Genomic DNA, 111,715 nt, shown 5'->3' with positions numbered 1-111,715 from the left:
GATCAGAATTGATTGTGATTTTTTATTTTATTTTATTTTATATTTATTTCACCAGGACAATTCCATCAAGATTAAGAATCTCCTTTGCAAGAGAATCCTGGCTAACATTGCCAATCAATCAATCAATCAATCAATCAATCAATCAATCAATCAATCAATCAATCAATCAATCAATCAATCAATCAATCAATCAATCAATCAATCATGTTTATTTGCATAGCACATTTCAGCATCAAAGCAGCTCATTATTCACATGATAAAAACAAACAAAAAGTCATGAAAACCTCAAACCTTCACCACTTGACAAACATCAGAACTGGCAGCATCTATATGGAAAATTATCAAGTCCTGCAGCCACAAAGCAACCCAAGACCATGACGCTGCCACCACCATGTTTGACTGTTAGTATGATGTTCTTTTTTTAATGTTGTGTCAGTTTGTGTTGGTTTGCTATTTTCTCTTCACTCTACATCCCAAAACTCTTAACAATCAACAAGATGGTCTGTTTTACCAACGTCAGATGAACCTTGTGTTCCTCAGCAGGTTTGAGCCGTTTGAGCAGTGATGCCATTTTGGTCCAGTGTCTTTCTTACTGTTGAATAACTCGAACACTGAGCTTTGGTTCTCATGATGTGTCGCCTTTGGCCATCTTTTAGCCAACTTTACTTTATCAAACAAATTATACTTAGGTGATTAAAATAACTTTTTTATTGGACCTAGACTTCTCGGTTTTTGCAGTCAGGCTGCGCCATATTTGAGGCATTTCATAAATTTACCAAAAGGAATCAGAACAAATGGTGTCTTTGTGACAAGCTACTGGTAGCAACATGCCTAGAGACCTTGTTGTAAAGTTGTCTGTAATGTGCAATACTGGTTCATTTAATGATAGTTAACTAGCATAGCAAAAAAATAAAAAATAGAAATTATTTATAATTAATTTATTATTATACATTAAAATGTACTGAGTAAGAAGGTTTAGTGGAAAAGCGTTGAGAGTATCATATTCCAAAGTTATTCCTTTGTGATTTTAATTGTTTGTTATTTAATGGAAACACCGCAATTGCAAAATTGTGTTTCTTTGAGGTTAGTGCTTTACAAACAAAGTTTTGCTCACATTTGTGAGAAAAATGCAACTTATGAGACATCTTCTGTATTTCATGGACTCACTCTATGAACTGAACCACTATCTGCACCATCAGCCCGATCAAAACTCCTTCCCAGACGTGTAAACTCTATTAAATTGAACTTTAAATGTATTTTGCCTCCAGATCATAACATGTAGAATAATTTATCATACTGGGGACATGAAATCAGGCAATAAATGAACCCGCAGACGGCGGCTGAAGGCTGCGCTCATGTGACTCTCTGGGCTCCAGCAGCAGAACATTGATGACTCTACACTGCAGGGGTTGGGTCAAAAGATAACCTTGTTTTCCATAATGTCTTCCTGACTGCTGCGCAGGATTCTGAGTGTGTGCCTGACTAAAAGCAAAGAAAGGCTGAAAAGTGTCCCGTCTGGAGAGAGAAGCCCTGACATGATGACGGTTCCGCAGCTCAGCGCGGAGCCGTGAATGTGTCACATCTCATTCGGTGGACAATTGTGATGTTGAGGTCTAGGAATGAACCTTTTTTATCATTTATTGTGATAAATGTTCTTATCATAATAACATTGTCACGATAAATTCAAATTATTGTCTGGATTGTTACAATTATCTCCACTGTTTGTTCAGTAAAAATCAATGCATTTGGAAATATGATTGAATACAGTTACTGTCGGCAGTTTAATAAAGAAGTGTATTACAAGTTTTTCAAGAGCATTATTTGTTTTTGTGTGGTTATGATTGCTGTCATGCAGTGACATAAAAAAAATCATCATTACTTTTATCATTATCATAATACTTAAAAGTATCGTGGTAAAACTTTAAGTTCACAGTTTCAGTTTAATCACATTTTCTGTTATCTCCTCCCAAAATTGCACTCCACTAAACATTAAAAGATAAAACTCCATCATAATTAACAATGTCACGCTCTTTCAGTCATAAAATGCATTTTAAAGTAAAAGGGAAACTTCTCTTCTCCTCTATTGAAGTGTGATAATCACTGGAGCTTGAGAATTTTGAGGATTTTAGAAAAATTCTGTTCACAGAAAGTCAGAGGATGAAACTTTTTCCTGCTGGTTCTATTTTCGGACACTGAATCCCTGTTGACTTAATCAGAGGCTCAACTAGAGTTCGGAGCCTGAACTCGGAGCGGTTGTAACCCCGGATTGGATCAGCCCTAATCTTCCAGAATTACGTTTCTTTGAAGGAATTTCCACAGGCTTTCCATCCTATGATAATTACATGGCCCAAGAGATCATCAGTACCATGAACGAGCAGTGAGGATGCTCTTTAAGCTAATGAGGATCATTGTTGTGTTAACTGTCACTCAAACGCTGTTACTATTATTTTTTTATTTCATAAAATTAGGGAAGGAGATGGGAACATGTTGTATCTGTGCTACAGTATTGGGAACAAAGTGTCACAAGATCAAATTTAAAATGAGTTCTTTGGACAGAGACAACAATGACTCACCATTAGTGTTTTTATGCCTAGGTCAGCTTAACATTTAAAGAGAAAAAATGCTCAGGTACTGGACCAAAACCAAAAGGCGTCCAAACTCTGAAGGAACACGTTGGTAGAGGTCCAGAAAGCCAGAACTATTGATGAGTACCACTTTAATATGAGGTAAGTGTTACTGCGGTCAGTAAGAAAAATACTCCAAGTCCAAAGTAAAACACAGGACCTGACCTTTTCTGCTCCCTTAAACAGGTTAGGATAAGTTTATGTGCTAGATAAAATCTGAAATCTAATTTTAAGGAAATGAGATTTCACTCTGGTCAGTTCTGATTAGTTTTAGTTTAAGGAGTCTTGTCACTTTAAATCCAAGTAAGCTGCAGCTGACCATGACCCCATAACTCATTTACACACCTCCATGAAAATGGCTGCAAACAGATGCGCAATTATACAACCGTACATCTTTGAAAAGCAGAAGTGGAACCTCCTGCACAACCATTAGGAGTGCAACAAGTGGTTTGTGCGCATACAACCGTAAAACCAGCTGACCAAACGTGCTGGACATCAGCTTTGGTTGCTAGGTAACAGAAAATGCCTGTTGATTTGTGATGTTACATTGAATAGCATTTTGAAACAGCTTATTAAAACATTAACTTATTGTCAAAAAAAGTGTTTTTATTAAGCACATGAGATTTTTTAGAAGAAGCAGAAACCAAAATGGAAGAACAAAAGGTGCAAAATGTGAATGTAAATTATTGCATTAAAGGTAACATGTAAACAATCAAAGGGATGAATCCAGACTGTAGTTCTTAAAATACTCCATTAGAGCAGCCGAAACTTGAATCGTAACTTCGCTCCATTTCTTCGTTCTGAATGTTAAATGTCTGCAGGGATGGAAAAGAGGCTAAATTCCCCTCCCTGTAGTTAAAATCTCAGACGGTGGTCTTTAATGCATTCTCCCACTGCAGCTCCCTCCCTCCTGGACTGCCAATAAAAACCTCTGACCAGCAGTTGACCTCTTTTTGCCGTTCCTCACTATCCGTGCCTTCTTCCTGCAGCACATGGCAGACCAATGGGAATCAGCAGCTGCAAGGAGGGACGGCTCTGGTTTGGGGTGTCAGGGTCAAGGGGGTCACCGTACTGGTAAAGTCATCGCTGGGCATCGCTGATGTCCTACACCCCTTGCACCCGTTCTCCTCCATACCCCTTCCTGCGTCACACTCCCTTGAGGTGCCCTTTGGCCCCGCTGTTTCTTGGCTCTTAGGGGTCAAGACAGTCGAGGGTTAATAAAGTGATACCAGGTGTTGACCAGAGAGGAACATCACACAGCCCTTCACCTTTTTCTCTGAGATTTCACACCACTGGATCCTGCAGGGACATCAAGCCTCATGGAAAAGTGACTGAGCATAAAAAAGTGAAAAGCTGCAGGTAGGAGGAACGCTGTGAGAACATGAACGTGTTGCACAAAGCTGCCATCCAAGCAAGCTGAGGGGCCGGTGGAACAATGCGGGGTTAACCGACCCAACAAAGTGGCCGATTATGTCTCAGTTCAGGAACCTCAGGAGCCAAAAAGATCCCAAATCCTTCTACTGTTGTTTCCCTGGATCAGTGGACAGACCAGCAAACACATGTCAGTGGGGGGAAGGAGCTCTAAAGCTGCGCAAAGAGTTTTTTCTCCTTCTTTTTTTGATCACTGGAGAAGAGGAGGATTGATCGCTGCGGAGATCAAACCCAGTGAAAAGGAGTCATTGTGGCGAGAGCAAATGGCCTCCGACAACGAGCGAAGAACAAACAGAGGAAAGCCGTCAGGGTATGAGAGCCACACTGTTGAGAGGCTGAAAGTAATGAGAAAGAATTCTGGCTTGTGTTTGGAAGTGTAAAAAAATGTGCATGAGAATCTGACCATGAGGCCGGAAAATGCCCACAACTTTTTGGTCCAATCTGAAAAATGAAGGCGGTCCTAATTAACGCTAATTAACATCAACGACAAGTTGGGGCCATTAGTCCAGCTAATCCCCCCGTTTACATTTTCCCTCCTTGCTGGAACCCTGCTGGCCAATTCTTACGCAGCCGCAGAATGAACACATTGTTAGCGGGTCCGCCGTCAAAGATACGCGACCCCTTGAAAGTTAGTCACCTCCATTAGAGGCCGAACAGCGGTTCTGATCCGAACGCTCTGCTCAAGCAGCCTGGGGAGCCGAGAAAGGGAGGGGCAGGGAGGTCAACCCTCACGTTTAGTGTGCTCCATCCGATCCATCAATGACTTGTTTGCACTCTTTCATGATCCCTTGGCATGTGAAAGCGAATGAAGCTGCAGCAGAGCATGAAAAGGACGATAGCATGCGATTCTGCACAACCAGTTAGAGATGGGGTCTTTAAACGTGACCGAAGACAACTGGGAAGCAAAAATCTCCCTGTTAGAACTAGCTGAAAGCTAAATGTCATGCTTGTATTCACACAGTGCTTTGAATTTCTGTTATTTGCTTTAGTTTATCTGTTTGTGTGTGGATGCATGGAGTCCTGCAAGTACTAACAGAAAAAATAACCACAAGAGAACTAAGAGCAAATCTGGTTCAGATCTCAGTGATTTACTAGATGCTTTGTAACTTTGAGTTTTAATATGAATCTATAAATGTAATCTGGCTCTAACTACAAGTAGATCAGGCGTTGGAATGGTCTAGTCAAAGGCCAAACATTAACCTGACTGAGAAGTTGTGGTAGGACCTTAAAACCATAAAGACAAATAGAAAACAGCTACTGAGGGTTATGTCTATCAAAGGTAGTTCTGATGTGACCATCCTCACCTGTCCGCCGTTCAGTATTTACAGATTTTTGAATGTAACTCGAAATTATTCCAAGAAAATGTTCTTTGTTTCTTAGAACATATGTAATATAATCTGTAGAAAATGTAACTTGGAAGTTGAAGTGCTGCTTGGCATTCTGTTCTCTGTTGGCAGCCCGTCCATGAGCGATGGGGTTTCTTGCTGCTGGTTGTTTGAACCAGCTGCACTTTTCTGTGATGTTGTTGTTGTTATATATGCATATGTTGTTTGTCGCTGTGGTTTCTCAATACTTTGGTTTTTCTCTCTATTTCTGCAGGTGCAGAAGCAGACGACTTGTGTCTTTGTATTCCTTTTATCTTTCTTTCTCTCCTCCACTCTGGTCTCCTTCTTTCCCTTTAACTTTTTGCCCTTTTCTTTTTTGTTTTACTTTTTCCCTTTCTTTTCCATCTCTGCACTCATTATATTTCAAATAAACCCAAATCAATTTCTAGTAAAATGTTTTATTTTTATATATTAAGTGGAGTGTTACAGCGAAGCCGTAATTCTCTGTGCCTGAACGTAAATCTGTTGATCTTCTCCAAGAGTGAAGATGACAAAGACCATTAGCTTCTGGGCTAATGCCAAGACTGTTTATAGTGTAATGAATTAATGTATATTAAGGTATCATTAGTCAGTGAACTATTAAAACAGATGGTTATTTTAGTGGGGTGGTTTTTTTTTAACTTTATATAAAACAGAAACTTTATATACCAATTTCATCTTTGATTAGTAAACCATCTGTGGAGTCTGATGTGTGTTTTGTAAATTTAGGGTTAGACTTCAATCATTTTAGGACCTGATAAAGACAACATATTCTCTCTGAACTGATTCATTTTTCATGCCTCAGTTTAAAAAAATGTTTAAAGAATCAACAACCTGTTTTTCAGATTTAAAAAGTCTCTCTCATCGCGCCTCCTTCTGCCTCCTCACCCTGCTGTTCAGTTCAACCTTTGCATGTTTACGCCCCGGAAAATAAATACAATAAATTCCAGCACATAGCCAGGTCCTGTGTTATTTTTTGTCTCTGCGGGCGAGCACAATGGATACACAGCTGTGGTGATCAGTCTGGGCTCCCCGGGAGCCACCGGAGGCCCCGGAGCACATGTTCGTTAATGATCACTTACAAAAGGCTACAATGGGAGCTGCGGCTTGCTGAGGTCTGCACTAGAACCACTTCACCTTCTGCTAAATGTTTAAGCTGGAGCTTTGGATTGATTGCAGCAGAGTTGACAGTTAAACCTTTACAGAGTGAAGCTATAAAGGTCCCAGTTAGTTATAAAGAGACTTCTGCAGCCAGGGATTCCTCTGGAGGCTCTTTGTTGCTTTCTATTGACAGGAAAGCTTTGGAGGTTTTTTTCTATCAACTTTGATGTAAAAAAGAATCTTTGTGCAAATTTAGACAGGAGGTTTAATCTGCATTTAGTATCATTCTGTTTAGTCACAAACAATACAGGATTGTCTATCCAATCTATTTGCTATTGTAAAAAAGTAAAAAGCAACTTTTATTTTCAACCCTGGTGAAAAGATTTAAATCCTCTTAAAGACAATCAACCAAAATTTGAGCTAAAACTTTCCAGCTAGACGTGTTACAGCTGCGGCCGCTGGGACCTTTGGGTTCCAAATGTCTCCAAGTGTTAAACCTGCAATGAGATGTTAAAAACAAAGGTTGCCCAAACAAGCTTTGCACATAAACACGCTTAAATGCGCATGCAGGCCAAGCATGTACAAATGCATTCGTGTACAAGCACCTAACCCTCCAGGGTGTTCTGCGACCCTCCCCCCGCTCTGAAACCCGATCTGTCGGCATGCAGCACGGAATTCTCCAATCGCCCTGACTTTTGACCTATGGCCTTTTTGGCAGTGCACAGAAGAGAAGATGAAGTGCCCAAGCCTCTCTCTTCCCCAACACAAAAAATCCCCTGTTCCAGCAGCCCTCCCACACACGGATGGGCACACACACACACACACACGCACACACACACACACACACACACACACACACACACACCCCAGCACGCGCACACACACCGCTTCGCATTTAGGACGCCTTGAGGCCAAACACTCTCTCCGGTTCTCGTGGGGCGCATGATCAAACTGATCCTTGATACGTAGGTACCAGATACGTGTGTGTGTTTCTGTGTTACAGGGAGACCCACACTGAGAGACGGTGAGTCCTGCAGAGGAACTCTGACTTTTAAAAGCCCTTCGCCGGACGCTTGCACAGAGCCGTCCCAGCTGGCGAAGCTTTCACAGCCTCTGTTCGGCCTCGGAAAGCAACAAGCTGCTTTTGTCAGCGTTGTCGTCATCATCATCATCATCGTCATCGTCAGCGGCAGAAAAGAAGAGACGGAAGAGTGTGACAGTGACAGATTGTCAGTGCCATGTGTTTTTGTCGTTTGCCCCTTGACTCTGTTTAATGTGGTGTCAGCGTGTGTTTGGCATCTCTGTAAATAACACTTGCTTTAAATCTGCACCATTGAAAGGAGACTTACATGTTTCAGTGACTATCTGATGTCTGGTCCTCATTACCGACCATTAAGGATGTTTTGTCCTCCTTTTTGTAACTTTTCTCATGGCTGTGCACATTTTATCACTCCCTGAAGTTTTGCTTTTGCTTTTGTTGCTGGAGCATTTTAACCAAAATTTTACTGGATTAAAAAACTGTTTCATGGAAAACAGATCTTCTTTTTGGTGCAGACAATCAAACCAACTCAGAGTGTGTAACACTTATTTGATCAAAGTTTGAGTTTATCTTGAGTAACATGTAGGAACATCTCATTAGAAAAGCACAGCGGCAGATTTAGCCACTGGCTAATTTCCTCAATGCCGATAAATCACAACACAGCACAACACGCTGCTGGTCTCTCATCAGAACCTCGTGAATTATGCTTATTTATGCAACTTTTGTTTTTATTTCACCTCATTGAGACAACAGGTATAATTTTCAAGAGCAACCTGCTGAAATATGCAAAACAATCATATGCTAAAAGGGACTATAGTCATTTTATACAAGTGTAAAATAGTTTATTTGTAAAGCACATTGTAGAAGTTCAAAGTGCTTTAAACAATAAAATCATAATATAATAATCAATTATGAAACAAGGAATAAACATTACATTTAGTCAAAAACTATTATTAAAGGCTTCAACAATAATCATCATCAAATATAGATCAGAATATTGATCAATATTCTGATTAATATTAGTCAAAGGGAACTCTACACAGGTGGGTTTTAACCTTCCAGCAGTTTTGCAGTTTTCTGGAAGTTTGTTCCAGATTAAAACACAAAAACTGGATGCTGCTTCTCCATGTTTGCTGCTGGTTCACTAACATATAAACTGAAAATTGCAACTGAAAAATACAATAGCAGTAAACCATGAAGAACAGACATCCAGTGATGCTTTCTCCAATTTTCTTAAAATATTTTCAGAACTCTTCAGTTCAGTTTCACTACTCAGCTTTAGTTTGTTCCAAGTAGAGAAAGAAATGTCAGAAATTAACAAAAAGAAATAAAAAATGTAAATCTGTAAACATCAGGCAATAACTAATAGTCTACTAATTAAGGTCGACGACTCTGCAATGAGTCACTTCCAAACTGCGACAGTAAGTATGTTATATTCCTTAAAAAATAAACAGAAAGTTTAAGGACTTTAGAATGATGTTGATCTGCTGATAGATATCATCTCATTTAAGTATTAATCAAAAAATACATGAAGTCTTTGGGCATACAGAGGTTTATGCATGTATATTTAAATATAAATGACTTTGTCATCTGCATACAATGTAATCTCAAAATCATAAAATACCAACGTAAAGTGGTTTTATCTCTGATTCTTGTGGAGCTCCGTTAGTACAAGCCGCTAGAGAAGGAAGGGACTGAGACTCATTTAATTTTCTTTTTATTTATCTGTCCTTTGTTTTAGGTATCAAAGCTATTACTTTGGTTTGGATAACTACTAAATACAGATTCACCTAACATTATTCTTTGTATTTACGTCGATTACTTTTCCTGTTTTCTGTTCCGCATGATCCCTGCTGCTACTTAACTGATTCAACCTGATGCTGATCTGAGTGCTGAAGGAACAAACCGGCTCCAGACCGCTGCACCGTTATCACCATGTTTGACTGCTGGTATGATGCTCTTTGTCTGAAATGCTCCACTAGTTTCACGCCAGATGTTACAGCTTCCAAAAGGTTCCACCTTTACCAAATGTCGTGAAGAATTATCAAGATGTTATTTGATGGGTGTGAGATGTCCCATTGAGTTCTCTCTCTTTCTGTTAAAGCATGAACTTTGACCCTAACCGAGGCACCTGAGACCTGTCGTCCCTTAGATAATACTATCAGGGCTCCTGTGACCTCCAACATGAGGCACTGATGCCCTCTTGGAGTAATTTTAGTTGGTCAGTCACTCCAAGAAAGGTTCTCCACTGTTTTATGTTTTACACATGTAAATAACGGTTCTCACTTATTCTGGCGCCTTCTTTTAAATGATAATTTCCATACAAATCAAGATTTTGTCTTTCTTTTGTAGTACAGCAGACTGATGATAAAAAACCATTAAATATAATGACAAGCGAACATGAGAATTGTTTTTATTAAGCAATAGGGAATATTTTTGCTGATAAAAAGGAACTAAAAGTCACAATTAGGAATGTCACAATAACAAATTTTTCTGGATGATAAATTGTGCAGAAGTTACTGCAATAAGTAATATTATTGTTGTTTTGAGCTACCCTAACCCTAACCCTAATGCAAGAACATTCTCAAAGATCAATAAACTTTAAATTCAAATCAACATTTAACACTGGATATTTCAAATATCCAAAATAAATAAACAAAACAACCGAAGCAACAAATAAGATTAATGATAAAGTTTCTGTAAAAAGATTGTTTTTGGTAGAAATTGGGAGATAAAAAGAGAAAAATGACAAGTCATGCAATGGAAATTATTGAGTTTAATTTATTATGTAATTGATTGATTTATTGCTTTTTGTGACAGCAAGAGGTTGTTATTTGTCACCTTTTTCATGAAACATGTTGATTTCAACTTTACAAAGCTGCTAACGCTTCCTGAGAGTTTCCCATGTGTGAGACTCTGCATCCCAAAATGTTCCTCTCCCTGCCACCATTTGTGCATTGTGTGTGTCCGGCATGGCTGCTCTCGTCATTTTCCCCTTTTGATTGGCCTTCACACAATGTAATCAGTGTTGCAGCTGTCTGAAAAGGCCCCTTGTGCTCTATCTGAGCAATGCCGATCACCCCGATGCGTCCACAACTTTGCTTTTAGTTCCATTCAGCCTCTGTGACAAACGGCAAACTGTCTGGTGAGCATGTGTCAAGGCACTTGATTTACTGCTTTGTTTGACTGCGCGGGCCCTTTCTGAATGTCGCCTACGTCTTCTATGGCCTTACTGTATTGGTAAGAATTGCCATGGCCGTAAGCTTGAAATTTTAATGTACAGACAGCCTGAAAGAATTGACCCTCTGTATACGTGAGTCACTTGATGTACTTCCTAAACACAAAAGCAGACTTATTCTTTAATTTTCTATTTTTTTGGAGCGCGGATGAAGTGGTTGCCTTGACAGTCAATCGAAATCACTGTTGCACAAATTTAGCCCTCAAATGTCAAAAAGAACCACAAAAACATATCAAAATCAATTTCTTCCTTTATCCAGAGAGAAAGAGGGAGCGCTTAAAGGCAACACCATGTGTTTTGAGTTATACTGTCGCAGTGATGTGCCTTTAACAAGGTATAACTTGGTGTGCTGGACCCCCAAACTGTAGCCAATCCATTAGGACAAAGCTCTCTTGATCCTTTTCTTTAAATTCTCCACCATGGCTGATTAAATGTAGCCGATTTTCACGCCTGTGCTATGGAAGCCAAAAGGTCTGAAAGGCCTCTGTGAGCGCGACCACAGAGAGCTGCCACTCCAGCCGGCTGACGAGGGAAAGAGCTAATGACCAGCAGGTTTCTCTGAGTTTAGCAGCTGGGAGGTAAATGTTTTAAACTCCTTATGAAGACCAGGAAACTTCTGTCCAGAACAAAAGAAAAGCTGACTGGAAGTGGGTGCAGGAAAAATAAAAAGTGATCAACTGGGGAATCTGTCATCAATTTGCAGCAGATAAACATTCATTGTGACATTTTGTTGCAGCAACATAAGCTTGTAATTTTTATCACTACAAGTCTAACCAGTATCTCTGAATTTGAAATTATATCTGGAAAGTTTTCTCCAAAAAAAAAAGTGCACCAGACTTATTTCTTTCACCAGGTTTTGACTAAAGAATCGAAGCTCAAGCGACATTTTCCATCATGGAAAAATTGCAATAGATTGTTTGCACTTAAAACAAACAAATGTAATAAAATATAATATAAATACGCTTTGTTGTCCCACAAAGTGGGAGGGAAATTCAGGTGTAGCAGCAGCAAAATGACGGGAATCAAGACATGTAGGTTCACACAAAGATAAAACTATTAAAATATATGAAAAACAAACCCAGTAAAGAATGACGGACTGTACAGTAAAGGCAAAATTACATTGTGATGCTATGAGCAATTAACAAAAAGGAATGTGCAAATGAGTAGGATATATATTTCTTAAATTTACTAAATATGCATGTGTATTTATGCATTATAAAACCCATTATAATATTTGAACAGTCAAGAAATGTCCAAAATAGGACCTGATTCTAATATCAGTGAGTGCCAGTGAGGGTCACTGTAAGTAAGCTGGCAGTCCAGAAAAGGCCAAGGTCTAGAGTTTACCTGTTACCATGACAACACTGTGTTGAAAGTAGCAACAAAAATGAAAATCAGGGCAATAAATCTACTACAGTGGACAAACCGTGTAAAAGTCTTACAAAGAGCAAAGAAATGAAACAAAGAGCTGGGAGGACCTGAGAGATGCTGAACATTTTTCTTTAGGAATCATTTTGTATTTTACAAACAGCAAATAGTTAAACCATAAAAATAGAATCAGTTTGTTTCTCTGAGTGATTCAGAGTAAAAGGCTTCAAATAGTTGAAAATATTTGGGTAATGAACTTTCAGAGAGCTAGACAAAAAAAAAACTAAGTATATTTTAGGTACTGTATGTTCAGCTGATTTCAACTTAAGAATAAAAATAATATTTTTTATTTCTACAATAAATAAAAATGTTGTGAATTTATTTAGATGGACTTTTTCACTTAACTTCTAGTAAAAATGTGTTATTTTCTGAGGAATATTGAATAAAGCACCTGAGCAGAAAGTAAACCTTTAGAAATCTGCATAACTAACATAAATATGGACAACAATGTGTCCAAAAATCAGGTTTGAAGTTTGACCTCATGTCTGATTTTTCTGTCTGACCCGGTTTCTCCAGCCTCCCGAAGATGTTCTCACTCCCTCAGTTTCTGTCATTAAAACAATGTTCTACATTAATCTGCTGATTATTTCACTTCCATCTGGAGATTTTTTGTCTTTATGACTCTCAGCTCGTTTCCCATGAACCCTCAGCCTTTTCTGCCTTTAATCTTTATCTAAAAATTCAGTTTCAAAGGAAAAAAAATAACTTCATTACACACAAATGAAGTAAATTTCCTTCCCTCAGATCAGTCCAAACAAAGCATTACTTATGCATCACTTAACTCCTAATACTTGACCCTTCGGACAGCGAGCCGCCCGTCCCTCTGCCTCCTCCCTTCTGCTGCAGGGTGTAAAACCTGTCCACGCCCTCCCTGGGGGATCCTGGGAAAGGAAGGCCTCCACATCTGTGCCCTGATGGACACAGAAACAGAAAAAATCATAACCAAAAAATCAAATTAGCATTCTTATTTTAAAGAGATACTGGCATATAAAGTAAACTCCTTCTAGAAATGAGAAGTGGAGTGAATGAAGGATGGATTTGGTTTTATTAAGCCATCCATCAGTGCCTTTAACAGCCAGAGGGCTACAGGAGGGAACCAGGCACCCCAGGTCCTCTTTCAAAAGGCCGGGAGGAGAGGCGGATGGCTGTTGGAGCTGTGATCTTTACCTCCTCCCTCCTGAGAAGTCAGCAGGGAAAGTGATTTGCCCTCCCTGTCTCCTCCTTCTCCTCCTCCTCCTCTTCGTATTTCCCTCCATTTTCCCCCAGAAGCAGCTTGTAACAGTTTTTTGCCGTCACGCTGAGACCTGGGGCTAATTTGCTCACCTCTGTAATGCCCTTTTACACTTAAAAACCGTGTATATGTCCAGTTTTCTTTTTACAGCTCCATGCAAACCTGCTAAAAAAGCTAATTGATGTTTCCCACCAGGAGCTGCTAATTATGGCTTTGCCAAGGTGAAAACATCAAGAGCACAACTTCAGAGAAACATCAGGCACAGAAGTTAATAAAAATACGCATTTGTAACTTTTATCCAGCTTTATGTTTTAATTAGAAACTGATTTCTAGAAGTGTATGGACACACTTATTCATTCTGATCAGTAGGATGTCACTTAATGTCTGGTTTTATTCAGACTAGGCTCCTAAAGGTTAGTTTGAACTCAGAGTTGTTCTGGCATCAACAAAATCAGAACATTGTATTTCAATATTCCAACTGTGAAAGTGTAACTTCAGACTGTAATCTGAATTTTTATCACTAGTTTCATTTAAAAAAAAAAAAAGCTACTTTCTAAAGAACTTCACACCAAACCAATACAAAGTAACTGGCTGATAATGAGCTCCAGACTCACTTGCTGGTTTTTAACCAGGATTTTAGTGGAAGATTTAGTGTTTGTACCAACTAATAACTGCAGGAGGAGACGGGCGTCACCGTTTCTGTTTGTCTGAACACAGATTCTGCTTCGGAGCACAACTTTCTGTTTATCTGTATCTAAAACACTCCAATATTCACACATAAACAAAAAAAACCCAAAACGATTAGACCTAGTAATGTTCCAAACGGGTAATTTTACTGTTTTACAACATTTAAATTTTAAGATTTAGATGTTGGACTCCATTTTAGATGAGATGAATATTATTTTTGTTTCCTAAAAATTCATTGAACACCATTTTAACAGCATTGTGACACATATGGGTAAAAAAAACAACAAACCTCCTTCTGCTTCAAATCTCTGCAAACTTTCTGTATAAATAAAAATTCTGAAAATATGATGCAAAAAAATATTAAAACTCCACTCACTGTAAATTTGCCACAGCTTGCTAATGACTAAATTAAAGATGGAAGCAAAAAATATGAATTTTTTCCATATGACTGAGTAAAAATGAGTTTCAGTGAGGTAAGTAACAGTTTTCTGTGTGTAATAATCCTGCTGGGATTCAAACCCAGGAACCCCTTGTTGCATAGCAACAGAGCTAACAACTTTGCTAGCCAGCAGCCCAACATGTACTACATTGAATAAAATAAAATGAATATAAAATTACAAGGTCATAGCATATCTTGATTCCCTATCTTTAAGGATGTGTGTGGCATAATTTTTTCACTAATCAGATGTTAATAGTCAGACTTTGTTGCTCAGGTAATTTGTTTTTGTCTCATGCAGGATCATTTTAATTACTCTAAATGAAGTAAACTTTTTCTATGGTCTGATTGTCAGCTTTCATTTTGTTTTCATCCAGCAAATCAAAAGACCCAAACTGGTCTAATTTGACTTGGGATTCTCACAGATTGGTTTCTGTCTGTTATCATGACGCAGAGTGATGTAAACACACTTTGACACCAGGGTGTGACAAGTGTGAGATGTTGTTGACCCTCGTCTGTCCCCTCTCGTTCTGCAGAGGTCCCTTAACATTAAGGTCACAACCTGGCGGTTTTATTGGCACTCTAAAGTCATCAGCGCTTTGGGATCGGATGAAAGGCCGCTAATGAAGTCAGTAATTGCTCCCGTTGATCAGTTTATTAGCTGCTCTGGCTGTGAGAACAGCTTTGACATATTAAGTCGAACATGCACCGTTAGCAAAGAAGTGGCTGAATGATGCTTGGGGTGGAGAGAAAGTCATCCGTAGCAACACCTGCAGGAATTACGGTGATATGTTTACTTATTTTCTGGCAGCTGTTTCTTTGATTTGGTTCTGGAGCCAAAAGTGAAATTGGTGGCCAGTGAGCTGTCATCCAGATATACTGTGGCGGATTCGTCATCCAGTCGCCATGCATGACCTCCAGCAAAGAGGAAAGCTTTGGGTCCTTTTTGTCCGTTTCCCATTATGTATGTGACCTGTCCCCTTAAAATGCCCTGAATGAGTGAAAGGTCCTGACTCAGCTTCAGTATACATGTTAACTTTTTCTTTTCACCCCACTGCAGCAGGAAGAACAACTGCAATCTACAAAGACATAAAAATGAAATGCTGGTGCATGTTTGAAACAAATTAAACACGTTGATGTTTGGTGGTTTGGGACGAGAGTTTCAGAACACAAACAAGCTTTTTCTGCATGACCTGTCGACAAAGAAGAGGAAAACAACTGTATAAAAGCCCTCCACCCCCGTTCTCTCCCCATCCTTCTCCCCTCCTCACCCACAGAGTCCTTTCTCCCACTGACCAATGTTCAGGATTGCCCCCTCACCCCAGTGACCCCCACCACTGGACGCTTTCACTCTGCAACAAAGGCTGCCAGGGGCTGTGTTATTTGATGCACTAAAGAGCCATCCCACCCTCCCGCCCCAGGACAATGCCCCCCCCCACCGAGAGCTTTCTTCCTCTCACCTCCCTAATGACAGGTTTCATCCTCTTTGCTGGATCCCCCGGGAGGGGCAGCGGCTCCCGGCTCGGCCCGCTCTGCCAACAGACCTTCCTCCTACCCGCTAATAAACACTTTCACTCCCCTCCAGTGACTGCATGGATGTAGGAAGCTGTGATGGGTCCCACTCCTCTCTATATGCACTGTAAAACATTTGAGCTCCATTCAGTTCTGTTTGCTATCTTCTACTCTTCAAGTCAAATAAATGTATCAGGTTTTAGATTTTGAAGCTAAATGGTGAGTTTGTGAAAGATAAACTTTCAGTAGTAAGTTTTGTCCACTTTTTATGCCTTTTATCAAAAATTTTATAAACTAGAGTTTTTAGGTTAGCACTTAAAAAAACTGAAAGAAGGAAAAGACAGGAGTGGGAACTATTTCCCAGAATGCTTAGCGGCATGCTTTTGTATCCTGAGATGGAAGTGTGTTACATTAATCTGACTCTTGCGTTTTATTAAGGAAAATGTTCATTTTAATGTTTGTAAATGTTGAGGATAAAGCCCTACTAAACTAAATGTTTTTAATTCAATTCATTATAAAATCAGAAATTTTGTTCATGCAAGAATTTAAATTATTCTAAAGTAAAATAAGTAGCTAACAGTAGCTTTATAATGTGAGTGAAAGTAATGGAGAAATATGCACTCTAACTGGGTGAGGACAATTGTTTTGCACATTGTGAAATAATTATTTGGTTTAAATTTCAGCATTAAGTAAATATTAATGCTTTCATTAATCTTGAAACTCACAATTCAAGATTAATGAAATTCATAACAGTTTGGACAAATTGCCTCTTGTTGTTAAATCAACTCCATAAACTTTCATTTCTGAGAATTTTCTTGTTGATTTAAAAAGCTTTTTCAAGGCAGCAGGTGGATTTTCCTTTTCAAAGTTAAACCACCTTCAAATGTTCAAATGTGTGCCATTCGTCTAAATAAGAAAAAGTCTAAAAAAGAAAAAGTGACAGTCAGTATACTGACTAGTGACAGTTTAGTTATCTTTTATCTCTGTGGATCAGTTAAAATCAACACCCTGCATTCACTAAGTGACTTCAACACAGACTCTAAACGTTTCACCTCATTCAAACTCAAACCTAAAAGTTCATCTCTGTCGGTATGACAGATAAAACGCAGCCCTTGATCTTGACTTGATTTCAGGTTGGTTCGTTGACCTTCCTGTATCTGAGAGGTCATGAAATACCTTCAAAACACAACCAGTCCTGCAAAGTCAAACTTCAGGCAAGGAAATGTCAAAACTCTGCTGGACATTCGTCAGTGACAGCTACCTCTCTGTCATCACACACAAGTGGTCACTGACAGGTTCAAAGAAGTTCCTGGTCCCTCATTACTCAGGCCTGCAGCCCAACCTCAGCGTGAATCACTGTCTCTGAGGTTTTTTGTCTTTCTCAGTCATAAAACTACATCATCAGCAAAGTAGTACATAATACTCAGTTTTTCAATGATTTCCAGTGTGACTAATCAGTAGCAAAGAAAGTTGGTCATTCTCACTGCAGATCTATAAAAGACAGAAGAAACTTCCTTCCCTCTATTCACAGCTCCAGCGTTCGCTTCCTAATTCATCCTGGTCCCATGACTGGAAGTCATGATCCCGTTCTAATCCTGAGTGATTATTTCCTTTGTTGAGTGTTGCACAGATCTTATCCTGTGAACTTAGGAGGGTCTCAATTTACAGCACAGGGTGAGATCATGCTGACGCCAGTTTAAAATCAGTGTCGAGAAATGAAACTAAGTCAGTCACACATCTGACTTTAAAAGTCAAATTCAGGCAAAACTTTGATGCTACTGCAATTATTTTTAAAGCTCAGAACTGCTAAATCAGATTTTAGTAAGTTCTGATCAATCAATGAATATTGAATATAAGAGTGATTTCTGAACCGATGGGCTTTTTAGCACCTAAACAGGCTAAATGGGTTTCCTGATTGGAAACCAAAACGAGGACGGAAACTCTGCAGGTACCTGCAACAAAGCCACATTTCACCAATACCCACAGAACTAGTGAATAATGTGGAAACAGACGTATTGTTTGAAAAAAATGACTGTCTTCTAAGGAAATGCTAATCAAATTATTCATTTATTTAAGTGGACAAAACTAAAGAACTTTTCCCTGATATATTCCAGTCAATAAACTCTGGTCAGATACAAACTTTCCTCTTCAGAATCCAAACTTTTGGTTCAAAATACCTAAAATTATTGATTATCTAAGCAAAACATAACATCCAATTTCCAAATTGCAAAAGAAATCACCTGCACTTTTATCAAATTTTCCAGCTTTTCCTGATTTAATGTTGTTATATTTCAGTGATTAATGTCTGGTGAACAGGTGAAACACCCTAAAACCAATAACAATTAACATGACGTGCACCAGAGCTTGTATTAGTGATTCCATTTGAGCCTTCGGTGGGGCCGGGGTTAGTGTTTACCAGAGGTGGGTGGGTGTGGGAGGATCGCTGAGGGGAGGATCGCTGAGGGGCGCTGAGGTGGAGAGAGGGCGAGAAAGGAGAGAGAGGGCGTCACTGTGCAGCAGTGATGTGGAGGCGACAGGGTGTGACAGGAATGTGCACAAAGAACACAATTAAAGAAGTTTGGTGAGATTTGTCTCATTTATCAGTCAGATTCTCACCAAAGATCCAAATAATTTACATAATTGGTTGATTTTCATTTTATGTCATTTAAAATTGTGAAATACTTGAAAGTTGTCAATTCCTTAAACGTTGACTAATCAAATCTTTTTTTCATAAAGATGACTGATCTTTGTGCAGTTTCTGTCTAGATTCACTAAACCAAAACCTTTGAGGTTTTACAGAAGAGAATTAGGGCCACCGAGAAAAAAATTTAAAAAAGAATTCTGACTTTAATCTCAGAATTATTTTTAAAAATTTTTCGGTGGCCCTAATCCTCTTCCGTAGGGTTTGGTCTACTCTACTCGCAAATATTTGAGTTTTTAAGAAACATTTTGGAAAATTTTGAAACATTTCAGTATTCATCTTTGTCAGGATGTTTTTACTTTAGCCAACATGAAATATATGCTGACACAGGAAGAAATCAAGTTCATAAACAGTGAATATTAAATCAGGCTGCTGGTAACGTTACCAACTACAACCGAACAATAAACGCAACATCCAAACCGATTCCTGAAACTTCACATTAATTTTCTTCCTATAATACGCAGGATGTTTAGCCTTATACAGTTAGACTCCACAAAGAGTCTCTTCAGCTTGACTTCAATCACTTATGAGTGTAAATGCATCATACTGGAAACTGAATTATTATATTACTGCTTCCCCATGTGGGACCTTTAGCATCATGGGTCATATGTGCATCAGTTGTGGCATCAACTGCAGTAAAACAGCATCCAGAATGTTTTCTGGAGGCAATTAGCACATTGTTGTGCTAATTATCCATGTCATCAAATATATATATATAGATATTTTTTACATTTTTATATTAAAATATGCATGCAAGTTTATCCATATTTCATTTTGGATCTTCCATTGATGGTGTTGGGGCAGTCTCATTGTTCTGGCCTTTTCTGGACTGTCTTGGTTGCAGTGAAGTCATGGAGATCCAGATTCTTAGCTGCAGTTTTCTGCATGCGGAGCAGTTTTGATGCAAAGCGATGATGACTTTTCTTTGGCAGTTATCACAACACAAGAAAACAATAATTTCCATCAGAAACGTTTCGTTTGCAGCAATCAGCCATAAAGACATTGAGTGATTTCAGCTGGATGCTCTCACAGCTTCACATGTGCTGATTGTAAAACTGCCCTGAAGTGAAGCTAGCTGAGCGGTTTGGGATATAAGCTAATAAATCTTTATTTGCATCTGATCACTCTGTAAGACTGGATGCATTATTTAATTCATTATAACAATATTTCTTTTTATATCTATTTGAGAAGGGTTTTCATAGACTAAATAATATGTTTCAGTCATGCAGATTAAGATGTGATTAGCAGATATTGTTGTGTTTTGTATTTAAAAGTTGGAGCTTTTCAAACCCAAAATTTGCATTTCAGATGCTTTTACATCTTAATCATGAATTTTCCAGCACCACACATGGCCGCCATGCAGCAGTGCATCAAACATTGACAACCACAACGCCTGTCTGCAGATCCTCCCTGGGGGGTCAGAGCAGCGGGAGGGGGGCAGGGATTTCACGCTTGACCTTCCCCTCACAGCTTTGTGAGCCCCTTCACTCCCGCCTTGATTCTCTTGACCTACTTGGTCATCCCGGAGCAAGCCACTTATAATACCTACATCTCAGCCAGCAGCACGCCCATCACCACATCTGCACCGCTCCTCGCCGCTGCCCTTTGACTGTGACTGCTGCAAAAGTTTACAGATAAAGAGTTAATCCCTTTGTGTCAAAAATTCGTATTGACCCCTCGTAGAAACCGACAGAAATACATCTGCCCGGCTTGTAAATCCTTTTTACATGATTTTTAATCCAAATCTCTTTGAGTCGGTCGTATGATTTTACGAGGCAGGAGGGCTGCAAAGCTCAAACCGGCTCATAAAGATGCCCGCCTCTGTAGGAACAGTGAAATAAAGTTGGGTGACTGAGGAGTTTGTTGTCTTCAGTGTTATGGAAGTTCAACATTTAGTGGCATAAGTGAATTACCAGCTGGGTGTAGCAGAGCAGATTTAATTGGAAGGGATGGTTCAGCTGTTGCCATCTTTTAGCTTAGAGACAGGATGCATCTCAAATATTCATTTTAAAGTTTTACTACCTCTAAAGGTGGCCTATTATGTTTCCTAGTACAGGTTAGGATAGCACTATGAGCTATACAAAATATATTCATTACATTTTTTGCACAAAATCATCCTTAGATAATAACATTTTAGTCTGGTCAGTTCTGCCTGTTTTGAGCTCCTTTCAGAATGAGCTGTTTTAAGGCCTCCTGTCACTTTAAATCCATATAAGCTCCTGCTGGCCACCTCTCCTGCCCTCAACTCAACGTTTACAGTCACACATGAAAATGGCTGACAACATCTTTGAAAAGCATTAGTAGAGCCTCCTGCGAAAACCAACAAGAATGCAGCAAGTGGTTTCTGGATGGAAAGTCAGCAATAAAACACTTGTCTTTTCCAGCAGCCATTGTACAACACAAACAGCGGGAAATCCAGCTGATCAAGAATGCTGGAGCTTCGCTTGGGTTGCTAGGTAACAAGGCTGGGCTTGGCTGGGGTTGCTAGGTAACGGTGTAGAGTACACTGAATGTGACTTAATAGCTGGGAGAAATTTGAAATGGCTAATTTTCCAGACAACATAAAACAATGACTTATTGCCAAAATAGCTAGGTGTTTTTTTCGAAGCAGTGCAGACCCTTAGTAAGTTCTTACTACTGTCAATAATGCTCAAGTACATGCTGCTCACACCCTCCCCATACAGCATATTCAAACTCACTATTGCTGTTTTGCTGCAGTTGTGAAAAACATGAGAGAAACAAGCTAACGCTACAGGAAAACTGTACTCCCCTGTTTTACTCTTTCTGCCCCTCCAGAGGCTCCTGCTGGAGTCCTGGGTCCATCCAGCAACCAGGACTCATTTTCTCCCCCCAGCAAGCAACACTTAAGGCCTCCTGTCTCACACTGCAGTGCTGGCGATAGCTGGGAACCCTTTTGTACTCTGATGAGAGCAAACAAAGACATGCATGTGCAGAAGCAGAAATAAAAGGAGGGAGGAGGGAGGAGAAAGGGCGACGGCATGTTTGGTAAACAGTGTGAAAGCCGAAGGGAGCGGCCGTCGCCAGATGAGAGGAAGAGGGGAAGTGAAGGAGAGGGAAATTGCATGTCACAATCCGAAGACGGGCTGATCATAGAGGAAGAGGGGGGGCACACCTGGCACTGAACAAACAGGTGTGTGTGTGCATAGACACACAGCTGGAGCTGGAGCTCAGAGCTGATCTCACTCATCCATGTGATTATTGATAAAAGCATCTCTCATTCCTCAGCAGCACTCTGAGCTCTTCATCATCTATTATATGGATATGAGGGTCAAACCCAAAGATGACAAAGTCCTCATATCAAAGACCAAACTCTCCCAGTTGACCCAGAGCTCCCAGTTGACCCTGTTGCTTTATTTGAGTCCAAATAACTCCCCTAATTAAAGCTCCTTCCTATTATTTTTCCCTCCTCTCATCTGTAAAGAGTCGGGTCTTCAAACTGCTAATAAAATAAACTGAAAGGGGCCCCAGTTCTTTATTTGTATGAGTGTGAAAAGCGTGTGGGAGAAGAAGGGTAGGCATAGAGAGAGGGAGGAGAGGGGAGGATGGAGGTTTAAGGTTCAGAGGGGGGGTAAAAGAAACAGAGGTCAGCAGAAAACAAAGAAGCGCGAGACCTGGAGGTCAAGCTGGCTGGTGTCAGAGTCAGCGGCCCGGCGATGCTGCGGGGTCCGTTTTGTCCACCAGGGTAGGATAGAATATATCACGGCGCTGCTGACAGATGAACAATAGATCACGCTCTGTGGAAGTCCGAGCGGAGCCTTCGGACGTCCTTTGACTGGGCCAGTACATCTGGAAGAGACCAGATTAACCCCGCGTTTACTGGCCTCGCTCATGGCTGACCTCTGTGGCCTGAACAGAAGCCCCAACAATATCATTTATGGGTTTCATAAAGGATACTGAGAGATGGAGCGAGTCTGAGTGAATCATCCTCTTAGGAGGAAGTGGGAGGAAATCAGCTAAATAAAATAAAGGTGCTGCATGTTTAAGAATTACCAAAAAGGGAGAGCTTAGCATGAAAAAACAAAAACATCCTGAAGTCTTGTATTTCACACTTTGTTTGCACTCAAGGACAGTATAAAAACATGCATGATGTTTTTATCTTCTATATCAGATTCTTGAAAGTGAATAAGTCGCCATATTTTTATGCTTTGATACATTAGTTATGCTAATTATCTGGTTCTCTAAGGCAACTGTGACACCAAAGCGAAGCATTCAGGACTCCTAATCTCTAACATTTGGGGAACATTAAGGTTTCTCACGCAGCTACAATGAGGAAAGAAAGGTGGAAAAAAACAAAACTTTATGTCAACATATGCATCTTTCAACATCAGTAAGGCACAGAGTTCATTGTGCGTCCAGCTGAAAAATTCACCTGTAACAACATCAAGCTGAATGTAAACATCACTGGTAGCTGGACTTCTGGAAAACCAGAAGTCCAAATTCAGCTGCCTGCAGCATTCAGCTGGTCCAAAACGCTGCACAGCATGTGGGAAATAAAACACAGCTATGGTGCTTTCCCTGTGACCCAAACAGACACACAGGTCAGCTTACGGTTCTGTGCCTTGCCCAGAGGAACATCAGCATAAAGAAGCTGGACTCAAACCTAAAACCTTCTGATTGCAAGGTGATTGCTCTACCCACCGTGGCTTCAGTACCTCAGGCTCACTGGATCCTCTAAACATCAACAACTCCAAAGTGATTTCAAGCTTTTTTATTTCTAAATGTCTGAACCTAAACAACATGAAACTTTTCAGTCGTTTGGTTTTATTATGTGTCCATCGACTCTTCATTAAACCACAAAACAAACTGTGAAGAGGGTATTTAGAAAAATTGTTTTTATCATCTTTGAATCATGTTATAATGTTATTCCCTCATCAAAAATATGCTGGAAAGGACTGGAGGTTTTTAAAGAGACAGAGGCCAATTTCAAGGCGTCAGATAGTTTTTATATATATATTTTTATATATTTATATTATATAGTGTGCAACTTCCAAGAAAATACACAAAGCCACCCCTTTTAAAATCGAAGTACAAACAGAGCCGTGACATTTTACCCCTAGTCAGACGTCTGAGACTTTACAAAATAAAAGCATAGCTGCAGACATGAATTTTCCATAGCATCTAAAAATAATCTTTTTTTTTTGTTGTTAAAATATGAATTTGATTAATCTACAGCCCTGCTTCTTCTTTACTCTAACTGAATCCTGTCAAACACAGCAGACCACAACAGGAAACTGTCCATGAAATGAAAATAATGAAAACAGATGAAACCACTAAGTCATGGAAATGTCTGGGACAGACTAAATTCAAAATTTTGGGAATTTTTAAAATATTCCAATTAAACCGAAGAATCCTTCTGTCCAATAAAGCTGCTGATTTTAAAGCAAACTAGTAGAAAAGTTAGTAAAGGTCAGGATGTGCTGTTAGCTATAAAGAGATTTCTGTTCATCTCTTCAAACTTTCCCATATTTGTGTTAATCCATTTGAAGCAACACAGTAAGTTACAAACTTCCTAAGTTTTGTATTTCTAGATTTCCTCTGAGCTCATCTTGGCCAGGAAACGCTCATAAATTAGATCTTACATTTTAAGAGTCTTTTAGAGAATAAAGTTTAAGTAAAACTGGGACACAACAGGTGCAAAAGGACACCAGTGACAGACATTAAAACCAGATGGTATCAGTTGTTTTACGTTACTCAAGGCTCAGCCAGTAAATTTGACCCATAACAATCCTGCGTTTGCATTAATAAACATTTTGTGGACGTTTATGAGTGTTGCTTTGTCTCTATGGATATCATGAGATTTTCAGGGTTCTCAAATCCTCAGAAATATTCTAAATACCCGGTGTTTAAATAACTTACAACCTCTGGACTCAAAACATCAGGGCTGAGCAACGCTCAGGAGGAAAAGTGATAATGTGAAATGGTGATATGATAATAGCTTCAGGCTGTGCTGGAGATATAAACATGATCTGAAGGGCGTTTGAGCTCATCGGGGGGGTTAAGTGGATCTAATCCTCCTGAAGAGCGAGGGCTATTGAATGAAATGTAGGCAGAGAAAACTATCTGTTAAGGTTCAGTCATGAGTAACGCTGAGAAGATTTGAAAGAATTACACAGAGCAATGCCACATGGAACAGCTTGGCTAAACTTAGATGTTACTTGAGTAGAAAAGAAGTTACCAGAAAGCTCCGAGTTCAGGAGAGCTGGCCAAGGTGTGCAAACGGAGCCCAGAGTAGCAGAGAAGCTGCTGTGACTGACAGCGAGGGAGGACGAAGGACACCCTGCAGGAATGAGGCACAGGTTCAAAGCTCGTAATCACAACGCTGCGGAGCAAAGAGGTTGAAAGAAGAAGCCTTGAAAGAGACTTATCTGTGACCTATTTGTCCTGACATGCACACTCCAAGCCCTGGAGGGGAGCGAACAAGAGCTGCATGACGAGCGCAGGGCTCAGGGCTCAGGGTTGGGGCCTTGGCCTGTGCTGCTCTCTGGCCCAGAAACCAGTCCATCCAGACTCCCTCACACCCTGAGGAAAAACTCCCAGGACTTCCAGCTGTGATCAACTGATTGGGGGGGAAATCACAGTAACAAGAAAGGCAGTTGCAGCAATACAGATGTCACTTTCTCAATTCATTTATCATCTCGTGTGTCAGCAGATTTGTCAGCGATGTCTCATTAGTTCAATCACACCATCCACAACACATCAAGCTATTTTTTAGTGATTTGATTCATTTATTTCATACATTTCACCAAGAGAGAAAACAAAAGACATGCAAATACATCCCTTATTTGGTGACTATGTGCCCCAAAAGCAGAATAAAGAAGTTTTGATTCCCAAAATAAACACAGTGAGTTGGAGATGACTGTGTAAAGCAGCAGCAGTAATTCAAAATACGATGACGTCACTGTGCACATGGAGATTTGCCCAAACTGGATGTGCAGTTGGGTTTAAAAGGTGAGCATAACTTTAAATTATTATAGTAGCATGAATTTTCAAACATGCCAACACATTCTTAACACTAAGTACTCTGCTACATGAAGAAAAATGAATCTAATTTGTTATTAAGTTAAGTATTTGCAGGTCAGTATTTACATGGTTTTTTTTGTGGAATGTAATTATCCATGGGAAATTTGTCCATTTCAGGATTTTTTTTGCAGATATCTAAAATATTCTGGAAAAAAATGAAATCCGGGAAGCTGAATGCTACCTGACACACTGATCAAAGATCATCGTTAATTTATTGATTGGCTATACCCAAGAATGGAGATAAGAAGACAGTAGATGTTAGCATGTGCGCCAATGCTAAGCCAGTTTCCACAGTGCGTATTAATGCATATCAAGGTGTATTTAACATTGGAACACAGTTATAAGAGTCATTCATTTGGTTTTAGCCATTAGCCAGTTTGCTCCCAAGGCCCTGCGAATACAGAGATCTGCTGTACTTAGCACCTGGCTAGTAGCTACTAGCAGTGCATGCTAATAATTTTGAGCCAGCAAGATTTTGTTTTACCAAGATAGCTTTGAGAAATGCAGATAAAATAATGTTCACTTTCATTAATGTGAAGTTTCAAAGGCAGGGCGGCCATATTGGATTTACGATCAGATACTTTCCAGATTAAAATTCTAACTTTACTGTTTATTTTTAAAAATGTAAACTTTCAAATGACCACCTCCGGTTTAGTTATGAGTATTTTTAGAGAGGGTTTCAAGTATTCAGGATTTTAGCTATTTGCGGTGCTTTATTAAGCTTAACTCTTGTATAATTTTAGCTTAATAACTTTGATTCTCTACATTTTAATCCACTGACGTTGGTTTGGATGTATGAAAGAGGATTTCCTTTTTTAATTCTTTATGCTTCTTTTCAGATCCAGAAAGTTCTGGACTTCAGATTAATTGTTTCAGAACCAGAACATTATCCTCTGTAACTGCGGCTCTGATCTTGCCGTTTCCAGCTGAGATGTGATCCTTCCAGTGAGTAACAATTAAAATCACCTCACTGCCCCGCGCCTTGCTGCCATGTCGCCGTCGTGCATCAGAGCCGTGTGGCTGCTTTTCTCACACGTACAGCACACCTGGGAGATTTACCCTAATGAATACCTGATGTGCTGAAGCAGTTAATTCCGCCTATAAAATTCCTCCCTTCCTCCTTCCTGTGAGCCACGGCTGCTGTTTATCAAACGAGGTAACGTCCTGTCATGTGACCCCCCCCCCATCTAACTCCCACCTGTGTGGACTTCTCCTTTAATCCCCTCTTCTACCCCCAACCTCATTTTTTTTATTTTTCTCCATGCTTTGAACACTTAGACTACTGAGTGTAACTAATTCTCCCACACAAGGATATTGTCTTTTCTCTATCTCTGCTTTTGTCCCGCTCTTTCAAGGCTGCTATTCACTGATTTCATTAGTCAGCTGTGTGGTGGGCTGGGGGGCTGGGGGGCGGGGGGTGGAGGCGGAGGGGCTTTCCAATTAAAGGGCTTTAATAGCCTATTACCATCACCTCAGGTTTAACTCAACTGTTTCTAAAACATGAAACCAGCTGAAGATTAATCGTCAGAGCTGCGTGGGAGCCGCTCACAGAGTCTCTGATGATAAATATACATTTTAGAATAGTTTTAGCAATTTTCTGAATTGCAAATTGCTTCTTTTTTCAATTAATAAGCTGAAGGTGGGTTTAATTTAGGGGTGCCAAACTTCTTTTCAAGTTAGCTCAAAAGTGGGCCAAGAAAATATAAGTTTCAGAAACTAAATACACCCAATATGTTGTGTTTTTAGTTTTTTAGCTGCTCAACAATAAATTGCAAGGACTATTTTTCTGAAAAAATAAAAATAGAGTAATGAGATTAGATTTTTTAAAATGGGAAACTACAAATGGTTTTTGCACATTTTTCTTGTTAACTAAAAGGTGTCCGGTTTGCTTTTTAAAGAAAACTGAAGGAAAATATGGACAGGATCCAGCTGAGTCTTCATTTGAAAACACCAGCTGCGTTTCCATTAAGAATTTGAGCAGAAAAAATTCGATATTCTGCTAATATAAAAAATAACATAGTTCCATAATTTCTGTTTCCATTAAATAAGAAACACAATTAAAATCACATGGGAATAAGTTTGTTCATGTGAGGTCATTAAAAGCTGCCGTGCTGTGATCCTCCAACCACTTCCTGTCGTCTTCTTCTTCATTTTGCTAAATAAACCAATTTTGATACAGCCAGAAAACCACCTCATCAAACAAGTTTTTATCAGAAAATAAGAGTTTTTTGAAAATTGACATGTTTCAATTAAACAAATTTATTTTCAAAATGTCAAATTCTGCAATTATATGGTCAATAGAAACTAAGTTAATAGTTGTATTTTGCAAAGTTTTAATACACTAATTAAAAGAAGAATATTAAATATTATTTAACTTTAAAAGGTAAATGTCAAATGCAAAGATGGTTAATAATTAATATTTTAATAGATTTTTTAATGGGTTTTACCAATAAATTACATTACAACTAGCAGAATTATGCAAGTATAAGTTACCATGACAACAGAAAGAAACCAGAAAGTTTGGGAAATATGGTTTCTCTGTGTTGCATCTAACATTTTGCAAGTACAGTTTAATTTAAAAGCTGTGTCTTTGTCCCAATTTGTCCTCAGAACACAGGGCCCAGGGGCCACAAATGGCCCCTGGGCCCCGCTTTGAACACCGTTGGTTTAAATGAAATGCGTTGTTTTTTGTACACACATGCTGCACAGATCCTGCAGCTGCTCTGAGGGCCCACAAGACGACGCCAGTCCCCTGGGACAGCACAGCCACCCTTTCTCAGGCACCCATTTGTTGCGTCCAGAACCCCACCCGACCTCCCAGAACCCCACCTGACCTCCCTTCAGCCATCCCCACCGGTGGATGACCCCTCAACCAGCAGAGGTCAACTGTGCAGAAGGAGCCGCGGCATAAATCAGCGGCCGCTCTGGTACGCGGGAACCCTGGCCCGTTCAGGGTCCCAGCACCAACCTGGCACCATCTGTCTCGGACCGGTGACGCAGAACCAGAACCGCCAAGGTGGGTTCCCACTAACCTACACTGGCCCACACAGACCTGACGGGCCAGAGCCGGGACCAGACACAGATCCATCACTGCTGGAGCCGGACTCTGGAGGAAAACACTGCAAAAACACAAAATAATACCAAGTACTTTAAGTCTAGTTACTAGTGCAAATAACTAAATACACCTGGAACAAGAAAACTAACTTACAAGAAACTCTTCGGCAAAGTAAAAGAGCTGGTTTTACATAAATAATTGCTTAATATTAATGAAAAGTACTAGTTCCACTGGCAGATTTTTTCACTAATAAAAATAAATTTTTCCCATAAGTGAAATAATCTGCCAGTGGAACTAGTTCTTTTTATTAATATTAAGGAATTATTGCCTTAAAGCCAGCAGCTACATACTTACTGAAAAGTTACTTTAAGTTAGTTTTGTCTTATTTGAAGTACACTGAGATATTTGCACTAGAAACTAGATGAAAAATAAGATTTTGTGTTTTTGCAGTGGACTGAGGTTCAGCTCCGAATGTTTGTAAGAATGATCTGAAATAAAAGATTTTGTAATTCAAAATATTAAAATGACTACAAATCTCTGGAGTCCAATTTAGTTAAGAATTAAAAAATTAAAAGCTAAAAACATTTATAATTTATATATAAAAACATAAGTAGATTAAACTGCTTTTTTAATCAGTAGGTGATATCAATGCTATTATTTGTCTTCTGTTTAAAAATTTATATGTAGAAACAATAAAATTTCCTCTAAAAAAAGTAATTCACTTTCATTTATAAACTATTAATTTTCACCTTTTGGCATAAAGTTTAACTTGGAAAAGTTTAATTTATTTTGATACAAGTAATTTATCTAATGAATGGCCTCTGTTCTTATTTTTTGTGTGCTACTTTTGGTAATTATTTCTTTTACCAAGGAACCAAAACTCAATTTTGAAACAAACTCTTTATGGAGAACAACACAGAAAGAAAGTATGAAATTTTTAATCTGTTGATTTAAAAACTGTTGATGACAAAAAAAGAAGAGCCTGAATATTTCTCTCTCAGACAGTTTTCTGAGTGCAAAATGTGAATTATTTACCTTCTTGGGAGATATAAATATGAGTTTTCTGGACAGTTTGTCTCCAAAGTGAAAGGTATTTTCAAGCGGAGCCCCTCTGGGTCACCATTTACTGCTCTGACCCAACAGAACCTGTCATTTCGCTGCAGAACCGCCTCTAATGAACGGGTGATGTACTGCTCACAGGGAAAACAAGCAAACCTGTTAAGTGCAGAGACAAGTCCCAGCAGTCCAGCTCATCGTCCCCTCTGTTGGATCTTAACGCCACCTGGAATCGTAACGCATAAATCTCCCCAGCAGCAGCAGAGTGCAGGTCTGCAGGCGCTCCGGGCCCCGGGTCGATCCGCAGGCCCCTCCTGGCTCTAATGAGTGCCAGGGGTCATAAACTGGTTGTGTTCCTGTTTGCCTTTTTCTAGACCAGTGACACCAGTTGTTCTCCCTCCTCACCAGAACCTTTTGCTCGGCCTGACAGGCCGTCGGGTCCAGGCCCAGGATGGTGGTCCCTCTAGAAGCCGGTCGTCATCAGCTAACAATAACTCTGTTGGAGGGAAACATACAAATTCTGCTTTATTGACACAAAGTTGTGTTGATTTAAACCTCTGAGGTCCGTTTTCCTCACACCAGACTCCAGCTGACACTTTAGCTGTTGTCTCATCTTCCTCGCCTGGCTGAGGCGGTGATTTTTACCCGTCATATAAAGTTAACACAGGAACAACTTCATAGTGAGAGGACAGGAATAAATGCCCACACACACAGGACAACTGGGTCCAACTGGAAACCAGAACAAACTCATGGACCTTCTGCTTCTTTAAATCTGATTTTTACTTAATTACATGGAAACTCACATAAAAAACATTCAAATATTGTTTAGACTTTATAGTATCAAAACATTTCCTTCTAAATGTTTAAATTATCTTTGTGTGACCTTAGTTTGACCCGTTTTAACATCTAGTTTCTGATTTGATTTTATCTCACATTTGTAAATATCTAATAAAAAGTGAGTTTAGATTGTTATTGTTTGTCTTTAATGGAGATTATTAAAATATTTTAAAACATTTTTAATATTTTAAACATGTTGTTTAAAATATTTTAAAACATTCAAATATTTTAAATTGCTTTTAAACAACAATTTTAATATTCGTAAACATTTTTAAGCAATATTTAAGCAGTTGGTCGTTTTGTGTGCATATACTGCCCCCTTGTGTCGAGCCAGCAGGACTGACAAAACCAAAGAACGATCAATAAGCCAGATCGATTGTCTATAAAGTATACTGAAACCCAGTGGTGTCTGAACTCTAACTGAATTCTCTTTTACCTGAACAACAATAAATCTAACATTTTATATTTCCCTTAATTTCTACAGTTATTTCACTTTTTGAGCCAGTTATTTTCCATTTTGTGAGTCTATAAAACATTTGCTGTTTTGAGCAAAAGTATAATAAATGAGTAAGACCGTTTCTGATTTTGAGTAAAAAGTCACTGGATGTTTGTGGCACAGCTTACTGTGATAAAGAAATAAAAAATTAAAGAAAAAAAGTGATTTTGAGAAGATCCTTTGGACTTTACTCATATTTTGTCATTTCAAAAACTTAATATATTTGCATATTTTACTTGGATTTATATAACAAACCAACACAAAGCGGTGAAAAATAATGAAGTGGAAGGAAATAAAAATCTAAAAAGTGAAACAGATATTTATAGTCACCCTTTACACTGACATTTAACTTCCAAACAAGAATCAACAGTAAGCCAGATTAACTTTATCCTCAGTTTGACCTAAAAAATATATATACTAGCTGACTTAAAGGTTTCATTTAACAAAATGCGAAAAACATAAAACATTGAGAAAAAAGTTAAAGGGATTATTTAATTGATATAAAAGTTTTGGGTTTTAAATCAGCATCACTGCAAACAGAATTATGTCTGAACTGAAACATTGTTTTGACTTCAACTAGAAATAAATCCAATAGCTAATAATTTCCCTCCTAATATAATAAGCAGGCATTTATGCAAATAAATCTCTTTCAAAGTGGAAGTGAATCTCAGAAATCAGTTTTATTTACATTCAGCAGCAGAAAAGCACAGAAGACCAACCTGATTATTCTCATCTGTACTCAGTTTTACACCAACATCAGGGAAATCATGGCAGATGAATATTAATGAGAAGATTTATTCTTCAATCCTTTTACCTTCAGAGCAGATAAAACCAAAGAGCAGGTTGTGAATGTCCAGCGCTTCATTCCCGCCCGGCCTTCAGCTTCTCCTCCACAGTGTGGTCGTTTTTCGAACCCCCCATGCAGGGCGGGCTCTTGCCCAGAGCGGGGTCCACGCCCCACTGCTCAGGGGTCTTCGCCTGGATGGCCAACGCATGAACACAGCTACTCAGTTCCTCCTTCAGCGCCTCATTGACCAGACGGTGGCGCTGAATCAGCGGCAGACCCACAAACAGCGAGCTGACCACCAGGACTCGGAAGTGAGACTCGGACCCGGGGGGAACCGCATGCATGTGGCTTTCGTTGTGGACCTCCAAGTGGTCGGGCTTGAACTTTTCTGTCAGTTTGGTTCTGATGGTTGTTTCAACAGGCCGGTTAGGGTCCGGGTCCATGGGCGGTCTGAAGTGAGCCAGAGGCCGAGCTACAGAAAGGTAGATGGGCCGAGTGCAGCGGGAGACACTGGGAAGCATCAGCCTCTGTGGAGGAGAACAAAAACAGATTTATTCATCTGACCATGAGGAATGTTTCATTTTCATCCTGCTGTTCCAGCTGGGTCAGACTCTCTGGTACAGTACTGGACTGGTTCAAGTCTTACCTAAAGAACAGAGATTTCAGTGGGTAACTTTTCAATGGAGTGGGCAGAAATCACATGTGGCATTCCACAAGGTTGTATTTTGGATCCCCGCTTGTTTAATCTGCTAGCTCAGGTTAAAGCAAGTTATAAGATTAGTTACCAGTCAAGATTATTTGTATAGCGCATTTCAGCAACAAGGCAGTTCAAGTGCTTTACTTTACAAAAACATCAAACACCTGATTTAGTCGATACTTGTGAAAACCAGTAACAGACGTTGCATTTTGTCAAGTTCCAGTGTTAGAATCATCAATACACATCAAATATGTTGGTCATTTTGTCGATTGAAATCTGGGTTTATTGATGCACTCAGACATGAACCTTCAGAGCCACATAAAGACAGTTACAAAGTCGGCCTTCTATCACCTGTAGAACATTTCCAGGATTAAAGGACTAATGTCCCAGCAAGATCTAGAGAAACTCAACTGCAAAGCTGCTGAAACCCTGAGTTCCTTTAAATGAGGGCTAAAAACCAGTTTGTTTAAAGCTCCCTTAGATATGATTGTAATATTTATGTTGGTCTATATTTCAAGTTTTCATTACTTTCCTTTATTATGCCATGTTTTACGTTTTCATCACATAAAGCATTCTAAATTGCTTTGCACCAAGAAGGTCCCAGGCGGATTAGTTAGCATTTCTCCTCCCATCTTAAAACAAAATCATCTGCTCCATTTAAGCATATCAAATTAAATATAGCAGGAAAGCACTGCCGAAAACACACTACAGGTCCATCTCTCAGTTAATGCTCATCAAATGCATTGATTACTTGAAATGTAAGAAACTGTAAGTTATTTTATTTTACCAAATAAGGATGATCTGAAAATAACCTCCAACTCTTTTAAGGGACTTTAAAGCCGATTTACAACCACAAACAGTTTATGTGTCTCTGTAACTGTAAAAACGGAACAATATCCAGTAACAAGGTTCTGATTGTTTTATAATGTTAGCTTAGCTTGTTTAGCTGCTTGCTACCCGCCGCTGTTATCTAGCTTGTAAGTTAAACACAGCAAAACATACATATGTAAACCACTGACATGAAGAAACAAATCATGTTGACTAGACTCTCAGTTAGGTAAAATGCCCCAACAATTAAAAAAACTCACCTTTCAATGGACAGACAGCGTGACGTCTTCTTCTTTTAAGTTTTTGACGGCTAGCACCGTTGGAGGGACACGGCTGCCATCTGCTGGATTCCTCCAGCGGGTCCGCTCCTTTACAGCTCACCGGTGTGTGAGCCGCGCAGAAATGAAAACGCAGGTAAAAGGAGAGCTGAAGGCTCATGTTTTTCCATATAATTGAGCACTAATAAGATTAATATGCAATATTTTTTCAAAAATATAAACAACTAGAGATCCCCTGCTGATCAATATGTTAAAAATCCGACTGAGATGACCTAAGTAAACACAAAATACGATTTTCAGGAGATGATTTCATTTATCTATACTATACTAACTTGCCCTTTGTGAAAAAGTAATGATCTGAATCACTGTTGCTCCATTTGATGCAGAAAATCTAGTCAGATTTCTTGCTACATAATGGCAATCTGTAGATTTTCTGAAAGTGTGACCCCCAGACAATGCAGAGAGGAAGATTATTTCATCAGGATCACATGACCACCGTGACACAGATTAACACAGATAGACCAGTAAATCAAGAACTTTACTTATTGCTTATCCATATCTTCTGAAGCATAATTTAAACAAGCTACATGTTTTCCTTCAGCAGGGGAGTCTAGCGCAGTGAGTGGGCACTAATATGTGTATCTATATATATATGTTTATATATATATTTGGCAATTTAAATGAATGGACGTTCCATCTATCTTTTCCACTTGTTTATTGTTAATTATTTTCATAACGTTTTGTTATAGTTCCAAAGGATTGCATCAAAGTGCGATCCTGATCAAAAATCAACATGGAGAAATCTCACACACCTCTAAACAAAACTGCATCTTTTAATCTAACTATGATCCATAACTGGTGTTTGACATTGATGATTTTACTGTATTATCTCATTCTCGTTTACAAAATCAAAAGACAACATACAGCATTGTTCATTTACACTTTTTTTTTATCACTTTTGTATATTTGATTCCACAGTTTCTATACTTACAAACAATCAACTACAGTTTCTACAGCACAGTACAGTGACAAAGGTGATAATTCTTTGTTACATTTAATTTATGGTGATGCACTTGAATCGACAGAAGCCTCAAGACCAAGAGTGGATTTAGAGAGTCACACACAAATGTTAGCTTTTTTATTTCATGTCTTCATATTAGTGGGAGAGTTTATTTTTGATGCAATGTTGTGCGGAGTAGTTCTGAACAGTCAGTCTCTTACATGAAAAATACAGCAGTCAGAGCGATTTCAGATTGATGATTCAAAAAGAAAATCTCATTGAGAGGTGGAGTTAAAACTTTAAAGGAACAGACATGTTAATGGAGTCTTGGGTCTAAATGGCCGTTTTGGTCTAATTTTGAATTTACCCTTATATTTTCACCATAAAAACTATTTACCTTACCTTGTTTGGTATCATTATTTTCAGAACATCCTAAACTTTGTGATTTTACAGTGTTTGTTTCATTTTGACAAAATTTATTATCACATTGGAGCAAAAAACACACACAGAAACATGACGTCATGCCCGCCACAGGGCGGGCGTCGACCTCAAAAGGTTAAGGAGTGAATTTACTCCATCTTAAACAAGCCAAATGTTTAGAAAAGTTTAGAATTGTTTTTTTATTTTAGGTGGGAACTTTCTTTTAATCTTCCCTGCTCAGATCAGCTGTCTACTGCAGGTAAGACGCTAACAGCTCAACACTACTCCACACAGCCACAATTCAAATACGCTAAACAACCCCTTCAGTGGAAAAAGGCCGGCATGTAGTAATGTGCTTCAACTGCCAACAACTTTGTAAGAGACAAACACTCAAACACTTATTGCTTTGTTAACTTTTTGCACTCACAATTGACTGTTGCCTAGGCAACAAGTTAATTATACAAAAACACCCTGTAACATAGGCTTAGATATGTATGAGAGAAGCGTGTTAGCATTTTAACAGCACTCTCTGCTAAAACAGAGTAATCTTGACTTTGTCTTTTACCGCATGATGTGTGACGCGGGCCGGTCTGCAGAGAATTTATTTCTTACATGTGTAGTTCCTGTTTTCTCAGGCTCTATCAGTGTGCTTCTGAGAGGGTGTGATGGACATTTTGCAATGTAGCCTGCTAATTATTTTGGCTTCTGTAGTTTTTTGCAAGTCAGAGATTTTTTTTACTAGGGTACCTGAACTGTCAAACTCAGCGTTTTGAATCATTTTCAGAGAGAAAATAAAAGTGTTTCTGCTCTACATGCCCAACAGAAAAAAAACTACTTTAGTATTGTAAAGACCATGGGGGGAAATCATTTAAAAATCCTATTAGTTCTATTATAGTTTATTTTATTTACATATATTTATATCTATAGCAGATCTCTTGTCATAATGTGTAAACTCAGGCCACAGAAAATATTTGGCAATAATTCATGAAAGGTGGTACTCATGGCACACGAATAGATGATGGATCAGGTGACAAATCTAGATCAGTGTAAAGTAAATGCAATAAACGAGGGGTCATTTTCTTTTTGCCGAACTGTGTAAACCTACAGCATCTTCACAACATCATCATTTGGTAGATTGTGGTTGTGCTTTCAATAAATGTTCCCCTGGTTCTTCAAAGCTTGTCCAGCCTAATGCGCATCAGGATGAGTGTCAAACAACACAAGGCTCTCAGAATTGTGCACAATGCACTCTTAGTGCAGTGGTTTGGCTATATATTCAATTGAAACTACATATGGCTGCTATCCTACAAAATGGCAGTTTGGACAAGAAAAACTAGTCTGACATGATTGCTTTTCCAAATGTTGGAAAGCAGCTGTGAATATAATATACCAAGTGGGAATGCATGTGATCTGTATGGAACATATGATAATTGTTAGTGATCCCTTTCTGATAAGTGTGCTTTTATGTCTTGCTCCTATCATATGCTAAAGTCCAGGAAAACACAGAATTATCCTGCATGTTAAATTAATGTCCCAATCAGTTCTGTGTTCTAACAAAAATCAGGTTAAAGGTGTAGCCCTGATGGTGTTGCACGCGCCTGAATTTAATATATCTAATTCATAAAAGGCAAATAAAGCTTGTTATCCAATATCAGTTAATCAGGATGAAGGTAAACTTCAAACATGTTTCAGTTCAGGACTTGTGAGTCATTAACAACTAAAAGTCCTGGAGCATCAACATCTTGAAGTTGCAGAAACCAGCAGCAATACTCAGAGTTGGACGGTACCAGCAGAAGTATTGTTTGGTTAAATGAGAGGATTTAGATGATTGGGTCTCCTATTTCATGTGCTAATGGTAGCTACTCATAATAAATTGATGCACAGTATGCATAGTGTATTGTTCAAACTGAAGTGAACACCAGCTACGATGTTTTTTAGTTTTTCATAACTATTGAGCAAGTGTTTGAAGTGGATAAAACTGAGACCAGAGTGAAATACTTAGCATTATCTAATGCTAGCAGCTGCACAGCCCATATGTTAGCTCATCTATGCAACCACTGAATATTTACTAACACAAAAAAGGAATCAAGTAGAAAGGAATAAGTTAATATAAGGAATTGTGAGGGAGTTGGTGAATTCACCAAATATAGAAAGTAAGTTTTAATAAATTTAAGTTTGGTGTGCTGAACATCTACAAAAGGTTTAACAGATGATTTTTCTGTAGGCTGGTATTCATGGTGCGCTAACCTGACTAAATCACCGATTTTCCAAACCGCCCCACCCCTGTCATTGTAAAAAAAAAAGAAAAAAAGGTGCATTTGTGGAATGATTACAGACTTAATAAATAAACAACCATTTGTCAGGTTTCAGTTGCAAAGATGACCCACAATAGCTTAAATTTTGAGTCTTCAGTGAAAACTTAAACGTGACTAGATTAACTTCTCTACATCGATCATGATCTTCTTTCAGACATTTCAAGTTTTGCAACATTTCGTGCAGTGTGCTCCAAAACACCTGGGAAAGTCTGTTAAAGGTATCAAGAAATATAGAACTAGTGTCCTGCCAAAATACTACAGAAATTTGATAGAGAACAATATATGAGCAAATGTAGTAAAACTCTGTTTACATGTTATAGTCTGGATTTTCAAGTTTACATACAGTTCATACTTTGTGACATGCATAACACCCTCTGAAACATCTTAAAGACACACATCCTGTATATTCATAAAGGAGAAGGGAAAAGGCAGTTCTCACAACGGGATGTACAGTTTGACTGGAATAACGGCTAACTGGGAGATTCTGAACATTTTCCTTGGGAAAATGTTCTCATGACAAATGGTTGTGCTTTAGATGGACAGACACAGAAAACTTGTCTCGAACTCATCCCTGTTCTGGTGCGATCCAAAGTGATGCCATAAAGGGAGGGAGATTAATCTCCGATTCGTAACGATAACAAAAGCAAACCTGGAATGTTCTATTATCTACAAAATGGCAGTTAGTCTAGACACCAACACAAGACCTCAGGAGAAACAGAGTAAGGAACACCAAGACGTTCCCCCGCAGAGTCAAAAATGCTTCCAATCAAGGCAGGAATTGTTGCATTTTTGAGCAGATGTCCAACAAAGATGAGAAACTCACAACTTCAAGGGTGAGTTGATGTTGCTCAAAAGAATGAAGGTGAATACGGACAATTCTGCAATGATGGCTAGTGGTCATTTCTATGAGTCTGTTTGCTTTGCTAACTATCAGAGTCACTGACCTCCAACCCTGGATGGTTTTACACTGAGGGGGACAAAACTTAATGGAGTTACATCTACATTGGTTTACTGTTGTTTTTTTTTTTTTCATCTCCAGACTTTAGTAAACATCAACAAACATCATCTTTTTCTGGAATTATCAGGATGCAGCAACAGGACTAACCTTTACTCTCATGGCTGAATGTTGCACCTTAACAAATTCATGTTGTAGTTTACCGTTTTACTGTGGATGTAGGTGAGTGTGGGGTGGGTTCAGAGGGCACGAATTGATGAACTTTTGAGCCGTTTCCTCTGCAGGGTGGCTAAAGCTCTGCTGCCCTCTGCAGAGCTGCCGGTGCCACACTATTGGAGCACTTGACCCCGCGTCTCTGGTAGTTTGAGGGCGAGAAAACTGCCTGCTGCCAGCGCTCCGGAGGCAAACAGGATGGGCACGGCCTTGGTTATGCCAACGAATGACGTGAAGATGCTGATGCCGAGCACGGCCGCTAATTTACACAGAGCGTTGAGGAAGCCAAAAGCAGTGGTTCTGAGGAAGGAGAGAACAAAAGTTGCGTTGGATTTGTGTTGGAAGTTTAATTAGTGTTTAAGGAGTAACTGAAGCATTTAACTGAAAAAATCTTGGAAATAAATTCAGAAGTATCTGACAGAATATGACTTGTTAAAAAGAAATAACTCCTGATTCCTTCTGACCCTATTTCTTCTAAACAACATCTAAAATCCTAACTTTACTGTTATGATCTTTCTTAGTTAAAAGAGAAAATGTCTTGGTCTTAATGAGATACAAATCTCATTAAAATGAGAATGTTTTCTCGTTTAAATGAGATCCTGTTCCTTAATTTATTTCCAAATAAATCAAATAAACTGAAGTATATCTCAGGATTCTTTATGCCATTTCTTATTATAACCTGATGATGGTGGTATTTCCCCTTCAACTAAATCTAAAAGTTGATCTCTGATAATCTTGGAAACAAAAATTTAATTTTGCTCTTCTTCATCTTATATTCTATTTTTAAATCAGTTTTAGATGCATATATGTAATAATTAAATCTACTTTATGAAAACCATTCAATGCCAAAATGAGCTTTGCAGTCCAAACAGCAGCAATAATTTCACCCCACAATGTCATCGGTCCCTGAAAGCCAACCAATCACTGAAGGGCAGCTCCTCTGACCTCATTCTGCAGTGCTGCTGTGTTCAGGGCGTCAGAGGACGCCTAAATCACCCACCTCTTGTGAGACGGATAGAGCTCGACGGTCAGCACATCCAGGGAGTTCCAGGAGGCGATGCTGATCCCACCAAACAGGCACAGCAGAGCGATCATGGCTGACTCGCTGTTGCCGAAAGACAGGAAGAAACAGCTGACGCAAGAGATGACGCTGGAGCCGGCTGTGAAAAAAGGAGACAAACAGAGACAAACAGGCGTGATTACTGCTGACAGGCCACTGTATATTTTTAACCTTAGAGTTAAACCAGAGTTACTTGAATTAACAAGAACTATTTTCATTAATGGTCTCGAATCTTTACTGTAGGATAACACATTTTTTAAAGAGGTCAAAATAACTGATGTTTTCCACTGATTTAAGCTGAACTGATTCTAGTCCCAATATGTTTTCTGTCTAGTAATGGAGCCAACAGAACATTTTGTACCCATCATGCAACAGTGTGGATGCAGAGGACATTTTGTACCTGCTTTGACGCCTGAATGATTGGATGTAATTTTTTTTTTACCCAAGGTTTTAAGTAAGAAAAAGTGAATATGTAATTCCAAAAAACAATATTTACAAGCAGGATGTTTATTATTATTATTATAGTTTGATTAGGGGGTCATAATTTGACATTATATACGAGTCAACAAACTCAAAATAAACAACAGGTAAATTTACCTAATAGGTACAGACTGGAAGCAGGACAGTATGAAATTGCAAAGGTGATTTTCTGTAGGACTTAAGCTATTTTTGCTAACAATCAGATTTTAGGGAACTAACAGATGTTTTGTTCAAACAAAAGAAAATGTAAAGTATATACATAAATCTAATCTTTATTTATTTTTGAGTAGAAAATGCTGTTTATATCTGGTTAAACTTCAACAGGTTGTGACCTGTTAATACTGCATGCGTCTGGGGAAGATTGACCAAATGTAGTCAGTGGCCGTGGCACTAGGGGGCGCTATAGCTCCTCCTGCATGAGACACGATATCACTCCCATAACACTCCTAAGAAAAAACAAAATACTTTTCAGTTTGATGTCATATTTAATTAAATGTGATTGTGATTATATTTATTGTGAAGTTAAAAAGCAGAAAATAATGCCTAATAAACAATCAATAATTATAAATACAGTTCTGAATTAACAAAAAAACCATAAGACACATGGGAAAATATCAGGAGTTAGTATATCTTAAAAATAAATTTTTAGACGTCCATATGTCAACTTCTGTATCTTTCACCCCTCTTTATAAAATCAATTAGCCTTGAGCTTGTTGTTGTCACTAACAAGCCATTAGGAACAGCATTATTTATTAGGAATGCTGTTGGTGAGTTTTTGAAGGTTTGAATGTTGAAGGCATTGTAGATTTTGCCCACTGTCTAAATTGGTGATGACAGCAGGAGCTGCAGCATGAATTACAGCAGAAATCTGTTAATGAGCAGCTCATTTGAATCAGGAGGCAGGAGAAAGGCTGCAGCTAAAAGTTTTAGGAAGTTAGATTTAGAGGACTGAACTTCTGGATTACAGTGATGTCCATCACTTTTTTAGCATTAAGCTGCATCTACAGCTATTAGAATGCTCTACAGCAATATAAGAAAATATGGGTTGTATTTTTTTTATTTGGAGTTTTGTCAGATATGTCTAGAGTTTATGTGCAGCAGTGCCAGAGACCTAAAAAGAGTTTTGGTTCTAGGAAAGGTGTGGATGATTCCTTCAAATAAATATTAATTCTCTGTGAGGTAAAGAGGAAAAGGCACTAAATGATGAGCAAACACTTTGCAGACCCCTCACTAAACATATCAAGGATGCAACCTTAGAGTCCACAAACCTTCCTTAAACGTTTCATGTTATGAAATATAAATTTGTTCAAAATAATCCAAACATCTTTTTTGAATGTTTTACATACAACATTGAATTTGCAGCAGTTGAAAGCTTTGGTGGGAGCCCCCAACTAAAACAATCTCTTTAGCAAGATGACATCCTCACAATCCTTCACTGCCAAACAAGCTGGTGGAGCTTCCTGATGTACCATCAGATTTCTGCTGAGTAGGTCAACTGAAATAGATTTTATAATTATAGCTTGTAAATTGAGTTATTTCTAGATGATCTACAGCATTCATCACTGCTTGCTGTTTAATTCAATGGCCGTTTTTCCTTGAAATGCATAAAATATCATATAAATTGCACATCTACTCTTTGAGCTGCCTTGTTGCTGAAAAAGTGCTACATAAATAAAACTTCTTCTTTTAGGAGCCTGAGAAAAGGACCAACACACAGCTATGAGCATTCAGAGATTGATTGACACCCATAAATTAGCACCACCAAACGTGGTGCTAATTTATGGGTCGTAGTTTTTATGGGTCGTAGTTCTCCCAGAACATTTTAAACAATCAGCCTCACCATCTGAGATCTGAATTTTAGTGCACAATTTGACATATTTATGCTGTTTTTAAGTTATTTTACAACATTTTGTGTTGCATGAATTTAGCAAAACGCAAGACAAATGCAAAATGTTCAAACACTAGTTTGGGACTATGACATTTATGATTTAAAATGTCAAAAGTCAAAGATTTATTTACACTAGCTCTCTCTCCTTCTTCAATACTTTCATCTGAGCAAATGCTACATATTGGTGTCCCGTTCTCTGTCTTACCAAGCATCCTCAAACGCCCAATCTTGTCCATGAGGAGCGCAGACACAATGTTACCAGGCAACACTGCCAAGGTACCCAGGAAGCTGACGAAGTAGACCATGTAGGCGTTATTTTCATCACTGACATCACTGAGCAGGCAGCCTTCTTTGTTGTGCAGGAAAGTGCTGTTTATGAGCTTACAGTTGATCAGACGGTATTTAAAAAGATCTGCGAAGGTAGAACAGGTGTCAGTAAAAAGCAGCACAGTCATTGTGATAAAAAAAAAACATATTTCAGAAAATATAATAAAAAAAGCAGCTTCAACTATTTAAATCTAACCAACAAAAACATGCAACAGATCCCATCAGCATTACTGATCACAACCTAAAAACAGCCTGTAAAACATAATGATGGCATGCTAAATACAGCACTGGAATAAATATACCACTTAAAATAATTAGTTTCTGTGATTTTACTTTTTATAGGTTTATGTTTGAGTAAAATGAACACTGTTTTTTATTCTATGAACTACTGACAACATGTCTTTGAAATTCCAAGCAAAAATTTAGTATTTATTTGCAGACAGTGAGAAATGGTCAAAATAATGAAAATGTTGCTTTCAGACCTCCAATAATCCAAAGAAAACAAATTTATATTCATTTAGAAGCAACAATACTAATGTTTTAACTCAGGAAGAATTCAGAAATCAATATCTGGTGGAATAACCAGGAGGTTTTCAATAGGGATCAGTGTAGAGGTATCTTCGTTTTTTCCAGAGCTGTATATAATGCTGTTAGATTTTGGACTACAGTATCCAGCACCAGTAGACTGTGTGTGAATTCCTCACCAGTGTTGTAAAAGAGGGTGGCAATAAATGTGCAGTTCTTGAAAAAAGTGTTGCTGGAGGTGATATCCTCAAAGTAACACTCTTCAAACAGCGAATCTTCGAACACCATAGATCTCATTTTCACATTCATGAACCTGCAAACAAATACACGAGCAAATAAAATAACCTGCAAGTCAAAAAGTGGTTCTAAAAAACAAGCAGTGTTTCTAAATAAAAAAAATAAAATCTGCTTCAAACTCATAATCTATGATAACAATGAATGCACTCATGAGATTGTGGCAGAAAACATTTTTCTCTCTTGCAGTTTCTCCTGGCAGCCTGTAATGAGGATCTGCAGCAGACTCACTTGTCGTTGAAGTACTGCCCCTGACGGTGGACCTGGTTCTCCAGAGTGAAGTTAAAGGTGACATGCTCCACTTTCTCCTTGACAAACACCTTGGTGCGCGAGGCATACTCCTGCTTTTGCAGGTACTTGATCATGTCAGGGAACCACACAGTCAGACCGTAGTAGCTGCAGGAAGAAAAAGCAAATCAGTCCCAAAAACTGTGGAAAATTCACACAAAAACTTTTACTTTTCAAAAGCATCTTTTAAATGGCTTCACAGGTCACTGAGTTTTGACAATATGTAATTGGTACAGAAATATTGTGCACCTTTAAAATGAGTTAAAGCAAGTTAGTAGAAATGTTGCTGTTTTATCTTATTCTCTCCCACTTATTTTACAGAAAGTGAATAACTGTAAATTCTTAATCCTTTAACTCTCTGACATGGTGTTCATGTTTTTGTGACTAATCTTAGAATAAAACATGCTTTGAGTAAACCATGAAGAACAAACACCACCACCACATCTAAAGAGAAAATCACATTTATTCAACTCCATCGCCCATAAACAACAGTTTTGTTTTCTCTCTGATAGATTATAATTTGCTAATTTTAGTGGTTAGTCCTGCACAAGCACTGCAGGTGGTATGGAGTACAACAAGGCTCAGTGCATGGAACAGTTCTAGTTATAAAATATATTATTCTACTTCCAATTCACAGATGAAACTCAGCGATATTTATCCATGCAGCCTGAGATATCCAGTCAGTTCATTATACAACAGGGATTTCTTGACGACACCTGAATGATGCTTTTCTACTTTTAACCTACAAATAAGACTAAATTTAGATTTGAGCATCTAAAAACAAACTGCTTAGTCAGTCATTTACTCTTAATAGCTTCTAAAAATAACATAAGGAATATGAGGACATATGTCCTTTAAATCCCATGTTAACTGGGTTTCTTAGAACTGCTTCTTTCCTCTCTACAGTAGATTATTCTGAAATTAGAAATATACTGTACTATAAAATAGTATGATGCCAATGAACTAGATTTATAACTAGTTACATTTGATTCTTTAAGGCTAGATTATTGCAGTTTTTACTATAAGAAAGCCCAGATGATAGAAAAAACCCTTCAACCTATTGAAGATCTTGCTGACAGAGTTCTGGTGAGAATTAAATGGAGAGATCTTATTTCTTTAGTGACTTGAAATGACATTCGTTTTTAATTGGCACTGTATAAATAAACTAAATTCAACAATTCATACATTTTCTGATTGTGCTTGGATAAAACCAACAAAATGCACCAAACAGAGCTTCTGAATAAAGATTCATGAGTGTTAGAAAGTCTGGATAACAGCATCAACCTGGTCTTACCTGAAGGACATGGAGAACCACACGGCCATCATCATGTAGGTGGTGCGGCGGTACTCAGGGGAGAAAACAGTTTGGAAATTATTCCACACCTGAAAGAACACAAAACCACAGAGAGACTCATTAAATTAAAGAATTATGGCAAGAAGAGAGCAATCAATCAGAGGCATCTCTGAAACCAACCTGATGGAAAAGTGAGGAGAGTTTTAGCCTCCATTTCTCATGCCAGGCCGCACTGTCGCTCATGTTCACCAGCTCGTCTATCTGCTTCACCGTTTTAATGGTGGTCACCTGGCAGCAAGAGATCTCATCCTCAGTCCTTCATTTTCACTGATGTTCAGTATCACCTGTGCTGTGTGCAACTTACAGAGAAGACCCTTTCTGGGTAACCTTTGGCCCTCATGTTGGTGTCATGGACCTGCTTCAGAATCATCCACGCCTCGTCATGCTTCCCGTTCTGCAAAAGGTAAACAAGACAAATAACTAGAGCATTGCTGAAGGAAATGCCAAAACATTACTCAAACTTTCACCACTATAAAATGATTTATTTCTACATTACTTCTATGTCCCATAACTTCCTCCAGCTGAACAGAAACAAAACTGAAGTTATTATCTTTGGATCTAAAGAGGAACGATCTAGAGTCAACACACAGCTTAAGTTATTACAGCTGGAAACTAGAGATAAGGTTCAAAATTTGGGAGTAGTGATGGATTCTGACCTGAACCTTCAGAGCCACATAAAGACAGTTACAAAGTCGGCCTTCTGTCACCTAAAGAACATTTCCAGGTTTAAAGGACTAATGTCTCAGGAAGACTTAGAGAAACTCATCCAGTCGCATTGATTATTGTAACAGCGTCTTTACGGATCTGCCTAAAAAAATCAATCCTCCAGCTGCAGCTGATCGAGAACGCTGCTGCTGGTGTTCTGACTAAAACTAGGAAGATGGAGCACATAACACCAGCTCTACAGTTCTTGCACTGGCTCCCTGTAGCTCAGAGAATAGACTTTAAAATACTGATGTTGATTTATAAATCACTGATCAACTTAGCATCACAATGCTACAGCAGGAAATAAACTCACTCGAAGCCGTGGAGACTGAGAAGAAATGGTTTATAATTACAATGAAGAAATGGTAAAATATACTTTTTTTGCCTTTATGACTTTTTTATGACCTGGATAGTGTTAGAATGTTGGAAACATTTCAGACTGTTTTTATTGTTGTTTTAACAAACAACAAAGATCTGTTGTTGTTGTTGTTGTATCAACCTTCCAGACCTCTCAGGTCTTCCGGCTCTGGTCTGATCTGCATCCCCAGAACCAGAACCAAACATGGGAAGCAGCATTCAGCTTCTATGCACCACAAATCTGGAACAAACTTCCAGAAAACTGTAAATCAAACACCGAGTTCCTTTAAATCTAGACTAAAAACCCCGCTGGTTAGAGTTGCTTTTGAAACATTAATCAATAATCTGATGGCACTTGACAAAATGTAATGCTTCTTTTGTTAACTGTGTGTTTTATGACTTTTTATGATGTAAAGCACTTTGAACTGCCTTGTTGCTGCAATGTGCTATCCAAATAAACTTGATTGATCCCTTGATAAGTCTGAAGCATCGGGGGAGGAAGCTGGCAGCTCACCTCCAGGTAGAAGCGGGGGCTCTCAGGCATGGTGGAGAGGGCAGAGATGGCGGCCACAGACGGGAAGGCACACACCAGAACAAAAACCCTCCAGCTGTGGAACTGGTAGGCCGAGCCCATCTGAAAGCTCCAACCTACACAATGACAGATAACAGGCCAGGTTGTTGCTAAACATCTCAATCAAAATAGTCCCATCTGGCCAAACGCACACGGTTCCGGGTCTTTTAATGCCTTATTTTCATTCATTATGTCCTAAAATGATGTTCCAAACAGAGCCTGACTCATAGAGACCTGTTTGTTTTTCTCACCGTAGTGTGGGATGATGGCCCAGGCCATGGCGGAGGCGTAGATACCGCCGATCATCCAGAACATGCAGAGCCAGCTCAGGTGCTCTCCACGCTTCTCCTGGGCCAGGAACTCAGAATAATAAGAAAACACAATTGGGATGGAGCCTCCGATGCTGCAGAGTTACAGAGAGAGGCAGAAATGCAGAGAAAGAGGCGATTAAAATATGAATTATGCTCTTGAGAGGAAGATAAGAGAAAAGGAAGGCCAGTATTGAGAAGTAAGCAGAGAAAACATTTGAAGTTGGATTTTTGTGTTGAAGCTCTTAAGAAGGGGTTTGAATTAAATCCAATTTTAAATTTTTTTACATTGTTCTGATGTAAAAGGCACCATTCAACTGCTATTCAGCATTTAAAACTCCTTGAATGAGTCTTTTACTTATCTTCTGTGCAGAAGTGCTTTCATTCAGTCATATGGAGGATTTTCAGGCATGATTGGCATGTATTAGGATCACACTTTGACTAGGCCACACCAACTATTTGTTTGTTTTTTATTATTTCAGTGGAACTGCTGTAGTGCCCCATATCATTAATCTGCAAAATAAGCAATTGAATAAATGAATGTATAATTCACACACTTCACCGCAAAACCACGAAACCTTACTTTGTATATTAATCTAGATTCTGGAGCAAATATTTTAATTCACCTGAAATAAGACAAAACTAACTTACAAATAACTTTTCAGCAAGAAAAATTAGCTGATATCTATAATTATCAATATCGATAGTTATTGATTTGTTTTTTGTTTTAAATGTATAAAATACTGCATAACTGATGACATGACTTGTTTTCACAGTTTTCACTCTGCTCCGTTTGTTAATTTTAAGCAGTTAAGGGGCATGATGGTGAAACGTTAAACTGCTGCTCACTGTGTTGTTACTCAACAGGCTGTTGCTAGGTAACCAAAGAGTGCATGAGTTGCTAGGTAACCAAAGAGTGCGTGAGTTGCTAGGTAACCAAAGATTGAGTGCTAGCTGGTGCCACCAATGGCCTCATTAGCTCTGCCTGCATCTCCCAGAATGCCGTGCGAGTCTGGATCAGAATTCAGTGAATATTCTACATATTGAATATTGAATATTTATCACAGTGTTATATATTGTTATTGATTTATTGTCCAACCCTAATCTAGAGGGATCATTGCACTTTCACACAGTGCCAGGCTGACTTGGAGGTTTTTTCCCCCCGATAAGTGAAAATGTAAATTTTTATGTCTCTTTCTATACTTTCAATTTTAAACATTTATTTTGACATATTGAAGACATGAACGGATCCCTTTGGACTCAATATGCTCTTTTGCTGCATTTTCGGTGCCTTTCCCTTGATCTATTTTGTGATTTTGCGCATTTCACTGCTCGTCACATCAGCTGCTGTTTATGCATCACAGTGGCTGTGACTCCCTGCGTGATTCATCTGCCTGCTCACCCGACGCCAGAGGCCAAACGGCAGAAAAGGAAGGAGCTGTATCCCTGGACGAAGGACGAGAAGAAGGCAAACACACTGTTTATGGAGAGCGAAATGAGCAGGGTCTGTCTCCGACCGATCCGATCAGCCAGGCCGCCCCAGACGAAGGCTCCAACCATCATCCCCAGGTAAACGATCAGACCTGTGAGGAAGAGGAGGGGACAGGGACGAGTCGGACCATCACCAGCATGAAATGATTGGAAGAGATGAAGTAGAAAGGCAGGTAGGATGATAATGGGTTATTATTCTCCAATAAACTCACGTCTAGCACTTCAAGGCTTCACTTTCACTCTCATTAGATTTCCAATTTGTTGTAAATTACTGCCAGGGGAAATCTTATTGGACTTCTAAAAAAAGTTTGCATTAATGATGAAACATTATGGAAGAATTGAAGCATAATCCTCTGAAATGTTTCCAGACAAAAAAATGGAGCATCAGTTGTTCAGAAAAAACTCTCTTCTCAGCTGATGGTTATTCAAATCAGAGTTTTTAAAACAGTTGAGTGTTATCAGGGACAAAAAGAACTGATGATTTTTTGTGTTTAAGTGAAGGTTTTTATTTAAATCAGGCTGAAAATTTACTCTTGTTGACTCTCAACATTCAAATATGGAGCAAAGAGTATTGTTTTAAAGGTAGAATTTTCTGGACATCTCAGTCAAAATATTTACCTTTAACAACTTGCCTTATCTGCAGGTTACATAAAAAACCTGCAGATAGGACTGTAGAGTGTATAGTATTGGGTCACTTTTCTGTTGCATCATTTTATCCATTTAATTGATTAGTTTTATAATTAAGTCGATACTTTTTTCTTTTTTTACTTTGTATTGCCATTAGTGTATAAAGGTTGTTTTGGCATCCACACTAACTCAAATTTATTTCTATTTTAAAATCTGTGACTCTGCATGTCAAATTAGGTTTAACAAATCCAGATTCTTCAGATTCATCATTTATCTGATTTGTCAGTGTGTGCATTGAGTCATTACGTCAAAAACCAAAAGACTGAAAATGTGGTGAAAATGTTCAAATTAAGCTAATATATGACATATATGCGGCATATGAAAGCTAAAGTAATTGTAATGTAAATCTATGTAAAAATGTCTGTAATTATTAAGCATTATTAGAGATACATAACCTTTAATCAGCAAGAAAGTCTACAAAATCAAACATTTCATGCTCGGTTTTCCTTTTTTTTACTCATCCAGAATTTGAAAATGGTTCAATGAAATTCAAATTTTTTAAGAATGGTGCAGGTTATACACTGAGGTCCCTGTTAGGTATTTGAAAGACATTTAGCAGGTTTTCTATCGAACGATGTTCACTTTGTTGATCTCAAACTACTAAATTAGTCGACTGTATTTCATACATGACGATACAAGCAGAAACAGAAATGTGTTTGTGTTTTTATCTCCCTGTGGATGAACCTGTATGTTCATCCACAGCTTCAAAATGACACAATCTGCAGTAAGAGACAGTGAGAGCCAAAGTATCATTAGTATTTCTAGTTGCAGTGTCTAAACTAGGCTTTGTGTTTCAATTAAGATACACTAGCGTCTACAATGGAGTCAATGAAGTTGAATAGACCGTTTCCCAGGAGGCAATTACTCATTGTGTCTTTTTAGTATAACAAGCCATTTAATGGGAATACTGCCATTTTCCAACTAAGCAGGGGAGAAGGATTGATTTATAGACTATCCAGTATAATAGATAGTGATTTGCTCCTTTCAACTTGTTATTACTGAAATTGATGTGTCACAGATTGAAACAACTGGCTGTTTTGCAGGAGTCAAACAGGCCCGTTGTGGAGGACTGAACTGGAAATCCTCTGTTGTTCTGGGTTTTTATGTTCCACCTCTTTATGTTTGTGTGAATCCCTGTAATTAAAACCTTTTGCTTGGAGCACTGAACCCAGCTGTGAACATGAATGTATGCATTCAGCAATAATTCAACCCCACGTTGATTGATCACAGAAAGCAAATCAGTTTGGGAGGGAGGAATGCAGTGAGCAAATGCTGTTGTGTGGTTTGACCAAAAACAAACTATTTTATTCATAATGGCAAAAAAAAAAATATGTTGAAATAATAATTGCAGCTGATAACATTAGATTTAAAAGCTTAGTTATGCTTGTTGTGTAAAAAATCTCCCACACGTTACAGATGGAAGATTCTGGACTCTTTACATGAAGAGCAGGTAAACAACAGAAACAAAATCAGAGCTGGGATTCAAGGTGCTAGCATGAGTCTCATCCCTTCCACTGATCCAGACTCACTCACTCACAACCTGCTCCACTGAGCTAAATATCTAGCTCTACTAAAACATTTAGCACTATGCTATAGCTTATTAACTAAACATTTTAGTTTATGAGCTAAATATTGAGGTTGCTAGCTAAATATGTAGTTTGGAACTAAATATTCAGTCTGGGAACTAAGTATTTCACTTGCTAACCTTTGCTGTGGAGTTAAATAGTTAGCTTCACAACAAATATTTAGCTTGCTTAATATCCGTAGTTTGTTAGCAGGCTAAATATTTGGAGCTAAATATTTAGCCTACCAAGTTAACACTCTATTTAGCTTGCTAACTAAAAAAATATTTTGGAGCTAAATGTTAAGCTTGCTAACTTATTGTTCAGCTTGCTAACTAAATATGTAGATTGGAGCTAAGTGTTTGACTCTGATCTATATATTTAACTCTAAATAAAATATTTATTTTGAAAGCTAAATATTTAGCTTGCTAACTAAATACTTTTTTTGTGAGCTAAATATATAGTAGCTCTTTAGCTAAATATTTAACTTGCAGCTCCATTTGTGACTGTGTAACTATACAAACAATCCAAATAATTCAGTGTCCATTAAACTTACGTTCTTCTAAATGACAACATTTTATTTGTTTAAAATGTTGTGCGCAAAAGACAAAATTGATGTCTCCATTTCGAGAGACTTGTTCTGTCTGTGGAGATGGATCTGGATCTGCTGTGTTCATGCAACGTTATCAGGCTGTTACACATGCACAGATTCCCTCTTGTGCTCTAAATCTGTAGACAGAAGTTGATCAGGTGCAAATTCTGAACTTAAACCTCAAAAAAGATGGTAACTCAGGTATTAGCCATGAAGACTTAAACTTACATCAAATTATGTCTGCAAAAAGCAAATCTACTCCAGTCAACGACCTCAAACACATTGAAATGCAACCGTAATGAGACATTATCCCATTAGCACATTGGTATTTTTATTTACCTAAAAATATACACCTTAATAATATGCAAAGTGAAACATTACTATAAATGTGATTAAGCGAGCATGAAAAATAAAAGAGAAACTAACACAAAACTATCAGAAGGCAGAATGCAAAGGTTGAGCAATAAAAGGGTGAAAATACAAATTCAAGACTTTACCTCATGAATAAAAACATGGAAAAACGATGTGAGTGGCATCCAAAAAAAGATAAATCAGAAGAAGCCACAACTTATAGTTCCTACAAAACCTTTCCAGATTGTGTCACATTGCAACCAGAAACTTCAGCCTTTTTAATCACAGAAAAAATTCAACCATTTTGACTGAATCTGAACAGTTCCTGAAAAAAAACTGAGTATTTAACTCTCCAGATTGAAAAAAGATTGGTAAAGATGCGCTCAGTAAAAATACACGGAAATCTTTGATTGTAACATGAATAAACGAAGGGATATAAAACATCCTGCAAGGAACTGTAAAAAGTATCGACTAGATAAAGGAAGATCAGCCACTGTTCAAGTTGGTATTCATATGTCAGGGCTATTGACTCTGATGTAGATTATATCTGAGCACCAAGGATGGAAGCTGTTGACCTAAATGAAATCAAAAGGAACGTCCTTGCTTTTCAGATCAAACAGCCTTTTAAAGGCATTTATTAAATTAGTCGTTTTCTTCTTCATCTGAATCGTGTGACTCATTTAGTGAATCTGAGAGAAACTGCGGCCTTTATCTCAGAAAGAAGGTGACTTTTGTCTTCTTTGTCCAATCAACTGCAGGAAATTCTGCATTCATTAACAAAAATGAGTCATTTTCAAAGTTATTTCATGTTTTTGAGTAAAAACTACTAGTGCCGCACACGATTCATACATTTAGATCAAATTAAAAATGATCTGTAGATATGATGGAAACATAATGGTTGTGCTTTCTGTAATGACAGAGTACCGGCGACTCAATCACAATGAGTGACCGGGTCATTCAGTAAAGATCTCTGATTGGATATCGCTGTGGGCTGCAGCGCCGACCTGTCGACCTTTCACCAATCAGAGGAACCAGATCACTGTCTGTCCTGCTGTCGTCACTGTTAGAAAGCGTCAAGATAATATATCAGCTTAATGTGTTAACAAACTTCAAAGATACTAATAAAAGCCAGGAATACAGTCTCAGTGTGTGATGTCTCAAATAACATACAGTACAGATCAAAGGTTTGGACACACCTTTCTAATTCAATGAGTTTCCTTTATTTTCATGACTATTGACATTGTAGATTCACACTGAAGGCATCAAAACTATGAATAACACATGTGGAAATATGCACTAAACAAAAAAGTGTAAAACAACTGAAGATACCCCTTATATTCTAGTTTCTTCAAAGTAGCAACCTTTTGCTGTGATTACTGCTTTGCACACTCTCTGCATTTTCTTGATGAGCTTCAAGAGGTCGTCACCTGAAATGGGTTTCATTTCATAGGTGTGCCCTGTCAGGTTAATAAGTGGGATTTATTGCCTTATAAATAGTCATGAAAATAAAGAAAACCCATTGAATTAGAAGGTGTGTCCAAACTTTTGGTCTGTACTGTATATCTAACATTATTGCGCAAAAATTATGCATTAAAAAATGCTTCAGGCCTGCTATCACTTGAAACTTTGAAGATGTATACATCTGATTAAAACAGGAAAGTAACACAACACTAAAACAAGTCCTGGATCTACTTTTAGCTTCATCTGTCCAAAATAAAGGTCAGATGAAAATTGACTTTGTTTCTCTTCTTTTCTTGAGTTTCTTTAGACTGTAGCATGATGCAGTGATTCCTGAGAGCTTTTACTCTCCTTCCTGGTGACAGACAGGTCCTTTTGATCATTTCTTGATTCTGCAGGTCAGACAGAAGTAAAGTTGAACACAGCTCAAAATTAATTTATCTTTCCACAACGAAGCTTTTTAAAACGTACCATGTTGCTTTGTATTGCTTTTCACTCCTAATAAAAGAAATTATTATTTGGTAGGTTATCAGGTTATCTTTGTCTAATGTTTAAATTTGTCAGATGATCTGAAACATTTCACAAAACAACGGTGATGCAGAAAGGAGGAGAATTGAGCTGGAAAAGGTGTTGGAGAGAAGTAGCAAAGCTGGGCATCTCAGCCGGAAGTGGTGGGAGGAGGAGATGGAGAGCATGAAAAGAGGAGTAAAAAGAGACAAAAAGGGAGGAGTGGACAGCGCGAGTCAACGCTGTGGCAGAGCTCCCTGAGGCACAGGGACGGTGGATGCATGTGGATGTGTGTGGGGAGGGAATGAAAGAAAAAACTGCAACACTGCAGGATTGTTGAGTCTGTGTGGATGAGTGGGAGAGATGTGGGTTTAGTTTGGGTTTAACATAATACTACTACCAATAAAAATACCTCAATAAACATAAAAGACCCTCATTTCCAGTTACATTTATGTGCATCAAAGATCTGTTGCTAATTATAGCCAGGTATAAAGCTTCCTATTTCCTTGTGCCAGTCTGTCCCACAGGAACCAGTAAATCAGACAGGCCTGATTAGATCTGCCATCTTGTCTTTGTCCCATCTGTTTCCCCTCGACCAGGACTTCACTGAGAAAATCCACCAAAAGGCCAAATACTTATTGTAATACAGAAAGGTTCCTGGATGCTGCAGGAAAACGGCGCAGCAGCACTGCAATGCACAACGCAGCGCGGCCAGCAGGCCTCCAGAAGGACAGAAATACGGCGTGAAATTTCTCACACATCAAAAGCATTTAAGCTCAGTTCGTTCCAGAAGTCATCTCTTTCTGTGCAGAACTCCTCCTTTGTGTATTTCTAATAAACTGGCTGCAGCAGCTGCAGCTTCATGAGAAGGGCAAATCAATGACAGCCAGTGTGTTTCTCCTGTGGCTCACTGAGCATCAACGCTGCATCACGATTTGTGTCACTCTGAATTCCCGGCTGTTAGTTTTCCTACTTGATCAAATGTTCCTCAGCAACACGCCTCTGGAACCTTTCTTAATAAAACGGAGCAGTGTTTTGTGAAATGAGCTGTCACAGCTTCCTCTCTGGGATCATCTGATATGTTAACATTCTGCAGAGACTCCTCCGCTACGTGCGCTGGGTGTCGCATGCAAACAGCGCATGATCCCAGCCCAGTGCTTCGGGTTAAAGACTGTTTAGACTGCATGCTGATGGAGCGCAGCGGGGCGGGGAGAGCGCAGGGAGCAGTCGGAAAGCAGGGGATGCAGAGAAGTTAGAGCAAAAAAAAAACAAAAAGCCTCTTCGGCTGTGAGTCAGACGTGTTGCATAACAAGCGAAGGAGAGAATGGAGGCCGCTCGTGACTCCTAACTGAAGCCTTCACCCATAAATACTCAAGTATTTAAACATTTACACTTTTTCTTAATTCCTCTGGGTGAAATTTTCTGTTTTTATTGAATTATTTTACTGACTGTAGCAATGCGCCTCTCCTGCAGTGTGCTAGAGGAGCTGACATTAATGCTAAACATCATGGTGAGATCAGCTGCATTTAAAAGCTCCCTGCAGTACAAAATGCACAAATGTTGACAAAGACTGAAACAAGAACTCAGAAATCTCTGGCCTGTATTTCTGTTCAGTTTTGTTTCCCTTTTTTCTTCCTCTGATTCTTATTTTTGGTTTGTTTGGTCTTCTAACCCTTTTATTGATATGGATCACGGTCATTTTATTAGTTTGGATGTTGGTAAGAGTCCTACCTTTCTGTTTCTCTGTAAAGCAATTAGAGCTTATGCAAAAAGTGCTCTATAAATAATGTCTGATTAACTAAATAAAGTAAAGTATATCATTGTTTGTGCTCTCCTCCATCTGTACAGACCACATCTGGCAAGTCCATCCTACTCCAGTCATTACCTGTTCCTCTAGGAGGCGCTACAAGCCCTCAATCCTAACTAATTAACTTAGGCACTATTTTTTACAGTGCCTTGTTACTTATTATTTATGACTCAAACGTGGTGGTAAGTTGTTGTAATTCTGTTTGCATTGTGGTTGCTGTTCGTATTGCATCTGGTTTTAATTAACAGAGTTTCACCATTCAACTGCAAACAATAATTCATCCCATTAAAACTGGTTTTCTCTCAGGCCTCTGCTGTGGTGCTGCTCCCTGCATTACAGGAGCACACACCTCCATATTGCACCTGAATTTCTGATCTATTCTTTGCAGTTTTGTGGGATCCTCTAGCTTTGGGATAATTGTTAAGCAGCTGTCATGAATTTTTGAGACACATAATTTTGGGTTTTCAAATAGTATAGTGTAGATACTGTAAGCCATATTCATAGAAATGAAAAGAAATAAGGGCTTGAAATATTCACTCTATGTTTAATAAATCTATATGAGCGTCGCTTTTTCACATTCTGACACAAGATAAAAATATTGAGGTCAAAATGGAGGTCAATGGTAAAACAAATGACAGGGGTCAAATATTGTTTAACTTAAAAATGGTTCAAAGTTAAATTATCTACTGTAAGTAATTGAGTTTTTTAAACTAATGTAGATAATTATTAATATTTTACTCCTTGTTGTACATCTGGTTCCTGTTCTGTGTCCACCCTGTGCAGCTAACGACAGACGATCATGTGGTTCTGGACGCTGATTAAACATAAACCCGCAGGGCAGGAAAAACAATCCCGGAGTCTTCAGCTTCCACTCAGTGCAAACAGAGCCAGCCACGCTGCACACAGTGTGCGAAAGACAAACAGCACACACAAAGGAAGCACAAAGCCAGCGCTCCCTTTCACATCCAGAGACACAAACAAACACTCAGTAACACAGGTGAGCCCAGGCTGATGGTACCGTGTGCCTGAGAGCTCAGTCAGGCTGTTGGGCTCATGCACGGCCAATTGGGTCCTAAAAAGCTGCAGCTTCACAAAATGTAAACTTCAGCGACTGCAATGATATTCTCTTAGATAACAAAGGGAAAACAAGTGAAGTGGAAGCAGCGAATGCCAGAGAAGCTACTAAAATTAAAATAAAGAGTCAATAAAAAGCAGGAAGTGATTTCAAACTAGAAGCAAAATGTGGCAGTTTTTTTTTTTTTACATAAAATCAGTTTCTGTATCTAGATAAATAAAAAAACACATTTTGACCAGACAAGTAATGCTACTTACTAACGGTAATTTAAGATATCTGCATTTACATTCTGACTAGTAAGAATAATAATTCATTACGTTGAATTAAATTACATTATTACATTTTGACGAGTCAAAATTCCCTTCAAAATTCCTCAAATAACGTCACCATATTTGTCATTTGACGGGTCAAAATTATGCTTCTACATATCTCCAATTTAAATTTGTCTAGTCATAATTCTCTTTCAGGATATGTTTGAACTAGTCAAATCTATTTTGCTACTATCTGAAAATACATTAAACATATGCTGAATTATGGTGTCATTCAAGATAATTAATTAGATTAACTGAAACCTCAATACAACTCAAAGATGAGCAATAAATTAATTAATTGAATGAGAAATTAAAATGAGCTCAATAATTTTCATTTGCATGAATTATCATTTTTCTCTTTTCTCTCTTTCTTTCCACCAAAAATTGGATGATTAAGGTCTTCAGTGTGGAGGATTTGGTCTCAGTTATACCTTTTTTCAGAGGACAGTTTTGTTCACAGAGGCTTCGTAATTCATTTTACTGATATTTTGTTTATTTATTTGGGATATTTGTCTTCCAGTTTTAAATGTTCATTAAAATTTTAAGTTTATTGATATTTCAGGATGTGTTCTTGCTTTATTATGCTGTTAGCATTATATTACTTGAAAAATGGTGTCAAAACAACAATATTTAATCGCAATAGCTATTGGGCCAAATTATGATCCAGAAAAATGAGTTATTGTGCAGGCCTACTAGTCAGGATGTAATAAGAGATATCTCAAACAGGTACTTGGTCTAGTCAAAACATAATTAGAAATACCTTAATTTACTAATATGTCTATTCATAAACCAATTTCAGATATCTATGTATGTACTGAAATCAATTTCATGTTAAAATGGCCTGCCATACACAAAACTCAGCTGACTTACCCAGCATGCCTTTGTTCGGCTCTGACAGGCACATGTCCTTCTCCGCACTGGGAAGCACGAAGCCGACCACAAAGATCTCCACGCCGTCGGCCATCAGCGCCAGTCCCAGAACAAAGTAGAGAGTCCACTGGAACTTTCCGTGGCCGCATTCCTGCAGGATGGTCTCGTACTGCTGGGCCAGCTCCTCCCGGTCCTTCCGCACCTCGCCCTCAAACGCCGACAGGTCCCTGAACTGCTGCGCCTCGGCGACTGCCATGCCATCCATGCCGCCGGTTTTCCCAGAGTCACCCCGAGGAATGCCCTGGTACTCACCCTCATAAATCTCATCGTCCTCGTCGTGACCTTCGGTGGAGTCGCTGTGGCCTTCATCGTCGTTGGCTCGGCTGTCGTTCCGGTAATATCCACCATCATTGCTCGGCACGCCCGCGTAATCGTCGTCGTCGTCTTCCTCTTCAAAGCGCTTGTAGGAGCGCTTGACGTACTCGTCGGCCATCTTGTCCACGCCGCGTCCGACCTTTTTGCCGACCTGCTTCTTGGCAACTTTGGCAATGTCTTTGGCGCCGCGGATGAAGTCTGAGCGGCCGTCTCGGTAGCGCCCGTCGTCGTCCATCTTGGATGCTTGGAGGAGGCAAAGAGATGCTGCAGAGGACGGGGGAGATCAGCACATGAGTGTCTGCTGTGGATTTCTGTGGACTGATCCAGGCAGGACCGTGGACAGCTCCCTGCTCTGCTGCTGGTCACCACTCAGACACCAAACTCTGCAGGGAAGCAAAGGAAACGGGATGTCAGCAGCAGTTAGTGGACTGTAAGTAGTACAGGAGAAATACTAAAGCTTCAGGTTCAATTAACTTAGGAAGCTTCCAGAGCATCCATCCATCCATCACCCGATCCTCAAACAAGTCCAAACTAAAATTACCAGACAACATGACCAGACATATGTCCAGTCCCCCCGGCTGCCAAGGTCTATTTGGTTGTGTCTCCTGGGAACCTCCAGAACTTCTCCAGCAAACCCTCTTTCTAACATTTTAAGGTGAATTAAGCCATGAAGAGCATCCATGTCGCCTACACTATCCAACAGCAGTGGACATTATGAACACTACTACATCACAAACATTAGCTTTGCTAACGCTACAGTGCTATACCAACGTTTTAATCATCAGAAGCTCCATAGCAGAGTATTGCTGATTCAAGCAACTCATTTGTTCATTTGTAGCATAGTTGCTCAATAAAGTTTTTTTAAAAAAAGCATAAGGTGAAGAGAGGAAACTGAACTGTTGCATAAACAGACTTCAAATCAAGAGCATGGATATAAAAATCTAACTTGAAGAATTCCTAACAGTCAAAAACCAAAACTTCAGCACAAAACCGCCGAGTAAATTAGCGTTTCAGGATTTATCTGGAAAAAATAACCTAGTCGAAGCTAAGTGCGCTAAATGTTTTCAAAGTTAGCAAAAATGCTACAGTGCTAAACGATGTATTTGCTATAAATCTGCCTACATCTGATCTGCAATACATCTTAGAGTTAAAGCAAAGCAAAAGTTTATTGTGAAACTGAGTCATTTTCTAAATGCTTCTGACGTCTCTAATAAAGTGTGAGTTGGTAATTTAATCGCATTTAGGCCGAGGGACAGACTGAAAGCTGTTGCAGGCAGTTGATGAAAGATTTAATTACGTAATTTCATTTTCTTCTACTGAGCAAAGATGATACTGAAGGGATGGGAAGCACAATCTCAGGCCACAACTAAACGGACGCAGTAAAGTGCTGGGAGGAGACAGAAAGGAAAACACAATGAATGTGTTTTAGAGAGTCGAGAATTTCCTCTGTTCCGGTAGACAACATGTCCATTAAGCCTCTCAAAACCAAGAAAAAGATCAAAACTGCATTCAGATGCACCATGTAACAAACTATATTTACCATATAACTGCATGTAGTAGCAATCAGTATTATATAATATAATATGATACGACACAGGAAGTTTTGGACTGTACCAAAAGACAACATGGTACAACTCAGTATGCAATAAAAAATTTGATGGTGTGAGTTTAAATGGTCTGATAGCCTGCAGTGAAAATGTTTATGTGAGGAACTAAGTGCGACATTCAAGGTTTTGTAGGGCAACTTTATAAAGTGACACCAAAACAAACGGCCAGCTGTAACTAGACTCTGCTGTTTTACCTGTTTGAATATCTACTTGTGTAAAAACGTTTCTAGACCAACTCCTGCAGGTGTGATGGCAGAGTGGTAAAACATGGTAAGATACGACACAAAGCGATTAGGTGTGACAGGATACAGCCCAGCTCTCTCTTTACCTGAAAAAATATATTTAGTTCATCAACAACCGCAACATTTTTCAAAAGACAAAACAAACTTTTTATATCAGTTATCATGAGTCCTGCACTAATGGAGGCAGTAAACATATCTATAACTTTCATAAACTGGAAAAGATGATTCAAGTGGAGCCCAGAGCTGGTGGTGGGCTTTAGGTTTAAAGTCACTGAGTGAACGAAAATATAAAGAAACTGAATCAGAAAGCTATGGCAGTAATCTGCAGCTGAGATCATATTTTGCTCTGATGTTAGAAAGAAGTTGTGGAGATTCCCATTTGCTTCTAAAGAAGTCAGAACTTTCAGCCCATTCAACGCGTCTGAATCTCTGCCTTTCATTCCTCTTTTATCCTTCAGCAATAAAACAGCTACATTTACTGCATGTCTTTTATCTCCTAGAATAGATTTCTCCCTCTTTATCAGGTGTTGGCGCTCTCTGATGGAAGCAGGATATTTTACTTCAGGGACATAAATGGTCCATTTAGCGGCAGGGAAACGGCCAGGCAGATAGGCACCAGAGAAGACGGATGGAGAGGAGAAACTAATAAAAGAGCTAAAACACAACACCATTAACATTCGATGGCTTGCACCACCAAACACATCCACTCCAGAAAATACACTCAGCTCAATTTGTTTAAGCCATATAAGCAAAATGATGCGAATACAGACATTTTGTTGGTGTTTTTCTCCTTCATCATATTAATATTTTATAACAGTCTAGCTGCATGTTTGGTTCACCTCAGATTGACCTCGTTGTGAATACAGTGGAGTCTCGTTATCCTCAGAGGTCAGAGACAACAGAATGCTTATTTAAATTCACTTTTTTAGCTTTATTATTAATATTTGCTATTTAGCAGCAGCAACATAAAGAATGTTGCAGCAGAGGATATTTTTTAAAAAACTGCTGTAGCATTTTTCATTTTGTATCTTTGAAATCTCTTAAAACACACAGCAAGTTTTCAATGTAAGGAGATTTTAGATTTTTTTCCATCTCAAAAGACTTTGTGGTTTTTTTTATCTTAACTGTGCTTCATCAACTTTAACTGAACATATTGTTTTGGTCTCCCTCTCTCTTCCATCTGCTCGGTTTCCCCGTGGTATTCCAGTGTGTTTTGGTTGTTTACATTATAATCTTTCTTCGGTGATGTTTGGATTCCCTTATGCTGTCACTTTATTCAGTTCTGCATAGTTTTCATCCAGCCTCCTGTTTTTCCACACCTGCTTGTCATGTCATCCATTTAGAGTGTGTGTGTGTGTGTGTGGGGGGGGGGGGGGGGGGGGTGCGGAAGTGGTGATTCCTTTTCTAGCTGCAGATGGCTGGTAATGTCATGCAGCGCAGGATTCATTTCTCACATGCAGAGATGTTTTTTTTTCTTCCGATCAGAAATGCTGCAGGTTACAACTAAAGCTGAAGAGCTATTTTTCAGGAACACCCTTTAAAAAGAACAAGATACAGACATTTCTAGTGACTTGCGTGGCTCAGGGATTACTTCAGAACTCTAACTGATGTTAACTCTTGAGAAAAGTAGTGATCATAAATGCATCATTCCCCCTGGCAGCTCAGCAATGTGAGAATCAGTGAAATCTGTCTGCTCCCTCTCCTGCCTCAGTAACTCAGATATTTCTGCCTGTCTCAAGAACATTTAAAATGTTACATAAAATTTCTGCTGTTTGGAAATCTCAATCACACACAGCGCCCCCAGCAGATTCATCAAACAAACGCCCACACCTCCAATAAACAGTCCACTAGAGGAAATTATGTGCAGCTGGACGCTCTTTTCATATCGACGCTCAAAAGAGAGGAAGCAGCTGATAATCAAACAACTGTATATACAACAAATACCTGGAGAATGTAAGTTTAAAGCCTTATATTTCCTGTTTGTCATCATTCTGGATCTTTTGGAGTCAGAATGTGTAAGACGGAGCAGCAGACCGACCCAAAACCAAAACCTGTCCAATTTCTTCTGTTTTAGCTTTTTGCTAACGCAAAAAATGTTTCAGATCATCAAAACAATTTTAATATCATACAAAGATAGCCTGAGAAAATACAAATCCACTTTTCAAATTATTGTTTTAATTTTAAAGGTGAAATAATCGACACAAACTGACCCTTAAATGTAATTTCCTCCTGAACCTCATAACTGATGGCAGGAACAACTTCCATTCATTACTTATGTCTTTGCAGAATTGCTTTAATTCATATTTTAAAACATAAAAAACCTGCTTAAGGTCTATCCACAGCATTTCACTCAGATTTCAGTCCATGATTTGACTAAGCCAATGTGTTTTATCTTCTTTTGTGACCTCCTGGATGAGTCGTCAATGCACTCTTGAAATAATTTTGGTAGATTAGCTTATTCTGGGAAGGTTCACCACTATTCCATGTTTTATCCACTATTCCATGTTTTGTCGCACTTTTGTCCACTGCAGTTCTCTGGAGTCGGAAAGCCTCATAAATGGTTTTCTAACCTTTTCCAGACTGAATGATGTCAGTGGCTTTTGTTGCTCATCTGAATTTATTTGAACATTTTTTGGATTATTTCAGGCTAGAAAGGAATTGTTAAAGTGTTCAAGGTTTGGCAGCAGGGTGCAAATACTTTTTCACAGCACTTTATCCCTCACATTAGAAAGAAAGTGAAAAATACCACAAATAAAGTCAATTTCATGCCATGCCTCCTCTTTATGTCTGTTATTTCTTCTGTTACATTTTTTATTCACCTTGTCCATCTTATCCAAAATCTTTTCTTTGCTCTTAATACCGAGCATCTCATTTATTTTAATTTTTTTTTTTTGTTACCCCTCCAGGGGTCTTTTTGTGGGCTCTAGTGTCCCTTATGTGATAGTAGACTGACAGGAAACAGGGAAGGAGAGGGGGGAAGACATGCGGCAAATGTCGTCGGGTCCGGGAGTCGAACCCGCGACGGCCGCGTCGAGGACTCAAGGCCTCCAAATATGGGTCGCGCTACGCCACCACGGCACGCCCATTTATTTTAAAAACTCTCGATTTCAAGCGAGTCCTGGTCAAGTGGCACCAAAAAATACAACACAAAAGAAAATGGCAAGCTGTAAAAAACAGGTACATGTCGTCAAATTTGTCTCAAGAACCTTTAGTTTGGATGTAGAAACACAAAACAAGATTTATTCCGTCAATTTCAAAGTTTCTTGTAGCAAATTCCAAGAACAGGGAGCAGAATGAACGAAAGCCTTCTTACCCGATTCCTGAGCAAAAGGGACAGAAAGGAGCAGCTTCTTGTGTGAGTGAAAAGTATACAAGTCAACATTTCTCAGCGCAATTTCAGTACAAACATAAACCATCAGTGGTCCAAGTAATGCCTGGTAAATAAAAACTAACTCCTGCTGACGTTGAGTGAACAATTCTTTCAGTTCCTTCAATAATTCATGGCTCTTTTCTGGCCGAAGGGACAGCGGTGTGAGCATCGACTCGACCTCCCCCAGCGGTGATGCGTTGTTGCAATAAAGCGGCCTCGCTCTAGTTCACGCTCCCTCATCTGCACAAAGTCACACAGCTCTTCCAGCTGCATCACGTCCAACCCAGAGCTGCACACACGCCGGCGACTATTGGCTGTTTTCAGCTCAACTAGGCCAGAGCTCCACCTCAACACGCAGGTCTCCTCTGGGAGGCTCTGCATCCACGGTGGCACCAAGTCGGATAGCAACACCATGTCAAACAGTGTGACGTCAGGCCCCTGCATCCATTTTGGCTTTGGTCTCTGCTAAACGGGCTGAACGGCAGTCAGACAGAGCAAAGCTGAGGGAAGCATGTAAACGTTGTGAGGGATAAATGGACTGCATTCGTCATGTTCTCATTCAGGTCCATTAGCTTCCACTAATACAGAAATGTCTCCACAAGCTCATTACCTTTGGAGCTGTAATGCAGCTGATTGTTTGTTTATCTATCATCCTGCTGAGAACAAATATATCACAAAAGGAAAAGATGCCTTTCAATAATGAAGCATTTTTACACCAATTTACAGCAGGAGAGGAACTGGTACTGAAAGCTGTTGGTTCTGGAGCAGGACAGCCATGCATGGAGAGGCTTTGACAGAAGAAATGACATGCAGACATCGTCAGATCTCTGGATTCACTCAGGAGTTTAGTTAATGAGGATACCTCCTCCTGCAGATGTTTGCACCTAACGTGTCCTCCATGCACATCTGTAATGAGCTGCAGCACAAGCATTTAAACCTCTTCAACCGTTCCACCTTCTTTTAAGCTAACAAAAAGCCCCTCTAGTCGAGACATCTTCTGAAGAAATTCTGCTGGAAGTCTTTTCATGACTTTTCACATTTAAAGGGGACGCTTTATGCAAAATTCACAATTTGCACATTTTTGTACTTCCATTTGGGTTTCTACTGATTCTAAAAACAACCCAAGTGTTAAAAAAAGAAAACAAAACACCAGCCAGTTTTTGGTAATAAGTTAAGGTTTTTTGGTACCTGAAAAATGAGCCATTTCAAAAAGCCTCTGGGATGCAGCATCACAAATCAGTAGGTACTGGTCTATCATCTAGCAACCCAAGCTAACGGCATGTTCAGGGTAATGTGCAGCCCTCCATTTTGGTCTCCTCTAAGCTGCTCCTCCGGAAAGCGTGACTATTATTAATCATATCAACAGTTTCTCCAACCTGAGCTGCTGATCTCTGCTGTTTTAACCTAAAACCATTTCAAAGTACTCCACCAAAATAGAACCAAATTTAGCTTGGAGAAATCAGCACAGCTCAATCTGCCTCCACAAGCCTCACTAGCTGTGTTTGTAGTTTAGCCTAAACAAACAGTTCAGGTGCTGCAACAGGACTAAATTCTTTGTGACAGTCAGAAACCTCCTGCAGGGATTAAAAAAGGTGATTATAGAACCTGTGAAAGCCTAACTTATGATGCACGAATCAGCATGCAGTCTGCAGACACTGCAGACACTGCAGCCCGGCGAGTGCAGCGTTGCTTTTCATGATCGTGTGAATTCCAGCTCTGCTCATCGTTCTGTTTGCATCATGTTCATTCAGAAGAAAAAACAAGATCAGATGAGCAGATTTATATTTCACTACCAAACAACAGAAAATGTTTGTCTATTGACCTTGACTTTTTATTTCTAAATCAGGGTCGAATTATTATAAACATGGAAAAGGTTAGGTATAACACAAAGTATCCATCTTTTAATAACCAAACGTTAATATTAAGAAGAACCACGTCAGTCCAGAGGTTTTTACTGAAAAGCTGCACCCAATTTTAATACATTTTATTAAATGTATTAAAACTAAGTAAATGTAGCAAACATTTTGGAAGAAAGTGACCCAAAACCTGCAGTAGAGCATTTATCGCACCGCTTATCATTTATCATGATAAATTTCTTTTCAGGATAAGAGTTACGATTTATTCTCACCATAAATTCCAATTATTGGCGTTTAAAACTTCCCAAAACTGTCTTTATTGTCGGGTTTGAGAGTTTTATGATTTTTTCCACTGATTGTTCAATGAAAGCATCAATAAAAACCAGTACATTTAAAAGTACAGTTGCTAAGTTACCAACTTAGTGATACAAACACACTTCTTTATGTGACTGGTGTCCTAAAGAAGTGTATTACAGTTGGGAATGTTTTCAAGAAAGTCATTTGTGTCTGTGGGGCTGTAATTGCTGTGACACAAAGTTACAGTCACATAAAAAAGGAGTAATATATCGTTCTGTCATCACTTTTATCGTTATCACAATAGTACCGCAAAGTATCATGAAAAACTTTGGAAATGAGAACAAATTTATCAAATCAAGCAAAAACCTACTTGAAAACTAGATGCATTTCTTTTTCTACAGCAAACATGCAAAATCCTTTTGGATCTATGATCAATAAAGTCTCTTTCCTACAAAAACAAAACCCTGGACTACTTTATTTGCTTGATTTTATTTTTATTTTCTTGGTGTGTGAGAAATTTTGAATCAGCGATTTGGACACCCCTGATGACTGCAGTCCAGGGTTTCATCAAACATCCTCCTGCCATCCGTTCAGCATGAAGTCACCTCTGGCAGAAATAAGATGCACTGTGAGTTATTTATGGTGCGCTCCACTCTAATTGCTGCTCCAACCCTCTTTCATCTGCAGCTGACAGAAAAAGGCCATTGATTATTCCTCTGCCTTGCAGCAGAGCAGAGACATGGCGGGTGTGAGGTCCAAACAGATGTCTCCACAAGCACAAACGAGGCAGTTCGATCCGTAAAAGCCACCTTGATGTTCACACAGCGGCGCTGATGGCTGAGCGTAGCCGCGCTCCACCGTGTTTTAAGATGTTCTGCTGCTGTATCCGACTCAGAGAGGCGAGCTGGAACGTGTGACGGGATAATCTCTGAGGACAGACGGGAGCGTGGCCCAATCAGCGGGGCAGCAGGCAGAAAATAGGAACACCAAACAGAGAGGCTGCTGCTGCTGCTCGTTTTCAATGGCCAGGGGCCAGGGGCCACAGAGTCAACACTGATCATTAAATGAGCTTAAATCTGGGATGTTTGGTTTTGTTAACATGTGTAGAATAAGAAAACAAAATCAGCACAAGCTCAGTTTAATGGATTTTGGCAAAAATCAAAGTTCTTCCAACAAAATCCACCAAAACTGGTTTGACCAAACTAATGCAGCTACAGTCTGAACAAAGTCCAGAGGAAACCGGATTGGACAGAACAGATTGATGAATCTGAACTGGAGCTACTTGTTCAGTTTTCTGGGTAGAAAACAAATTTTCATTCTGCTCCATATCAAGATTATGAATTTTCTCAAAGGGCCAGTTGTGCCAGAATGTAATGATAAAACCCATTAACAAAATACTGCAAACAGCTGGAGGAACTGGTTGATGTAATTTGATAGTAAATAGATAAAAACTGCTTTGATTTGAGTGATAAAACAATATTTAAGCAAACGACTATTATCTCTGGAGTCCAGCAGGCCACATTAAAAACTACGGTGGGCAGATTTGGCCTCGAGTTTGTGAACAAGCTCATTCATGTGTGATTTTAATTTCACTTCTTATTTAATGGAAACAGCAACTGCAAAATTAAGTTGTTGGGTTTTTTTTGTTTGTTTTTTATTAACAGGATATAGACAAAGATTTGCATACATTTGTAGAGGAAACGCAGCTACTGAGGAGCTTAAATGCTGGTGAGTTGATTGCTGGATAGAAAACTGGTGGCTGATTGATAACAGGCTGCAGCTGTGAGATGAAACCAACGACCGAGGAGGGAGAGGCAACAAACCGGAGATAAATGAATCCAAGTGAAATTAATAATAACTAAACACAAGCAATAAATACAAGACACACTAAACTGAGCAAAACAGAACAAGGATAACTAAATTAGAATAACTGAACTAGCAGAGGAAATAAACATGGATAAAGAGGAACCATGAAAATAAGTAATCAATACGGGGAAAAAAAGAAGCAAAGAATTTAAATAACCTGACAGGAGGAAGCTGGAGTGAAGTCATCTTCACACAGCAGATCCTCATCCAGCTCAGTTCTTTCCTTTAATCATAATGTAAATAAACCTGGAGTCTAAATGAGTCAATAAAAAAGAAACTCCAGAAGCTGCAGCAGCTACAAAATTAGTTTTTAACTCCAGTTTCCTTCCTGCATCAATGCCAGGTTGGATTGGCCTTGTATTGGCAATATATTGGTCCTATATTGGTGCTTTATTGCCACTGCATTGACCCTATGCTGACACTAAATATTTTACTGCAGGACAGACAAAATGCCCTGATATAAGTGTCCTAGTAAAACAGCAAGTCTTTCATTCCCACCACTCTGACCTCTGACCTTTAGGATCTTGTCTGGTGAAGACACAGGCCATCCAAATGGGCCGACTTTTTTTTATTTGAGATTTTTTTAGTGTTCGGTTTTCCATCTTGCTGAAAATTGACACTGAATTCTGCGATGACAGCTCAGTGAGAAATAAAAACCAAAACCACGAGTCTCCTGTTTGAAACACCCAAACTGTTCACCCCATCAGGAGGAGACCAAATGAACACATGGACTGAAAACAAACGAACTGGGCCGGAGTTCTTTAATCTGGTTCCTGAGGAAGAATAAAACCCATTTTCAGTCCCACATGACTGACGGGTCGCTGCAGCGTCTCAGCAGGATGGCTGCCACACAGGGAGGACAACACATCACACATGCAAAGTTGTAAAATGCATCTCATGGTGACGGTAGAGCATGAATTAATCAGCCAGCAGCTCCGAGGACGCACTCTGCCTCACATCATAAACAAACCAGAGCAAGGTCCAAATGCAGCGCAGGATCCGAGCAGAGCGAACAGAAAGACCCGAAAATACACCGGAAAAAAAGAAAAACTGCTCATCACTCGTTCTCCATCTTATCCTCCCCGCTGGGTTTCCACAAGGTCATTTTTGCGCACGACGCAGATACCTCCAAGGATGCACATTTACAACCTCCTTCACGATTCACAGCAGATAAAACAACAGATAACCAGGGAGGCTGTGGGGATTTCATCTGAGAGGAACGAGAAACCGAGGCGGAATCTAGAAACGAGGCGGAGAGGAGAGAGGCAAGGGCACCGGAGCCGAACCCAGCGCTAATTAGCAGACATGGTTTAGAAATCTGGAGCTGCGGGTTAGCGCTGCTTAAAACCGCTAAACAGAACACAATGTGATCTCTGAGCAGGATGGAAGATGTTTGTTCTCTGCAGGAACCAGAACTGAGCGCAGCTGGCAGCAAAATGCCCCCAGAAACACATTTCAAACCGATTTCGATCTTCATTTACCATTTATCAATTATTATCATTTAAGGGCTTTAGGGTCATTGAAGAACCATTTTATCAGGAGGCTGTCAGGAATCTTGGCTGTGAAATGGTCACGGAACCGATTATAAACGGATGCAGGGCAAGAAAAGGCGGAGGGGGAGGGGTGATGTTGGATTAAATAATCTTACCTTTGGGATGAAGAGGTCAGCGCATTTTAGGGCGACTGGGATGATATCGGCGCAGGGAGTCACCCGGATCCTTCAGCAGAAAGTGGCTCCTGTGCGCTCCTGTGATGGCTCCTGACGTAGTGACAGGGGAGCTGCTCACTCCTCCCCCTCCCGCCCGCTTCCCTTTCTACTACACAGCATCCTTCCTGCATGGACACACACACACACGCACACACCAGCCCACACACACACACACACACACACACACACACACACACACCCTCCTCTCCTCCTGCTCGCTCCCATCCTGGTTTCAGCTACAAACCAGAACCAAGCAGAGCGGCCGGATGTGTGAAGATGCTCCTTTTCTTTTCCGGCCTGGTTGGTTCAGCCAATAGAGTCCAGCTCTCTTATTATTCAGACAAAGGAAGAAGACTCCAGGCTTCAGCCGCAAATGTTTGGTGATGCAATCTAAGCGAGGCTCCCCTGGCACGTGGCTGGGCTCGTGCCTGTAATTGGCTCCGTTAGAGATCAAAGAGACCCTGATGGGAAAAACAGAAAACCTTTTCATTTTATAAGGACGTGATGAAGAAGAGCCAGATGTCTTCCTCCGTGACTCCTGACTCTCCACTGATGTCTCAATAAGCTGCAGCAAAATCACAATATATTTTTTTCACAGGTTTTTTCTGACCAAACTGTTGTAAGGCACTTTAAATGAACACAAACAATAATATCTGATTTGTTGATTTATTTATTTATTTATTTACATTCGTAATATAAATAAAAAGGAATAAAAATATCCCAGAAATATTTTTTTATTTTTTGTTTGTTTACGTTCTTAATGCAAATTTTAAAACATCAGTACCACACCAGAAATGTACACTTACATCTTTTTTTTCTTCTTTTATGTATTTATTGCTTCTTTTGCTTTTATTGAAAAGGCTCATCTCACTTTGGAAAATCTGGAGCAATAAGGAGGTAAACAACAATTTAGATTTTTTTTGCCTTTGTCAATCAAACAAGAGAAACATCTACAAAAATATGTTGACAGAAAAATACAAAAGAATAAAGTACATGTACAAAACACCTTTTTGGTTTTCTAACTGGTCTGAAGTCAATGAACCATAATGACAAAGAAACTATTATAACATTGCAAACAACACAAGCTGTTGCAGTAAATGTCACCAAAAGCCTCTGCAGTCAGTTCCACACCAGACTCAGCCGGTCTCATCATAACTCGGGTTGGTGGTTCTGGTTCTGGTTCTGGTTCTGCTGCTCATAACAGTCGGTTTAATCAGCAACAATCAATGGAGATGATCCAAACAGAGAAGAACTGTCTGATTGGACGGGATCTGATCAGACTGCTGCTGGTGACGATGTGTGAGGTCACGACCTGTCAGAGCGCCGATGAGGCCGATTCACCTGCAGGACGTGATTAATAATTCATAAAGTAACCACACCACCTGCACGTCTCATCTATTCTCTGCTTCATGCTGCATTCTGAGAGCATGTTTGTTATTTTCAGTCAGCCTTTCATTCTGACACACACACACACACACACCCACAAACACACACACAAAGAAAAATACTCACATAAGGTGATGGTTGATGTTCCTCAGAACACGTCAGAGGAGAGTTGGATTAGTTCAAAGTTTATTTTACAAGTAATTAATGAAGCATATATGGAGAAGTAAAAAAATGACTTTGGTAAATAATTATTCAGGTTTTATTTCCTTTGGTTTTAGATGCAGCTGGAAGGATTTTTGCTCTTACTGTTTTACTTTCAGACAGTTGCAGTGATGCATAACCACGGCAACAAGGCCAAAAGTTTTGGGTATCAAGATTTTGCCTGGGTTTTGAGTTTTGTTGCTGTTTTTAGTCAGCAGTTATTCTGAAGGTCATCTTTGTCTTTCTTTCCTCTTGTTGAACTTTGACCTCTGAGCTTTAAGCCAATGCTTTTTGAGATCTTTTAGCCTACTTTGTGTTCATGCACGTTATTTTTAACAGAACTCTGGTTGCTGCTGCTGAAAATGAACAAAAACAAATCGCCATTGAAGTTGCATTTATTTATTTAATTTTTCTCTTTACAAGTAAATAATCGTAAAACAGAACAAACATGTAAACAATTGCCTGTAGATTTTAAAGTAATGTACTGTTTAATGAAATACTTTGTAATATCTAAGGTTGGTGACTGATTATCAGCATCTGGGTTCAGTGAATTTTTATTCTACTGGTTTATTTCCATGGAGTGATTCTCTGTATTACAGCAGCTTCCTGTTTAGCTGCCCATTCACTCTCACCATCGTGTCTCTCTGAGGCTCACTTTAATTTCCTGTACAAAGTGACCCAATCAGGCCCAGTTTAACAATGAGAGCTTCCGGCGGCTCTTATCTGCAGCTGTGGACGCTGCGATGAATCAGCAGCTCTTCACTCAGAGTCAGAGGTTTTCTGGACCTTTAAAGACTCCGACAGAGAAGAAGAAATGTCCGTGTGACATTTCACACGCTCAAATTCAAGTAAACTCAAATTTACTTTGAGTTTGTATTTTGTCGCCATCTAGTGGTCAGATTAGAGAACGCGCTAATAATTGGCTGGAGTCTGTTTGGGATCAGATTTAATTCACATTTTATCCGACACTTTATTTATGTTCTGAATATTAATAACCATAGTTAAAATGTTACGTTAGTACACAATTTTCTTTCCCCTTAAATTATTCGATAATAATTTAGCAAAACTAAATAAACTGAAGTTTTAAATTTTTATAAAGATTTATTCAATTAAATTTTAGTTACTTTAAAGCTCAGTGTAAATTTTAGCCAAAAAAAGTTAAAATGAATATTGTTTTTTATTCTGTCTAAATACGTTTGTTTTGAGGAAGAATGGCCGGTTCACTCAGATGGATGTTTTATTTATTCATCCCAATAAGCTGCTTGTCTTGTTTTCTTTTCATTTTATTTTTTTATTTATTTTTTTTTTTTTTTAGGAATTTTTAGATTAAATGTCAGTGTAACACATTACACTATATCCGGGATCAGTTTTGGTTGAATAAAAAAATGGTTTGACTAAAATGTGCGCAGGTGTGAAAAATGAGACTAAAATATCTTCCTTAAGTAAAAAAAAGAAAAAAAGCACATCAGGGTCTTAGTGTATTTAAGGGCTTACTGCTGCTCTTTGAGCTCATTGGTAAAAGAGACGCGTGATGCAACTGAAGCGCCTCAGTTTCGTCTCCTCCCCCTGCTGTTGCTGAGGAAGAGGAGGAGCAGGAGGAAGAAGCCAGAAGAAAGTGTTGAGAGGCGCCAGACTGGTGGACAAAGAAAGCGGCGCTTTGCGTTTCTCTCCTGAAACACCAGCAGATGATGATGAAGATGAGCGCACATCCTCTTCATCCCCGTCAGTGGAAACATTAGGAAGGGGCGGGGGTCTTGGGGGCGGATCGGGGTCGTTTCCCTTCTCAGGAAGGTGGGGGCGCCGCGCCGCGCCGCCGCGCCGCCGCGCGTCCTCATTTAAAGAGCCTCGGCGCTGTTTTTGTCCAACATGACGCTCGTCGGAAAGCAGCTCGCTGGATTCTGGATGTTACCATGAGAGCAACCGGCATGGATCTGCTGTGGAGGATCCTCACTGCGCTCAGCTTCGACTGCTTCAAAGACTCATCTTCATCACGGTGAGCCCCCCTACCCATCATCATCATCATCATCATCAGTAATCCACCTGATGTCTCCTTTGGATTCAGGCTGAAATGGCCGGAACAATCCAGCCGGCTGCAGCTGGTGGGCGTTTGCAGCAAAAAAAAAAAAACAGTTTCTGGGCGCCTCCAACGTGCTCGCTCATATTTTTAGTCCCAAACATAGATATTCAGCCGCTTGTCCATTTTTTAAAGATAATCCTTTATTGTATAACTCTTTCCCCCACAGGCAAGAAACCTTAAATTATGATATTTCGCTGCTTAAAAATAACCATTGAATTATTTAAATGTCAGCACAGGACATGGAAAATGAGTCTTAAACACTAAGAGGAAGTGTGGCAACCCACTTCTGAGCTGCAGTGACAACAGGTTTCCTAAGTCAGGGCATGCTCTCATTTTCTACACCAAGCAGCCACTGTCTGTCCCTGAATTGAATCAAATCTTAAGTTACGACCTGCATCAGAAATTCATTTAACTTTAATCCCGCACAGAAAAAATGACCCAGAATGTTCAGATGTTGTTTCTAACAGGTTGCTGCTGCAGCCTGTCATTGAAGAAACACTGAAACATCCAGTCCCACACCTAAACGCATAGAACTGTCAACAGTCCGTTTACAGTTGTGCAATCTGCCTTTAACTCCACCCAGACTGGGATCTTTTCAGGTCTGACCAGTTAGGGTTTCACCTCTGGAGCAAATCTGTGCACACACCAAATCAGTTAGTAGACAAACACGATGGGTCACGATCTGCGCTGGAGGAAAGTCACCATCACCTGCAGGCTGATTCTATGATTCAACGTCCTTTTATGTAAGACGACATCAACCAAACTGTCAGAGGCATTTAAATATCAGACACATTCATCTCGCTTCAAGGATTCTGTTGATTATTGATCAAATTTGCAACACATCTCATCGTCCAGATGGACGTAAAGCAGAGAATCAGTTCTGCTCCTGAAATCTTTATTTTAAATAACTCTAAATTGTTTTCAAGAAATGAAAAGGTATCATAGTTGTTTTAGATTTGGCAACCCACTGTATAATTAACTCATGCATCAAAAATCTATTTTTGATCAATCTGAATATCTGATAGATGCAGGGAAACATTTGCTCCCAGAGTTACCTCGACTTACACCAAGTGAATCTGTTATTCTGGAAAATTGAGATGGAAAAATTCTGGTTCTGCCCAGCAGTTTCTGTCTCGTCGTCTCAAACATTTCCAGATGTTTGTATCGGTGATGAGGCGACTTCAGCAGGTAAACTGCTGCAGCAAACTCCCATCTCTAGAGATAAAATATCATCCGTTACTTAAAGGATGATATGTTTAGATTTGGCTAAAATATGACTCTCTGTAAAATATTATCTCTAGTAATGTCCTTAAAGATTTACGTCTGAGACTAGAACAACTCATCCACTTGATATTATGACTGTAAAGGACTGAATCACAGAAACGTAAAGCTTTGTGTGATAACAGCTTTGGAGGAGAATCTGTGCAAAACTTTTCCATTTTAAGTCGTGAGCATTTAATTACTTGAGACATTAAATATGACGACACTATAAATTGATTTAAACAGATGATATGAAGCTTTGTTTTTTATATTAATTTGGCAGGAACAACACACATTCATTAACATTGCTGTAAATGTGCCCAAATTTTTCTACTGGCAAGTTTTCATCTGTTAATATTGGATCAATTTAAAATTTGTCTTGCTGAAAAGAAACAAAAGGTTATACAAACCAGGCAAAGTTAACTTAACTCTACATATTTGGTCAAATATAAACAACACAAAACAAAGCAATCTACAATGCGATTATTGTAAAAATTACAATTCGTCATTAAAATAAACTTAATCTTTCATCAAGATGGCAAAACAAATGTGGTCGTATGGTAAGATTAGGAGATGATAAATTTGATGTTACGTACCAGTTGTTTTTCTTCCATGCGTACATGAATGAGTGTTAATCCCGTCTCTCCCCAGGTCTCCCGCTAAGATCAGCTCCAGCCAGGCTGGCAGCTTGGAGAGCAGCTCTCTGACGGGCTCCCTGTCGCTGGGGCCCGACCTGCCGCACTGTCAGTGCTGCATCACCTACGAGGTGCGGCTCAAGCGCCTCTCGTGCGGACACCTCTACTGCAGCCCCTGCTGCGACCAGATCGTCAACATGGCCTTTGAGGACATCGAGGGTCTGTCCGAGTATCCCTGCCCAATGTGCAAGTCCATCCGGCAGCTGGGAGGCCTGGCCCCGTCCTCCTCTGGGTACCTCTACGGGCCCTGCGGGATCCTGCAGGAGCCGTGCACCGGGAGTCGGTGGGGGTGAAAGTCTTTCCTCTCATGTTGGACTTCAGATTTCTTCAGCTCTGAATGCACTGCCTCTGCCATTAAGCTCACTTTGGACTAATGTCAGTCATTCCACATTATTTTGTCTCTTGCTTGTTTTTTTAATGCTAACCTGCTGAAACGAATGAGAATGCTCAGCAAGTACTGGGACGCATTTCCAGAGACGGGTGTAAAGTTCAGTGGAAGAACGAGCTCATTTCGTCCCAAAGTGTTCAACAAAACGCCTCGTGAGTCATTCCTGAACTGGAGACGTCACATGCGCTGAAGTGGATGTTTACTGTCAGTATTCACCTTTTTTATTTGCACACGAACTCTTAAAACGGTTTTATCCTGCGTGTCAGTTTTTAATCCTGATTTTACTGTAAAGGCGCCGTGCTACTTTAAAGTGTTCCAGATCATTTTGTACGTATTTATTTTGTTAAAAAATAAAGTTTGTGAGCCTGTGTACGACAACATGTTTATTTGGGGAAATTCATGTTTTTATGAGCAGAAATGAGAAACACTTAAACATGATGGTACAAAACCCCCCAAAAAACCAAAAATAATATTTACATCTGGCAAATTTTAAACAACGTCCGTACCAAAAACTTTAAATAATAGATGAAAACTGAGCAGCAGGGGTGAAATTTTCCATGAGAAGAGCAACGTGTTTCTAGGGAAGACCAACAGATTGGCAAGCTGAGTGCTTTTATGGTGATGAATATTTACAATAATTGATTGAGGTACCATCCGGCAGGAGATCAGGACTGATGGCTGTTATCCTGCTTTCAAATTAAGAAATTTCTTTTTATTTTTTTATTGGTGGAACGTTTCCGACTTCAAATTGAAAGAAGCAGAAAAGCTAAAATGTAAACAAAGCTTCCCTTTGCTCCCAATACTGCCGTCCTCTTACAATAACACTAACCTGATCAGAAATGACTCCTTTCCATTGTTACATCTAGATTTGCTAAATAACACTCAGAACTATATCACTAACATCTTTCAGAATGAAGTTTCATAATTTTCCAGACACATTTACAAGATTTACCTCCAAATACTTGTGAAATCATCTGGCTGCTGATTCAGATGTCTTAAGGGGATATTTCACTGATTTGTTATAACTGTCTGATGTAATGTAGATGTATGAAACTCCAGACTGGATCAGACTGGAACTCAAAACCAGAAAATACTTACAAAAAATAGCAGTAAAGTGATCAAGATGAATTGTGGCAAATGAAAGATAAAGGATGCAATTTAAATATAAAAATTCAGACTTGTGTTTTAGAAAAACGAAAAAGTCCTGGAGGCAGATTTCTACAACATGATGCGACAAGAGAAGCAAAATCTGACTCTCCTGCCTGTGAGACGATCCGAGCTGTGCCTGCAGACACATTTAATACTGTGGAGTGAAAGTAGGCCCTCTTGCTGCTCTGGAGATGCAGCGGCGGAGGGATACAAGACCAAAAATAGATCTCATGTCCTAAATTCCTCATTGAAGCCGGAGGTTGAAGCACCGGCAGCTTTCAGAAACAAATCTGTTTGCATATTGAGTAATCACACAGCGTAGAGGTTGACAGCACTGAGCAGGTCCGGTCCGGTCCGGTCCGGTTCAGCAGCCTCCCAGTTCATCTGAGCAGTGTGGAAACAGAACAGAGTCACTGTGAAGATAAACCGCCGGCAGTTCCTCGGCTTCATTTTTTGCATTTTTGTTGAGTCTGATTTCATTTTAAAGAAAAAGTAGAAAACGGTTCTTCCAGGCCCGTTGTCAGACATAACGGGACCACATGGGTCTCATACTGGTTTTACAGGTTCCTGGATCTCAGGAAGTGAGCGACGAGCCATTGCTTTTAGGCAGCTTGGTGGCGCCGGGCGGCGGATGGTAGCGAGGGTCCGACCGCGTTTCTGCTACCGCCGAGTGTCCGAACAGGAAGGAGTGTTTGGGGCCGTCCCTGGTGGGCCTGGGTGGCGGCGCCGAGGCGGAGGTGGGGCCCCTGGAGGTGTGCTGGTTGGTGGAGGTAGGCGAGGGGGTGGTTTTGGGCCGGAGCGCCGAGTAAAGGAAGGTGCTGTTGTTGGTGCTCTGGTTCAGATTGGTGTCGGGTCGCCGGGGGTCAGAGGTCACGGTGAGCGAGTCAGGAGCAGCGTGAGGGGAAAGCTGGTCCAGCTGGTTCTGGAGCTGCTGCACCTCCTGGGCCAGACGGTCCACTGGGTGGGGCCGGTTGGTCGACACCGGGTGGGAGAAGGCCTGAGAACAGAGAGAGGGTTCTGGTTTTATTTCAGGGTATCGGGGGTCCGTCCTGATACCCTGGAATAAAACCAGCTGTTAATCCAATTTATTACAGGATCTGTAATAAACTAATAGCATTTTAATCCAAAACCATATATTGAAAACATTTTCAATTCAACAACACATTTTGCAGTTAAATTATTGGATAAACAGATATCTGAGCTCAACAACAAAGATATTTACTCTTTTTAATCTGTTATTTAAATTATTCAACCATCAGATTGGTTGAATAAGTTCAGCTTTCCCTTTTTACAGGAACCGCTGATCATTCATGGAACTTTATAATAAATGTGAACTGTGGATGCTGACGTTAGCATTGGGGACGTCTGCGCTGCTGCTTTATAGGCTAGAAAAGTTTAGCCGATAAGCTAGGTCCTTTTAGCACAACTTGAACACAACAGTAGTCTTTCCCAGCGTCCCATCAGATCATTTTCTGAAGCAGACATTAACCCCATAGGTGTTTTCTCCTTTTGACATTTATGCACTGCTTGGTGTTGGTTTGACACAAAAGAATTTAATAAAACACACTGAGATTGGTTTGTTTCTGAAAAGAACAGCAACAAAGATAATCTGCATTAAATCCAGGGTGAAAAAACTAAAATATTTGTTTAGATTAAGATCACTGAGGAGCTCTGAATGGTCGATTCACTGCAGTTTGTATATCTAGAGATCAGAGTTTATCATTTTATCTCAGGCCAGAAACAGCTTATAGCTTTAAACAGCAGCTGCTTCAAATTCTTCACCCTCACCACACAGGCCATATTAATTACCATAGCTCTCATATTTATGTATAGAAATGCTGCATGTATCAGTGCAGCTGGATAAAAATAACAGCCTGTAGCACCAAGCAGACAGTCAGAGCAGCTTTCCACCCCCACCAGGCTTTTTTCATTTCATACCTAATAAAGACGATGACTGATTTCCCCCTGATAAAGGAAACAGTCAGAAACTGCAGCATTAGCAGATTCCATTATTAGCTTCTCTTGCTAGTTATTAGTAAGCAGTTCCGGAGCATCATGGTTCGGTTTTCTCCAATCAAGATAAATAAAAACTTGGTTGGCAGTAAACAAAGAACCTTTGAAAATGTATGATTTTTTTTTTATCTTATAGAGCTCAACCTCTAAAAAAAGCCAAACGTTCCTTTTCTTTTTTTTTAGATTTAAACATAAAAATGATTTTACTCAACAGACTGAAAACGAAACTTAACAGGTTCTAAGACACCATTTTCTGTTCATTAAGAAAAACAAAAGAAACTAAAAGGAAGTCATGGATTTTATGGCTTTTAATGGATAAATGAGAGTGATTTCCAAATCTCCTCATTTTCAACATTACTTCCTTTATCAAAAATCCTGCTGCATATTTTTGTGTTCTAGTGATTAGAGCTAAAAGTACTAGACCCTGAGTTTAGATGTTTCCAGGCTTTAACATCTTTTCAGTGGATTAGCTGGGAGTTTTCAGAGTGATGTTATTAAATCACTTCATCCTGTGAATCATCCAGACATTTAAAAGAACCTAAACTTAACACACAACAGACCATTCAGTCCATTTGTTGTGTCACTGATGATTTGTGTTCCTCTCATATCTTCAGGAAAATCTATAAAAGGCTCCAAAACGTTTCATAATCACTTCCTGTAACATGAAGTGGATCCCTCTGCAGCTTGTGTGCAGTAGGTGACGGCATCCGCCCACATGGCCCTGGACTACTCTTATCATCGCCATGGTAACGACGTTAAGACGCACCACGAAGCCTCCGCTTTGCTCTGGGAGTTACTAACCACCAGGTCCGACTGACCAGCATTTCTAAGAGGCGACATCATCTGCTGGATTCCTCACAGAGTCCTGCCACGTACCTGAGCGTGCAGCGCCCCCCGCAGGTAGCACTCCCTCCACAGGCTCATGCAGGGACCCATCAGGAGGGGCAGCAGCGGCTCGTACGGATCCAGGGGTCCCTTGGGGCCGGAGGTGGTGGCCGTGTTCTGGGGCAGCTCAGTCAGGGCCCACGCCTTCAGCAGCCGCTCCAGGCCAGGCACGTTCTCACAGGACATCGCCCTCCGGTGGCTCTTTCTGTAGGCGCCCGAGCCGCCGCTGCGCCAGGGCGGCAGGTTGGCGGGGCAGGTGAAGGCGCCGCGGGAGAGCAGGAACACGGAGCCGGGGCCGGCGTCGGCCAGCTGGAGGGCCGCGACACAAACACACAGGAAAGATAAAAGATTTAACTGATAGAAGTGCAACAGCAGCAGAAACTCTGAGCAGGACAACATAAAAACTTTATATTTTCAGCTGTAAGTTCATTGTTAAAAACAAATAAATACATATTTATAAAAATTTACTGAGATTACAGCCTGGGGGCTAATTTCCATCTCTAGTCCCGTTGGCAGGTTGATGTTAAAGCACAATAATAAGCACATAATAAAATCATATGGAATAATACATAAAACAACATTAATAACTATGTATCTTTGCAGAAACTACCCATGATGCATTCTGCTTCATTCTTTTTTTTCATCATAGGAAATGACATTAATGTCATCAAATCAAAACAATATTTTATTTCATCCATTCAGATTATTGTTCTTACATCAACTACGTATTACACATAAAAAAGGCAATATTTGTATTGTTTTCTCCTTTTTTAGTTTATTGTCCATTCTGCTCCTCAGATTCAGATCTTTATTCGTGTCCAAAAGGGCAAATAATTTTACAGCCAGTCACAATAAAAAACAACAAAATAACAGTAATTTATAATTAATTAGAGGTCATGGCACTAAATTCTCCTGCTTCAACCAGTGGAGGTTAAAAACACAAAACAAACATGTGGTGGTAAGAAAGGTGAACAATAAATAAACCAATAAATACATTCTACTTAAAAAATATACTGTTGTTGATGAATGAAAGCGCATCTATCAGTAAGAAACTACTTCTAATTATGCTGCTGTCACTTGCCAGGACTCTCTTGAAACAGAGATTTGATCCTGGTTGAATAAATAAAGGTTGATATAAATCCAAGGTCCATTTTATAAACAGTTAACTTGTCTCTGTGAAAATTGATGCTCTGGAGCTCAGCTGCAGCTCGGTGAAGGAGCAGTGGCTTGTTTTATGTCCACCACTAGAGGGAGCTGTGGTTTCTCTCAAGAACAGGATGTGATTTCCAACCATGCGCTGCTGCTAACAGCTGGGGCTGGAAATTTATCATATCGTTTATTTATCACGATAAAATTCTTATCGATGAGAATAATTTTGATTTGTCGCTGTCATGATAAATTCCAAATCATGATGTTAAAAAAAAACATTGTCTGGATTGTTACTTTTACTATTTTCTCAAATATTTTTTCATCCATAGAATAAAAAAATATCAATAATTTGAAAATATGATTAAATGCAGTTACTGTGTACAGTGCAGGGGTGTAAAAGTTTTGGGTTTTTTATTATAGTTTAGTTTTATTTCATTGTCACTTTTTGCTTGTCGATTTCAGTTAGCTTTAATCAGTTTTTAGTGTGTTTGCTGGTTTTTATTAGTTCATTGTTTAGTTTTCATTAGTTATTGTAGATTTTGTTTAGTTCAAAAGGCTATACTATAATAACCTTGATGCATGTAGTGATACAAATCGCATTTCTTTTTGTGCCTGAAGAAGAGCTTTATCAGTGGAAATGTTTCTGTAGAGCAGGATTTGTGTTTGCTGTGTCATGTAGTCAGTTATAAAGTTACCTAAAAAACTAGTTTTGCCACTATTATTGTTATCACAACAGAACCACAAGATATTGTGATAAAGCTAAATGTTAGCAGCTCTGGTTCAGGTGTCGGTGCTCAGACCATTTACCCTGTGTGTGTCCAGGTTGGTGTTGAGGTTTCCGTTCAGCAGCGGCTGGAGCGGCGGCGTCGGGGCGACGGGTTGGACGAAGCCGTCCCGCCTCTCCCGACTGTACTGCAGGGCCCAGTCCCAAACCGGAGGCAGCGGAGGGTCCGACGTGTCCGAGGAAGAGTCCGGACCCAGCATGTCCCTCCAGCCGTTAACGGGCGTGTACAACTGGCCGACGTTCTGCCAAGAGTTTAAAAAATGAGTCAGAAACGTAGTTCTGGGCAGGATGGAGGAGTTTGTCCCAGGTGTTCAGTACCTGGGAGCGTTTGCATCTCTCCCGCTGGCAGTTTGACAGGAAGGTGGAGAAGAGCGGCAGGTGGACGCTGTCGTGCAGGGCCAACAGGAAGTCGTCTGTCAGCTGGAAACGGGACGGGAACTGGAACCACAGGTGCCAGACGCAGTCCAGAAAGAGCAGGAAGACCGGAGACTGCAGGAACAGGGAAAGGGAGAGGATCAGAGTGCGTTCACACCAGCCCCGTTTAGTCAGCTTTAACCCAACTCTAGGTTTGGTTTGTTTTCTGTAAATCAAACTCTGATGTGGACCAAAAAAGTGTCTGGTTTTTGTGTCATTTCCTTCAGTAGTTCTTGGAGTAGCGCCCCCACAGGCGAGGGGAGCGAACAGGTTTTTTAAAATGTTTGGTTCGTTTAACAGTGCTGCGTGAACGAGAACAGCAGGAGCTGAAAATCTAACACATATTGCAACCTTGGTTCCCAAATAAACCAAGTGGAGTGGACTAAAACGCCGGAGGAGGAGAGGGAATATGCAGAGTCGATGTTGGACATTTTGATTGCTAACTTGCTTGCAGTTTTGGAGCCTCACCTCCTCCTTGTCGCTGTCTCGGTGGTAGTTGATACGGCTGTAGAAGCGGTGGCCGGCCATCACCCACTCCTTCTGCACCAGGCCCTGGAAGCCGTGCTGGGTCCGATAGTGGGGGTCGCACATCACCTGGACCAGGCTGGACACCACGCAGCTCATGTCCCGGTCCTCCACCTCTGGTTTGAAACACAGGAGAGCATAAAGGTTTAGCTTAAAGCAAATTTCTCCAAAAAGCAGCATTAGAGGAACAAACACCAGAGGGGGAAAATGGCTTATCACAGGTCTGCAGGATGAAAAACTGCCCCAGTTTGAATAACGTCTGTGTCACAGGGTGGTTTTGTTCTGCCACAGCAGATAGTGAGAAATGAGCAAACATGTTTGTCTAACGAATTTCAACATGATCTAACAAAGGCCTAATAGCCACGTTACGTCTTCGTTTTCAAAGCATGTGAAATGCAAGTGGTGATCAAAAGCAGTGAAGAAAAAACCTCCAGAGATCCAGAAAATGCTCCAAGGACAGATGCATGCTAACTCTGTCATCAGCTGACACCTCTGATCACTTTTGAATTATAATGAAACAAACAAAACCTTCTAAGGAAGAACTTTCAATTAAATGGTTCTGGTTGGTCTTTTGATGCAGATCCAGGTTTTAGGAAATGTTGATTTGAGGCAGTCCTCTTCTTTTATCATTTAATCCATTTTGTGAAATGCATCAGTTCAGTAAAACAGCCCCGCATCATGATGTAGCCACCACCATGCTCAAGAGTTAACGCTGTTTTCACAGCGTTGATCCCTGGAAATGCACTTCTCTCCATTCTGGCCAAACAGCTCAGTGTTTGTAAAGTCTGTGAAACTTTTCCCCAGAAGGAAACTGGCCTCCAGTTTCTGTCTGTTATTATAACTACATTTAGTTTCCCTTTGGGATGAATTAAATATTTTTGAGTAACTGAAATTTTTTCGGAAGCCCCCAAAAAATTGTGTTGCTACTGAATGAAAAACAAGAAAATATATACTAAACAAATATCCTACTGCAGCGCTGCAGCTAAATATCATAAATCTTATTGATTGGGTGGTTCAAATCTAAATTAGGACTACAGCTAACAATTATTCTACTAATCGATTATTCTGTTGATTAATCGCATAAAAAAATTGGCACATTCTACTGATATTTCATTTAACCACTTAAACTCCATCCATCCATCCATCCATCCATCTTCTTCCGCTTATCCGAGGTCGGGTCGCGGGGGTAGCAGCTTCAGAAGGGAGGCCCAGACTTCCCTCTCCCCAGCCACTTCTTCCAGCTCCTCCGGGGGAATCCCGAGGCGTTCCCAGGCCAGCCGAGAGACATAGTCCCTCCAGCGTGTCCTGGGTCTTCCCCGGGGCCTCCTCCCGGTGGGACGTGCCCGGAACACCTCACCAGGGAGGCGTCCAGGAGGCATCCTGACCAGATGCTCCTCAACTGGCTCCTCTCGATGTGAAGGAGCAGCGGCTCTACTCTGAGTCCCTCCCGGATGACTGAGCTTCTCACCCTATCTCTAAGGGAGAGCCCAGCCACCCTACGGAGAAAACCCATTTCGGCCGCTTGTATCCGCGATCTCGTTCTTTCGGTCATGACCCAAAGCTCATGACCATAGATGAGGGTGGGAACGTAGATCGACCGGTAAATCGAGAGCTTCGCTTTTTAGCTCAGCTCTCTCTTCACCACGACGGACCGGTACAGCGCCCGCTTGACAGCAGACGCTGCGCCAATCCGCCTGTCGATCTCCCGCTCCCTTCTTCCCTCATTCGTGAACAAGATCCCGAGATACTTGAACTCCTCCACCTGGGGCAGGAGACCCCCCTTGACCCGGAGAAGGCACTCTACCCTTTTCCGGCTCAAGACCATGACCTCGGATTTGGAGGCACTGATTCCCATCCCGGCCGCTTCACACTCGGCTGCGAACCGCTCCAGCGAGAGCTGCAGATCATGACCTGATGAGGCCAGTAGGACCACATCGTCTGCAAAAAGCAGAGACGAGATCCTAAGGCCACCAAATCGGATCCCCTCAACACCTTGGCTGCGCCTAGAAATTCTGTCCATGAAAGTAATGACAGAATTTCTTATTAAACTTATTTTATAAAACACAAATAAATAATTCAGTTCCTTTTAAAATAATAATAATAAAAAAGTATTGCCTAAAATGCAATAACAGCATTTCTTTAGTTAACGCTTTATCATTTCTAGCAAAGGAAGCATCAGCAGCTAAAACAATAATTCTCAGGTGGTTAAATAGGAATTTTTTTTATTTGAACCAAGTGAAGCTGAAATTATAAATCTGACAGGTTTAGAGTTTCCTTCAGAAGCTAAACTAAGTCACATCAAATGATAAAGTCTGTGCAGTAAGATGCAGTGGTGTGGATTTACCTGTCAGGTGAAGCAGCGGTCGCTGCAGGCTGTGAGCGGATCTTTTGTTTGGAGGCCTTTAACTGTGCATGTAGGTCCAGTGGAGTGTGGTTGTTCCTGCTAACGCGTTACTTCACTCTGAGCCCTAACGTGGCTTTAATGAGGACTGGTGTGAATAATGAATGGATGGACTGAATAATGTGAGCCAGGGTCTAGCGTCATGTGACTCACCCTGCAGGGCCACGGTCAGGTGACCGCTGCGCAGCAAACAGGAAACCTCTGACGCTTTCCTCAGACACGACCTGGACACACACAGACACACACACAGACACACACACACACACACAGACACACACACACACACACACACACACACAGAGAAAGGTTAAGGAACGACATTCCCCAGAGTGTTGATGTTGGAGTAAAAAGGAAATATTTGCAGTTTTGAGTAAAACGATGCTGACTGAGCAGCTACTCTGCAACATTTAGTCCTCCGAGGATCCTGGAGGATTTCTGTCTGATTCTGCTTCTCTAAGAAGCTTCCAGAGCCAGAACCGAACCCTGGAGCCGTTCAGCTGGCAGTCAGGTTCACTCTCAAACACCAATGTGAGCAGGAATATTCTGCCTCTGGCTCTGCTGGTCTGAACATAAACCTTAACCAAAACAACCAGACCAAATCTGGGTTTTTTAATAATAGTAATAGAGAGGCTGCCTCATATCTCTTATCCATATGTTGCCGTCAGTAGTTACATATAGTTAAATACTATTTTCCCAAAATACACCGGCAGTGACAAGATGCAGCAGCAGACTTTAAGAGAAGGAAGGAAGAAAGAAAGAATGATTACCAGAAGGAAGGAGAGAAGTAAGATTGAAGGAAGAGCAAATGGAAGAAGGAAATATTGACAAGAGGAAGGAAGGATGGGAAGAAGGAAAGAAGAGATGAACAGATGAAAGGAGAGCTGGAAAGAAAAACAACATTTTGATCAATGGAAAGGATGAAAAAAGAGAGAAGGAAGGCCAGAGGGAAGACAGGATGAAAGGATGAAAAGAAGGAAGCTTGAAGGCCTCGTAGTGAATCTAAAAGTTTGATTTTCCTTCCAGGAGAAAAATATCTGAATCTCTTCACAGTGTTGCAGCTGAGCTGAATGTCTGGAAGATTAACTGCTGTCATGCTGAAAGCCCGGTGCATTATGGGAGCTGTAGTAGAATGTTATGACACCCAAACAAGCATAAAGCATCTGGAAGCTGAATGTGAGAGAAACTGCAGGCTGTGAGACTGTGAGGTTTTACCTGATGTAGTCCAGCCAGTGCGTTCCCTCCAGCGTGGACAACCATTTATCATCAGGCACTGACACAGAGGAGGAGATATCTGAAACCCAAACATGACCTCAGAACCCAGAAACTACACACACACAAAAGCATTCAGATCTGATCCCACCTCAACAACAGTTATATGAGGAATAAAACCCACATAACGCTGAGCCAATCACTGAGCATCTAGTTTCATTATGAAGGACTAAATCCTCCCGGTAACCGACTGAATTCATGTGTGGGTGTTTTTTTTTCACAGCAGAGAGCTCTGCGCTGTGAAACAAGACAAAACACAGAGCTGATAAATGCGTGAGCTGCGATAAAAAGCGTCCTTCACACAGAGTGTGGATGAGTTCTGCATGTGAAGCTGAGGTGGAACATGCTGCTAGGCTCCTTTGTTACTCTGTCAACTTGTGAACTCAAATCTAACAGCTGTACAAAGGATTGCAGGTCATACAGACCATTTTGCACTTTTGCTCTTTTTGTACCAGATAAATTCAATCATCTTTCTGCCTTAAACCATTTTGTCCTTTCATGCTGTTCTTGGGGGTGTTTCATACGTACTTTAACAACAATTACTTTCTAAAATGTGCTCCTAATCTGCTGCAAGAAGATAAGATTATTGTATATGACTCCAATAAATCATATCTACCAAAGAAAGAAAAGGGAAATGTCTATTTGACTTTATTTTCTAGTATCTGGATGAACTTTTTGGGATAACGTAATTTGCATAACCGTAAATTTGTTTCAGAAATGCAAATTAAAGCGATATTCAAATGGTTTTTTCTTAACTTTATTAAGTTACTTCCAATAATGTCATTAGCAATGTACCGCTAACTAAAATGTTATCTGTGTTAATCCTAAAGAACTAACCATAGACAGTTTCTCTAACACTAAAGTGTTATACCAACATGGTATTAAGCAGAAGCTAATGCTAATACAGAACTAACTTCCAATATGTTGTTACTCACCATGTATGAATGTCAACATGTGGTACAACATAGTATATTATCAAAAAGCTAATGACACCTACCTGTTCGGTTTGAATCACATAAGTGCACTCGTGTAGTTTGTGTAGAATTTTTTTTTACTCTTTTACATTAAAATAAACAAAAAAAACTTTGATTTATATTGTAAATATAACTGAGGAACCTTCTAGTTTTATCAGTTTTATTGAAATTGTCCTGAAATGTAAGAGCTTTGGAAAATAGATTAATTTCCATCACACAGATTTATGGCAGATATGAACGCTTGGTTTTCTGCGCTGTCTGAACACATGTTGGTTCAGGTGAAACATGTATTTAACACCTTGTGGGGACAATTTTCCTGAAACATGTTATGTTGTGGAGACCAAAGCCTGGTGTGGATGTGAGTGTGTGTGTCTGAGCCCACCTCCCAGACAAAGGGCCCGCAGGCGGCTGTGAGCCAGCTGGATGTCGGCGGGTGACGGCAGCTCGTCGCCCAGCTCCACCACCACACACAGAGACGACTGACAACCAAACAGAACCATCTCCAGATTCCTGCAGAGCACAACATGACACTGGGTTACTTTACCACCAGCTCACCTTTGGTGTGTTACAAGAAAAAGAAAGTACACCCTCTGTAAATTCTAAGATTTTAGACATAATGAACATAAATGTTAAAATTAGTGACAGGACAGAAGAAAAAGATTAAGTATTGAACGAGAAAACTTCTTTTTATAAAACAAATATGGAGGCATCGCTTAAGTTTGTAAACTGAGTTGATCTGAGTTTTCTAGACTCAAATCTGAGGTCAGCTGATAATGACACCAAACATGGCAGAATCCTGGAAGAAAAATAATCAACGACCTAAACTTGACCAAAAAGCTGGGCAGAAACTAATATCTGGAAACATCGCTGAACTGAAGCAATGTCAGATTGAACATTGGGCCAAAAAACCTGCAAAATGACGAGAAAAGCTTAACAACGTCACACAGAAGAAGACCAATCAGTTATCGAGGATAAAAGTGGTTCTACAATCATGAGGTGGACTCAGTTTTTACTCACATGGCTTATAAGTAATGATTTTTTTTTTTATTCTGTACATTTTATTCGCCTGTGGCGTTTCCAGTGACAGTAGGAAGTTGTTCAGAAATAGGGAAGTAAGAAGAGAGCGTCTAAACTAGGTCCTGCTGTTGTGACTCTAAGCAGCTTTTAATCTGCAGGTTTAATAAGTAGCTTGTGGCTTTCAGCAGTTCCAATGTGTTTCCTGTTCAGGGAGCGATAAAACTTATCTGAGCTTCTTCTCAACACGGTGACAAAAATAAACTCCAGCTGCAGAGTAAAAACACGACAGTCAGCAGTAAACCTGCACAGCATTACCTTACAGAAAGGAAGATAGAGATCAGCTAAAAAACTCATTTAAAGAAGCTGTAATCTGTGGTGAGGTGATTTTCCATTTCACTCTCATGTTTGGCAGTATTATCAGTAGATAAAGCAACTCCTACCATTTTAAATACTGTTGTGTAAAGGACAACAATAAGTTATACGTTATGTTATAAAAAGTTGATAGCCACATTCCTTTTGCTAAAAGCTGTTACAGAGATTTATTTGATTTGATTGCTTATTTAGCTGAAATAAAAGCTTATTTAAATGGTTGCTCAGAACATAAACACTCATCATAGCTGAAAGACTAGGTTTCCTGGAGGCTAAACATTGATGAAGCCATTTTTAGACTTTTAGTACACATAAAAACAGGTCAACAAGCTTAAAAAGAATTGTGTTAATTTGTTTCAAGTAATCAAATTACGTTTATCCAAATAAATATACTAAATTTATTAAGTTGTCATGTTAAACAAGCGTAAATAAAGTAAGTTGGACAACCTTAATTTGATTACTTGTAACAAACTGACTCAATATTTGTAAGTTGGAGTTCCATTCTCTTTTTTTCAGAGTAGGTATTTAAAGCACAGACATCCCAAACCAAGACAAGAGACTAACAAACTCTTTCCAAAACATTTCAGGGTTTAGCAACCTAAATGTTACCCAACCTACAGCCAAACCAGAGTTTATTGTGATCAAATAGTCCTGATTAAACAGATGCAGCTGCGATCCCAGACCTGATGTCGTCTTTCTCGTGGTAGATGTTGTTCTGGAAGCTGGACATGCGCAGCAGGTCGCTGCCTCTGGGATGCCTCCAGCACCAGCGCTGCAACAAACCAAAACCAGAGCGTCACCCTGCCGCGTTACACTTTCCACAAAAACAACTAAATTAAAATTAATTCATCCTGAAAGAATGTTAATGAGAAGCTGAAACATCAGCAAACCCACTTCAACAAATCACAAATTTAAAAACGCGTTGTGAATTTATGTGTTGTGTTTGTGAAACCTACAGGTATCCGTCCTTCATTGAAGTGGGCAAAACTCTTCTTCAGCTCTGTGTCCAAAACCTTCTGAGGAACGACGATGAACCTCGACAGGCTGTCAGGAAGCAGAGAGAACGGCTTTGGTTGTTTTTTTCATGTTAAAAACACTCACATTAGAGAACGCGTCAGCGCAGCCTGAGGGGCCGTCTGTCTGTTTCTGTTTCGTCTTCTCTTGTTTTTACTGTTTTCAACATTTGCACAGCCTGTGGTTTTACCTGTTCGACATTTCGAAGCGGTCGTTGACGGAGCTGACCCTCCAGCTCGTGGCGCCGCAGCGCTCCAGCTCTTGCTCCCAGTCCGAGGCAGATTCAAACCAGTTCATGTGGGAGTCTCGGTGGCGGTTGCTTAGGAACTGCTTCATTTCTGGAGGAGGAAAAGCGATTCAAACACAAGGTTTGGATTTTTTATTCAAATATTATCTGTGACACTTTGAAGAGGAGAGCAGATATAGTATTTAAATTAGATTACACCACCATTTGCTGTTTCTCAGTTTTATACAGTAATGATAAGAAAGTACACCACTTTACATTTCTGGAGTTTCATTATACTTCTAAAATTTGACTTATTTCATAATAAAAAGGGATTTTGGGAGTTTGCTGAGTGTGTTGACACAATAACAGAGCAGAAAGGCAACAGCAATGACTTTGCAGCAATGACCTCAAAATGTGCCCCGCCCCTGGACACATTTTGATAAACGCCAGAGTGGGCGGAGTCAAGAAACGCTGAGGAACCCAAGCAGCACATCGACACAGTGGAGGCTGGCTGATGATTTGAGCTTGTGTTGCAGCCATAGGACCTGCGCAGTCACTGACAGGGCATCACCTCCTCTGGATACAAAAGTGTTGCAATGAAATGTGCCACAAACTATTTGGGTTATTCAGTAAAAGGAGGAGGAAAAACTATTAAAATAGTACTTTCTCAATGTCAGATCACCATTTAATGTTTCTTGAATGGTGTGGCAGACTCGGAACGGACACACTTGACCCTTTAGGGCAGAGTTGAACTCCAGGTCATCTAACTACTTGCTGCTGAAGGGGGCTTGCATTATTAATCCAAGAGCTGACAGTCAGCCAGAGCAGCCAGCGTAGCGTAGCTTTAGCATACCCTGACATAAAGTACAGAGGGGGTTCATGTTTCCATATGTGGCTACACTCAGCAGCGTGCTTAAAAATGTTTATAACTGCAACAAACTTCTGAGGTCTGTTGCTATATTAAAATAACCCCTGCTCTTTGATAGCATGATTATATATTTAGTTACGTTGGTTTGATCTTCAAATCGATGTCAGTTTCAACAGATCTCCTCCATATGGTTACGGTTTCAAAGCCAACGTATTCATTGTCCCGCCACCTAAGAGAACGTTTCTAATATCTGAAACTTGAGAGCTTTGTGTGTTGTTATGGTCTGCACAGATTTTGTGATGTTTCCAATTTTATATTTTCCACAAGTTGGAGAGTTGCAGCATTGCATTCAGACGGTGCTGCAGATGGTGGGAATGACACGCAGACGGATGACGAACCGCAATCACAGATTTTTGTACATTCTGTGTTTAGACCCAAAGTGAGAAAACTATAAAATGCTTCATGGAGACCAAATGAGACGTTGAAACAGAATAAAAATAAGATTTATTATTTTGTTAGTTTAACTGAATTTCAATAAGCATGGTTACAGATTTAAGCTCAAATGTGGATATAAAGGACAAACCATGAAAGACAAGATAAAAGAGAAACATGTACTCCAAAATCAGCACCTTCACGCTCAACCAGGAAGTAAAAGTCATCCGTAGTCACATGACAAACATTGAGCTATTTAGACAGCTGTAATTATGTGTAGCCATGGCAACAAAATATGGCTGTGTGATATGGCTTAAAAATAAAATCTCAGATTTTTTTTATACCAAATTTGATTTCAGATTATTTTCATCCTTCACTTTTTGTCCTTAAAAAATTATAATGACTGAAAATATATTTTCCAAAAGCTGCGTTTTATTTTAATCATTTGTTCTGTGAGTTGATTTAGATTCAAAGTCAAAGTAAAACGAAGCTATAAAAAGCAATTGTCAAACAAAATGGTAGTTCCTATGGAAATTCAAGGAGTACAATGGTGAAAATTTAAATGTTTAAAAGTTTAATCTTCAAAAACAGCTCCAACCTCAACATTATTAAACTTTTTGGACATCGATGCCATGAAGCCAAATAATTTGTGCAATTTCTGCCAAGAAGAATGATCAAATATGCAAGCAATTACACCAAAATGGCTACAAAAAGAATGCAAAAAGGACATGAAGGAACTATTAGGGGGTGGGGGCCTGCATGAATACTTTCGAACCTATTAGTATAACTTTAACTGTGTGTAGATTAAAGAACAAAATCCAATTAAAATCCAATTAAATTCCCGCTTGTGGACCCAGATGTTTCTTGTTTTTCTCTGTAGTTGTGTAATCATTTCACCCCAGAAGAATGATGGCTCAATTGAATCATTAAAAAGACCAAAATGAATATAATATATTACCCAACAAAACATGGATAGGATTGGTTCCAGGAAGGACCTGGAGCAGATGCAGACAGTAAACCACTCACCTACACTCCCCAGGGCACCGTTCTGGAAGGCTAAAACGGAGCCGGGTTTGAGAGGCTGGTAGGTCTTGGCGATGGTGTAGGTTATCTGAGGAGGGAAACCACAGAGAGCCCGTCAGTTGACAAAACGTCGACAAAAGGTCGTCAACTTACAGCAGGGAGATCTGAGGCAAATCAGAAGAGCTATGATGCTGATGAGCTGCTTCATGCTGTGGCTCTGACATGACGGATCTACAGGGTGATAAGAAACCTGAGCTTTCAATCTGGTGCACAAGCACACACACAGGAAGAGGCTGGGCTATGAAACTGTTCTAGAAAACACCAAAAATATTGATTTTATCAGTGCTGAATAGTAAAAAAGGAAAAGAATAGGAATGCATCAATCCACTTTTTACACTTCCAATATGGATATCTGAGGTTTAGTATCGGCCGATACAGAAAACAGTGCTGAATTGACTTTAAATGTTTCTTTCCTTTCTTTTTTAAACACAAACGTACTGACTTACAAATTTATTTGATAACGTTGCACCAATACAGCACACTTCAACAGACCAATAGTTTCACATGCTTGGTCAAAAGATATAAAAGCAACAACCTTAATGTTGTTGTTCAATCAGGGGAATTAGCAGTAAAACTGTCATTGTAAAATAAGTAATAAAGAAACTGAAACTGACCAAAACAATAGGTTCACTACTATAGGTTCACTACTACTAAACTGCAACAAACCTTCTTTAAAATGGTTCAGGAAGTGCAATAATGTAAAATAAATAATAAAGTATGACGTCACTATGCAAAGCATAGAATTAGACTGTATAGATCTGCCCATATGGATTGGGAACATTGTCCCTGAGACCTGATCTAGAATTGTTTTCGATATCAGGACCGATACAGATATTACTATTGGGTCGGTGCATCTTCATTAAAGATAACATTAAATTTGAGCTAACAGCTGATGTAACCATCAACTCCTTGATTCTGATGAGACTCTGGACCTGCAGAATGTGTTTTATGTCCCAGTGTGTGTATTACTGCTGTCATAAACCAAATGAGATAAGGACACACCTCTAAGACCTGCGCATCAGGGGTCAGGCGGTCAAACAGGAAGCACATGACTCTCATGTCCCGACAGTAGAGCACCAGCTCCTCTGGAGTGAACTTCAGGGACGAGTTCGGAGTCACCAGCTTGGTTCTGTTTGGTCCGACTGAAACGCAAAACAGGACAACAAAACTGTTAAACATTAAATTAAATAAAGCAGAGATAAGTAGATGAATCTAGAGATTCATCTACTTATGAATCTAGAGAGATTCATCTACTAGATTAATCTAGAGAGAGTCATCTACTAGATAAATCTAGGAAGCTCACTGGGAAGCTCATCACCCAGTGATGAATCCAGGAAGCTTCACACAGGAAGCTTCACACAGGAAGCCAGTTGTGTTCTATAAAACACAACCATCGCTGTAGTATGGCAGCAGATGCTAAAAGCAGGTGATAGTGAGCGGTACCACAGAGTGGGTTTGAGGTGTTACTCACCAGCCACCACTTTCTCTATAGATGCCAGAGCTATGTCATGATCTCCCAGGAGGATTGGATCCGAGTTGTCCTGCATCAGAAATCACACAGGAAGCCAGATTTAGATGGCTGGTGCGTCCTAACGGGTTGCAGATTTAATATATTTACTCTCTATATGTTGGTTTTTAGATTGTTTTTAAAAAAGGAAAAGTCAACCATCCTTTCAGGTTTAAAAACGACTTAGCGCTTAGCACCAATAACTAATTGCTGTAGTGTTATTGATGTAGTGGTGGACTCAGACCTGAACATTCAAAGACACATACAGACAATTATAAAGTCAGTCTTCTATCACCTGAAGAACATTTCCAGGATTAATCTAGAAAAAAAACCTCATCCATGTATTTATCTTTAGTTACATTGATTACTGCAACAGTGTCTTCACAGGTCTGTCTAAAAAAACATCAATCCTCCAGCTGCTGATGATCCAGAGCGAAGCTGCTGGTGTTCTCATTAAAACCAGGGAGACAGAGCACAACACCCAGTTCTAAACTCCTTACAATGGCTCACTGGAGCTCAAAGAATAGACCTTAAAATACTTTTGCTGGTTTATAAATCATTGAAATACATTAAAGATCTGTTGTTGCATCAAACGTCCAGACCACTCAGGTGTTCTGGTTTTGTTCTGCTCTGTGTCCCCAGAACCAGAACCAAAGACATTTTCTAAGTCATATTTGATATATACTGTATTTTATAACAACTGGTGTTGTTACTTTATTGTGCTTTAAAATGTTACTGTGTGCCTGGAATATAAATAATACTGTCCCTTTAACAGGCACACAGAGATTTTGAGTTGTTAGCATTTGTCTGAACCTGGGATGAATTTGCTGGGACGTCAACTCCAGATTGATGGGTAGCAACAGCTGCTTCTCTAAGGTCGGTACTGAGGACTTGCTTCTTTGGGACAAATAGCTTTTTATCTTTGACGGATGAAGTAAGGAAGGATTGCTGTCTGACTCTTGGTTGACTTTGACAGAGTATTCCACCATTTATCAAAGAAAAAATTAAATACCTATAAGTCTCCTTCATATCAGGGATAATAATTTTTCATAACTTCCTGAAGATATCCACATTGAAAACTGGTGGCTCTTTTTTCTTGCCACAACTCAGTTTTTAAGGGTCCGTTAGGTGAAGACTCACATCAGCTTTGGGACAGTCCTGGGGAACAAACGCCACTCTGAAGTGGGTGCAGAAGAGAGTACCAGAGAGCCATCCTCTGCCTTCCCTGGCAGTCAGCTTCTTCCTCACCATGACCGTCCTCTGGAGGACACATTCACCTGGGAGACACACAGACCGTCTGCTGAAATTCAACAAACTTTTCCTACAACACTTCAGCTTCAGAGAGGAGCAACAACAGGAATTGAAAGGAGTAAGCAGCTGGGAGTGGGTGGAACAACATCCTCCCGTCTAAAGGTATGTCCTCGCATTGTCATTCTGATGAGAGGAGCGCGCTGTACGCACACCATCAGCTGTCTTCCACACATCACATCACACACAGTTACTATAGTGAGATTGACAAATGTGAGTCAACAATCTCAATTAGAAACAAACAGGGAAGGTTTGTAAATCTGCGATTTTAAAGATGAAGGCGTAGCTGAAATTCCAGAACTCACAAACACAGATGTGCGTAAACATGATCATAAAAGAAAGAAAAAAAGAAAGTAGTTTAGCAAACACACCCACGCACACGCACACACAGTAGTGAGGCAGCACATTTCCAAGCCTCCCCCAGGAATATTAAATCTCTGCCAGGAAGACTCAGAGCTTCCATGGCAACAGAGACCAGGACTGGGAGAAAACTGTCAAGAAAACGCTTCTGTTTCACTCAAAAGATCAGCAGAGGAGAGGCTCCTGTCACAATAAGCCACTGAGGAGGAACTAAATTCCTTTGGTGCTGATGTGAAAAGAAACTGGGACAGCCTTTCAGTCTCGGGTTCAGCCCAGTCTTTCTTTCAGGAGGAAACCAACACATAAACAGGAAACTGCCATTTTTACAGATATAACACTTCCTTCTGCTGCTGAAAATCAGTTTTTAGCCTCCATCATTTCTCTGATTGCACAAAAGAAGTTTAAATCTAGCAGCATAAACTGTAATTAAGCTTTAAAACCACTCCCGATTGGAACCAGCAGCAGAGATTGCAGCGTCTGAGCACGCAGGGTTTGCAGTGTGGTTCTTTTTAAAGTCTCCTCAGGGAGCGGCGGAGCTGGAAACACTCCTCCAGGCTACACACTTTAAAGGTGTAGCAAAGACGGGGAACACAGCGTCTCAAATTAAGATTAGACTACAAACTTTGATTCATTCCAGTGTGACTCAGCAGGAGAGGTGAAGGTGTTTATGTTGCCCTTTAATCCAATAAAGGCTTTTTTATGGCCTTCCTGTAGCGCTCCAAATGCATAACAAGCCATTGCTGTTCTAACACTGAGCTGTTCCACATTAAAACAACAAAATCTTGTAACACACTCTGTTTTCCATAAATATATTTTATTATTGGGAAAGTTACTATTAAACTTCTGTTCATAAGCTTCATGGACAGAATTTATGAAATAGTTTCTAGAATCTTGTCCAAAGTGTTGAGATAATCCATTCTGGTGGCGTCTGGATCTGATCTCTGCTTTTTGCAGATGATGTGGTTCTGTTGGTAATCAATAACAATTTATTACTTTTTTTTCAAAGTAATTGTATTATTGTGACTGCATGACACTGCCACAATAGTCCCACAAACACAAATACTGCTACAGTAAGATTCCCATTTGTCATCTTCTTTATGACACCAGTCTCATAAAAAGTGTGATTTACATCATTAAGCTGCAAGTTGTATCTACACTTAATCATATTTTCAAAGTTATTGCTATTTAGTGATGCTTTCACTGAACATATCCATTTCAAATTTATACTTTTACGCCCAACTTCTGCTTTTGTTTTTACATCCATGAAGTTTAGTCACAGCTGTTCCACTGCAGAAAAAGAGTGGAAGACAAAAAGCAATAAAAGATCTAAACAAAGATAATATTCATTCACATGATGCAGGTAAGCCCAAAGCTATTCATCACCCTGGAGTTTTTTTAGATTGATTTGTTTTAACATTTTACTTTTTCTTTTTTTTTTTTAAAAATGCCTAAATCAACTTCTCAATAATAAATAGAAACATTTTCTGATATTACAGCAAATCAAATCATTTTCATAACTGCTCACTAGCTTTTTGCATGTTTCTAGTAGAAATGCCTCCATGCCATAACCCCAATCTTCAGCATCCTCATAAGAACCTGAGGGTAAATCTGCCAGACGTATGAATAATTTTGGACTGAACCACTACATGCCGGCGGGATTTAAAAGGGCATTTTGAACTAAATGATCAGTTTAAGAAAACAAATCTGAGTAAAACCAGAACCAAATGCTCAGAGACCACTTCATTTTTTTTCCGTTTTTAATTTTCTACCGAGGTGCAAGCAGAAAAAAGAATCGCCACATGGAAACCTCATCAGTGAGCAAAAGAGTCCAGGTGCTTCTGTATTTACTTTCTGCTGAACAGTAGTCTAAAATAACCAAAATCAACTGGATTAGATTTCAAATCAAAACAAAAAGATATCTTCAAGTTTCTTCAGTTTGAAATCTTCAATCTTTATGTCACAAAACAAAGAATTAGTTGCCAAATGAAACCAGAGAATCCAAGGATCATCACTCTGTTGTTCATCAGCCAGCATGTTACACAGCTGACTGACAGCTTTGGAGATGGGCAGTAACTTTAGCCTGAGTGGAGAATGATTGTGGCAATGCTCTGAAGAGGGTTCGGCCCCCGGCTTTGTGTGCGGATGGACAGTACACCCCCTCCTCCTTTACTAGCAGCAATGAAACGGTACATGATCTACCTATGGCTGCTGGAGCTGAGCTGACCCGTCTGACCTCCTGCAGGCCAGCTCTGTTTCTGAGGTCCTGTGTCCTGGCGTCACCTGAGAATACCGGTAACTACTGACACAACAGAACGGCTTCTGTAAGCATTTTTTCATCTGTGAAGCATTTTTTATTTTAATCTCTGATATGAAAAAAAACCCCATTTAGGACACTTTTCAAAATGTTATTGATGCTCCAGTGTTATGTTGCATCATGTTTTAGCACATGAGAAATGGCAAATATTAATTTTGTGCAAAGTGTTTGCATGAAGCTGCAGAACGGGCCGACTGGGAGAAAGTAAGAGTCTGCAGGTGCAACATGAGCCCTTTCACTTGGTGCAGTTACACCGACTCCTGACTCCGCTGCGTCTGAAAGAGAACTTGCCCTTACAAACAACCTCAACACTTAGACAGGAGGGAGCGTGCAAGGTAACATTTAAAAAATGGATTCCTCTCCCTGAGTCATTTACATGCAGCTTTAGTTCTGAGGGAAGTCAAACCAGGTCATGGCAGGGATCAGAAAATAAATTATATATGCCATTTATTATTTGCCCTTCTCTTTGAGGACAGCTGTGCTTTTACTCTAGATGGAATGAAGGTGAAGAAGAAATGGAAAAAGACAGAACAGTCAGAGGGTTTTACAGGAGAGGAGAAAGAAAAGTTGATGCCAGGACAGGAAAAATAAGAGGAGGCCAAGAACGGGAATATTTAACAGAAAAACATGAAAATCTAACAACAGAATAGGTGTTAAAGCCAAATAGTGCTTCTTTTAGTAGACTTTTCTTCATCACTTTTTTGCTAGGGGTTGATCAATCAAGTAATCAGGTTTGATTTTGTCATTCAGACTGTTTTATTGATATTTGTACATAGACTTTATACTGTTTTGCCAATGTTATTGTTTCTGTTTAAACTTTCTTTATCTCCTACTTTGCAGCAAGAACGAATTCTCTAAGGTACAGCTGCTATGAGTAACCACGGCAACAAAGGCATTGTTTTTACGATTAGGAGCAGCTGATTAGCATCTCGAATCCCAGAGGAGTTGAAAAGGAGGCTTCAAGGATGCAAAGAGAGAATGTTGAAGTTCAAACCATCTCTTCCATCCATCCCAATGGGAAGGATCATGAGGGCACTGAGAGTTAAAGAGGAGCAGCAAAAGCAAATGAGCTGGATTAGCAGAGCTAGACAACAACCGATGATGTCATCCAATATGTTGCTGCGTAGTTTTGTCTCTTGGGGATGTAAAGTTAAAAAAATAAATCATTCTCTTGCATCTTCTTGTATTTAAATCTAATTGACGTCCCACCTGGTAAACACCGGAGTCCAAACACATCTCGACTCCTGGCGCCGATGCTGCTCTGGCTCAGCATCCTCTCCTAAATAAAAACCACAGAAGAAGATGATCAAAACTTTAACCCTTCAAATCCTTATGGACTGAGACGTCAACTCTGAACAAAGACCATGAACAGCAATAAACATTAGAGTTCAATAATAGAAAGACAGAAAAAATGTATTATACAAGTTATTAAATTTGCATTACAACAGGAATGAAATACCTTATGAACATACTGTATGTGTATAGTTTCCATATTTATTCATTAAAAAGGTGAAAATATTATCTATAAACATCACCTTGTATTTCATAATGCAACGTGGTGTTGGAATCTTATTCGGCACAGTGTCATTAAATTTAAACATTCAACACAGACAAATTACCACGTTTTAATGTTGTACAGACTTGACTTGTTCACATTGTTCCCATTTCCTCAAGTCCAAGTCTTGTTTCACATGTCTACTCATTGTTTTTTAATGCCCAATTTACACAAACAGTTTATTATTGTTCTAAATAATTGAATCTTATAAACAAATAACTTTTTAAAGTATTAGGCTTGTGAGTTGTAATCAGAAACAATTACACTCTTAAAAGATCATAAACATGAAGATTGTCGTCACTGATGAGGTCAATAAGGTCACAAGTCTCCGGCTCTAACCTGGATTTAGCGACCTGTTAGTGTTGTTAACCTGACCATCCTAACATCCCCTACCATGTCAGTGTGTGTGTGCTGTTTTGGTCACATGTGTCAAGGTGTGAGTTTCAGTAGATAAATACTGATGAATCAAGGCTGCAGTGTGCAGGTGCTGCAGGTGTTAGAAAGACAAAACTTGATCAGGGTTGGTTTTTCACTTCCTCAATGACTAAGAATCTACATGAAAATTTTTTATCACATCACTTCATGTTAGACCACATTTAACATTAATAGGAAATCATTTCCTAAATCTACTCTTACACTTTAACTTGTCGATATAAAGTGGTGAACGCCGTCCTATGGGTTCTGTAAATGACCCTAATGAATGAAACTCAGTGCAGCAGAATGTTGAACTTCTTAATGAGTAGAACAGGAAATGCTTTTATCTTGATAAGCAGGAAGTACCTTTGTAATGACACAAGCAAACTAAGACAGAGTTTGGTTGGAGACATAAATGTGGTCAGAGAAAATGTCCCTGCTTGCAAGGAGCACAAGACACTACATCACTAGTAAGACGCCATGTTAGGCATTCAGTAACCGTAACTGTAGGTGGAAACGCTCTCCTGAACACGCTGCAGTGAATCGGACTGACCCATACCGTACCGCTCAGTGGAAAAGAGGCATAATATGAAACTGGAGCTAACACAAACAGCTTCCTATAAACCATTAAACACCCACAATTCATGAATGGCTAATAAATCAATTGCACCTTTTCACAGGACAATATGAGCTTGCAGCAGATTACCTGTAGGATGTGAGGTCTGAAGCTTACAAACCGGACAGATAAAGATTGTTCATGAGACTTGACTCTATCCCCTAATCTCCTTTGTGTCTGTTCTAGAAACTACAGCTGCTTGTAAATTGTATTATTTACCATTGTTGGTCTGTACAGTGAACAAACTACATTCAAAATGGAAGACTACATCGTGGTGCTTACTTACTTGGTCCTATGTGATTTACTGAAGATAATAATTTCTTAAATACCCTCTAAATGTATTTTGTTTAATAGATGAAGACGACAGAATGCATTTTTATGAGAACCTTTGAAAACAGTTTTTTTGTTTTTTTCCCCAAACACTGACCTGTCAAATTATTTCTGTGTGACGCAAAAATGGAAACTAAGCATCACACTCAGCACATGGGGACAGAAGGTTAAGTCACCTTTGAGCTGGACTTGTCCCAGTGGAGTCATTTATAAACAAAGAACAACACCCCCCACCACCCAGTCCTTAAAGATTCCCAGTTTCCATGCAGTCGCTCTGTTTTTTCCGGCTTCCCCCCTGATCTTCCCAAAATCTCAGGAAGTCGAGTTCAAGCAGAATCCAGCAGAGCCACAAAGACTTTTCCTAAACAGAAAGACCTTACTGGCACCATATGCTTTCACTTAGCTTTGCTGCCAACTGCCCCCCAAACCTCAATTGCCCCCCCTATGAAGGCAATCTACATTTACAGGCCGAACACTCATAACAAGCTAAGAGGGGTGCAATTTGATAGGGTGGGGTGATTACACAGGTGGTGTTGAAACTCTTAAATAGAACAGAGTGAGAAAGGGGAGATCCAAGAAAAGTCCAGACAGCAGAACCTCAGCAGTTCTGACTGAGCTCAAGCCCACAATGAAACAATTTATTACTGTTTCATTAAAGGCACCGGCTCTATCGAGAAACACAAGCAAGCCTTTGAGTCAGCAAGGATGTGTGAACAATAACAATGAATCCAGTCAGTCTGCAGGGCGGTGAGGTCTGTTAGCAGGCTGCTGGTAAAAACTGGACACTCTCTGCTCCATGGTAGACAAAAAAACAACACTGCTCCATGAAAGGGTTGCAAAAAAGTCACATTTATTCATAGCTGCTTGTGTTCTTTGAAACAGAGAGCTTCTGGTTGTTTAACAGAAAACATGTTCTGTTAAAAACTGCTTACACATGCACTGAAAAAATTAACTAAACGCTTTCTGAATTACACGGTAAGAGAGTGAATGATTGTTTAACATGTTTACTCAGATAATCGGAACAGAATCAAGCCCAAATGCGCTCCCAGCTTCTGCAACAAGCTTGTTAGCAGCCAGAAAGTCTTCTGCACGGAAAAAGCTTTTATTACAAGGCAGCACAATAAAATTCAACTTCATTGTTCCTTTCTCCCACAGTAAGGCTTCGACATGCCAACTCTCTGCATCCACACCCACAGAAAACCCACAGCTGAATTCCTCGGATCCTTTTAAGTGGATCAAAAGCCATTCTTTTCTTGTTTTGTTGTTGGAGCTGGCTCGACTGAATCAGCTCTCTGAAAGAAGCAGCACCACAACAGCCAACGCTGCAGCTGAACTCTGATCATGTGCTCAACAAAAAGGTTTTCCACTTAACAACAATGGCTTTAAATTAATAACATAGTGGTCAAACTAATGCTGGCCGAGGTCTCAGCCATAAAACTCAAAATCTATATTCCCGTGGTTGTTTTTCTCAACACTTCACTTTCACAATAACTGGCTTCTGAAGTGCCATTATGAGTGTCTCCTCCTCCCTCCCCCCACACGCACTGCCTTGTTGCCCCTTCTTCACCACTCAGTTCCCTCCATTCATTCCCAGGGACGCAGGCCAAGCCTGACTGCAGTTTCCATTCCTCATGCTACTGCAGACGCTCGGCTTGTTCCTGGCTCTGGAAGGAACACGCTTCTTTTCCCAAACAAAATCAGCAAAGAAAAGGACCAAAAGAGAAAAAATAATAAAATACTTTCCATCCGTGCTCCACTGGCTTTGATACAGACTTACAGAACTAGAACAAAAGTTAGCATGTTAAGTGGGACTTGGAAGACTAAACAAGCATGGCATATTTAGAGGGACTGAAGGATAAAAGCTCCCCTCTCTCTGAACATTGAATGTCCTTTTTTATTGGCATGTCAGGTTGGCTACTCGTCTACTTAGACGGTGTTGAACATCCTCTGCAGATCCATATCCGACTTCTTCAGGGCAGTCTGAATGGCTTAACTTTGATCTTTCACCCTCCACAAAAATCCAGTTTGTGCCACTTTCATATGTGAAACTAAATCAAATTCATGTGAGTTAGTTTTCAAACTGTTTGCAGACAGAATAGGTCATGTTGAATTTTAGACTTTTGTGTCGTTGACTGCAGCTTTGTTTCCATCCAGTCCTCCTGCGAATTTTGAGTGAACTTTCAAAATGTTACAAAAAAGAAAATGTGAATTAGCCATGTTTGGAGTTTATCAACCAGCGCAGTTCGGTTAGATGTTGACACTATTTAAGACTGTAATAAACAGGAAGTAGAGGTTGCAAGCTAAATTAAACCACACATTTGAAAAAGATAGGGAGTCTTCCACTCATGAAGGTTTAGATTAAGAAACTTTGTGCCTCTAGTTCAGCACAGACCCACCAGTGAATGGGAGAATTAGCCAAGTCATGACTTATTAAACAAATGCGTTTCCATCTCCCCTATACTGCATAAACCCTTTTTCAGAAAACCAAAAGACCACCCTAAGCAGGGGTATAAACGTTTTGAAAAATTGAGGAAGTTATTTCAGGGTTTCCCCCCGTGTATTATAAGCCTGGCGGGCCACCAGGCTTTACTTGTGCCCCCACCAGGCTAAGCATTGTTTATTTTTTAAGTCTTTTTAAAATGTTTGCATTTTTTAAGACTTAATAGTTGGTGTTCAGGTATGACTCTTTTAGAAGCACATCATTATCAAGTGATATTTTCAAATTTCCTGTCAACTTTAAACACTTTTCAACTCACAGATGACGGGCCACTGGATGAATGTCTGCCCAAGAACCCAACCAATGGGGTTAGCAAGTTTTCTGGGGAAAACCTTGTATTTTAAATTTTGACTTTTCAATCAGTCTTTTCAAAATGCACATAAAGGAACGATGATGGAAAAACGTGTCGATTCTACACCAGAAAAAGCCAGATGCTGTAAATCCAGAAACAAACAATGAAGCCTTCATCTTGTTGTAAGCGTCTGACAACACTGTTAGCTCTCACTGCTAAACAATATTAAAATCTAACTACAAACAGTGCCGTACATTATCACTTCATTAAACAGAGCTCTGCTGTGTGACGTCTACGTTCTTCTTCACAGCATGCGGATCGTTTTGGGGTCATAAACCCTTCACAGAAGTCTCACTGCGGTCACTTTTAACTAGAAGTATTAACAACCACAAAAAACAAAACAATGAAAAAAAAAGTATCAACATCGGCTGTGTGACCGAAGCCTAAGCTGCAGAGGCAAGAAGTCACACAGGTGAGATGGTGAGTAGGTGTGAAGCGGAGGAGAGTCATTGTCAAAGGCCTTATATTATTAACTACATGAACAATCAGTTGTAGTTTCAGTTAAGTTTCAGTTGAGCTCACAGACGTCATAAGTGACTTGTGGAAAATGCAGTTTTTTGTTTAATTTAATTTCTCCGGACTAACATGTGAAAAGGTTATTTGAGTCTGAACCAATCTGTAGAGCTGCGATGAAAGAGCCCCAAACTGAACAGGACAGCAGGAAAACTGCTAAAAAATGAATGAAAGAAAAAAGATCAAATGATGTCAAGTCCAGAACCAAATCCGATTGAAATGGTGCGGTGGGACCTTAAGAGGCCTGTGGAGAAATAAATGTTTGGAGGCCTACTTGAATTGAAGCAAAGTCGGAAAGAAAAGTGGAGCGAAATCCAAAATTCCTCTAATGAAGAAATTAAACACATCTGTTCTGTCCCATTTTGAAGGGAGCAGCATATTAGCATATTAACGATATCAGGTTGTTCTGTCCTAACCACATATTGACATTTCGCCCCTAATAACTGCCATTTTGTATCCATAAACAAATCTTTCCATATCCAAGTGCATTTCTCTTGGTATGTAGGCATCCAAAAGGATCCTTAAGAACGAAAACCATCATATGATTTAATTTAATGGCATATTAATTTCTTTCGTTCTTATACAACAACCCGTTTCCACTGGCTATGGATCTAATTATTGCTTAGGTTGTAGAAAATAACAGATTATGAGTATTGACCAAATCAAAGAAAGGCTGAGTGACCTTCTGACTGGAAATATTATTTATTTGAATCATATAATTATAATTTCTTAGAAAAAAAAAAACAGGTTTCAAATATCCTCACGGTGAGTAAGAATCGACAAGGCAAATAAAATTTTTGCAGCTAAACAACCAGAAGCAAATCACAAATTTCCTCAGCAGAAACAGGACTTTTCTCAGCAAATAAAAAAACATTTTTTATTCTTTAAAGAAGCACCTGTGTTACTATACTGCATTTACTACAAAGGCAAGAGAAGACCCAGCATCTAATTTATTCATGAACAAAACAAAAAAAAAAGCCAAAGGGCAAAGAATAAGACTGCCTCAAACAGAAGCAGAAATAGTCAAACCAAGTCTTCCAAGTAAAATGTTCTTGCCGCTTTGCATATATAAAATTCTTATTAATCTTTTTCCAAATTCTGATCTAGCTTTAAACGTTTTTGCCAAAATATTCTAAATATTGGGCGTGCCGTGGTGGCATAGCGGTTAGCGCGACCCATATTTGGAGGCCTTCAGTCCTCGACGCGGCCGTCGCGGGTTCGACTCCCGGACCCGATGATATTTGCCGCATGTCTTCCCCCTCTCCTACCCTGTTTCCTGTCAGCCTACTGTCATATAAGGGACACTAGAGCCCAAAAAAGACCCCCTGGAGGGGTAAAAAAAATATTCTGAATATTTCTACCTAGTGATGCTCTACACTAAAGTGAGATTTGTTTATCACTAAGAATCTCTGCAAAGAGGTTTTGCATTTAACAATGGCTAAAGACAAAACTCCAGTGCTGCCCATTGGTCAAGTGTTATTTTCACATCTCCTCTCTCTGAAAGCCAGATAATTAGACTCCATCCTGACTTCCAATTCTTAGTAAGACTGAACTTTCCCTTTTGACCAACAGACCTTCAGAGGAGCGCAGATCTGGCCAGAGGTTGAGAAGAAACTCTTTGTCTGGCTCCGTTAAGCTGAAGGAGCTGCAGCCAGCTGTGGGCCTGGCAGTAGAGGTGGTACTTGGCTGCTGTGGGAGGGGGTGGAGGGCGCGCCCTGATGGAATGGCACGTTCTTATCAGAATTTAATCTGCAGCCGCTCTGATGATACATCGTCTGGCATTTCTGCTTCTTCTGAGCTTTGTGCTGTTTGCCTTTCAAGCTGGCTGCTTCAAAGCTGGAGGGCTGCTGCCAGCAGAGCGAACTCCAGAGAAAAGTGCAGCCAAAACGGGGCTCAACATGCACACTGTCTTGTCAAAAAGAGGCCCTTTCCTTCTCTATGTAGCATTTAGGATTCCTACATATCAATTTAAAAACACACAACTTGTAGAGTTTTCTTTGTACATTGTGAGATGTAGAAGGAGGCTGAAGTTGTTTCAAGTTCTACTGACGGTGATTTATTTTTCCAAGTGACAAAAGCAGCAACTCTATTTTGATTGTTTTCAATCTGGTATGTCTGATATCGGTCGATTGAGGAACAAAAAATAAAATCTGGCAGATAAAATAAGAATTTAACATGTGGATCTCTGTAAATATATTTCAAATTTTCCTGTATACATGAAACCCTCCAGATGTCAGCAACAAATCAAGTAATCTATAAGAAAACTAATTATTCCATAAATTAAGTAATGTGCTAGGAAGTGAAATGGTACAGGCAATATGTATGAAAAAGTCATAGAAAGCCAAGAAACTATCTAGAAAATGCCAGAATTTAGAAAACATTCCTCCTGGTCCAAATCAAAATCAGCTGGTTTAACATTCAAGATTGTGTCTGACTCTTCACGCTACAGTCTGATTTTTTGATGAAGTACAGGCTCCAACTGGAGGGTCCCTCCATGAACCACTGGACTTTCAAGATCGAGTATTCTCAAGAGCATGTGCCTGTCGAATGTGTTTTTCATGTCTCATTTCCTGTCTCACTTTTGATATTCCCCTCAAATTGCTACGTAGTTTTGACGGAAATAGTCTTCAAGTCTATCTTGGTCGGACAGTCGGTGGGTGTGAATGTCACTGTACACTCCATGTTTGGAGGAAGAATGGCTCTGAACACCAACCCAAAAATACCAGGCTAACATTAAAGATTGCAGGTGGAAACACCATGGTGTGGGCTAAAATTAAAGAACTTTAACTGTTTAAATATCCCAGTCAGTCATCTAACTTATTTCCAATTGGAAAAAAGATAAAGATCAGAGTGCAAAGCACCCCAAGAAGCTTTCAGGTTTAAAAACAGTTTGTGAGGAAGAATGAGTCAACATTACATTGGAACAGTGACTGCATGCAACATACAGGATAAGTATTAAGTTACCAAAAAAGTATTTTCTGGGCTGTATTGTGACACATTTTTGTAAGCAAGTCCAATACTTATTCTGTGTCATTCCTATTTTTTAGCCATAGCTTCATTGTGGATTAAATTCCTTTGATTTCTTTGTATGAGCGGATTACTTGAGCTGTTGACATCTGGTATGAATGTCTTGTCAGTTGAAATATTAGAAACATATTGACTGAGAAAAACGTTGACGGGTTCATGACTTTTCTTCCCCACTGTAAGTAGCTACACAACACAATGAATCCTTGGCTTCATATCTGCTGACTGTAAGGAACCCGTAACAATGTCATATTGGAATTTTGATGGAGTGTTACTTTTTCTAAGGACTGAGTTTTACAGTAATGCCACATACCTGTCTGGAGTGAGATGGAAAAAGTAGCACAAGCAGTAAAGTGATTAATAAATGCATGAAAAAGTAGCAGCCAGGTACTGCTGATCAAACGCCACAGAATAATTAATCATTAGTATATTCTAGCTCTTACAGTCTGTTAATATCAAGCCAGAAAGACATCAGCATTGACCTACAGAGAAAAGGCTTATGAACAAGTGAAAAACTTGTTTTTTCCAATCTTCACTGAAGTGGACATCCCAGCAGATTCATCCTAAAGGTCAGAGCATGCAATGCTCAAAGATATGACAAAAGACTGCAGGAGTTTCATCTCAGACTCTACAGACCTCAGTTAGCATGCTAAATGGCAGAGTTCATGACCATAATATTCTGCTAATGAAGTTGTTCCCTTGAGTTCCCCTGAACTTCCTGGTGTTGAGTCTTTGCCTCACCAGAACTGTGTCCCTCTCCATGCATCTTTGAAGACGGTGAATTTGCGCCAGACACTTTGCGCTTGGTCTCCAAATTTATGATGGTTTGAAAAAGACTGAACAAGCATGGAAATGTCCATGGAGAAAGAAACAAATACCTCAGCACAGCATGGGTTTGCAAAATTGCTTTTGAATGACGGCCAAGACTTTGAGCAATTTTCTTTGAACAGACGGGATAAAACAGAAACAGCGCATCAGAAAAATCAGCCCATAGCAACTGCAAAGCACGGTGGTGGAGGCTGGTGGTTTGGGCTTTGTGATGCAGCTGTGATTTATCATTTAAATGTTATGCATTAGCAACATTGCGGCTTCAGTTTTGTTTTCTCTGCTTGTCCATCAGGGACTGCTTGTCCATCGAGACTCATGGCTTGATGTGGCCGATGAATCAGAACAGGACGTCACGAAGAGCATGGAGGGAGAATACAGACAACGCTCTGCTTGTTTGGGTTGTTGTTTTGAATTCACAAAATGGAAAACAAATGTTTTTCCACACTCTGTTTCCTTTTATGTTCCCAAACTTACTCATGCTTATGAAAAAATATTTATCTTGAAAGTTTTCCGAAATTAACATTTCAGTTTCCGTCTGGACAACTGAGAAAACACACAGTTTTTGATTATGACTAGGAGAATGAATGAATTGGTAACCTGTTGTTGTTTGAGCCAATCAAAACGGGCTTAAACTGTAATGAAGAAAGGAAGACTCAACAGCACGCCCAAACGGAGCGGCCATCTGGTCCCAGATTTAGACTCGGCTTCACCACTCGCTCATAAAAGTGAAACAAAAGAGTGTGTGGGTGGCCTCGGCGTATAATCTACCATACAGGCCGCTACACTGCATTACCATATCTCTGCCTGAGCCACAAGCCCGCACGCTGGTGACTTCCCAACGTCTCATTCTGAGGTAGTAAAAACTCTCAAGTCCTGACCTATCCAGCCCCCGTCTCCATGACGACAGCCAGATGTTGTGCACAGCACGTCAGCTCCCCACCGTCCCCCACCACCACCACCACTTCACATGCAAGCCTGAGGGGGAGCAAAGGGAGGCATCTGTTCCCAGTTCCACCCGCGGCTGCAGAAAATATCCGAGGAGACACAAAGCCAGGCTGCGCGACAATACGGCCAAGAACGCAGGAAACCCTGTGCTTTCTGTCTAATCATGCATCGACCAAATGTTTCTCCTGTCAGGTGTGCATAATGACACACACCTTTCAGAGCAGTTCGTCGATTATCCCTAATTGCTCGTGCAAATAAAAAGGAGCTAAAATTGTTCAGCACACATCTGTCCAGATGATGAATCACAGGCTGCAGTTTATTCCCACCCTGCTGAGAGACATGATTAACATTCCCCTTTGTGGACTGTAATTAGGCTTCCAAGCAGTAACAGTGATTATATGTACCCTCTCCCTCTCAACATGCAAGTCTTTATCCTTTAAAGCAAGTTGAGACCAGGGAACTGAAATAACAAGATGGAATCCAGGATGGATGAAGAACGCCCCAGAGGAATGCAGCCTCTCTTCCTTATTTCCATTTAAAGACAAGTTTTCAAGTTTAATATGTTTGTATTTACAGTAATGCTTGGACTGTATCTTCATCACAGCAAATAAAGAACAACAAACAAAACAAAGGTCTTTGCGTTTATTTTGTCAAATCTGACAAGTCTGGGCTTGAATAAAGTTTTATCCAAGTTTGTTACTGGCCTGTTTGGTTTTCCTTTCCATGATACCTGGTTTAGGGAAGCAGGATGGTGCTTAACAGACAGGAAACTACTGCAATGGTGTCCAAATTTAGTCCTCAAGGGTCGGTATACTGCATGTTTTCGGTTCAACACGCCTGATCCAAACGATGGTTCATTAGCAGAACCTCTGCAGAACTTTATGACATCCTGAGGAGGTAGTTGGCCCATTTGAATCAGCTGTGCTGGAGCAGAAACACATGTAAAACTGGCAGAACACCAGATGAGTCCAACGGAGAGCAACACAAATGGCTAATTAACCCAACATGCATGTTGTTGGGCTGCTGGAGGAAGCAGAGAACCAATGAATGCATTGGGAAAACAGCCAGGATTCAAACCCAATACCTGCTTGCAACTAATCCAGTGTGCGATTTGGGTTTTCCGTTAAATTTAATAAGGCTGTTTTGTTTTCTCTCGCTATTTTACTGACTTAATCAGATCTAGAAAATGGCAATAACTAGTTATGCGCGACAATGTTGTCCAACTACAAAATCTTGCCACTTTTCCATGAAAAGCGAATGAGTGTCGGGCCTGACATTGAATGCATCAACAAGAACTTTGATTCTTCCTGAAAATCAAACAAAGGTTAACAACTGGAGCTGCAGGAAAATATGCAACTGAGCATTCTGGTAATGATGGTAATGGTTGTGATGAACCCACATTCACCTCTGTCTGAACTTTAGCATTTCTGTCATTAAAACCAGCTGTAGAAACGCTTGTGATTCAATCTATTGTGCAGCTTTAATTAGGAAATTGAAAATAAAATTGGTACTGGCATGAAAAAGACCGATCGGTGCTTTCAAACAGAAGTATTTTCAAGAGAGTGTGCAGGAATCCTGGTGGTTAAATCGGGCCGGTCTGGTTGGACATTTATAGCTCAGCCTGCTGAATGATGGCTGGTGTTTCCTGCATCATAACACTGCCCTTTTCCTGCCTCCTTCTGTGCTTTATGGCCACAAGTAGAGGTATGAAGACGGGCTGTAGCGCTGACAGCCAAATCAAATGCTTAGATAAATATTTAAAGTCTCTTAAATTAAATATGAGGCAGGAAATACATATGGGATAAGAATAAAGCTTCAAAATATGATCAGATGGGTTTTAAATAAGATTGAATGGTTGTCTGACAAGCAAAAATAAATAAATAAAAATCTTAAACAACCATGAGCTGTTTATGGGTCTCACTTACACATCTGCTGTGGATAAACTATCATAAATAGGCAGAAGTAGGTCAGAGGGACTAGTTAGCGCCAGTTAGCCTGTCCCGTAACCTCACCTTAATATCTGGGAGCATCTGCCTCACTTTGAACGTCGTTCTGGATCCTGTCAACATCTTTCTGGATTGTTTCAGAACCGACGACCAGGAAGAATCCAGGAGGGAAAATGTGTGCTGACTGAAGCTAATGGTTACGGGTTAGCGTCCTGCTCCGTCCATCTGTTTTCAGCGGAGGAAAACCGTTAAAACGGCGTTGAATAGCGGCCACCAGCAGTAGCAGCAGCCCGGCTTCTCCTTCTTCTCCGCCGCCTCCTCCTCCTCCAGCTGAGGTCTTCGGTGTGAACAAGCCAACTGTTCCAGCTCTTTTCATCGCTTTCTGCGCGGACAGCATCTGCCTCTTAACCCGCACAGAGAGAAAAATAAAGAAAACAAGAGCACACCCTGCCTGAGAGCCGCCACAACTCACCGAGCTTAGTCACTCAAACCCAGAGATGTGTTCACGGTTCCGGCCGGGGCCCGTTCCGTTTTGTTTGTTTGTTCCTTCGCCATAGTGAAGCAGGGAGGACTGAAGGAGAGCCGGGTTCTTAAAGGGACAGTGAGGCTGGACCGGGGGACAGCCTTCAGTCAGCATTCACAGAAAAACCCGGCAGGAGACTGGATTTGCTCTGGTCTCGCTTCCGTTTGGAACGAAAATCACTCTTCGGATTTTAGCAGTGTTTCCTGATTTATATAGACTCCCTGAACTCACCACCAGTCACCACAGAAGTTATATATATATATATATATATATATATATATATATATATATATAAACACACACACAATGTTAATAAATATTTTATTTATTTGTTTATTTGGAATACTTGGTTACTGAGTATGGTATAAATAATTTTCATGCCGTACAATTTAATAAATTCGATGAAATTTTAAAATAGATGTGTAGTCCTTCCTTTTACATAGTTTTATTTTCTTTGAGATCTCTGACTCGTTTCCCATCATAAAGTTCTTGGTTTAATGAAGATACTTTTACATTAAATCTCCAGGGTGTGAATCATTTTGGGTTTAGCTATATATTGGGATGTCTGACTTTGAAATATTGATGAAAATTCACTGGAATATTTAATATTCAATGTTTATTTGAAGATTTTAAAGTATTATCCACATTCATTTATAAACATTCCCTGTTATCAGAAAGTACTTCCAGATTTTGTTGCGTTTTCTTTAAGTCACCACCACTCACTTCAAACGAAATTCACCGTTGTCTTCAGACAGTAATGTACCAAAGAAAAAAAAATGAGATGACTAAAATAACACGTATTCTGACCCTCCCCTTGAGCCTGTTTTCCATGTCTCTCATTGAATCAGCAGAATTTGAACTTGTATGCATCTGTCAAAGTAAAAAAAAAAACAACTTTCAAAACCAACTTGATTCCTATCCAGAGTCAGCCAATAAATTCAGTTTGCTTAGGATCATGTCTTTATTTTTTCATTTTTTAACTAATTATGTGATTAAAATTTGTTATTTCCACCAATTTAATGGTTAAAACTGGTGAGATTTTAAAATATGAGTTAACATAGTTTGAGCATTTCAAACTATGTTAACTATGTGGAGCACAGCGGTGGAGTTTGGATGGTTTGGGCCTGTTTTGCGTCCAGTAGAAT

The 111,715-nt window shown here is 39.8% G+C and overlaps 3 protein-coding genes across 7 annotated transcripts; all 3 read right to left on the bottom strand.

Moving 5' to 3' along the window:
* Positions 1 to 10,205: 10,205 nt before the first annotated feature.
* On the bottom strand, positions 10,206 to 33,931 carry bola1 (bolA family member 1). Of its 4 annotated transcripts, XR_002752581.1 has the most exons (7): positions 33,850 to 33,931; positions 32,092 to 32,591; positions 30,104 to 30,440; positions 25,186 to 25,369; positions 24,989 to 25,090; positions 22,425 to 22,599; positions 10,206 to 13,136 (listed from the first exon to the last, which is right to left on the bottom strand). XR_002752581.1 is itself a non-coding variant. In XM_005801814.3 (3 exons), exon 2 carries the CDS (start codon positions 32,583 to 32,585, stop codon positions 32,139 to 32,141), a length of 447 nt encoding a protein of 148 aa, XP_005801871.1. In that variant the 5' UTR covers positions 32,586 to 32,591; positions 33,850 to 33,931; the 3' UTR covers positions 29,879 to 30,440; positions 32,092 to 32,138. The 4 variants fall into 4 exon arrangements, 2 of the variants coding, with proteins under 2 accessions (XP_005801871.1, XP_023187263.1); XR_002752582.1 differs by lacking the exon at positions 22,425 to 22,599; XM_005801814.3 differs by lacking the exons at positions 10,206 to 13,136; positions 22,425 to 22,599; positions 24,989 to 25,090; positions 25,186 to 25,369 and having other exon boundaries at positions 29,879 to 30,440.
* A 4,615-nt stretch (positions 33,932 to 38,546) lies between these two features.
* LOC102229151 (synaptic vesicle glycoprotein 2A) lies at positions 38,547 to 69,101 on the bottom strand. Its single transcript, XM_005801815.2, has 13 exons — positions 68,900 to 69,101; positions 57,639 to 58,396; positions 48,330 to 48,510; positions 46,871 to 47,022; positions 46,563 to 46,696; positions 45,291 to 45,380; positions 45,107 to 45,214; positions 44,927 to 45,015; positions 43,576 to 43,740; positions 43,230 to 43,363; positions 42,404 to 42,610; positions 39,771 to 39,930; positions 38,547 to 39,070 (listed from the first exon to the last, which is right to left on the bottom strand). Exons 2-13 carry the CDS (start codon positions 58,246 to 58,248, stop codon positions 38,887 to 38,889), a joined length of 2,214 nt encoding a protein of 737 aa, XP_005801872.1. The 5' UTR covers positions 58,249 to 58,396; positions 68,900 to 69,101; the 3' UTR covers positions 38,547 to 38,886.
* Positions 69,102 to 75,331: 6,230 nt separating this feature from the next.
* On the bottom strand, positions 75,332 to 110,757 carry mtmr11 (myotubularin related protein 11). 2 transcript variants are annotated; one of them, XM_023330066.1, is made up of 17 exons: positions 110,520 to 110,757; positions 98,237 to 98,306; positions 94,186 to 94,322; positions 93,010 to 93,079; positions 92,541 to 92,680; positions 91,482 to 91,566; positions 89,120 to 89,267; positions 88,872 to 88,959; positions 88,599 to 88,687; positions 86,912 to 87,039; positions 85,499 to 85,577; positions 84,440 to 84,510; positions 81,829 to 82,001; positions 81,265 to 81,435; positions 80,970 to 81,188; positions 79,005 to 79,322; positions 75,332 to 77,112 (listed from the first exon to the last, which is right to left on the bottom strand). In XM_023330066.1, exons 2-17 carry the CDS (start codon positions 98,298 to 98,300, stop codon positions 76,690 to 76,692), a joined length of 2,403 nt encoding a protein of 800 aa, XP_023185834.1. In that variant the 5' UTR covers positions 98,301 to 98,306; positions 110,520 to 110,757; the 3' UTR covers positions 75,332 to 76,689. The 2 variants fall into 2 exon arrangements, with proteins under 2 accessions (XP_023185834.1, XP_005801911.2); XM_005801854.3 differs by lacking the exon at positions 110,520 to 110,757 and adding an exon at positions 110,114 to 110,170.
* Between the last annotated feature and the right edge of the window lie 958 nt (positions 110,758 to 111,715).

The sequence above is a fragment of the Xiphophorus maculatus genome, chromosome 3 (assembly GCF_002775205.1).
Source record: "Xiphophorus maculatus strain JP 163 A chromosome 3, X_maculatus-5.0-male, whole genome shotgun sequence".
In the NCBI taxonomy this organism is placed as follows: domain Eukaryota; kingdom Metazoa; phylum Chordata; class Actinopteri; order Cyprinodontiformes; family Poeciliidae; genus Xiphophorus; species Xiphophorus maculatus.
This window is presented reverse-complemented; position numbering and strand designations above follow the sequence as displayed.

Excerpts from the sequence above, each read along its gene's own strand:
- bola1 (XM_005801814.3), bottom strand. The coding sequence starts at position 32,585 with ATGCTTCCCAGTGTCTCCCGCTGCACTCGGCCCATCTACCTTTCTGTA.
- LOC102229151 (XM_005801815.2), bottom strand. The coding sequence starts at position 58,248 with ATGGACGACGACGGGCGCTACCGAGACGGCCGCTCAGACTTCATCCGC. Across the intron at positions 45,016-45,106 it reads TCTCCTCACTTTTCCATCAG|GTGTGGAATAATTTCCAAAC; the intron begins GTTGGTTTCAGA and ends GTGTTCTTTCAG. Across the intron at positions 42,611-43,229 it reads CACCCTCTTTTACAACACTG|ATCTTTTTAAATACCGTCTG; the intron begins GTGAGGAATTCA and ends CTACCTTCGCAG.
- mtmr11 (XM_005801854.3), bottom strand. The coding sequence starts at position 110,170 with ATGTTGACAGGATCCAGAACGACGTTCAAAGTGAGGCAGATGCTCCCA. Across the intron at positions 98,307-110,113 it reads AGATGCTCCCAGATATTAAG|GAGAGGATGCTGAGCCAGAG; the intron begins GTGAGGTTACGG and ends GTTTTTATTTAG. Across the intron at positions 87,040-88,598 it reads CACGAGAAAGACGACATCAG|GAATCTGGAGATGGTTCTGT; the intron begins GTCTGGGATCGC and ends TGTGCTCTGCAG.